Source organism: Eulemur rufifrons, chromosome 30 (assembly GCF_041146395.1).
Source record: "Eulemur rufifrons isolate Redbay chromosome 30, OSU_ERuf_1, whole genome shotgun sequence".
NCBI lineage: Eukaryota > Metazoa > Chordata > Mammalia > Primates > Lemuridae > Eulemur > Eulemur rufifrons.
The window spans coordinates 94,972,665-95,116,843 of record NC_091012.1 but is presented as its reverse complement, the minus strand read 5'-3'; the positions used below and the strand labels follow the sequence as shown (position 1 = coordinate 95,116,843).

The 144,179-nt window shown below is 39.3% G+C and overlaps 1 protein-coding gene across 7 annotated transcripts; it reads right to left on the bottom strand.

Annotated features, from left to right (window-relative positions):
* Window positions 1–29,548: 29,548 nt before the first annotated feature.
* Window positions 29,549–84,980, bottom strand: VSIG4 (V-set and immunoglobulin domain containing 4). Of its 7 annotated transcripts, none has more exons than XM_069462820.1 (8): window positions 84,731–84,980; window positions 78,530–78,886; window positions 77,495–77,776; window positions 67,706–67,768; window positions 67,083–67,160; window positions 64,491–64,595; window positions 61,905–61,926; window positions 60,807–61,570 (listed from the first exon to the last, which is right to left on the bottom strand). In XM_069462820.1, the coding sequence occupies exons 1-8, from the start codon at window positions 84,783–84,785 to the stop codon at window positions 61,333–61,335; spliced, it is 1,200 nt and encodes a 399-aa protein (XP_069318921.1). In that variant the 5' UTR covers window positions 84,786–84,980; the 3' UTR covers window positions 60,807–61,332. The 7 variants fall into 7 exon arrangements, with proteins under 7 accessions (XP_069318923.1, XP_069318925.1, XP_069318921.1 ...); XM_069462823.1 differs by having other exon boundaries at window positions 60,807–61,236; XM_069462822.1 differs by lacking the exons at window positions 60,807–61,570; window positions 61,905–61,926 and adding an exon at window positions 29,549–29,648.
* Window positions 84,981–144,179: the final 59,199 nt, after the last annotated feature.

Genomic DNA, 144,179 nt, shown 5'->3' with positions numbered 1-144,179 from the left:
TAGGTGGGTTTTAGGGATTCTTTTATTGGTATTTGGTTGAAAGAGTTAACCTTTGTCTAAAGACCTGGAGTCAGTAGAAAGGAATGCTTGAGTTAAGACAAGAAGGTCTTCTATCTGTTATGTGATGCTATACTGGAATCAGGTTGGAAAGTAAGCCACATTATATTGATTTAATAAAACCCATTTTAGTGAGATTTTATGGTTTGCAGGTGTGACTCACCATGCCTCTTAGAGAGGAATTTTGGCAAGAGAATAAAAAAGGTCAGAGTTCAGCACTCAACTTTTAACTTTTTGAGGGGTCATCATTCTGTTTTCCATAGTGGCTGTCCCATTCCCACCAACAGTATGTAAGGATTCCAATTTCTCCACATCCTCACCAACACTCGTAGTTTTTGTTTTTGCATGGAATGAAAGTTAATATTTATTCAGAATGTGGGAAAAAATTACGAAGTTTAAAATGCTGATAAATACTATAAGCCTTATAAAATCTAACAAATTAAAATAATACTTTTAATTTTTATTACTTTATTACCTGACCCATCAGAATAGTTTTTCCCCATACATTTTGGTGACATACTCTTTGATTGTCTCTTAAAATTATAAAAATTCTGTATTATAATTTTCTATAGAAAGAATAGAAAAACGATTCTCTTTCCTTTAGCATGACTTATCAAATTTAAAAAATTATTGATAGTTTAGAAAAACCTTTCAACATAAAATTGTATTATTGCTAATGTCTTATAAATTTTTAAATTGTTTTCAAATATGAAGATTCTTTAGCATATGAGCCATAATGTTCAGAAGAATATCCCACAGGGTAACATCTGGCTCTATACATTTTCAACCTTGTTTCTCCCCCACCATACACATACTTCCAGTCCTAGGTGCCCCAGGATATGGGCATATTGCATTACAACCTCTGGCCTTACACCTCCTTTTCAACATTGAGTGGGTTTGTATTATGGGAAGCAGGGATACAAAATTCCTACACTAGGATACTACAATAAACTAACTATAAATGGAAGAGGCTGTGAATCATATAAATAGGTCCTAGTAATCTTAGCCTAAATGCATCCCTAACTCAACTTCATTTAGCTCAGTTCCAGTAATAACCACAGCCATTTGAACACTACCCAACTTGATAGAGGGAAGGTAGGATGTAAAGAAGGCAGCAGTTGTAATCATTTGCAGTTAAAACATTTTTGCTTTTGCACATTTGTAAAAGCATGTGACTATGTGAACATGTGCTAGGGCCCTTCCCAAAACCTTGGAAGGAATCCATACAAGTAAGCGAATCTGAAACTTAAGCTTTTTAAGCTTTGCATTAAGTCCACTTCTGCCAGCACCTAACAATACCTGTATATATAAAGTAAATACTTAAAAATATTTGTTGAATGGAGGAATGAATAAAAAGTACGTACTTGTATTTCTTCCATAGCATTGCTGAATCAACGTGTCTTTGTTATTGGTGATGGTGATGCAATGTTTTTTTGAGATGAGAACACTTAAAAGAGTGAACTAAATTTGCTAAAAGAGTCTTAGCAAATTTCAAATATATAATGCATTATTATTAACCATGGTTACCATGCTGTATATTAGATCTCTAGAACTTATTCATCTTATAACTGAAAATTTGTACCATTTGATCAAAATCTCCCTATTCCCCCACTCCCCAGTTCCTGGCAATCACTATTTTATTCTCTAGTTCTCCAAGTTAGACATATTTTAGATTCCACATATAAGTGACTTTATGCAATATTTATCTTCCTGCATCTGTCTTACTTCGTTTAGCATAATGTCCTCTAAGACAATCCATGTTGTCACAAATGGCAGGATTTCCTTCTTTCTTATAGCTGAATAATATTCCATTGTGTGTGTGTGTGTGTATCTCATATTTTTTAATCCATTCATCCATTTATGGACACTTAGGTTGTTTCCATATCTTGGCTATTGTGAATAATACTGTAATGAACATAAGAGTGCAGATATCTCTTTGAGATACTGATTTCATTTCCTTCAGATGAAGGAATCACACTCAGAAGTGGGATCGCTAGATCATATGGTAGTTTTATTTTTAATATTTTGAGGAATTTCCATACTGTTTTCCATAACTTAAATTTCTCCCAACAATGTACAAGGGTTCCCTTTTCTTCACACCTTTACCAACACTTGTTATCTCTTGTCAGTTTGATAATAGCCATCCTAAAAGGCGTGAGAGGAAATCTTATTGTGATTTTGATTTGCATTTCCCTAGTGATTAATGATGTTGAGCACCTTATCATATACCTTTTGGCCATTTGTATGTCTTCTTCGGAGAAATGTTTATTCATTAGTCCATTTTTAAATCAGGTTATTAGTTTTTTTTTCCCTATTGAGTTGTAGGAGTTCCTTATGTATTTTGAAGATTAACTCCTCATCAGATATATGGTTTGCAACTACTTTTTCCCATTCTGTAAATTGCCTTTGCACTTTGTTGATTGTTTTCTTTCCTGTGCTGAAGCTTTTTAGTTTGTATAAAGACAGTTGTTTGTTTTTGTTTTTGTTGCCTGTGCTTTTAGTGTCATATTTATGAAATCATTGCCAATACCAGTACAATGAAGCTTTTCCCCTGTATTTTCTTCGAAGTGTTTTACAGTTTCAGATCTTATGTTTAAGTCTTTAAGCCATTTTGAGGTAATTTGTATATACGGTATAAGAAAAGGGTCCAATTTAAATTTTTTGCATGTAGATATCCAGTTTTTTCAGCACCATTTGTTGAAGAGACTATTCTTTCCCCATTGTGTATTCTTAGCACCCTTATGAAAGATCAGTTGATTGTGTATGTGTGGATTTATTTCTAGGCCCTCTATTCTGTTCCATTGGTGTATATATGTCTTTATACCAGTAACATACTGTTTTGATTACTGTAGATTTGTTTTATATATTTATGTATTTGTGTATGTATGTGTGTGTGTGTGTGTGTATACACAATATTAGAGACAAAGTCTTACTCTGTTGCCCAGGCTGAGTGCAGTGGCTCAATCATAACCCATTATAATCTTGTAATATATTTTAAAGTCAGGAAATGTGACACTTCCAGCTTTATTCTTCTTTCTCAAGATTGATTTAGTTATTCCTGGTCTTTTGTGGTTCCATATGAACTTTAGAATTGTTTTCTCTATTTCTGTAAAAAATGCCATTGGGATTATATGGAGATTGCATTGAATCTGTACAATATTTTGGTAGTATAGACATTTTAACAATATTAAGTGTTCCAATCCATAGACATAGTATATCTTTCTATTTTTGTCATTTAATTTCTTTCATTAATGTTTTGTAGTTTTCAGTATTTAAGCCTTCCTCCTCCTTAGTTATTTCTAGGTATTTTATTCTTTTTGGTACTGTTGTAAGTGCAATTGCTTTCCCTGTTTCCTTTTCAGATGGTTTGTTCTTAGTGTATAAAAATGCAATTGATTTTTGTTTGTTGATTTTGTATCCTGCAACTTTACTGAATTTATTTATTAGGTCTAATAGTTTTTTTTGGAGGCTTTAAGGTTTTCTAAATATAAGAAAATGTCATCTGCAAACAGGGAAATTTTTACTTCTTCCAAATTAGGACACCTTTTTATTCTGCTCTCTCTCTCTCTTTTTTTTTTTTTTTTTTTTTTTGCCTAATTGCTCTGGCTAGAACATCTAGTGCTATTTTGAATAGAAGTGGCAAAAGTGGATATCTTTGCCATGTTCCTGATTATAGAGGAAAAGTTTTCAATTTTCACCATTGAGTATGATGTTAGCTGTGGTCTTTTCATATATGGCCTCTATTATGTTGAGGTAATTTCTTTCTATTCCCTGTTTGTGGAGAATTTTTATCATGAAAATGTGTTGAATTTTGTCACATGATTTTTCTTATCTATTGAGACAATCATGTGATTCTTATCCTTTATTCTGTTAATGTGGTATATAACATTAATTGATTTTCATATGTTGAACTACCTATGCATCCCAGGGATAAATCCTACCTGGTCATGTTGTATGGTTTAATGTGCTGTTGAATTTGGTTTGCTAGTATTTTGTTGAGGATTTTTTCTTCTATATTCATCAGGGATATTGGCCTGTTGTTTCCTTTTCTTGTGATATCTTTGTCTGGCTTTGGCATCAGGGTAATGTTGGCCTCATAAAATGAGTTCGGAAGCATTCCCTCCTCTTCAATTATTTGGAAGTGTTTGAGAAGGATCGTCATTAATGCTTCTTTAAATGTTTGGTAGATTTCATCAGTGAAGTCATCTGGTCCAGGGCTTTTCTTTGTTGGGAGATTTTTGATTACTGATTCAGTCTTCTTACTAGTACAGGTCTGTATAGATTTTCTATTTCTTCATGATTTTGTCTTGGTAGGTTGTATGTTTCAAGGAATTTATCCATTTCTTTTAGATTATATAGTTTTATGGCATACAATTGTTCACAGTAACCTCTTATGATCTTTTATTCCCCTGTGGCATCAGTTGTAATGTCCCTTCTTTCATTTCTAATTTTATTTATTTGAGTATTCTCTTTTTTCCCTAGTCTAAGGATTTGTCACATTTTGCTTATCTTTTTAAAAAGTCAGCTCAGTTTAATTGATTTTTTGTATTGTTTCTTATTTTTTATTTTATTTCTTCTCTAGTCTTTGTTGTTTCCTTCCTTCTGTCAACTTTGGGCTTAGTTTGTTTGTTTGTTTGTTTGTTTTTGCTAGTATTTGAAGTATAAATATAGGTTGCTTATTTGAGATCTTTCTTCTTTTTTAATGTATTGCTATAAACTTCCTTCCCTCTTAGTGCTGCTTTTTCTGTAACCCATAAGTTTTGGTATGCTGTGTTTTTGTTTTCATTTGTTTCAAAATATTTTATAATTTTCCTTTTGATTTACTCTTTGATCCAGTGGGTGTTAAAGAGTGTATTATTTAATTTCTACAAATTTATGAATTTTTCAATTTTCCATCTGCTATTAATTTATAGTTATATATTGTGGTCAGAAAAGATACTTAATATGACTTCATTCTTCTTTAATCTTTTAAGATTTGTTTTATGGCATGGCATGTGGTCTATCTTGGAGAAAGATTCATGTACACTCGGGAAAAATGTGTATTCTGCTGCTGTTGGGTGGAATGTTCTGGATATGTCTCTTAAGTACACTTGATCTATAGTGTTATTCCAGTTCCCTGTCTTTTATTGATCTTCTTTCTGGATGTTCTGACCATTATAGAAAGTGATATATTGAAGTATCCTACTATTATTGCGTTGTTTATTTCTCCCTTCTGTCCTGCAATGTTTGCCTTATATATTTAGGTTCTCTGATATTGGATGTATATATGTTTAAAATTGTTATATCTTCCTGGTAGATTGCTATTTTGTCTTAAAATGCCCTTCTTTGTCTCTTATGACAGTTTTTGACTTAAAATCTACTTTGTCTGATATAAGCATAGCCACCCCTGCTGTATTTTGGTTATTGTTTGCATGGAATATATTTTTGATCAATTTCACAGACTGTGTCCTTAAATCTCAAGTGAGTTTTTGTGAACAGCGTATAGTTGGCTCTTGTTTTTTTTTTTTAAATCCATTCAACCACTTTATTTATTTATTTGAGACAGAATCCTGAACTCAGGTGATTTGCTTTAGATCACATTAGTAGATTATTTAGTAAAGATGACATATTAATATACCATGATTGGAGGTGACTTTGAAGATTTGTTGGTTCAATCTCCAACATCACACCCATCTAATCTTTGAATTGCTTCAAATGAAACTCTTACAAATAATTTTTCAGTTCTTGTTACATACATCCAGTGACAAGAATCTTGCTCCTTCCCATGACAGACCATCTTCTCTGAACAGTTCTACTATTAGACATCTACTTACTTTTTAAATGTATCTCTTTGTGGCTTCTACCTACAGGCCCTATCTTTATCACCTAGGGTCACTCAGAGCCCATCTGTTCCCTCCATCCATGAAATTCCTTTAAAGATCAAAAGGCAGAGATCATGTCTCCCTAAATTTGTTCCTCAGACAAAACAGCTTCAGTTACTTCAAAAGTTCCTCATGGTCCTTATTAATTCCTCATAGTCCTTCACCAGAGTGTTCACTTCCTTTTGGAAAGACTCCAGTTTGTCCATGTCAGTATGGAATCTCTTCACACTGAATCCCCTCACACTGAATACCTGTGGCTACAAAGATTTAGTTTTATGGGAAGAGCCCTCATAGGCTCTAGATCTTAGCACTAGCTCTGTCACTGCTTAACTGGATGATTTTAGATGGAATCGTTCTCCTCTCTATGCCTCAGTTTCTCCAGTTATACAAAGAAGGATACACTCTATGACTTGTAATACTCTCCATGTTAGAAAATTCCATGGCTCTGTCTATGATAAAAGAGTAGACTCAGATGGAGAATGAAAGCATGGCTTTGTGGGAGGAGTGCCTCTTGTGCTCTAGAAAAGCCCCTTGGCTCCTGGTTGTCCACATCTGCAAAATACTGTCCTGTAATTATTTCCCATACTTTGCTTCAGAGTTCTGGAATCCCAGCCTGGTAGCATAAAGGCCAGGTGATAGCTGAAAAGCTAGAGCCTAAACTCCCAGATTGAAAGGCAGGCAAACCTGGGGCAGTCAGATTAAGGACCTGTTTTGCTCCTTCCAAAGGAGGAAAGGTTCATAGGCATGGATGGGGACTCAAACTGAAGGGTCCTGTAACCCAAAGATCTTTTGGATGGGGATTCACACCCAACCACAGAGCCTCACCAACTTGTCCATTACACATTAAAATGTTTAGAAATCTAGTCTGCAGACCTTATATTTTAGAGGATAATTTATACACCCACCTCCTTCTATCTCAACCCCTGCTGTGGTCAGAATGGCTGGGTTGGGATGGAGCCCTGGGAAGTCCCACATGGGAGCATGCCTTTATCTGACATGGTATAAAAACACCCTCTTCCAACTTCTGGTCCAGACAAGATTGCACAGATTAGACAAGATGACATTCTCCATGCTGTTCACTGCTAATCCTGGAAATAATGCCAAGAGGAGAACTCTGAAATCAAAGGAGAATTGTGAAAGATGGTAAAAGGAAGGCTAAGTGATTTGAATCCCTGCGACTGAAGGAACAGCACAGCAACAGGGTGTCTTACACTCACAAATTTGACAACTTAGTAGAAATGGATCAATTCTTTGAAAGCCACAAACCACTGAAAATCAATAAAGATGAGATAGACATCTAAATAGTTGTACAATCATTAAAGAAACGGATTTCATGATTTAAAATCTCCTGAAAAATAAATCACCAGGCCCATATTGTTTCCCTTAATATTCTACTAAACTCTTAAAGCATTAATACCAATTCCACAAATCTCTCCCAGAAAATATAAGAAGAGGGACTACTTTTCACCTCATTTTATGCGGTCAGTGTTGAGCCTAAAAATACTGAGTTATAGAAATGCTCCCTGTATTTCTGGAGACAAGATTTGATTTCAGAAGTCAAATAAGGCTTTGCCTTAAAGAAAAAATAGATGTGTTAGTTCAAAAGCTGCCTCTCTCAGGAGGGCATCTCCTTGGTCAGTAATAGCTGCACTTCAAAGAGACAGCTGTAAACTGGGTCTCTGGTTCTCACCTGTTTTGAAAGACAAGGCAGGCCTCCCTTAGAACCAAAGGTTGCCGGAGCTGACAGGCATAGACCCCCTGAGATGAGAGCTAATCAGATAGATATGCTAATGCCCAAGCCGGGCCCAAACATAACCATGCAGTTAAAGTAATTAACAAAAAGCACAGCCCATGTTGACTTCTGGGATGATCTCTGTCTCCAAGAACACAATCACCGGAGCTAAGATGTCTCTGTTTTTTGCTAAAGTAATAGCCTTATCATAAAACTTAGAAGTTTGCCCCAAGAAGATTTTATGACTCATTGTTCCCCTAGTTAGAGTTAGTTAAAGGATCTGTAGTAGCCTTCTAGGAGACTTTGACCCTGAAGCAAACTGTCTGTTAATATGTAAATGGCAACAAGAGCCTGTATCTACCCTATAAAATACCTGTGTGGAGTTTCAGTCGGGGATATATTTTATGCGGGTAGAAATATATCTATCCGGATACCCTCCTTACATCTATTTTCATAAACTTTTACTTTATAAACTATATCTCTGGCTCTGTGTATTATTGTTGCCATTATTTTATTTTTTATTTCTGTTTCCTACTATTTTTCATCATTTGCAATGACCCCTGCCTGACAGACCTGATCTGAAGAAAAAACCTTTTTGCAGGGAGCGTAGCTAACTCCCCGCAGGTCAGTATTACCTTGATACCAAAACCAAAGACTATATCTAAAAAAGAGAAAACAGTAGACAAAAATGTCTCATGAACTTAGACACAAAAATTGTCAACACAATATTAGCAAAGAGAATACTTCAAAATATAAAAATTATACAACATAGCCAAGTTAGATCTATTTTGGGTATGCAAGACTCGTTCTGTATTTGAAAATCAATCAATGTAATCCATCATGTTAATAGGCTAAATAAGAAAATATATAATAATAAATTTGATGCAGAAAAATAATTTGACAAAATCCAACACCCATTCATGATAAAAATTCCTAGTAAATTAGGAATACAAGGGAACTTCTTCAACTTGATAAAGAACATCTGTAAAAACCCTACACCTGACATCATATAAATGGTGAAAGACAGAACACTTTTCCCCTGTCTTAGACAGAATAACGACCACCCCAAATATGTCAATGTTCTAATCCTCAGACCCTGTAAATATGTTACGTTATGCTAAGTTACATGGAAATGGAATAATTAAGATTGCAGATGAAAATTAAATGGCTAATCAGCTTACTTAGAGATGGTAATAATATCCTGGATTATTTGGATGGGCATAATGTAATTATGAGGGTCATTATAAGTGGACGAGAGAGGCAGAAGTGTGTTAGACCATTTTGTGTTGCTATAACAGAATACCTGAAATTGGGTAATTTGCAAAGAGAAAATATTTATTTATCTTATGTTTCTGCAGGCTGGGAACTTCAAGAAGCATGCTGCTGACATCTGCCTAGCTTTTGGTGAGGACTTTCATGCTGCATCAAAACATAGCACATAGTCAAAAGAGAAGTAGACACATGCGAACAGAAAAACCATGAAGGGCATCCTGGCTTTAAAACAACCCACTCTTGTGGGAACTCATTCATTCCCACAAGAGCTAATTCAGTCTTGCCAGAGCAAGAACTCATTCACTACTAGGAGACCAGCACCAATCCATTCATGATGGATCACCCTCATGACCCAAACACTTTCCACTAGTCCTCACTTTCCAATACCACCACTTTGGGGATCAAATTTCACCATGAGTTTTGGTGGGGACAACCAAACCATATCCAAACCATAGCAGGAAGCATAAGAAGAACTAGGCCCAATGTTGCTGGCTTTGAAGATGGAGCAAGAAGCCCATGAGCCAGCAAATATGGACAGCTTCTAGAAGCTGTAGAGGTCAAGAAAATGAATTCCTCACCAGAGCATCCAGAAAGGAACACAGCTCTACTGACACATTGGTTTTAGCCCACTGAGACCTATTTTGGACTTCTCAACTATAGAATGGTAAGATAATAAATTTATGTTTTAAGCCACCAAATTTTGATAATTTGTTACAGAAGCAACAGAATATAATATATCCCCTATGATTGAGAGCAAGGCAAGGATGTCACCTTTTACCACTCATACTCAATGGAGTAGTGAAATTTCCAACCATTGCAATAAGGCAATGAAAAGAAATAAGATAGACAGGAAGGGAAGAAATAAAGCTTTCTCTATTTTCATATGACACAATTGTGTACATAGAAAATCCACAAAATAGTAAAACTAATAAGTGAGTTCAGCAAAGTCACAGGATATAAGATCATATAAAAATAAATTGTATTTCTATATGCTAACAATGAATATGAATAAGCCAACATTTAAAATGCAGTAAACTTTAAAATTGCTACAAATAAAATGAATATGTATAAAATGAAAGTGTATACATTATATGTATGCTGAAAATTACAAAATGGTAATTAAAGAAGACCCAAATAAATGGATAGATATACTGTGTTCTGAGATTGGAAGACTCAACATAGTAAAAATGTCAATTTTCCTCAAATTGTCCTATAGGTTTAAAGCAATTCTTATCAAAATCCCAGCAAGTTTTTGTAGACATATAGACAAGCTTATTCAAAAATTTAAGGAAGAGCACAGACCTAGAATAACTAACATAATCATGGTAAAGCTGTGGTATATGTATACCATGGAATACTACTCAGCTATAAGAAATAATGAAGATACGACATCTCTATGGTTCTCCTGGAGAGAGTTGGAACCCATTATATTAAGTGAAGTATCCCAACAATGGAAAAACAAGCATCACATGTACTCACCAGAAAATTGGTTTCCCTGATCATCACCTAAATACACATCTGGGAACGACACCAATCGGATATCAGACTGAGGTGGGGGGTGGGGGAGGGGATGGGTGTATGCCTACACAATGAGTGCATTGCGCACCGTCTGGGGAATGGTAACGCTTGAAGGTGCTGACTCGGGAAGGGGGGGGGTGGGGAAGGGAGGGATATATACCTACATGATGGGTGCAACGCGTACTATCTGGGGAACAGACACGCCTGGAGCTCTGACTTGGGGGGAAAGGCGGTACATGGGCAACGTATGTAACCTGAAATTCTGTATCCCCCATAACAATAAGATGAAATAAAAAAAAAGTTACATTACCCAATGTTGAAGTTTATTATACACCAGTGTGTCTGTTTCCCTCACTAGACTGAGAACTTTTTTGAGGAAAAGTACTATACTTTAAGTCATCTCTGTATCTCCAGGGTATAGCACAGTTTCTGGCAAAAAGTAGCTATTCAATAAATATTTATTCAAACTGTACTAAAACGATGTGGAAATGAAAAGTCTTTGCAATTCTCAGATGGCTGGTTGCTAAATCTCTAGCCTATAGAGTGTGCCTGGGACCCAAATCTGGCACTTCCAGGTAGCAGGCAGAATATGACTTCAACTTATAGAAGAGGAGGAATGGGAGCCAAATTCCTGGGACCTGTTGAGAGCAAAAAGCAGGAGCCATGTATTGTCAGTTTAGGTTCCTTCCCAGCAGGAGATTTCCTGGGTTGCCCAAGCATATGATTGTAGTCATGGTAGGGGTGCTCCAAGCAATGACTGGTAAAATTTAACAAGTAAAAACACTTCAGTTTATCCTAAAACCTCCTAACTTATCTCCCTCCCTTAAGTCCCTCTCCTATCTAATCCATCTATACTGCTACCATAATTGTCTTCCACAAACACCTCTTTTAACTTTCCCTCTCATCATAAACCTTCAGGTGCTCCCTATTATGTCATGTCCATCCATACTTCTTAGACTGATGCTATAGACTCTTATGTAATCTGACTCCAATCTCTTTATGAAAAGTAGCCAACCATTCTTATCTAGCATCCATAATACTAGGTGATTTTGAGGCAAGTGTTCCAGAGATCATACCTCAAGAAAGACTTCCAAACATGGTCCATATTTATTCTTTCCCCAGCTTGGTGTGTTACACCTTCATGTAGCTACATTTCAGCTTGGCAAGCTCTGTCTGTCCAGATACTAGCTAGATGTTCCCATGGTCTTTCCTCGGCCTGATGGGGTCTGCTGCCATAGAAACTATTTTTATGGCTATTATTTCTGAGTCTATGGTCACTTGCCAGTCCATTTTCTGGGGTCTGCTGCTGAACTTTACCTGGGATTCAGCTCCCAAGATTTTTGGACTTGCTTTAACTTCTGATGTTCAGGGCTAATATTTAGGCAGTTTACACCTGTACAGCAATACCAACTCTTAAATACTCAAATACTTCCATACCAGTTGGTGAATAGTCATTGCCCTAAGTCCGCTGTGTGCTCCCCTACTGTCCCAGCCCCTCACCTGGGACTCCCAGACCTTCCTGGAACCCACCAACTAAAAGGGTAATGCCTCTAGAATTCTACTCCAGCATTACAGGCCTAAATTCATTCAGATAGATTGGGGCCAGTGTTACACGGGTAATTAAATATTTTGAATATTATTCCTATGTGTGCATAATCTTTTAGGTAATTTCTGACTACTCTGGATCTTGACCTGCTCCCAGCTGTCTTGGTTCCAGTGCTTGACCTTAACTCCTCCTGGTGGTTGCATTCAAAGACCAGCAGCATCCCAGCTATGGGGTTTAAGATTTTGTAGCCTGCATAAGGAATTCCAGGCATGTGGGAAGGTCTTCAGAATATGAGGATCCACTGCTGCCTATGAAATTATACCGTATCCATTAACTAAACTGTAAACCAAACTGAGATTTTAAGAAATCATAGGTTAGCTTTGCCATCAGATGGACTTGAGTTTGAGTGTATACTCTGTTATATACTAGTTGTGTGGCCTTGGGCAAGTCACCCAGTTCTCTGAGTCTCAGTTTTCTTGTCTGTAAAATTGAGATAATGCTACCATAACAAGGTTGTTACATGAAATAAATTCATTAGTCCAACAAATATTGAGGGCCTACTCTGTACCAGGCATCGTTCCAGGTCTTTGCTCTTCAAAATGTGGTCTGTGGACCAGTAGCATTGGCATCACCTGGGAATTTATTGGAAATGCAGAATTTACAGTCCCTATCACTAAGAATATGCATTTTAATAAGAACATCAATTAACATTAACATTTGAGAAGCACTTGTCTCGACAGGCCACATTCTTTGAATATGGACATGGCCATTCCTAGAGAAAAAACCTGCTTAAGACATGAACGTTTTGGGTTTTGTCTCCTGGAACTGTAGGGTAAGAATAAAAATGATGGTCAGAGAACCCTGAAGGGCAGGGGTCACCATTCAAATACCTGCCGTGGGGGTGGGAGTGTTAGGAAAGGGACACTAGGTGTAAATGTGGTAAAATGTAAAAGATCAAAACATGGTGGATAGAGGGATAGATACAAATGTAGTAAAATGTTAACCATCAGTTAGGTGGGGGAATTCAGGCGTACACTGTACAATTCTTCCAACCCTTCTGTACATTCTAAAAGTTCCATAACAAAAGAAGGTAAGCCACAGCACGTTCACACCTTTTATTGCTGAGTCATATTTCATGGTATGTATACACCACAGTTTGTCCATTATCCTCTTGAAAAACACCTCAGATGTTTCCAGTTATCTAGCTATTATGAATAAAGCTGATATGAATAAAAAAAGAGACATTAGGCAGGGGGTGTGCCTCTAAAAGGGAACAATTGTGAGAGATGAATGAGGCACAAACAATATATAAAAAAATAAAAGGAAGCAACTGTACACAGATCCAGATGATTGTTGCAGTATGAAAATGCCAGCCCAGGACTTCCAAACTTTTTGATTTTTCAAGAGAAGCTGGAAATACAGAAGGTCATGGGTAAGGGGATGAGGTTCACTCAGGTAGATTTCAAATTCTTTCATTCCTACCTAGAGATCTCTTCTGTCTTGTTAGTAATGTGTGGTCTGTGCTCCAGCAGCATCTGCATCATCTAGGAGCCTGTTTGAAGTATGAATCTCAGGCCCCATTACAGATCTTCTGAACTAGAATCTTTGTTTTTTTTTTTTTGAGACAGAGTCTCGCTCTGTTGCCTGGGCTAGAGTGCCATGGCATCAGCCTAGCTCACAGCAACCTCAAACTCCTGGGTTCAAGCAATCCTCCTGCCTCAGCCTCCCGAGTAGCTGGGACTACAGGTGTGTGCCACCATGCCTGGATAATTTTTTCTGTTTTTGGTAAAGACAGGGTCTCATTCTTGCTCAGGCTGGTCTCAAACTTCTGACCTCAAGTGATCCTCCCACCTCAGCCTCCCAGAGTGCTAGGATTACAGGCGTAAGCCACTGCACCTGGCCTAGAATCTTTATTTAAACAAGATCTCTGGATGCTTTGTATGCACAGTAAAGTCTCAGAAGTACTGTTTAGGTGCTGAGGATATAGTAGTGAACAAGACAGACAAGGCCCTTGGTTCTCACAGAACTTACATTTTAGTGGGAAGAGACAATACAACATACCTGTGATCTAATGAATAAACAAGACAATTTTGGATGGTGATAAGTATCGTGAAGACAATAAAAAGTCCAGGATGGCTTCTTCACTCACATGGATGGTGCTTAATCTGGGGTCACAGATAAACTAGGAGAACCCAAACTGGGATGACTAGACCCACTGGGGACTAGCTGGGCATCTCTCTCTTCATGTGACCTCTCTACATGGCTAGCATGAGCTTCTTCACAGCATGATGATCTTAGGGTAGTCAGACTTACATGGTGGCTGGCTTCCCCCAAAACAAATATTTCAAGAGACTAATGAGGAAACTCATTAGTCCAACAGATAATTAACACCTACTCTGTGCCAGGCACTGTTCCAGTTTCTTGCTACAAGTGTTCTTCTGAGCTAGCCTCTGAAGTAATGCAGTATTAATTCTGCTACATTCTATTGGTTACAAGACAGTTACAGGTACAGCCCAGATACAAGGAGATGGACAACATAGGATGTGAATAACGGTGGTGTGATTCCTTGAGGAGTCATCTTTGGAGACTAGCTACCATAGTAGGTAATGTTTCAGCTGAGACCTGAATGGTACAAAGGAGCCAACCATGTAAAGTTCTTGGAAAAAAGAACTATAGGCAAAAGGAACAGTCTGCTAAGGCCCTGAGGCAGGAGCAAGCTTGAAATATTCAAGAGATATAAGAAGGACAATGTTGTTAGAGCACAGTGCATAAAGGGAAGAGTAATAGAAGATGAAACTGGGCAGGTAAGCAGAGGCCACATTATAGGTGAGGAGTTTGGATTTTACTCTAATCATAAAGGGGTGGAATTGGAGAGTTTAAGACAGGGGAACGATGTGGCCTATTTTCTACTTTGAAAAAGACCTACAACAGTCTATAAGTCAATTGTCCTGGACTCTTCAAAAATGCCTATTTCTTGAAAGACAAAACAGTGGGAAGAGGAATTAAAGAAGACTGAAGGGACATGACAAACATAGTTTGTGAACCTTAATGGGTTTCCAGATGGAAAATAAAGATGGAAATCTAAAAGGCACATTTTTTAACAACTAGGAAAATTAGAATGTAGAATGCATATTAGTTAACATTGAATCAACATTTACTTTCTTAAGTGTGATAATACTACTGTGGTCATATAGGAGACTATGTTTTGGAGATACAGACATCATAAAATTTCATGATGTCTGCAATTAACTCTTCAAATGGTTTGGCAAAATGTGTGTGTGTGTGTGTGTGTGTACGTGCCCACACACACGTGAAAATAGATGGAATACAGGTATTAATTGTATTATTTATTCAACTTTGAATTTTTCCAGAATTAATTTGAAATTTTCCAGAATTAAAATTTTTTTGGGAAAAGAGACCTGTAAGTTGCCCTCTACAGTGCTTATCATATGATAGATTATCAATAAATATTCCCGAGGAGGTCTGCAAGGCTGGTCTGACTGTGGATGACATTGAAGTGCAGAAGAGTTAATCTGGCGCTACTTTAACCTCCATCTTTCCTTCAGGGTGGTTGAGAGGCTGAGTTTGAAAAGTATTAAGTCCTTTCTAATCACGAAAGGGGGACTAGCTGGGTACCCCCAGCTGGGGACTGAGTCCCACATGCTGAGCTCCCACATGCTGAGCTCACGGATACTACCATCTATTTAATGAGTGCAACTGTATGCCTGTGCACCAAAGAGGGGCAGCTCTGTCTCCTGGATGAACAGGAGAAACAAAATGCCAGGGACCCAAAATTCTGGTGGTTAAGGAAGGCAGAAGAGCTGGTGCTAAAACAGCAGAGACACCAATTAACTTCTTCCTTCAACTGGAAAAGATGTAACAGCCCGAGTCTCCTTGGATGGATGGATGGTAGGACCACCATTAAGGCTGGGCTCCAAGGACAACGCAGTTCAATTATTTTGGAATCCACACAAATTAATCACTCTGCTTGTACTTGAACACCACCAGGATTGGAAAACTCACTTTCTCTCAAGGAAGCCTGTTAGTTCCCCCTTCAGGGGACTCTGATTTTAGGAAGTTCTACCTTATACTGAACTGGAATCTGTTTTCTGGTCTACTCCCTCTGATCCAAGAGAGCTCCTCGTAAGTCTGAAGACAGAAACTCATTCTCCTGTGGCTTCTCTGCTTCAGGATAAACAGCCTCTACTCCTCAGACCCTTTCTCTTTGAGACCTGGATTCCTACCTTTCCCCAGCCTGTTTACTCTCTTACACTTACTGTCCACTCCTAGTTTGTCTATAGTGCGTTAAACTGTAGGGCACCCAGAACTGAACCCCAATCTGCTGGCAAGCTTCATCACCTCCCTCCAGTTTAGATTCTGGATATTTCTAAAAATTCAAATGCACTGGACCAAGCCCATCCTCGGATGCTTCCAATAGCCATGGCTGAAGAAGCAATACATGAACTGGCTTTCTCATGCGTGAATCCCAAGACCTAATTGGGTGAGAAGAAAGGACTGAAACCAGAGGGCGCTCACAATAAGCACGAACGCTTCACATGCCCTCCTGTTTCCCACAAAGGAGGGTCTAGGAAAACAGGAAGTAGTGGCAGCATCGCGCATGCGTCTGTCGCATAGCTCTAGCGCGCCGCGGCCCCACCCACTGACCAGCAGCACTTCCTTGATAGATCTGACGGGTCTAGAGGCTTCCTGACTCACAGGGCTGCAATCTTCTTCCTGTATGCGGAGTGTAGGCCAGGGGTTGGACCTTTGTGCCAGCCGCCGGCAGTTAATTGCCTTGCGGGCGGGGCAGGCTCACCCGTAGTGTGTGAATTCCCGCTTCTTCCTCCGCACTGAGTCCTGTTTGCTTAGCGCCTCTCTTTCTTGATTGTCATGGCTGTTGTAGCGCTGTTCATGCTAAAAAGAGAGGGGGGAGAGATGCAGAAGCAACTCTAGTTTCCCACTCGGACCCAGAATCCTCTGGTTAAGAAGGGAATACTGTGCAGGAAGCGACTCCAGTTAGAAAGGAACAATTTATACCTTGGCGTCTGTACTTTATTTGCTTGAGTTTTCACACCAGTCAGTCACAAACACTTATGGAGCACATAAAAGAAGAGAGAAATAAGGAAGACTTGTTTTCTTCTTTCAAACAGTTAACAGCTAAGGATAGAGGGACTGAGTCGATTATTACACAGTATAATCAATGTTCTTAAAGACGGATTAACTAAATTTAGGAGGAGGTGAGAGGACAGTGGGTCTTGTGAGTGAAATAAATCAGCTCTCTGCTATCTCTCTGCTCTCTCCCTCCCTCTCTACCTAGCTAACAGGTGCCCTGCTGAGCTCTGTTTCCACAACATCTCAAAGGAACCTAGCCAACAAAAGGAAATGTAAATTTTTTACAGTTGCTAGACCCATTGATTAAAACTACCTTTTAGCATCTGTTTCTATAGCCTGGAATAGTTCCTGAGAAGCTCCTGGGTGACTACATTGCTGACAATCTCCAGACATCAAACCCAGCCCAAAATCATAACTTCAGGGCAAGGTCACTTTATCTCTAAATCAAAGGGAACTGATGCAGTAGTTTCACACAGCAGATTCTGTTATCTGCTTGCAGTTAAGAAGAAGGCCCCAATATGGCAATTCACAACAATTAACTATTTTTCTCTTTGTCCCCCCAAAAGCAACAAGCCACTTGGCCTAGCTGCTGGCATCTCCCTTCTCTTTCTTTGGGATGCCATGCCCTCTCTCTGCTCTCTTCCACCCTTTCTCCCTCTCTCTCTCTCTCTCTCATTCTCTCTGTACTTCTAAAAGATAAAATAAACTTTTTAAATTTTATATCTTAATCTCTGTGTGAGAAATCTTTCTCTACCTGTGCCATGAGCACTTACTAAGCTTTCCACCCTAACAGGAAGTAGCTTATTTACCCTGAGAAATTTGGGGAAGATTTCACATTTAGGATGATACTTGCAGTGGGTTTTGAAACTGAGCTTGCCAGGCATAGAAGCGGATAGAGAATGCTGGTATACTGAGGGAACGTCATGTGCAAAGGGAAGAGATGAATGAAAGGACATAGAAAATGGTTGATAATTTGTAATTGTCATGGATTAGGAAATATGTCAATGCGAGGAGGGAAGAGGATAAATGGGGTGAGGATAGATAGGAAGTTTGGGATATAATTTTGATGTTATACTTAGAAGTTGGCCTTATCCTGTTGATGATTCAGAATCATTAGATAAATTCTTATCAGAAAAGTGGCCAGGCACGGTGGCTCATGCCTGTAATCCTAGCACTCTGGGAGGCCAAGGCAGGAGGATCACTCAAGGTCAGGAGTTTGAGACCAGCCTGAGCAAGAGTGAGACCCCGTCTCTACTAAAAATAGAAAGAAATTAGCTGGACAACTAAAAATATATAGAAAAAATTAGCCAGGCATGGTGGCACATGCCTGTAGTCCCAGCTACTGGAGAGGCGGAGGCAGGAGGATTGCTTCAGCCCAGGAGTTTGAGGTTGCTGTAAGCTAGGCTGATGCCATGGCACTCTAGCCCAGGCAACAGAGCAAGACTCTGTCTCAAAAAAAAAAAAAAAAGAAAAAGAAAAGTGACACTAACCAAAGTGTAGAGGATGAACAGGAAGTTGAAACTGAACTTGTGAAAGGGAATTTTGTTAAATAAAAAATTAAATAAAGGAAACAAGAAAGGAAATATATATATTATAAATACATGAAAACAGAATAGTAGAGAATGTATGTCTAAAGAACTAAACTTTAGTCACAGGTTGCCTTGGCTGACCTAACTGCTGACTGTGTAGACCCTGAGCAGATGGTGGAAGTGGCTCTGATAGATTTTTTTTTTTTTTTTGAGACAGGGTCTCACTCTGTTGCCTGGGGCTAGAGTGCAGTGGCATCATCATAGCTATAGCTCACTGCAACCTCAAACTCCTGGGTTCAAGCAATCCTCCTGCCTCAGCCTCACTAGTAGCTGAGACTATAGGTGTGCATTACCATGCCTGGATAATTTTTTCTATGTTTTGTAGAGACAGAGTCTCACTCTTGCTCAGACTGGTCTTGAACTCATGGCCTCAAGCAATCTTCCCACCTCAGCCTCCCAAAGTGCTAGGATTACAGACTTGAGCCACAGCACCTGGCTGGCTCTGACATATTTTGATTCAGACAACAAATGCATATTGAGAAATTATTATATGTCTGGGGACATGCTATGCAATTTTACATAATTAGATGATTTCCATTTGGTATTTGGATATCAAATTTGATTGTTCCCCTATACCAGGTTAACACTCAGCCTCCATCTGCACTTCCTGCCCCAATCTGGATGTAGGAGCAAACATACTAGGCCAAGAATCAGAAGCCCCTGATCTAGTTCCAGTTATCACTCTGATCTGCTGTGTGACCTTGGGCAATTCCTTTCCCCTCTTTGGGCCCTACTTTCCTCATTTGTACAAGGAAGGGTTTGGATTATCTCTAAGGAAACTTCCCATTCTGTCATACAATTGTCCAAATAAGTAATACAGATGTAGTGAGTGCTACATAGATTCTGAGCAGAGAGAGAATCCTATGGACTGAGATGATCAAGGAGGGCTTCTTGGAGGAAGTGAAACATGAGCATGATCTGGTAGAAAGCCAGGTATGTCTTTCATAGATTTTTTCCCTTTTCCTACAGCACTAAAGAGCTGAAAGGCAGGAACACTTGTACTTAAAAGTATACTATAGTGAAAAAATCATAGGTTTTGGAGTTGGCTGAGCCTGGAGAGGAATCCTGGCTCTGTCACTATTATGTGACTTTTCAGATTCTTTTTTTTGTAAAAGCAGGATAATAATAATATCTCCTTGAGAGGGTTTCTGGAAGGTGAATTTATAATTGGTAGTGCTTAGCATACTGCCTAGAGTAGATGTCCCATATGTGGCTTTTCTCTTCATTGCCCCTTTCCTGTGCCTCGCTGCTGTATGGTTTAGGCTGACCCAGGGCTGGGCACCCAGCAGGCTCTCCATCGACACCAGCTTGTTCATATAATTCAATTTGAAGGCTGAGGCTGTAGTCAGGCCTATGGAGGTACCTAAACTGTTTTTGAACTGATAAGTGGGTGTGTGTGGTTCGGAGGGTAGATATTCTCCCAGTACCAAAACATTAATTCATCAAATGAATCAAGTCATCATGTAAACAAGGTCCCTGCTTTTGCTCATGGCTTAGCAGGGACTGGGAGTTCTTGCTAGCAGAGGGAGGAAGATTATCATAACAAGAACTAACTGAAAATCATAGAATCTGGAACTGAAAAATATAACCTTTTTTGATATTTTCTAAATAATAGTAACAATTTCACATAATCAACACCACATAGAGAAGGAGGGCTTACCCTGAGGCCATGTTTTGCTCCCTGAGCTGCTGAAGGAGGTTGTGCTGAGAAAAACAAACAAACAAACAAACAACAATAACAGCAACAAAACAGGCAGGAGTTCTACTCTTTGAATATAAGTAACTGGAAGGCTGAAATCATGTGGTAGGCTGGGGGATGGGAGGTATGGAGGGTGCAGTGGGACAGAGTGGGAGGGTGGGAGGGAGTCTCATGTAACAGAAATGTCCATACTCACCCACATATGTGCATAACCCTCCTCTCTAACCCAGCAGAGTAACATGTGTCTATGTAAATATGTACTGCTCCATTCCAAAGGAGCAGATGTGCACACAGATGTGGATGACTGTGGATGACAGAAAGCAGGGGCTTTGCCACTGCATGAGAGAGGGAAGCTGATTGCCTGAAACATCCCCAACCTGACACCAATGTGCAACTGCTATCTGATTCTGCTCATTGCTGTCTCTGACCCAGAACAGAAGGTAAACTTGGAAGAGTCCATAAATGGTTCACTTCAAGTCTCTCATTGAATATATGTGGCAACTGGAGTCCAGAGAGGGAAAGGGACTTGCCCAAGGACACACAGAGAATTGGTGACAGGGCCCAGACAAGAAAAATCCAATTTCCAGCTACAATATGTAGCCCAATAGTGTTTCCCAAATTGTTGTACTAGCACCACTGGTCTATAGTATGCAAGACATTTTTAGATGGTATATAGATGACTTTTTAATTTTAATAGTTATGTATATCTATATATACTGTTTTAGGAAAAAAATCACTAGCAGATCAGAGCAATGATTTTATACATAGTATTGCTTAAGATATGGCAGAAATTGTGAAGGTAGTATTCCAAGGGCTGTGGTTTGTGAAACACTGTTGTGGTATGAAAGGTCTTGAAGCCAGCCAGGCTTGGTTTGAATCCTAACTCAGGTACATCCTACCATCATGCGTCCTTGGTCATATTACCTTCATTCTCTGAGCTTCCAATTTCTCATCTATAAAATAGGGATAGTGAGAGCTACCTTCAAGGTAACTGTGGGGATTGAAAATAAGCCTGTATAAATATTTACTAAAGCTGAAAATATATGTGCTCCGTGACTCAGAGATTCTACCCCTGGGGATACAGTCAATTGAAGTGGGTGCTTTTAGCTTCATTGATCATTTATTTCCACCAGCCATCAAGAAACTGAGGCCTTCAGTCCAGCAATCTGCAAGTAACTGAATGGTGCCATTAACTACATAAATTTGGAAGTGGACATTTTTCCAGTGAAGGTCCAGGAAGTGAACCGCAGCCCTGGTCAATATCTTGATTTTGGCTTTATGAGACCCTGAAGCAGAGGACCCAGCCATGCCATGCATGGACTCCTGACCTACAGAAGCTATGCAATAGTAAATGTGTGTTATTTTAATCTGCTAAATTTATGGTAATATTATTACACAGGAATAGATGACTACTGCAATGGAACAACATGAATGGATTTCAAAAACATACTTAGTGAAAGAGGCCAGACAAAAAAGTGTACATATTGTATGATTACATTTACATGAAGTTCAGGCATTATATATTCATATGTTATATGAACAGCAGGTAAAACTAATCTATGGTGATAGAACTAAGAATAAGGTTTACCTCTAGGAAGTTATTGAATGGATGGATTAGGCACCAAGGCTGCATCTGGGGCTGATAGAAATGTTCTATGTATATCTTGTTCTGAGTGTTGACTACCTGGGTGTATATTTTTATCAAAACTCACCAAATGTACAGTTGAAATTAGTGTACTTTACTACATAGGTATTTTACTTAAGTACAAAATAAAGTAAAATAAACACAGGAGGCTGAGGCAGGAGGATTGCTTGAGCCCAGGAGGTTGCAGTGAACTATTATGGCACTACTACACTCTAGCCCAGGTGACAGAGTGAGACCTGTTCAAAAAAAAAAAAGCCCAGGAAAAAATAGTAAAATAAAATGCCCTCTTGAGGAGTTAAAATTCAATAAAGCTGCAAGCATGCACTTAAAGTGGTTAGCAAAATATGGGCTTTTGATATATGCCCTGGTCCCAGGGCTCATTCCATCACTTCACGTTGTTTTCCACCTCTTCCTCAAATGCCTAAGGGGTAATGGAGTGGATGGGGTAACCTGTGGAGCAGTAAGCTGGAGAGACCCTACTATTTTCAGCTGGAGTTCCAGCCCACTCAGAGGTATTCCAGCCATCCTACCCTTTTCTTTCCAGCTCTGAGGATCATTGGCATTCTCATTATGAATAATGAGTGGCTGACGGATGTGCTGAACCTGGCAAGATGGAAGATCGGAAGTTCAAAACGTCAGGCCACTGGAGCCAAATACATCAACCTTACCAAACCATCCACCTCAGCTGGCCTCACACTCAGCCACATACGGTAGCAGAAGCCTGACACACTAAACATACACACACACACATACACACACACACACACATGCATGCACACATACACATATATACACACAGTTATCCAGCCAAATTCATTTGGATTTTGGTACAAATCACCCAAATAAATCTTTACTTTGGGGTTTACTTAATGATCAACTTTATGTAAGGATCAATGGGGGACTTCAAGCCTCACTGTCATCATACTGACCTTTAAGCACGATCAGGAAGATCTAGTGAGATAATAGGGGAGAAAACACCTGGAAAACTGGGATACAAGATAAAAAGAAGCATTGGCAGCAACTCCTTGTACATACTAAGTGCTTGAGTAAGGTTTTTTTCAAACCAAAATGAACTGAGAACTGATGTCCCTGGCCACCTTGGGGTGTGTGTGTGTGTGTGTGTGTGTGTGTGTGAAGCATACCTGTTATTGATGCCTTGTTTCTACCCTGCCACCACTATTCTGTGTATAGTTCCAGCTGAGGTTCCAGCCAACATTTGAGTTGAAGATGCCTCCACAATGATGATCTCTAGCTGTTGAATAACGTCCAGCCTTAGGGTCCTTCCAATTCTCAAGACATTGCGAAACAGAAACAAGCAATCTCTACTTTGCTCTATCTCAATTCTTTCCCCACAGAGACTGTGAGCATGATAAAATGGTAGTATCACATCTCTCAGTTTTGAGGTGGTTTGTTAAGCAGCAATAGATAACTAGAATATCTACCTTCCTCACTAAGCTGAGGGCTCCTTGTATTGAGTGACTGTTATATTTGTAACTTTAGTGCCTAACACAGGGCCTGGCATGCATTCATAGTCAGTAAATGTTTGATGTACTGATTTGGGTTGAAATTGTTGTTTGAAGGATAAGTGAGTGGATAACAGAATGGATGAAGAAAGCCAGGCCAAGGTACAGGTGAGCAGCAGAGCATAAATAAAGCTGGAGATAGGGAGAGGAAGAAGGAATGAGATGTACTTGGAAGCACCCAGTCTCCTAGGGAGAGACAGGCCTGAAAAATAGAGAAAGGATCATATGGACACAATCATTAAGGAGAGCTGGGTTATGATGGGTTAGAGTAACAGAGTTGCACTGAGTATCCTTCTAGAACCCTGCAAACTTCAGACCAAAGAATTGTGAAAGGGCTGAGATGTGTCTGTGTGGTATTGGGGCAGAAAGCTGGTCCTCTTTTACTGAGACCTATACTGACACTCAGATGGAAGCTCATCTGAGTACCAGATAGGGCTCAAGGAACAAGGAAAATCCAGAGAGAGGCTTATATCCTCTCAATGAGATGCTGATAGGAATTGCATTCTGCCTCCCACATAATTCTGCTATTCTTCCTATACAAAGATGGTATATGATTCTACCTCTGTGTCTTTCATAATCATCCCCCTAATCCATTCCCACTGCCACTCAGTTACATAGCTCAACTTATTTTCTCTCACCAGGCCTATTGTTATGGGAACCACAATTTCCTAAATGAAAATCCACATAGCCATAGAATCTGATATGGGGACTAATACTTCAACTAAAAAAGAGACATAATATATTAAACCAGGATTGTTCTGGAAAATCTGAATGAAATGAGGACCTTCACTGTTTAAATAAATCCTTAGCCAGCACAGTATCCACTTTTCCTTTGTGGATAAAATGGCATGATTATTCATTTACTCATCCATTCAACAAGCATTTCCCCCCCCCAACAAGCATTTATTGAACATCTGTTAACTATCATGAACTGTGGTGGGCACTGAGTGGAGAAAGAATAAAAAAGTATGAATGAAAAAAGTTATAGGATCTAAGGAACTGATAATATTTCAGTGAAGATAGACATTTAAACAAATGGTCTTGGTTGAGTTTGCAGTCTTAGTGAATTATCTGAGTGAAGATAACCAGTAGGTATTTGGAAATAGAGGAAAGACTTTGAAGTGATGTAGAGGGCTAGAGAAAGAGACATGGAACTCCTTTGAAAAGAAGTGAAAATTCATACTGGCGGGGAAATGAGAGGGCCAGGAAGAGAGTTTAGAGAAAAGGTAGAGTCTGAGGAGAGAACTTTGAGGTGTGCCTACATTTTCCAAAAGGAAATTAACCAGTGAAAGATAAAAGGTGCAGTCAGGAAAATTGGTGAATAAGGAGAGGGTTATGAACATTTATTGAGAATGTGTTATGTGCTTGAGATTTTGCCCTTTGTTTCTCCTAATAATCCCATGAGGTAGGGCTTTATTCGCTACATTTTAGACATGAGGAAACTGAAGTTCAGAGAGCCTAAGTGATTTGCCTGGCGTCACAGAGTAAATAGTAGGGATTCAATACTCTATGTCTATTTTCAGAACTTACCCATCTAATGACCTGAACTTTTGGCCTGCCATTATTAGAAAGAAGCTGACCTGTCTGGCTCCAAGAGCTTGGTAAGATACTCCAAAACTTCATTAACTTGCTATCATACTCAGTTCATTCCTTCTGGCATCCTTGGCCCAAAACACTAAAAGGCCTATGACTCCAGCACCCTTATCTATGCTGCTAGGGAAATATAGATTTAGGACTTAAATCTTACTTGGGACATTGGATCTGATTTTTGTCTTTGAAAATAACCCTAAAAACCACACAGATCACCACACATAGAATTGTGTGTGTGCATGTGTGTGTGTGTGTGTGTGTGTACACATATGCATGATGGGTGAAGTCAAAAAGTCACCAAGAGGGTCATTTGCACCAGAAAAACATGGAAATCTAGAAGAGGAGGGAGAGAAACAGGAAATATGTGCTAGAGTTAAGGTATCTCTAGACCTACAAGTCTCTCCCTACCCAGAGGGCTTAGGGCAAAAACAAGAACAGTAAACAGCATTTGGTGTTATGGAAGGGGCATTCAACTTGAAATCAGATCTCAATGTTCAGTATCTTCTCTGTAACACACAAGTGAGAACTGGGATACATCTTGTCACCACTCTGTCCCTCAGTTTCCAGTTGTTCTGAGACAGAACAACTGATGTCCAACATCACTACAGGAAGACTCTGTTTGCAAAATTTGTATGGAAATCCAAGTTCAGGGACCATAGAGAATTTTCATCATCTTGTCTGGAATAACTCAGCCTCTGGCACTCTTGTCAAACTGTGATGAGAATTTGGTTTAGAGTTGCTTAAAAAACAAGAACATATTTGTCAGTTCCCAGCCCTTGTATAGCACCTGGTGGCCACAATTCTCTCTACCCCTGCTCTTCCAAACAGTTCCATTTCTACTAGAACCCAATGTCTGAACATCCATGCCTGGTAGGTTCTAGTGCCCAGCTGCTTTCCCTCTGTTCAGCTCAGCATCAATGCTCTCATATCCCAGAGCTTGTGAAAGATGGCCTTTCAACTTCCACAAAGAAAACCACTGTCTGGAAATTATTATATATGTTTTCTTTCCTTTTCTTCTTTCTTCTCCTCTTTGCCAGTAGTACGGAATCAGAAGAAGAGCCAAGCAGAGGTGGCAAGGAAAATTTTCTCTGTGTAGTTACAAATTGCTTAGGGGTCTCAGAACAGCTTATTTGTCATTATGCTTGTTGCTAAGGTAAATGTTCCAGGCTATGAGAAGACTTATGCAAAAGTATACATGTTTGAGATTAAAACTAAATGATGAATGATGTCAACTGGGGGCCTGTTTATTCTCTAAAGTAAAGGGTAATCACTTGTTAGCTAATGTGAGACATGATGCCTTAATTACAGGGAGTGTATTCTATTCTACTCAACAAATACCTTATGAGTTCAGGCCCAGATCTGACTCCAGATCTGTGATCATGAGCCAATCACTTCTTCTCTTTGGGTCTCAGTCTCCCCATGTATACAATAAGATCTGGATCTTCCTTAGGGTTCCTTCTGAAACCAACATATCAGAGACATATGTTAGATCTTTATTGCTGGGGGTCTTAGCCACAATGAGGACCGTTGAAAATTTTGAGATATGAGATGTAGAAAAGTTAAAAGAACACTAAACTCTGAGTCGCCATTCTTAGTTCTTACACTAACACACTGGGTGACTGAGGAAACTACTTTATTTCTCAGTTTCCTTTTCCTCATTTGTAGAACAAGGACTAGATGATTTCTAAAGTTCCTTCGAACTTGGGAACTCTATAAATGCATAAACTTTCTATAATAAAGGCCCTGTTCCAGGTACAATGGGGGCATAATTGGATAACACATAATTCTTGCTGCCAAACAACTTTACATGTAGGAGGGGAAATTGATGCATGTTGTAATTGCCCCTCTTCCTCTGGAATCCTTGGCCCAATTCACAAATACTTGGCCCACTCTCCAGTTCAAAAATCCCTTCGGATGCCCCATTTTCTAAGAGATTGTGTAATTCACCAAATACATATTGACATGCTAAGCATTTAAAGAGCAGTTATCTAAAGACACACTCTCTATCTTCATATTTTAACTCCCTTGTCTGGAATTTCAGTCTGGCTCCAATCTAGCTTCCTCAATCCTTTAATGTACCCTTGTTCTCACATAACATGTACACAACTATTATGGTGCAATATATCTGTTATTCTCCAGGTGATCACTCAGCTCCTGGAGGGCCAGGACTAAGTTTTAGTCATTTCTAAGCCCTTCACATGGGACCTGATACATAATATATGATGCATGTATGGTAAGCAAAAGAATAAATCAGCAAATGAATGAAACACATGTAATATAAGGTAGACAATGATCAATGCCATAAGTGAGAGGCATAGATAAAGCATAGAGGAGTCTCAAGCATCTTGTAACTTGTGGCTAGTGGAATTAGGGAAGGTTCTATGGAGAAAAATGTTATGTGACAGTGTCATTAAAGATAATTAGAGTTTCATCTAGTGAAAGATTCCAATGGAGTGAGCCAAGTCAAGACAATAGAACTATGCAGAGGGGTATGTTCAGAGACTGAGGAACAGTCCAGCTTCGCTGTCCCGTGGAGGTTGATGAAAGAGCAAGGAGGGAGATTGGAAAGTTTGTTGGGGCAAGATTATAGTAAAGTTTGAGAACCGGGCTGAGGGTTTTGAACTTTCATCTGTAGGCAATGAAGAGCACCTGGTGGCTTCTGAGCAGGCAAACACTAATTCAAGGTGCACTTAATGAAAAGGACTGTAGAAGTGGTGCACACAACGGATTGAGGGTTTGTGCAGTGACATGAGATAGTGTCAGAGGCAAGGAAACAAACTCTAGACCCTGCTGCGAGATGGAAGAAGTGTGGCATTCTAGCATGCTTGTGAGAACTCAAACACATCATAATTTAGTCATTAGACACCAACAATCTCATGAAGGGTGGCCTTATTTCTAACAAATAAATAATGAATCATTCTTTCCAGCTGCGAACACCTCATATATGCAGTGTCAATCACCTGGGGCGTAACATACCAAACCTAACAGGGGACTCAAGTTCTGACTGAGTTTCCATCAGGACTGGCTCATGTGTGACTTGGCCCATCCAGCTGTGGGCTCTTCCCTTTGCTATTGGGGAAAATTTCCCTGCCATAATATTGCCCTCTAGTGGTCGTTGTTCTTCCTACAACCTGATGTACACTTAATCCAACCTAAACTGTTCCCTTCCTCAGGAATCTCACAGTTTTCGGTCTTTCTCTCTTTTCTCTTTCATCCCTACACCCTCATCTCTCTCCCTCCCTTATTCCATGGTGGAGTGGAATGAGTGAAGCAGACAGGACTAGAGAACATTAGCCCCATGTTACAGACAAAAAAACTGAGGCTTAGGAAGGAGAAGTTAATTTGCTGTACACATTCAGCTACAAAGTGGCTGCATTAGAATTCAAAGGGTATCTCTTCACTTTGAATTCTCGGTTCTTTGCAGTCTACTTTCCTCCCTCCTTACTTCCTCTCTTCCTCCCCTTTTCTTCCCTTTCCACAAATGCCAAGTGACTTTTCTGTGTCAGGGACAGTATTAGGGCCTAGAAATAAATAGATCTTATCTTAGAGGGAGTTCACAGTCTATCAGGACAGATAGACATATAAAAATTATAACCCAATGTAATTAGAGCATTGATAGAGTCATGTTAATGTGTTGGGTCACCAAAGATATAGGGTAACTTACCTGTCAGAGAAGAGGGAGAAGGGAAGATGATTTCTGGCTAAGGGACCAGGCAGCACTTAAGGCACAGGTTTGGGGAAAGGATATGGCATTTGCAGAGAAAGGGTAAAAGGGTGAAGGTAGGTACTGAGGCCTGGAGCCAGATTGTGACAGCCTTTGTGTGCCAGTCAGAGTACTTTGGACTTCAGCCTCTCTCTCTCTTTACATAATTCCTGAAGCTTACAAGCAAATACATTTTCTAGGCTATTTCCAGCCCCTCCCCCCCAACACACTAAGCTGTTTAGTTTACTTGTCAAACAGGCCAAAAAATAACAAAACAAATTATTTTTAAGCTTGTCCAGAGGTACAATGTGAAGCCAGGACTAAATGGTATCAAAACCCTGGTCTCCTGCCTTCTGGGTCTCCTGATGTTGATGAAAATGGGGAGGGGAGCAAATGTGAACAAAGTAACTTAGAAATAATGAGACAGATTCCAGACATCTGGACAAGCCTCAGGTGAATCAATATGCAGACTATGTCCTGTTTGCTCTGGATTTTACTTTACCTACAGGTCTAGAGGTTGGGTGGGAAGCAAATGTTTGTTCACCAAAGTATATTTATCCACTGACCTCCAGAATATTTTCAGGGATGGTTGCAGTTCCACTGGAAACATGCAGGCCACAACACATTAGCCTCAAACCACACAAAAATTATCATATTTCTTCCAAATAGTACTCCTTCTTTTCCCATATTTTATTTGGGTGCATGTATTAATAATTATCAGCCTTTCAACTCTCCTTCCTCACATGTATGAGGCTTCCCATGGGCAAAGCCCTCTCACAACCATTGGGTTATTCAACAATCCTGAAAAGTAAGTAAAGAGTAAATTCAGCTCCTTGTTTTGCAGAAGAAACAAAGGTTCAGAGATGAACTTACCCCCAACTAAGGGAAGGAGGCAGAGCAAGACTCCAACCAAATTCAGTGCTGTTGCTACCCCTTCAGTTCCTGCCAAGAAATGTAATTAAATGAGTACTAAACCACATGCTTTGTGAAGACTCATTAACAACACTTTAATTAACATGCCTCATAGTTAATTTCCATTTCCTGCATATTCTCTCCATTCTCAGGGTCCTGAGACCCAGAGGAATCACACTGAGCCATTTCTCTGGCCATTGTGATATGTTTTCGCTTTGAGCCAAAATCTCAATAAAAGTCCTTCTTACCCTGCAAAGCAGGGCTCTTCAAGGAAGAGAGAGAACCCTTGGAAGTGCATGGTGAGTTGAATAGCATTTATGCCTATGGATCCAGGAGCTGGAAATATAGTATGTAATTAACTTATTTTTTTCTCACCAGATAAAACAGCCCTTGTAGCTTTGCTGCTTCTCTTTGATAAATGACTTTCTCTTTGTTTGCCTGATCTAAGGGCATGAGCCTCAGGGCTCTGTTCTTCTCTAAATGCTCTTTCTCTATGTGTCTTATATCTCTGTCACTCTTTGTGTGTATTTCTGTCTTTAAGAGATCTAATCTCCTTTGTGCTGAGACTCCTACATGTCCCATATGGTTCCAAGCCACGTACATATAACATGTCCTTTTGAATACTCACAAAACACTATAAGGTAGGTGTGTAGTATTAGTATGCTTTTTAACAGATGATGAAACTAAGGACCAGTGACATTAAGTTACTTTCCTGAATCCAAGCAGTCTGATTCTAGAGCCAGTCTACTAAAGCATCATCCATTTTGTCTTGCTTTTAATTTCAACATTCATGGCCTTTCACTCCTTGCACCCTGTCCCAATCAGTTATCCTAGTAAGCTAGGTTTGTTCCATCCCTTATATCTTTGCTTAAGCTGCCCCCACCAACCATTCCCTTTCCATTTCTCTGTACCCATACAGATATTTACATGCTTAATTCAAAGTTCTCCACAAAGTCTTCCATCAAATCTCCAGAACACCTGACAATTTCACTGTGGTTAGCATGGAATGTTAGAATGTCTTTTCATTGATCTCTTAGTATTCAGGCATAGATATCTTTTCAATTCTATTTTCATTTTTTCACTAGCAGAGACACCTCTTTGGTGACACTCACATAGCTTAAGCACAGTACCTAGGCACATATTTCTAGTAAACCCATTTTCCAAATCTAAATAAATACTGGTTTGACCATAGGCCAAATTACTTGAATATGGATTAAATGGTTTCAGTCCACATGATAGACTCTGGCTTGTGCAATAAATACTGGTTCAATTAAATAATCAATTGCCTTATCAGTTAATCACTTAAAGCTTATCAGAATGTTATCAGCAGATTAAGCTATAGTATTTAGTGCCTACTAAATGCCAAGCACTGCACTGGGCAATATCACAGACCCTTTTCATATGACCCTTGCAGTATCCTGAGAATGGCCTCCCACTTACAGAATTAGATAATTCTTATGACTTGTATGCGAAAACATTGTTACATGTCAGGACACTTCCCATGGGGGAGGGTCTCACTAAAGTCAATATGTAGTGAGAGCTGTCCAAAGCAGGGCAGAGTTGAATTCTCTCAGTGTGGAAGTATAAGAGTTCTATTCCCATCCTCTTCTAAAGGGTTGCAGGATAAGGTTGGACAAGGGCCCTTAGGAGAATCATGAAACCAGAAAAAAGACTTGTTTTTTAAAAAGTGCTTTACATAGATAGATAGAAGGAGATGTGTATCTATATGGGTGTGTGTGTGTGTGTGTGTGTGTGCAATTTAACTTATTTAAAGGGTCTTTATAAAAGAACTTATTTAAGATAGAGAGATATTTTAATAGAGAGATATTTTAATGGACCACATTAAATGTTCTGGGGAGTGGCCAGATAAATGTGGTATAACTATAAGAGATATTATCCAGCCATCAACAACCAGGATTTCAAAGAATATTTAGCAACAAGGGGAATGCCAATTTTATGATGTTAAATGAATAAAGGAGGACACAAAATAGTATAAAAATATGATCTCAATTAAGAAAAAACAGAATGCACATACACACACACATACACACTCAGAAAAGGGACTAGAAGGATATGCACCAGAAATGTTAACTCTGTTTGCCTCTGGGTTCTAGGATTATGGATTGTTTTCCTTTGCATATATTTTGTTCTCTATCCTTTCAAAGTTTTCTGTTCTGAGCATGTTTTACCTCTGTAGTAGCAAGGAAAAGGAAAAGTATTTTCCAAGGAAAGAAAGTTTGATCACCTGTCACAGTCCTGGTCCCTTCCCCCATTCTTCAGAAATAACCACTATTATCATCTGTTTCATATTCTTATAGGTGGACCTCTAAAGATTTTTATACAACGTATATATTCATAGGATATATATGACATTATTTTGAGTGGTAGGTATGGTGCTTATTTTCTATACAAATAGTATACTGTACATTAGATATCTAGACATAGTCCATTCTATTCAATTCTATTAATTTAGTACATGATATTGTGTAGTATAGATGTATCAACGTTTATTCAACCATGTCACTATTGATGCAGATTTAAGTCATTTCCAATTTTTCACTATTACAAATAGCATGGAATATTCTTGTCATGCCTCTTTGTGCATATTTGTGGGAATATTTCTTTAGGGTAGAGACTAAGGAGAGAAATTAGTAGGTTATTGGATCCATATTTTATTATTTTAGCTTTTATTATGAAAAATTTCAAATATATGTAAAAAAGTACAAAATTTCATAGCAAACCCCCATGTGTACCAAACTCAGTTTCAATAATTATCAACACATAGCCAGTCTTTTCATTTATACTCCGTTCACTCTCCCCCCAATACACATTCCATTATTTTTAAGAAAATCATATCATTTGGATGCATATTTTAAAATTTAGTGTATACTAAAAAATTGCCTCCAAAATGGCTGTACCAATTTTAACTTTCATCAGCAGTGTTCCATACTTTTGCCAATCAAAATTATAAAACTTTAAAATTTCTACTAAAAGGAGTATTTCATTGTTTTAATTTACAATTCTCTGACTATTAGTGAAACTGAGCATCTTTTCATATCTTTACCAACCATTTGTCTTTCCCCTTCTATGAACTGTATGTTTTTCCATTTTGGTTGACTTTTTTTCCCCAGTTTCCTATTTTGTTGGTGTTTTTTAATCACATTAGATGTTTATAAATGAAATACCACTAAATTAATATGTATTAGCATTTTGAATGTTACTGGGCAAGTGGACTTTTCTAGCATCCATTTTATTCATCTATTTGTTGAACACCTGCTATCTGCCAGACTCTCAAGGATACAATGTTGAGCAAAAGAGAGATAGTTTCTGTCACATTGAAACTTATAATCAGACTAGTGGGGACAACAGACATTAATTAAACAATCACATATATAAATATATAATTATAAATATTTAGAAGTATTGTAAAAATAAAGTAAATTGACCAAAATGCTTGAGGGGGACCATGGGGTAGACTGGAATAGAGAAATGCTGGGTAGCAGATGCTCCCATTTAAAAAAAGGACCATAGCCAATAGGAAAGGGTCTCATCTCCTAAAAGCACTCCTTCCCTAGGGCTGTCTCTCGTTAGCCTTAAGGTCACCATCTGCTTGAAAGATAACGTTTTATGAAACAAAGTTAGCTATAAAAGTACTGGCCAAAATGGGTGATTTAGCATTTTAATGTTAACCTCTGGCCAAAAATGAAGTAGAGACTATCCTCTATATTCCCACTATCAAGCCCACTGCCAGAATTCCTCTAGGAAAGCTGAAGAAACATGTGATGGATAGACCATGTGTCTTCTGAAGACACTTCTTTCATTTCAGTTGTGACTTGGGGAAATCCAGTAGGACTGTGCCCTCTATCCACTAGAGCACTATCAACACCAGCAAGAGCGTGAGCAAGATCAACAATGTAAGCAACACCAAGGTCAATAGGAACAAGAGCAGCAACATCAAAAAGAGCAAGAACAATATCAACCACAGCAATAAGCAGTATCAAGAGAGAAAATGGTACAGACACCCCAGACTCTTTTGTACCTACTCTTTCAAGAAGTCAGTAACACCATGCTCAAGGATGCTTGCCACCTCTTTGCTTCTCTATAGTGAGAAACAACCTTCAGCCTCAAGATACATGTAATGAAGATTAAAGTGTGGCCTCCGAACGTGATCCATCAAACTCCAGTTGTTTCACTGGAAAGACACTATCCACCATGAGGAAAACCACAATATAACTCCAAATAGTTATATAAGGACAAGTCCACAGAATTGGGGAAGTGGTTCATTTCATCTGTTTTGTACCTCTACATTTCCACCCTTTTTCCATGTTGACTATGAGAGCCCCACTTAGGCTTGGAACCTAGGAAAGCTTTCTAAGGCAGAAAGTGGTTTGAGCTGTGGTGGGTGTCAGTGGCCTCATGGTTGCTGCTTATAATGCCTTATAGCAAAAAAAGAATGATCTTTACTTGACTTGACTAATGACTTTTAAGACCCCAAAGCTTACAAGAGAGAAGAATATGAAACCCCAAATTCTCTAGGCCTCATGGCTCTCTGTCTAATGAGAGTTTCCTGATATGGCTCAAGACTGGACTGCAAACAGGTCTGGGCTGTGATGAGCTTGAAAGCTAGGGCTTCTCCAGGGGAAGGTTTGAACCCACAGTCATCTCTAGGGAAATGTGGGGGGCAGGGGCTGTCCCACTTTGTCAATGTTACCCTCAGAGTGTGATGCACAAAAGGGAAAACATTCTGTCTATGGTCTGACCAATGCTAAGTAGAGAAGTAGATCAAGACTGTCACCTCCCTGGTTCTGGACATTGCATTTTTGTGAATGCAGCTAAAGATGGCATTAGCTTTTGGCCACTACATATCGCCACTGACACATACAGAGCTCACTGTTCTTCAAAATCCCTAAGCTGTATTACACTTGCTATTTCTAAGCCACATCTCCTTCATCCTGGATGTGTGTGTGTGTGTCTGTGTGTGTGTATGTGTGTCTTTGTGTGTATGTGTGACAAGTTTAGGGAGTAAAGAAGGAGAGATCTACACAGAATTCATAACTGAGTAAAAACTGATCCAAGGGCATCCCAATCAATTGTTCAAGTGTTTCTACCAAGAGATGACTTTGGGCAGAGAGTGGGCATCAGAGGGATGTCACCATGGGTTCAAGGTCTGAATTCAACTTGGTAAGATTAGAAACTCAGTTATTACCTCATAGAGTTGGTCAGGAACAGGGGCACTATCTCCCATTCTCCAGAAACAAAGTTGAATTACCCACACCTGCTATTCATCCAATCTGGTCTGTCCTAGGGTGATGTTGCTGAGAGAGCAGACTTGAATGCAAAGGGGTGTTTGAAGAACAGAAGATTAAGGCAAAATGCCTTGGACACCATTCTGGGACATTTTCCTGAAGCTGAGATAGCAGGATGAATTTGTCTCTCCACCTTTTGGGAGGTTTCTGTCTCCATGGAGCAGATTGAGCCATATACTCAATGGCCCCTCTCTTTGCATAGTGTCAGAGCCACACTGGCACATTCTTTTGTTTTTATCTCCTCTTTCTCTAACTTCCATGGAGACACCCCTACCCACTGCCTGGCCAGCCACCCCTCAGTTATGACAACATAATAGTAACCTCAGCCAAGTTACAAGATAATTGAGTAGGTTACTGTTTTCTGTATACCAAATTCCATTCCTGCTATGTCTTACTAAGGTTTGGACTTGGGACATGACCTGGTCCCTCGATGGAGACTTGAGGATGGAGACTTGAGACACATCCGATTCCCATCACATCAGTAATATGCATTCAAATACTTTCTCTGGCTCAACTCTTTCTGCAAAGGTCTGAGCTCATAGGTTCCTTGTTGATTTTGTTTGGGTCAGTTTTCAAGAGCAGTTTTGTCTATTTGGTCTCTCCATGAGCAAACAGAGGAGCTGGGGTTAGATGGAGGGTGTTCCCCTTTTGGGATCTGGTACATCTTCACAATAACTATCCAAAGCTCAGATCCCCCAGAACTGATAATAATCAGCTCTTACATATTGTTTCATTTAGTCACAATAAGATACCAGTCAGATATACATTATCACCCTGTTCATTGATGAGAAAACCAATATTTAGAGAGACTGAGGACCTTATTTAAGAGTAACACATCTAATTATGAGCAGAGCTGAATCCAGAAGGTTTCTTGATTAAAAATACAGGGCTTTTCTGCCTTTTCATTTGTTTTTACCTAAAAGTTGCTAGGAACTCCCAACCCATGCTACTTCTTCTAGGGCTGTCCTGTCTCTGACCCCTTCTGGGGACCTCACAGAAGGGAAAAAAAAAAAACCCATGCCATTGTCAAAATTACTTGGCACTGTATCCATACATAAAGTAGAAGACATAGGAAGCTGGCTTTATAGTACAGGCTCTGCTGCCCATAAAGAGACCGGGTCATGGTGGTTAAAGAGGAGGAGAGAGACTCTAGTAGAAGAAGTAGTCCCTTCCTTTGCCAGGGACTCATGATGATCTGAGAGGGGCATTAGTGGACAGTAGACTAAAGAAATGATTTCTGCTTATATTAATTTGCTAGGGCTGCCATAACAAAATAGCACACACTAGATGGCTTAAACAAGAGAAATTTATTTTCTCACAGTTCTGGAAGCTAGAAGTCCAAAATCAAGGTGTCAGCAAGTTTGGTTTCTCCTGAAACCTCTCTCCTTGGCTTGTAGATGGATGCCTACTTGCTGTGTCCTCATATAGTCGTTCCTCTGTGTGTGTGCATCCCTGGTGTCTTTTTTTGTGTGTGTCCAAATCTCCCCTTGTTATAAGGACACTGGTAGGATTGGATTAGGGCCCACCCTAACAGCCTCATTTTAACTTAATAACCTATTTAAAGTCCCTGTCTCCAAATACAGTTATATTCTGAGGTACTGGGGGTTAGGGCTTCAACATATGAATTTTCTTGGGGGGGGTCACGATTCTGTTCATAACACTGCCCTTTGTTCCCTAGAGACTGGGCTAAAACTAGTCCACCTTTTAGGTTTAAATAGAGAGCAGCTGAATAAATAAGAGACACATAAATAAGATAGTTTTGAGCTGAAGAATATGGGGTAAGAATATCCACTGTTATCTAGTACTTGCACCTCTTCCCCCCAGGTTCCAGTTCCTTTACTCCAGGTGAGTCTAGAGTTTCAGGGTTTCTCAGTAACCATCCATTGTCTGCTTGCTAGTAGTATCTTGGGTTTTCTGCTAAACTGTCACTTTTCTTCTTTTGGCCAAAATCTAATCCCTTGAGAAAAGTTTGGGCTCTTGATTTTCTAGAGATGAATATGTAAAATGGGAATTATATCTATATGTACAGATCTTTGATCCAGAAATGGACAATTTTGACTTTATGCAGTGACAGTCACAAACATGATGCACATAGATTTCAGACTTCCCAGCGTAGTCCAGGTCCAAATATTTGGTCCTGTTGCTCTTGTAACTACATGCACATTCATCAGACTGGTTGTTCTAATGTGGGTTCAGAACATATACTTTGGGGATGTGCTAAACGGATTTTAGTATTCCCTTTAATAACTTTCCATTGTTTGGGGGACAAATTCAAACTCACCGTAGCATTCAAAGCCCTCAGTAATGCAGACCTGCCCATCTATCTAGATTCATCTAGATTCATCTCTTGCTATTCCTCAACATAAATCTAGCACTCAAACCGTACAGAATTTTAGTCACTCAAACTTGTCTGTCTGTTCTACATATTCACATTTTTGCACATGCTGCCTTAGGACACTCTTCTAGAATGCCTATGATGCTCTTCTTCTCCCCTTACCTGTAACCTGCCTGCAATTCTCTCATTTATCCTTCAAGTTATAGTTTAAATCTTTTCTGTGAAACTGTTCCTGTCCTCCCTAGAAAGTCAACCACTCCTTCTGTTTTGCCACTGTAGCTTATACATACTATATTATATATTGTACTTGAACATATTATGGTGATGAGCACGTTGGGATGACTGGAACACTCTATTTAGTTGGCTATATTCCCCACTAGACAAGAACCTGTCTCAGAGTAAGTACTCATGTGTTTGCTAAATGAATGAATTAAAGAATGGGAAAAGGGCATTGCCAAGGATGAGTGCCTGCCCCTTCATATCTTCCAACATGATCAACACAATTTCTGTGATTAAAATGATGAAATGGGAGTGAGGTAGGGCCAATATATGTGGTTAATACAACTCAGCCTAGGCTTCTAGCTAGTTTAACAGTTATGGGACCTAATCTGATCAAAACCAAATTTCCAGTGCTGGGCCCCAAGAAGATCAGTCCCAGTTTTCAGATTAACCTAAACCTCCAAAGGTATAAGTAGTTGAGGGAAGGGAAGGAGGCTTGACAGACATGTTCCTGGACAGACCAGATATCATGTTGAGGGGCCCAGAGAACCTGGTTCCTCCCACTCTCATCACCATCCCAGGATCCCTGATGCGACCCTGGGAGACCAGAACATTGCCACATTGATGGGGAAATGCCAGCCTGGAAATTGCCACACACAGACCTTGGGGAGGCAGTATGGGGGTGCGGTGGGGGATGGCAGGATGGTACAGAGAGACTGATGCAAAACCAACTGTCATTCTTGAGCAACTGAGGAGGTATGGGCTAGAAGTCCAGACTGTTGCTGCTGGGACTTCCCTTCCACAATGACTCTGCAGTCCAGAGGCTGGGGAGGCGGTTATAGAGGCCACCTCAGGCCATGCCTGGGGTAGAGGTGGTGGCAGATAAGCCACCCACCCATGAGTTCTCTCATTCTATTCCCCTCCTTCACATCTATTCTTACATCAGATCTGACGATAGTCCTATAATATAGGCAGGGGAAAGATTATGACCTCTGTTTTACACTTGAGGATGTCAAGTCCCAGAGAAGTGGGACATGAAGCAGTCTCTTTCCATACTCAACTGTTCAACTGCCCTTACCTCATGGCCATTCCATGCCCAGAGTCTTTCTCTGACTTGAGTCTCATATACATCCAACTTAATAGCTCCTTAGCCTTTCCATGCCTTCAACTCAATTTCAATGCAATCATAACATGACCCCAGTGATGTCAAGTCAGGTGCACTATTCATTAACTCACTAAATATTAAATACCTCCTACTATGCACCAGGTACTATGCAAAGCACTAGTCAATACAGCAGTAAACAAAACACAGTCCCTGTTTTTCTTACAGAGCTCCCAATCACAAAAATGTAGTGTCTAGAACCAGGGAGGTGGCCAGCAATAAACATGTAAATTGACCAAAAGTATATTATTCCAAACAGTAGGGAGTGCTATGAGGGAAATGAGTAGGGTTCCAAGTCTGTGCGGGGAAAAGAGTAAGGAGAGCTATTTTAGCTTGTGTTCACAAGGAGGCCATTCCATGAAGAAGATATTTTAAGCTAAGACCTGAAGGGTGAGAAGGAGATAGCCATGGGAATTTCAAAGGCCCTGATACAGGAAAGAGCCAATGGTGTTATCTTGGGTCCCTTTGACAGTATGACTGTGCCTTTAAATGCCAGCAAAGCTTTTCTTAGCAGTAGATATTTCCAGGAAAAACAGAAACTGCAGCAGAGTGTTTTGAGTGGATAAGGCTTATCCTAGTGGGGACAGAGGCCCTGGAAGGGGGTTAGATATAAAGTCCCAAATCTATGTACTTTTCTGGGAGGGGGGATGGTATTTCAAATCCATTTTAATTTGCTTCCAATAGCCCTTTTTGCTGCTGCTGTTTGTTCTGCTCCTCCTCCTCTTCACCATTTTTTCTTCTGACTTCTGCAACTCAGAGTGCTCATGGTGGCTAGAACCTGTTGTAACCTGAGACCCGGCCTCAGGCTTATCCTCGCACTTGTCCTAATATCTATTCCAGACTGGTGGAGAATATAGGAGAAGGTGAAGAAGAGGAGGAGAGAAAAATAAAGAAGAAAGAAGGAAGAGAAGATGGGAAAGGGACAAGTAGAAGAGGAAAAGGAGAGGAAAGGAAAGCAGGGTAAAAGAGGAGAAGATAACCTCCTTTCTTTGACTAGTAGGCTTACCAATCTTGCTTCACCATGGAAGGAATTTCTCTAAGGCCCAAGGCTTTTCCCATGAAATAGTATTTGACCTTGATAAGAACACAGCACATTGGTTACAAAGCTCCTCAAATTGATTCCCTCAACAGAAATAACTGGACCTTAATCTTCCAGAGTCCCCCAAGCCCACTGCCGTTTCTACCAGGGAGAAAGCAGAGCTCTTTTTGCATAGGGGTAGGGGCAAAGTGAGATCCTCCTCCTCCTCTCTCCCCAATCAATATAAAATGTTTCCCCTGAGATTTCAACCAGTAAAATCACCATATAATAGATTAGCCATCTGGAGAAGTCATTAAGGGGATAGGAGCTAATCACTAATCAAAGTGAAAAAGAACAGGGCCTTTCAGAAATTGGAAATCTAATTAAGGCAGACTCTCAAAAGGTCTGATTCAATGTTAAAGAAGTTGTAGAAGCTTCATCAACAGGATTAACTCAGCTGGAGAAGGGTGAGTGGGGATTCTGCATGGAGACTGGAAAAAAAAAAAAAAAACAGTGCCAAGAGTTTAAAGTGGTCATTGTATTCATGATAGTGTCTAAGGGACAGAGAAAAGACAGAAGTGATCCTGACCCTTCCTTTCACCTCATTTTAGTTGAGGAGGATTGGAGAAGGGAAGAGTTCGTTAATCACATCTAACCCACTTTTTCCTGTCCATGTTCTCATCAAGCAACTTTCTGATTAATTTGGCTTTCAGAATAGATTTTTCCAAGCAAGAGAGAAATTGCTGTTCAGCCAACAAGAGCATTCCCAGCTGTTTTGGGGGTTATATTTGCTCTGGAATTAAAACAAAACAAAACAAAATGAACAGAACAAAGAACCTCTCTGTGTTACATCTGCTTCTTGTAAGTTTTACTTACATGAGTCAGTTCATGGAGTATGGTCAGGTCAACTCCAGGTGTTTTCTCAAAACTGAACTTTGGGGTTATGTAAAACTGAACCCTGTAGTCCATGGTGAGAGATCTCTGCTTGGGAAGTACACCCCATCCTTGGAGGGCATTCCTCTCTCTCTCTCTCTCTGCTATGTCAAGAAGCCAAATCCTTTATTTTACAGATAGGGCCACTGAATCCCAGATAGGGGAAGAAACTTGCCCAAGTTTTCACAGTGGGTCTGAGGCAAAGCCAGAATCTAGGCCTATGTCAAAGCCTTGTCCTACATAGCTTCTTGTCCTACAGCATTCTATGTTTACATTCTATAATCTCTTTATTGGTCTCTACTTCAGGATCAGGTTCTATGACCTCTCTGAAAAGCAGTCCTTAACTCAATTAAATTTAACTTTTTTAGTAATTCTACAAGGAACTGAGGTCTACTTACATCTTTTCCTTTTGGCATTATACAACATATTCTCTTCTTCCAGCCTACTCAGCTTTTACCCCTCTTTCTGGTTTCTATTTCCTCTCCTTCCTTACTTAAGGTTACAGGAATGTAACCCTGATTGAAACTGTGTTTGTCTCTTTTCAAATTTCGTCCCATTATGTCCATAGGAAGAAAGTAGAGGTTTAGAAGACATTGCTTCTAACCCAGTTGCTGTGTTGGCCTATCTTCACCTCCAGCCAGACACTGATTCCCAATCTTTTTTTTTTTTTTTTGAGACAGAGTCTCACTCTGTTGCCCAGGCTAGAGTGAGTGCCGTGGCGTTAGCCTAGCTCACAGCAACCTCAAACTCCTGAGCTCAAGCGATCCTCCTGTCTCAGCCTCCCGAGTAGCTGGGACTACAGGCATGCACCACCATGCCCGGCTAATTTTTTCTATATATATTTTTAGCTGTCCATATAATTTCTTTCTATTTTTTTTAGTAGAGGTGGGGTCTCGCTCTTGCTCAGGCTGGTCTCGAACTCCTGAGCTCAAACGATCCGCCCACCTCGGCCTCCCAGAGTGCTAGGATTACAGGCGTGAGCCACCGCGCCCGGCCTGATTCCCAATCTTTAAGTAAAAGTTACTGTGTTCTATATGGAGCCTAAAAAAAAATACCCCTGCCATCTGAAGACTAGGGTGGAATTGGAGTTGTGAACTAAACATGTATGGAAAGGATCCATGAGCCAAGATGGGGTCAAGCCATAGAACACAATTCTTTCTTTAAACAGGCATTTTTGATATATATATATATATATATAATATTGAGACAGGGTCTTGCTCTGTCACCCAAGCTGGAGTGCAGTGGCAGGTCATAGCGCACTGCACCCTCGAATTTTTGGGCTCAAGCAATCCTCCTGCCTTAGCATCACAGGTAGCTAGGACTATAGGCATGTGCTACAATGCCTGGCTAATTTTTTAACAATTATTTTGCTGAGATGGGGTCTCATTATGTTGCTCAGGCTGGTCTTGAGCTCCTGGCCTGAAGTGATTCTCCTGCCTTGGACTGCCAAACTGCTGGGATTACAGGCATGAGACACTGCATCCAGCCTATTTTAGTCAGATTTAACCAACTTTTACAGAAAGTCTTCTTCATGCTGGAACTTGCCCTAAGTTCTTGGAATCCAAACATGAGCAAGTTAAGGCCTGGTGGAGTGCACCTTCTAGCCATGTAAACAGATAACCTAAATGCAATGTGATCAAGCTGTAATTTAGGTACATGCAAAGTACAGAAGACTTTGTCTAGGGGAACCAGGAAAGATTTCCAGAGACAATAATTGAGCTGAGCCTGAATAACAAGTGAAGTGCAAGGTCTCCTGACAAGATAGATGTGAAGAAGCCAGGGAGTTTTTCAGGTCCACAGAGAGTCATATGTAAAGGCCAGAGGTGCTCTAGAGTATAAGGCATGTTGCACTTGGAATATACGATGGGTGGAGAAGGATCAATAAATAAATTGTGGACAGAATGTGAAAGGTCCTGATCACCTGGCTGACAAATCATGAACTTTAAGACTCAGGTAATAAAGAGCCACTGATCCTTCTTCAGTGGTGCAGTAACACCACCGAATCTGTGTTGATAAAAGATTATACTGGCAGTAGATACCAAACTTTAAGGAGAAAGATGTTACTGGCTGAAAATGAGCATCATGTTCATTTTTTTTTTTTTCATTTTCATCTTCATCATTAGGAACAACATTATCCTTTCCCTCAATACAGAAACTCTGGGAGCTGACCTTATCACCCTACTTTCATTCAGTTAACAATTTCTAAAAAGTTGCTTACTCTGTGCCAAACACTGGTGATACAGAAATTAATTTAAACAGAGATTCTTGTTCTTGAGGGAAGCTGCTGCTAATGAGGAAAAGGCAGAACATAAAATATCACACAACAAGGTAGTGTTATAATCAGAGTATTAGTAAAAATATGTAATGGTGGTAAAAGATGACTGATCTTTCTAGCTTGGATTCCCTCCGTGGAGATAAGGATCACAGGATAATGAGCAGGTTTGTTTGAGGTATATGGGCCAGAACATGAGGGCTTAGACATTCAGGGAGATATGTTCAATATTCAATTGGATCTACTGATCTGGGGGTAGGAGAGATAGAAATAGAGTAAGAAAGCACACAAAGACACAAGAAAAAAGATAAAAGTACAGAGCACTGGGAAACACTAGCACGTAATAAGGAGCAGGAAAAATGAGAGGAACCATTATGAGAACCAAGGAGAATGGTTAGGAAGAAAGATGAATCACATGACTGTAGGTAAACAAATTCAATAATTTTCACTGAGCACTATTTTGGATCAGGTGCTTCTCTAAGGATACAAATGAAGAAGACAATCCCTGCAATTAACTATGGTCCCCTGGCATGATGTTGATCCTTCCATCTCATCTGTACCATGCTTGTGTGGCTTCTGATGATGGAATTCAGTGTTAAGAGGGAGGATGTCCTCTAAACCAATTTTTTTTTTTTTTTTTTTTGAGACAGAGTCTCCCTCTGTTGCCCGGGCTAGAGTGCCATGGCGTCAGCCTAGCTCACAGCAACCTCAAACTCCTGGGCTCAAGCAATCCTTCTTCCTCAGCCTCCCAAGTAGCTGGGACTACAAGAGTGTGCCACTATGCCTGGCTAATTTTTTCTGTATATTTTTTTAGCTGTCCAGATCATTTCTTTCTATTTTTAGTAGAGACGGGGTCTCACTCTTGCTCAGGCTGGTCTCAAACTCCTGAGCTCAAACAATCCGCCTGCCTCGGCCTCGCAGAGTGCTAGGATTGCAGGCGTGAGCCACTGCGCCCGGCCTCTTTAAACCAGGTGATGACAGGTTCTAAGCAAGAAGGAATGGACAACAGAGTCATCTGCTGTAGTGACATTGAGGGGGACGAGGGTTAGCACAGAGGCTTTGGCTTTGTTGATTAGTAGAAGTTCATGGTAATTTAGTGACAGAAGATAACAGGGTCAGTGCAGAAATGAGGATAAATAACAAACAAAAAGCTAGGTTATGCTAGGTTAGGAGGTTAAATAGTGAAGCAATCTATGGAAACTACTTTTTTGAGAAGAGTGTATTAACTGATCTGAAGAATGATGTAGTGAGTTCTGAAAAGAGATTTTTTAAAAAAGTTGGTTCGCTTGGAGCTCTGACTCGGGGGGATAGGCGGTACATGGCCAACGTATGTAATTTGAACTTTTGTACCCCCATAATAAGCCGGAAAAAAAAAAGTTGGTTGTGACTTGGGTGTGTTGACAGACTTCGAGATCAACAGACGAGGGACCAAATAGGATGATGTCTGAGAAGGAGCCATTGGGTTGATGACTTTTGTGAGACTAGAGCCAGTAAGGTGGTGGAAGCAGGTGAAGCAGAAGTAGTAGATTCCAGTTCTAAAACCCCTTTTTTTGGCTTAAGGGTCAACGTGAGAAGTTCAATAAGAAGCACTAGAAGTTGGAGACTGCAGCTTGCAACTCAGGGAAGAATGCTTGGAGGAGAAGTGGGATAAAGGGAGAGGAAGTTGACTCAAACCACAACAGTCATGGTTCAGATGAGATGGGAGGATCAACTTCCTGTCAGAGGAGCACAGCTCATGGCAAGAGAAGTGAGAGAATCTTCTTATTTGTGATCCCTCAAAACTCAGAAATAATTTTTATTCCTGCTTTGGAATAAAAAATGGTATAGTCCAGCCTGGAGGCAGTGGAAGTGACTAAAATGGTCCTTCCAAGTGGCATGTGGTATGTAAGATGGTAGTAAAGTTGGTTTGAACTCCAGATCAGCTGATTGCTAAATGACTTGAAGTAAGTCATTTGACCACTCTGAAGTTCAGTTTTCTCATCTATGAATGGTGGGACAATAATTCTCACCTCGTAGAATGATTATGAAGATTACATAAAAGGATGTGGATAAAGCATCTAGCACAGTGCCAGGGACATAGTAGCCATTCTTCAACTGTTGTCTCCCTTCCCCCACTTCCTTTGGTTCCCTAATCCTGTCAACACAGTGTGCTGGAGTCTCCAGCCCCACCCCCTGCCCAAACCCCTGCCACCTGTCTTTCCCCTCTTTATTGTTAATAGTTAATGAGAAGATGGGAAGTGGATGCTGGGAATCCATACCACAGTGTCCAGGAGCTCACCATCTCCTGAGTAGAGTCAAACTGGACAGAGAGGCCTATAGAGACTCCACCTCTTCCCCCTCTGCCTCCATTGCCAAGCCTTATAGATGAGCCAGGCAGCTTTGAAGATATCTGATATCATCAGTGGCTTAGATAAGCAGGCCTAATATATGGCTAGAGGCACTCCCAGGTTCTGAAACACATCTTTCCTTGTCAGAGATAGATGGTATATATTTTATACTAATAAAAGAAAATCCCCCCACAAGTCCTATGGCAACTCAGGTTCAGGCTCAGGTTCAATCTCAAAGAAAGCTTCAGCAAGGGCCACCCATGGAGGCCCCAGACAGGTCCAGAGAAATCCCTGGCCACATGAGAAAAGTCATCCCTCACATTTGTATTATCATTTCATAGTTTAGAAAGCTTTTTTCATATATGTTAGGTTAGAATTTATATACATATACATGATATAAATATAATGTTTAAAATATAAATTATATGTAACAAATAATATTTATAATAATAAAATAAACCATAAATAATTAATAATATAAATAAATATAACATGATTAATATTAATATTTTATATGCACATACATATATAAGGCCCAGAGAACTTTACTTAGTCTAGATCATCCTTCAGGTCTCAATTTTAAACATTTTTTGAAGAAAGACTTCCCTAAACTCTCATACTAGATTAGATTAGGTTTACTATTATTAGGTCTCATAACACCCTATATTTATCCTATATGACACTTACATTTTTATTCTGGAATTCTTTAGTGAGTGACTGTCTCCCTTATTTGAATGTGAGTTCTAAGAAGGCAGGGCCCTGGTTGGTCTTGTTATTTTTGGTATTCCTGTTACCCAGATCATTCGACAAATCCATAAACAGGAGACAAGGGCTCTTAAAGACTATCAGTCTACCCCATTTATAAATGGGGTAGACTGATACCCAAATCATAGAAGGAAATATCCCAAGGTCATACTATAAGTCATGGCACAGCTGAGTCTGGAACTCAGGTCTCCTGACACTCTGTCTGGGGTTGTTCACAATGAACCTTCCATCCTGATTGCTTACATTTCCCAGGTCATCAGGAAGGGAATGTCAAGGTTTTCAGTATTTGGATGTCATCTCATTTTTTGGCCTGCACTGTGGGAAGAATTCTTTCTCATCAATAAATATTTATTGAGCATCTACTATAAACAAGGCAGTTCTAGGCACTAGGGATGTAGTTGTGAATAAGATAAAAATTTCTACTCTCATGGTACTTACATTCTAGTAGGGGACATAAACAATAAATAAAAATATAAAACACTAGAGGCAAAATCAAAAGGCAAATGACAAACTGGTGGCAATATTTGCAATTCTTATTACATACAAAGGGAAAATCTCTCTAATATATGAAGAACTTCCTAAATCAATTAAGAAACCTGCACCTGAATGTTTATAGCAGCACAATTGACAATCGCAAAGATGTGGAAACAACCCAAATGACCATCAATTCATGAATGGATTAGCAAAATGTGGTATATGTATACCATGGAATATTTCTCAGCTATTAGAAATAATGGCGATATGGCATCTCTTTGGTTCTCCTGGAGAGAGTTGGAACCCATTCTATTAAGTGAAGTATACCAAGAATGGAAAAATAAGCACCACATGTACTCACCAGTAAACTGGTTTCCCTGATCATCACCTAAGTGCACATTTGGGAATAACACCAATTGGGTATCGGACAGAGGTGGGGGCTGGGGGGAAGGGATGGGTGTATACCTACTTGATGAGTGCGATGCGCACTGCCTGGGGAATGGACACGCTTGAAGTTCTGACTGGGGGGGATGGGGGTGGGGGGAGGGGATGGGTGCATACCTACATGATGAGTGCGATGTGCACTGTCTAGGGAATGGGCGCACTTGAAGCTCAGACTTGGGGAGATGGGGAGACATGGGCAATATATATAACCTGAAATTTTGTACACCCATAATGAGCTGAAAAAAAAAATTAAAAAAAAAGAAATCAGCAGCTCAATTAAAAACTGGGATAACAGACACAGTTCCTGCCCTCCTGGAGCTTGCACTCTAGTGGAAGAATCCCTATTTCTTCAAGGCTGGAAGGAATAACTAGGCTACAGGGTTTGAGGGAGCCAAAGGACATGGTGAGTTCTTGGGTATCCCCTCTCATGCCATCTTAGAGACAGAGCTAATAGAATTCTAAATCCCAGCTCTACCACTTACTAAATTGGTAACTTTGAGAGAAGTTGCTTAATTTCTTTGAGCTTCAATGCTCTCATTTGTGAAATGGGAATAATTCTTATTTTACAAGATTTTTGAGAGGGGTAAGTGATATAATAAATATAAGAGTAGGTGGTACATAGTAAGTACTCAACAAAAGTGTTTTCCTTCCATTTCCCACTTTTATTCTGCCTAGAACTGAGAATAGAGGGCAGTGTTCCTTTTTGTGCCAATATGTAGCTTTTCTATTTCTTACCTTGCATTATCTGACTTTGACAGGAGTTCTCAGGTGTCCCACTTCTTTGAAATCCCATGAAGTACCAATTTATTAGGAACTGATTGCCTCCTACATCAGTGCCAAACCCAGTTCTAGCAAATGTTTAGCTGTGGTGTGAGTTCAAGAGTTGGGTCAAAATTTTCTTTTTGTTTTCCAAAAACCACCATCCTTGCCCTTCTTTTACTCAGAGGAAATATTAGGAAGATGAAAGTGGTTTGTGTGTGCCAAGTCAGTGATAACAGGGGTACTCAACCCAGTCTGAATTAGAAAAAAAAAATGTATATATATACATATATATATATATATCTGTATATAAATTTAATTTTTTATTGTAAAGGGTAAAAAGTGATGTTATGATTATGAATATAATGTGGAATAATTAAATCAAGCTAATTAACATAGCCATAACCTCAAATACATATCATTTTCCAAATAATTTGACATTTATTCTCTTGGCAATTTTGAAACATGAAATACACTATTGTTAACTATATTCACCCTGTTGTGCAGTAGATCTAAAAAATGAAAAATAAAAACACTTATTTCTCCTGAGACTTTGTACCCTTTTACTATCATCTCCCCATTTCTCCCCACCCTCAAGCCTCTGTAACTACCATTCTACTCTCTGCTTCTATGAATTTGGTTGTTTTAGATTCCACATATAAGTGAGGTCATGTGGTATTTGTCTTTCTGTGCCTAACATAACCTCTAATTCCATCTATGTTGTTGCAAATGACAGAATTTCCTCCCTACCTCCCTCCCTCCCTTCCTTCCTTCCTTCCTTCTTTCCTTCCTTTCAAGATGGGGTCTCACCATGTTGTCCAGGCTGCTGGAGTACAGTGCCTATTCACAGGTGTGAATATAGTACACTACAGCATCAAACTCCTGGGCTCAAGTGATCCTCCCACCTCAGCCTCCCCAGCAGCTAGGATTACAGGTACATGCTACCATATCTGGCTCCTTCTTTTTAAAGGCTGAATAGTGGGAATAAATATTTTAAAGAAATGAAATTTAGTTCCTTCCAAATACTGCATTTGCAATAGGCTATTGCAAGTCAGTTCCTCATTCCTTTCTTCCTTGTCCATTTAAAACTGTTGCTCTTACAAAAAAAAAAAAAAAAACTTAGATGGACCATTGTAGGAGTAAATAAGAATGGTTGCTTAGGGTCACTTCAGTTATTTCTGCCATAGATGGAAGCTTCTGAAGGACTGGGAGTAAGTTGTGGGGAGTGAGGTATAGAACCAGTTTGCTTTTCTGTCTTTAAGCAACTCTCTGGAAATCCCATCCTATTTACTTATTTTGTCTTTCTAAGAAGCTAAGCAAAGGTCAGCATCACCTCAGCCCCTGTCTAATGATTAAAAATTGGAAATTAATGATGTTTTCCTGGATAAAACTTCCCTTATAGACTGAGAAGATAACTGACTTGAATTTGACATTTCCTAGCCAGAGACATGTATATTTATTTATAGACCGATGTAAAATTTCTACCATTAATAAATTGTTGCATGATATTTAAATTCTGCCTCTGCAATTTCCTAGCTATTTAACTTTAGGCAAATGACACAACCTTCCTGAACCTCAGCTCCTCATCTGTCAAATGGGATAATTATAGTTTCTCTCTCATAAGATTGTTGTGAGGATTACATAAATATATATAAAGGGCTTGAAACGGTGCCTGGCACTTAGTAATCCTACAATACTTGTTCATTATTGTTATTACAGTACAAAATGGATTTCTTGGTAGGTCTAAGTTCTTTGCTTGGTTTCTTCCAGAACACATTTGTTGCACTGGATAAGCCTTTGGGTCGCTCTTATTCTTGTACATCTATGGATATTCAAAAATGCTCTTAGGCTTATATTTGCCCTATTGTATGGGTAACACAAGTTCATTCTTCTATTCACACAAGCTCACCATGTTCTTTCCTACCTCTGCACTTTTACTCATGTTCTTTATTCTGCCTGGAATGCCTTTCTCTGACTATCTATCCTGTTATCCTTCAGGCTCTTTTAAGAGGCTGCCTCTTCTGTGAAGTCACTAATCCAACCAGTTGGAATTAACTTCTTTCTTCTCTATCTCCATGGCCTAGATTCCAAAAGTCCTATGCTTGGATATAGAAGGGGACTGCATCACCTATACCCTTTCTGGCTTCTCATGTCTCATTGGATAAGTCCCAAATCTTCAGCATAGCATACGAGGCCATGCTTCCTCAGTTTAGCCCCCTTGCTTAACTCTCCTATGTTGCTTTGTGCTATTTTTTTCTTTGCTTACTCTATTCCAAGGCACATCAACCTCCTTATCTTCTTGGAATATGCCACATTATTTCCCATCTCAGAGCCTTTACACATGCTATTTCTTCTGTCTGAAACTGCTTTTCGCCCATTAATCACTTGGCTCAATTTTCAGTGTCACATCAAAAGTTACTTCCTTTGAGAAGTTTCCTTGACTTATCCAATGTGTTGAGTAATTGAATCTAGTCCACACTCATTGTAGAGATGGAAATATGCAACCCAGAGAGGGAGAGGGATTTGCTCAAGGTCACACAGAAAATTAGTGGCAGAGAAAATATTGTATATAGGTCTCCTGACTGCTGGTTCACTGCTCTTTTCCATACATGCACCTCCACTATTGTACCCATTCCTTGAACATGCTTATGTAGTAGTCTGGCTCCTGGACTAGGCTGTGAATTCCTGAGGGCAGAGACCATATGTTATACTTGTTCTGTTCAATATGGTAGCTACTAGTCACATGTGGCAATTGGACACTGGAAAAGTGGCTAGTCCAAATTGAGATGTACTATAAAATACATACTGCATATCAAAGAATGTAAAAATATCTTATTAATAAATGGTTACATTGTTTACAGATTAAGATAACATTTCAGATGCATTGGGCTAAATAAAGTTTATTACTAAAATCAGTTTTACCTATTTATTTAAAAATTGTTTAATGTGGCTATTAGAATACTTGTAGCTCATGTTACATTTCTATTAGATTATTGTATATTTCTGTTCTGTTGTATATTTTTCCTCTTGATGCCAAGCATAAAACTTTGTGGCCAGTAGGTGCTCAACATACCCTTGTTGAACAAAGCTGAGCTCTAGAGGGTGGGTTAATTGCTGCCATTGACCATGTCAATATCACTGGCTTTGTAGGAAGCCTCACAGTGAAACCTCTGTCCCCAGGCCAAGGTATATAAGAAGTTCTTCAGTCCTGGCCTGGAGCTGCCCTACATATTGCATCAGCCTCTGCGTTCCTTTCAAAGGAAGCCCCAGTGCAATCCTATGCACAGCAATCAGCAGGGTTGAGGTGGTGTGTGTGGACACCAACCTCTTGCACAGGAAGTGGCCTTAGCTTTGCAATTGTCCCTAGGGCCTCTTCTTGAAAGTTTTCTGAAAGGAGGTGGGGTTGAGTGAACAGGGAGATAAACTTGAAGTAAAGGGGAACCTTCTCATCTCCCTCATGGAGGTAAGGTAAACTAAGGAATGTGGGGACCTTGGGCCATGAGGTCTCCTTCCTTTGCTTATGCACCGGGCTCATTCACTTATTTAACTCACAGTTCTGGGGTAACTATTTTATTCCTGGCCCTAAGAAGACAGTAAAGATCAGGCACAGTCCCTACTTTGGGCAGTGCTTGATCTCAGTTTTTTGAGACTAGAGGAAGGCAAGGTAGGGAGCAACTAATTTTGCTGGTGGTGGTTAGAGAAAGCTTTCCAAAGACAGTGAACATCATTTTTTTTCTCTATCCTTTAAGATCTAGTTGAAATCCTACTCTTCTAGGAAGTTTTCTAATTACTACCACTTCCTCATTCCCTGCCCTGGAAGAAACACGTCTTTTTTTTTTTTTCCAATTTCTTGATGGCACTTCATACCTTTTTCAAATCTCTTGTCACTTTCTGTAGAATGACATAGTTCCTTGCGTGCGTGCCTGTCCCCTCCTCCCCTCTAGCCTGAGAATACCTCAGTGTGATGTTGTGACTGAGGCTCAGACAGGCTATGCATGATTGTTCAAGGTCATATAGTTATGGAGCTGGGGCTATAACCCAGGGGCTATAACCTGGGATCTAAGATGCTGGGATTCTGACTCAGGGTTCTTTCCACTTCAAGTGCTGAGTGAATAAATGAATGTGTCTACAGTGCAGGATCCCAGCACTGCCTGCTTGCTCTACTTAACTCTTCCTTTTTCTTGCATCTCCCACCACAAGCACAGTTATGGCAGAGAGCATTCAAAATGGGAGAGCTCTGTGTCTTTTTGTTGCTCTGAGAAGCATCTTGGACAACAGACTTAAAAGAAAAGACCTCTGTTATTGCAAACTTGGCCTTTCAGCATGGTTTGTGTTTGTGCGGTAAAGAACTCCAACGAGCCCAATGCCCAACTTGTAGATCCTTCTGGCTCCTAATGCTCTCTTTCATGGACCTGCTGTGGGGCTCAAAAGGGACCCCATTAATTAATACTTTAGGTGAAGATATTGTCTTCAGAAGACCCTTGTTACAAAGCCTGTAGAGTACCTTAACTGATAGGGAAGAAAAAAGGAGTAGGTAGCTGAACTTACTCAATCTCTATGGTGTGAATAGGGAGGAGGGAAGTCACTTCCTAGCAAAGTACCCACAGGACCACCCTGCTTTCGTTCTAGGTTTTAGTTAGAAACCAAAAAGAAACAGGAACTGAATCTTTCTAAAAGCCAGATCTGGGGAAACTGGTCTTGAGGCCTAAGCCAATAAATTATTCCGGTAGGAGGAAGTTTTCTACAGAGTAGTGCTAGTACAAACGACTGCCTATGCCAGGCCTCAGGCCTTGCAACCACAGGGAAGCCCACAGTCCATAAGGAAAGATAAGATGGAGGTAGTCATAAAGGAATCAGGGAATATTTGAATTGTAGAGGTCATCAAGACCACCTAGTCCAACCTCTGTTACTCAAATGGGGAACCAAGGATCAGGGAAGGAACAGAGCTGGGACTAGGGCCCAGGGCTCCTGGCTCCCAGGAGGTGATCTTTTCTCTTGAACCTGAATTTAAAAGACTATATGTAGCTTAGATAGATTATTCACCAGGGTTTGAGTCTGCCCAGGGCCCTCCTGCCAGTGTAGGCTGAGGACTGGGACTTGGCATTGTAATCATTGAAGGCTATCCCAAGTATACCCTGAAAGCATCACAAGAATTATCTCTTCCATCCTCCATTTCATCAGAATTCATGATCGAGGGCATTGCATGATGGGAATCTATCGTATTCCTGGCTGTGAATGGGGACTTCACAGGGATAAACATGAGGCACTAGAAAACCACTCACTTTCCTCTCCTACCTTTTATGTCTCTCATTCAACCTGAAGGCCACAGTTGAACTTAGAGGTCTGGCACTATCTTTTTTTTTTCTCATGGTCAAATACTTTCCCCTCCTTTCCTTGTAGCCAATGAGGGAAGTTAGAAAAAGCCTAACATTTGAAGTCAGACCTGAGTGAAAATTCTGCCTTCTCCATTATTTCCTAGTTTTTTTTTTTTCCTTAGGCAAGTCACTTTATTTCTATGTGCCTTCATTTCCTCACCTATACATAAGGATAATGATAATACTATACCAGAGGGTTGTTGAATAATGAGATAATACATGTAAAGCACATAATAAATACTCTAATAAGTGCTAGTTCCATTCTTTCTTTCCTTCTGAAGCCCCCTGGATGCCAGAATGTAACCTATGGTTATAGATGTACCCGAGGGCCAGCTTCATAGGCATGTGACCTGTGTAGTTTCACAGGGCCCCATGCTCAGAAGGATCCCACACTTGGTTTAATGTTCTGCTGTCACTACCTTGAAATTCTTAATTTTTTAATAAGGGACCCATCATTTTCATTTTGCAAATTATGTACCTGGTTCTGTATGCCAGAAGAGAAGTTGGAGGTAAAATGAGTATTCCAGGACCAGAAGGCATTCTGACAGAGTGAGAGAACACATGATCTGGAGTCCATAGAAATGAGTTCAAATTCCAGGTTTGCCACTAACTTGATTTGTGATATCAGGCATTTCCTTTTATCCCTCAGAGGCTCTGTTTCTCAATTTTGACAAACGATATTTTCTTTTTTTTTTTTTTTTTGAGACAGAGTCTCACTTTGTTGCCCAGGCTAGAGTGAGTGCCGTGGCGTCAGCCTAGCTCACAGCAACCTCAGACTCCTGGGCTCAAGCGATCCTCCTGCCTCAGCCTCCCGAGTAGCTGGGACTACAGGCATGCGCCACTATGCCCGGCTAATTTTTCTATATATATATTTTTAGTTGTCCATATAATTTCTTTCTATTTTTAGTAGAGACGGGGTCTCGCTCTTGGTCAGGCTGGTCTCGAACTCCTGACCTTGAGCGATCCTCCCGCCTCGGCCTCCCAGAGTGCTAGGATTACAGGCGTGAGCCACCGCGCCCGGCCGACAAACGATATTTTCATTAGATGATGCCTCAGCTCTGACATTCCAGTTTTCCCTCAGTTACTCTGGGGAAACCTCCCTGGCCCAGAGGTAGAGCCTAGGAAAGCCAAGGGCCTTTTTCTCCCACTCTCTGTAGTATGGGGAACCAGTGTCTGTTGGAGATCAGCTGGGAATGGGTGGGGGCATGGCAGTGGGGACTATTGCTGCAGTAGCAGACCCTTTCACAACAGCACTGTTTGTCATGTTGCACCCAGATTTCCGTTGGCTAACCTCAGCCTTATCTTCCTCATTTCTGTTTCCTCTTGAGGATAGCAAGAGCCCTTCAAAACACACGACCTTCTTGCTCACAGCATAAAGCTGAGTTCCCTCTGGCCTCTGCAGGTTGTCTCAGCACCAGGAACCTGTGTCTCTTCCGAGACCAAGGCATCACTCCAATGACAGGTATAGTATCCATTTGCCCTCTCTTCTTGGATTCCTAAGCTGTGGCAGTGTCCATGGCAGTTAAGGGTGGCTTGAATTGGCCCACCCCATTCTCCTCAAACCTTCCTCAGAGATCTGCATCAAGAGTGGGACAGAAGAAAGTTCCCACTGGCCTTCTATCTTGGAGCTTCTAGTGGTGGGGAGAAGGGGGAAGAATATTTCCTACCCAATCAGGATGTTTAGGAGACAGTCACAGGGAAGTGAAGTTTTTGGTGGACCTAGGAGTCGGGAAATCTGAGTAGCAGGGCTGATCTTGTCATTTACTCAATGTGTATCTTTGGGCAACTCCTTTCTCCAATCTAGAACTCATTTTTTTTTGGCCACTTTTCCAAAAAGAGGAAAAGAAGAATTAGACTGATGCTGTCCAGAGACTTAGTTTTTATGTCTCTTATCTTGATGGTTGTCAGCCTTCTGTTAAGAAAGGAGATGAGAGTGTTGCTTGCATATACATCTCTGGGTGGAGCTGAACATACCCAAGAGGAGAGCTGGTGGTGATCCATGTAGCACTCTGTGAGAGGTATGACTCAAAGATGAAAGTCTCTTTCTTCTCTAGTCTCATCTTTAACTCCTAGAATTTCATAATTGAAAGGACTCTTAGAGACCAGGTCCATATGAGAGAGACTGAGATCCAGAGAGAGGAATAAAGGTACTTGCCCAAGGTCACACAAAGAATCTGTGACAAAGCTGGGTCTGGATTCCTGAGCCAATCCTCTTTTGCTGTACCCTAGGAGGACTGAGACACTAAGCAGCAGGACATTCCCTGTTAACTGACCCAAGTGGGCCTCATACTGGGAGCAGTCTAGATTTTTTTAAGGCATGGTCCTGAGGACTTCTTCTTTTCCTCTATTTCTCTTTCAGATACTTGGTTCACTATGGGTGTTCAGAGATTCCCAGATACTTACTTATACCTCCTTCTCCAGGCTTATCCCCTCTAATTCTCTCCATCAAAACTGACCCATACTTTGCTTTAATAATAGTGGCTTTGTGGTGCTCTCCAATGGAGGATTTAGCATTTCAGATAGGTACAAATGATATTTCAGGTAGTATTACAAACAAAAGGAAGAGTTTTGAGAATCCCTTAATATTACCCCACATAAGTAGCCGTCTCTTCTATTAGTCTGGCCAACCTTTCTCAGCTGAACCTGATTTTCTTACATACATTCCATTGGAGAGAACAGCAAGAGTGTCAATGAAACGAGACTAGTTTCAGCTCCTCCCATCGATACTGGGGCAACATCATCAATAAGTATCCTCAACTTCCAGTGTACTAATAATCTTTATCCCCTTTCATACCTCTCTTCCAGACTTTCTGGGGTGGATGGAGTCAGAAAGGGCAACCAGGAGGCTATGAACACCTCCAGGATATCCAGGTGTTCTTACTGGAGTTGGTAGCCAATTGAAGTGACCATACAAGAAAGGCACCAGTCTATTTCTCTTTTCCTGCCACCCTCAACTCAATTTCTGTTAATCAGCTTACTTGGCTAGCCTCCACCCAGCTTCAGGGGCTGAGCCGAGGTCCACTCAGAGCTCCTATGTGGGAGGCTCTGGGAAGCTCACCAAATACTTTTCAGCAACCCTTCCAGGTAAGTTTTCTTGTCCCCATTTCTAGAGAGGATAACTGAAACCCAAAGAAAGACTTGCCCAAGCCATGATTGGCTAGTTGATGGCTACGACAGCATTAGAACCCAATTAGAACCCAAGTTTGCCTGATTCTTTCCACTATACCATATCTGGTGACCATGACTGCTGCTTTTGCTGCTGGGAGGCTTAGGCTGGATTGGGTAGGTAGAAAGGGAAGTGAGGGAGTGGAAGAGCCTTAGCTTTGTGGTTATTACCAGATCTCAAATTCGAGGGGCATGTCATCCCTTTACATTCAACTAAAAGAGTTGAGGGGAAAAAACGACTGTTTTCTTGCTGAAAAAGAAGGCTGAATCCATCTGCCTTGCCTTGGCTGGGACAGGGCTTTCTGGTCTCATGGGACAGTTTTTCATTCCTGGTAACTTTGGGATGTTTGCCACTTTTCGTGCCAGTATTTAATATAGACCAGCTACTTTCTCACAGATCAACTGCCACAGCTGGGATGGGCAAGAATTTGACACAAGCAACTAGCATTTTTAGCAATAGGATCTGAGTGTTGCCAAGGGAATTCTCCCAGAAGTTTCAAGGCTGACCCTGCTCTTGGCAACTTCCTTGTTGCCCTGGTGGCTGTGGGTTCAAGGATCTCAATGTCACACTGCAAAGTCCACTGCCTGATTTTTGCCCTCCTTCTTGACATGTCTCCCCTTTTCCAGCAGGATATACAGAGAAGGAAGGTAAAAAGACCAATGAGGAAAGCTGGAGGGCACAATGGGTAGTATAAGGCATATCTCTGAACTGTGAACAACTTATTGTATGACCTTTAGCAAGTCTCTTCCCCAGTATGAGCCTTTATTTTCTTATTTATAACCTAAGTGGGTAAGACTAGTTGATCTCTAAGGACACTTTTGTAGCTGCCATTCTTGAGTCCTTAGGGAACAAGAGGATCATGTTAGGTAAGGCTGGGACTACAAGACATCACTGTTGCACCTATTCTGATTCTGTTAAATCAGTTGCCAATAGCTCTTGCATTGCTTCTCATAGTATAGCCACCCTCTTTTTGAGTATTTGTTATGTATCAAATACTAAACTGAGGGCTTTACATGCAATATCTCATGTTATTATCACAGTAATCTTATGAGGTAGGTACCATACTTACACACATTTTGTGGATGTGGAAAACCTTGGAACTCAGAGAGATGAAATGATTCATTCAAGTTCATCAAGCTAGTTAATGGCAGAGCTAGGATTCAAGCCCATGTTTAACTTCATAGCCTATGTGCATAACCACAACACCGTGAGAACACAGCTTGGGAGAGTTGGGAAGAAGAGGCAGCAAGGACACTGACTCTGGGGTCTAGTCCTTTCCTCAAGTCAGGCAGGCAGGATGATGACAATTTGTCCCCTCTCTGCTGCATAGAGGAAACCACTGAAGCTTGGGATCCCTAGAAATGCCATAGCTACAGGGCCTAGGCCTGAGGAGCTTCCAGCTGAGCTCTAGGTCCTCACCTGAGTCTCAGCCAGGCCTTCCCTACTTACCTTTAGGATGCCTCTTCTGGTTAGGAAACATTTGCTTATTTTGCTCACTTCCCTATTCTGGTGCTTCGGTTGGTCCCTTCAGCCTCAGCAGGTTCCCTGGGGCTCAGGGTGTGATTTTATCACTCCTTTCTTTCTCTTTTCCTCCAGGGTCACATCTCCAGGAAGATATCATCTCTCCACAGAAGTCCCTGGCCCAACCTCCTGCAGTGCCACGCTCCGTGTATTTGACAAGCTGAGTTGGACACTCCGTGTGGTAGAGTGTCAGTTTGTCAAATACCCCAAGTGCGGCACATGCCTAGCAGCTCCAGGCCAGGGCAGATGGGATACAACAAATAGACTGCCGGCTGGATACAAGAATGCTTACCAAACACCAAGCTTTCACAAATTATCTTCCACAACTTTGAGGGAACTGAGGCATTAAATCCAAGGGTGCCAGGGCAAAAGTGAGAGCTACAGCCTTGGCTATGTCTACATACATTGTTTGAGTGCTGAGGGAGGCACAATAGTCTTGAAAAGGTGTAAGGTATAAGAGGCCCAGTGGTAGAAGTGCTCTTTGATTTATTATTCTTTTCTTCCTTCACATTCTCCTTCCAGAACCTCCCAGCTAGGACACCAGAATTCTCACACAAGCATTATAGCTGGCTTATGTGAGAAAGCAGGGCTTAGCAACCCACTTTCCTGTTACTTAGTCTCAGCTCCTAAACACAGCTTGGCCTTGCCTACTTCCATCGTTTTCCTCATGCCTTTTCTTCTTCTAGGAACACCTTCTCCATTTCTTTCTGCTTATCCAATTCTTCCCCACATTTCTTGGTGTAGCCAAAGTTCAGACTCTCCAGGAACTTTGAAAGTCAACCTATGCTTTTTCCTTCTCCATTCGCAAAGCACTGCTTGCCCAGGTCCTTTTATATTGTCCCTTTATATCTTACTGCCCCGTAGCACCTCTTGAATTGTTAACAAACTGTCGCAGGAGATATTCTTGAATTCCCCAGTAGATTGTGAGCTTCTAGAAGACAAAATTATGTTTGATCACTGTTTCCTCCAACCCCCCACAATCCAGTACTTTGGTAACAGAAAATACTCAATAAATGTTTACTGATTGATTGACTTTACACTAGTGCATTAACTTTGGGCCTTTGGGCCAAATGCCATGTCAGATTTTGTTTAAAAACTCAAACTGTGGATAGCACAATGCTATAGGGCATACAAGGTAGTAGCCAACATGGAAGGTGTTTTTCTTCCTGAGAAATAGGGCCAAAGGTTGGAGGAGGAGGGCAAAAAAGTACTCGGAGAGGGAAAATAAGTTTTGAAATTACTTGGTCACACAAAGTTATACAGGTGATTTATTGCAGAATTTTTCAGACCCTTTAATATTCTAGTGTTACATTGGGAACCCCAAAGAGAGACCCAAAGAGAGACCTTTGCCATACCTATCTGATCATGGATATTTTTTTTATGTGCTAGCTCCTAGGTCATTGTTTCATGGAACAAAATTTGGGAAAGTGCCCTAGGGAAACTTCACACCTTTCCTCTTTTCTGGAGATATTCCCTTCTTTTCACTCCTCTGCTTTTCCCTGAGCATCCACCTGCCTAAGACAGGTCTCCGGTTATCACCCCATTTTTGTTTAGCTTATCCAAAAGCTTTGGGCTACCTCTATTCCTAGGAATCCCTTACTGGCTTATATTGTATGGAAAAAATTATCGGTTTGGGGGCAAGGGTGACCTCCAGAAGTTTCCTGTTGTAATAAATATATGATTCTAGGCGTTCACGGACTTTTTGGTCTCTGTTCTACCACTGACTTTTTCATTGTCCCTCTCTGGGCTTCATTTTCTTATTTGTAATATGGGAGTGTTCGGACCAATAATCTCTAAGCTCTTTAAGATGAAAGACTCTGAGATATCCCTGGGGGTCCACAGCTCCTATGGAGTGAGGTCCCTGAACTTGTAGCTCCTTTTACCAGTGGAAATGCAGCTGTGATTTCCTCCCCAACCCCAGAAATTCGTTTTTGTAAGGGTAGTAGAAAAAGGTAATGGGTGTCTTCAAAGGCTGTGGGGTATGGACACAGAGCAGTTTCATGAAGGAAGCTGAGGTTTCCATTGAGTAGTGGCCCTGTTTCAAGGACTTGTAAGTGTGATGGGGAAGAAGTCACTCCTTTTACCATGGGAAGCTAGCATCTGGGGATGAGCAAAATGCTGAGGTTTTTACCATGGACTTGGCAGGTTGGGTGGTGGTGAAGCAGAGGACTCCTTGTTCACTTTTGTGTGCTATTTTGACTTCTGTAATCATTACAAAAGGGGAGCAGCTCCTGGTGAAACCTGAGCTGACCCTGGGCTGCGCTGGAACCAGAAGTGGCAACATGGCAGCTTCCATGAACAGTGTGGAAGTTGATTTGACATAAATTACATGGGAGAAAGGAAGTAGGGTAGACCTGACCCAGAACAGGTCCTTACAGGGGAACCTGCTTTAAAGGTTCATGAATGTGCAGACACACACACACACACACACACACACACACTCACACACATACTTCTAGGCCCATTCCTACTTGAGGAGAAAGACTTCCTTGCTCTTACTCCTACCCCACATTGTAAGAAGGGGAAAGAAACTAAAGATGACCTATGAAGAATGCAAATACTCCAAGATTTGAAGATTCAAAGAGGTGGAAATCCTTGGGGGTAGTGAATCTATAATTTGGAAAGAAGGAAGAAAAGCCCTTCATCTCTGCATCCATAGTCCCTTTAGACAGAAGAACTCCTTCTGTTTCTGGCTTCTCATTGACCTGGGAATAGTCATCCAGATGAAACTGACAGGATGATGGGGAGGGGAATGGAAACCAGGGTAGTTCTATTTAACCAAATATTCATTGTACTCCAGCTGGGCATACCTGTGGAGTGAAATTGGGGTGCCATGGGTGGGAAGGGGAAAAACCAAAAAAGCAAAGGTACCATCCATACTCCCAGGGGCCACAATCATCTCAACTACTCTCGCTTTAATTACTTTTGGTAGGTGCTACCATACCTTGAGAGAAGACCCACACGACTGAGATTGCTATCATGATTAATTATTTATTGAGCACCAAAAGAATACCAGAGCACTAGGCTTACAGTTCAAGAGCAAAACTGAGCCCTGTCCTGTGACATGACAATCTCAATTAAAAACTGTCTGTCCCTGGAGAAAGGGAAGTGATCCTTGATGCAGCTGGTCCCCTGAGCTGGCAGAGTTGAGCCTCCCTCTAGTCTTCTGATGGCAAGAAGCCAAAGTTGAGTGGTGCCTGGAGTCACGAAGATGAATTCTTAGTGCTATGGGCACTTCCCCTCTGGTGTTTGGAGAGGAGCAGCAGAAGCCCCACACAAGGATACTAGAAGAAATCAGGGCCAAATCCAGCAGCCGGCTTGCTTGTGATGCATATGGCAAATTCTTAGGCAAAGCCAGTCACTCTCAGGGGTCCCAATGTTGCCATGGTAGACACTTTGGGCTATCCAGGAAGAAAGATAGCAGGAAAGGAGGCCATGCAGAAGGCAGGGACTGAAAAGGCAATTATGTCAGCAGACCCTGGCCTGGCGGGGCGTTTTTAGCAGACACTCTTGCCCTCAGTGGCCAGAAGCTCATGATCCGGGGGAACTGTGTGCAGGAGGCAGGCGTAGTCACCGTTGATCTGGGCGATGATCTGGTACTCTTGGCCCAGGTAGGGCTCATCAGAGTAGTCGTTGTCTAAAGCCTGGGAAGCTGGCTCATCCCTGGAGCAGCCACTTGCGAAGATGACCACCCTCATGGTTTCTCCAGAGTCGCTGGCCTCCCTGCTATTCACCCTGTGGCCCAAGAGCCCACCACCCATGAGAAGGGGCTTGGGGCTAGGACCTTGATTTTCCACCCTTCTGCCTCAATTCTTGCCAACTGACCCTCAGGCTCCTGCTACCCAGAACAGAGGGCTGGTGGACCTAAATTATCTTGTGTGTTTGATGGGCCAGGACAAAACTTCTGAAGGTGCCCCAGAGAGAGAAGAAAACTGTTTCCTGATCCTGAAGGCCTCTGGCCTTAGGATTGGTTCTTGCCACACCCCCTTCCTCCATGTTTCCTGGCAGTAGCCAACAGAATTGAGGGTAGGAAAAGGGTCAGATGATGGAAGAGGAGAGGCTATCTTACCTGGCCACTTCATAGACATGCTCTAGAAAAGAAGGAGGAATCAGGTCAGAAGTTTCTATGGGGAGTGGACAAGGGCCAAGCACGGACCCTGGGTACCAGTCAAAAGATGAGGCAAGGGGAGAGTGAAAGGGATTTCAATGTATCTCAGCTTTTCAACATCTGGGAGGTACTGGGGAGAAAGTTGAAATACAGAGATGCAGATTTATCAGGAGAAGGAAAGGGAAGCACACTTGGTCACTGCCCTCTTTGGCATCTCTGACTCAAGATATTGAGCTGTAGCAGATGCTGGGCATGAATGGGGGGAAGACACTGAAACTGGACCTGCTCTCCACCCAGGAATCTCACCAAAGATTACCAGAGAGTCCTTGTGGGAAACCTGACTGCTAGGCCAGAGACCAGGAAGAAGAGGTTGGATTAGTCTGATGCCAGGAACCATGGCCCAAATCACTCCCTAAATGCAGTCACCCCCACCCTATACCCAGGAAAGTCCCTGGAATAGGCCACCATTGCCCCCTAGTGTCTGCGGAGGAGAAGTGTCCTATATTCCATACAGGCTCAAAGGCTTAGCTTGGTACAAAGGTGACTGTCTCTTGATACTGCCCTCTAAGTGCTTATACTCTTTCAGTGGTGCAATTGGAAATGCATGCATTAAACTACAACAAAGTAAACAGGGCAAGCCACAGACTTTCTGCCTTGTGGTAGAGCCCTGCATTTCCATGTCTTATCTTCACTATTGGCCTGGGAGTTCCTGTACTGCAGGGACTATGCCTTTTTCATCTTTATATGCCCAGTGCCTGGCACACAATAGGTGCTCAGTAATTATGTTAAATTGAATTGATAACCCTGATGCTGTCTTGCTTATAGAGAAATAGAACATAGGAATTCTGGGAAGGCAATCCAGGAAAGGAAAAAGCATGAAGGTGCAATGTGTAAGGCCTATTTGCTTGTTTGACTCCAGTGACTGAAAATGAGAATAGGTATAAGGGAGTTGTGGGAGTTGAAGGTAGGCTAACGCCACATCACAGAGGGTCTTAAATGGAATGCTACATTTTGACCTCTATCCCCTAGGCCATGAGGAGCCATGGCAAGTTACTGAGAGAGAAACAATTTAAGTTGGTTACAGTTTATGCCCAGCTTCATCAAGACTATATGATAAATGGTTTCCTTTTAGTGCTCCTGAGGTTTGTGGCCATTTCAAGTATCTCTGCTCCCAAGGTTAGCCTCATGGGTCATAGCCATGCTAACCGGCCAAGGCCAGAGCTTACACTTGAGACCCTGGAGAAAGAAATACCCAAGGCTCCCTTCTCATGGTGGAAACCAGGCTATTTGAAAGTAGGAGATACTACAGGGAATGAGACAAACTAAATGCTAGGCAAAATGACTAGTGCAGTGGGCACTAAAGAGTAGTTACGTTTTTCTTTTTCTTTCTTTTTCTTTTTAGAAATAGCATCCCAATTTTCTTTTTTCTCCTCTGTTGGCTCATAGTTGTCAGATGGTTCTGACAACTGTGCCTTCACCATGCTACTTCCCTGCTTAAAAAATTTTGGTGACTTTTAGTGCCCTTGTAAGGCCTAGTGAAGAAAGTCTAAATTCTTTAACCTGGCATTCAAGGCCTTCTAATATCAGGAATAAACTTTCCCTGTGTATTTCCCCATTGCTCATCTACATAAATTTTCTTTATTGATGACCCCATTCTCAGTTGTCTTTTAGGCCTTTTACATCTTTGCTCATGTAGTTTCCCCTTCCTGGAATACTGTTCCCTTACAAATTGTTTTCATCTTCCAAGGCCTGGTCTAAGCTTCACATCAAGGATGAGCACAGTGGCTGATGCCTACAATCCTAGCATTTTGGGAGGCTGAGACAAGAGGATCGCTTGAGGCCAGGAGTTTGAGACTGGCCTGGATAATATAGCAAGACCTCATCTCTACAAAAAATAATAATAAAAAAAATTAGCCAGGTGTGGTGGCCTGTGCCTATAATCCCAGCTACTTGGGAAGCTGAGGCAGGAAAATCACTTGAGCCCAGGAGTTGGATGCTGCAGTGAGCTATGACCGTGCCACTGGATTCCAGCCTGGGCAACAGAGTGACACCCTGTCTCAAAAAAAAAAAATAAAATATTTCACCTCCTTCTGAAAGCCATTGCTAATTACTTCAGCCCTAACTGACTCTCTTCTCCTCTGGATCCATTTAGCATTGATTGTCTTCTCCAGGTTTGGAGTCCACAGCCTTTATTGCTATGTATTGTTATTGATCAACTCCATGCTTCTACCTTGAATCTCCTAAATAAATTGTAAGCAACTTGAGGGCATGGATTGTGACTTCCTCTTCACTTGCATCCTTGTGAGGTAACTCATTACAAGGATGGCTGTACTTGGCTGGGTACCAAAAATTTGTGCATTTACTTTCACATGTCTTATGTCATTGTTTGCTTGAACATCTGTCTTCCTGCACCCCTACTCTCACTCCCAAACAAGGCTGGAAACTCCTTGGAGTGCCTAACACAGTCCCTGATATGGACAGTAGGATCAAATATACTTCCAGAAAAAATGAATGAGCAAAAGTCACCCAGCCATATTCATCACTCACCCTGTTGGGATGTCTTCCGGCAGAACATGATATAAGCCATGGTGAAAACCACCATGCAGCACAAAGAGATGATGAGGATGATAGCAAAGATAGGTAGGCCGTTTCCTGGAAGGCAAAACAAAAGTAAGTGGTATCTGATTGAAAATAAGGCCAGGAACAGAAACTCCAAGATCAGCCCAGACCAGCACAGGCTTCTTTCTTTTTCATTTTTCATTCTCTCCTAACCTTCTTAGCTAGCCAGAGAGACAAAAAAGAAGAAAAAAAACCCTCCAGGTCCAATGAGAAAGACTTGAGAAGGACTAAAGATGCCATGTGTAAACAGGTTCTTCCAGACTCATTGACTGATGGCTGATTGACCTGGGCATTTGAGCTAGTTCTCCATGCTTTCTTTGGGACCAAGACAGGAGGTTTTCAGCTTCCCTTAGAAAGAAGAAAGTAGTATTCTGACTTCCCAGATTCACAAAAATGCTATCTTCTTGAGATTCTGGTCAGTTACTTCTAGTCACAATGGTTCTTCCCCTCACATCCTCTGGCCAAGTCCTCAGCCTCCTCCTTTCTCAAAACATATTTCACTGAGCCACCTGGGGTACATATTCACATTATGCCTAAAAGCTGAAGGAATCCACTGGACTGGGCTTACAGTCCTTGATCTGTTATTTACTTTGTGTATGACTGTGGTAGGCAGAATAATAATCCTTCAAAGATGTTCACACCTAAATACCTGGAAACTGTGAATATGTCAGTTTACATAGTAAAAAGGAATTAAGGTTGCAGGTAGAATTAATAATTAGCTGGTGTTGAGATGGGAAAATTATCCTGAATTATCTGGGTGGGCTCAATATAATCATAAGGATCCTTTTAAAGTGGAAGGGAAAGACAGAAGTGGAGGTCAGAGTCAGAGGGAGATTTGAGAATGCTACATTGTTAGTTTTGAAAATGGAGGAAGAAAGCCACGTGAGTAGCTTCTATAAGCTGTAAAGGACAAGGAAATGGATTCTTCCCCAAAGCCTCCAGAAGGAATGCCACCCTGCTGACACCTTGATTTTGGCTCAGTGATAACTATGTCAGACTTCTTATCTCTACGATGTATAAGGGAATACATTTATGCTGTTTTAAGCTACTAGGTTTGGGTTATATTTTTACAGCAGCCATAGAAAAAATGAATACCATGACTTTCGTCAAATTTTTGACTGTCACTAGGCATTAGTTTACCTGTAAGCTCAATGAAAAAGTTTGATGATGTCTAATGTAGTTTTAGCTATAATATTCTGAATCTAGGGGACTAGGTCAGGCGATAAGGAGGGACAGGGAAAGAAATTTCAGTGCCTTTAGGATTTGCTGCTACAATTGGCTTTGTTTTTACTTGACTCCAAGATGTTCTTTCATGGGAATCTGGTATCTGTGGTTCTGAGAGCTTCTTGTTGGAACGGAGAGAACTCAAGCTATTAAATAAGCTGGTGCAGATCAAAGAAAGATTCCTCCTTAAAGGTGGTCAAATATTGGAAAACTGGATAGAGAAAATAGGGCATAAGCTCAATATCTGAGAACTTAGACTCTTTCCACGGTTATCTTCTCATCTTCCCAAACTAACTTTCCAAGAGTCATCTTCTAACTTCCCTTCTCCCAATGAATGTTGCTCTGGGGGAGGCACAGAACTATGGAAGCCTTCAAGCCAAAGGTGCAAATGCAAAGGTGGCACACAAAACATGTTTGAGCTATGTCCAGAGATAGCCAAGAAGCTCTGCAACCTGGAAGGGAGAGGTACAAAGGGCATTCACAAGTCTATCCTCAGTGATACACAGCCAGAGAATGAGACCAGGAGTGATAGTCATCAAACTATTTAAGACCAACCAATCACAACAAATGCCTGCTGTAAACCTGGAGTCTCAAAGGTCGCCTGACATACCAGGCATTAACACTTCTGTTGCAGGACCATAGAGTGATATGGAGAGTTCCGGGGATGGGCCATGGCAGCCCAGGTGATAATGGGGAGCTCAGGGATTAAGGGAAACAGCTAATTATCAACTGGTATGAAAGTATTTTATTATTTTAACAATCAATGCAGTCATGTCAGTGCATACTAGCTGATTATTAGCTCCAGGTTAAGCACAAAAGATTACTTTGGAGGTCAGATCTCTGAGAACCTGACTTGGGGATCTTTGAGACTTAAAAGGAATCAGAAATCAGCTGTAAGCTTCTTGGAGAGCCTTGGTGAAGAGCTCAGCCAATAACATAATTCTTACCTAGCCCAGTGCCCATCTCTCTAGGAGAGCTGTCTGAGGTCATGATGATCCTATCCTTGTTCTTGTTCAGAATGTTTTGGAAGTGTATTACTATGGCACAGAGAACAAGCCAAGAACACATTTAATACTCCCCTTAATCCTGCTCTGATTTTGCTCATCCCTGGATCTGTACCTCTGCTTCCCCATCCCACCTACCCCACCCATCTTCAGTGCCCTTGATCGTTGCCTGGCACATAGCAGGTAATGGTTTGCAGAGTTGAATGCCATAGAACAGTGTATATAGTGGGAAGCTTAGGTCATAAATCTTGGATCCAAGAAAGAAAGATAAAAGTCTTGACATTGTTCTTACCTGGCTCATTACTGGTCTCCCCAAGGTAGCCATCTATGTCAGTCGTCTGGTTCCAGGATGGGTTCACTGTAGATGTTGCTATAGCAACAGGGAATTAGGGTCAGAGGACTCTCTTCCAACCTGGGGCTATAAGGTAGGGGATGGCTGCAAAAGTTGGGACCCTTCTCTGGGCATCTGTGCTGAGCTTTCCAGAATGTCTGGCCATGTCACCACCACAAGTACTATGAGGTAAGGTATCTCAGTTTCTTACAGTTAGGGATGGGCAATGGGAAGAAGGCCCATAAAGGAAAGATAATATACCCCAAATCATATAGTAAGTCAGAGTAAGAGGAGAACAGAATTCAGTGCCCTCTTGTCTTGCTTTTCCAATGTGAGTATCCTAACTCTCTCTTTCCTTTTGCCTCAAAACTTGTCACAAATAAGAGTAGATGTTTATGATCCCACTTCTTTACTACCCTTAACTTCTTGCACCTTTCTTTTATTTCCATTCCTTTACTTCTATATTCTCTCTGAGGAACCCAGTGACTTCTCATTCCCCATGCAATGACATTGGTGCTCCTCCCTTGGTTTTCATGACACTATTTCAGATCTCTTCTACTTATTCAAATCCTATTAAAACTCACCTTCCAAGAGGGATTGCGTGGTTGTAAATGCCTCAGTCTTGGTCTTGATTGGCGTTGAGGAATCTGCAAGGAAAAGGGAGCCCAGTCAAGGGCTCTGGTACCCTTGGATGAATAATTGAATATCCTAGGAAAATTGAGAAGTAAGTATAGGCCAGTCAGGTCCACACATGGACTTGTCTCAACACTTCCCTCATGATGCTGGTGAGTCCTGTGTTGCTTGGTTATCCTTCACACATGAATCTAGGACAGGATTTTTAACCCGGGGTTCAAAGACCCCAAAGTAATCTGTAGCTAGAGTTCAGAGGGTCTGTCAACTGGGATGGGAAAATATATTTTATATTTGCTAATATTAACTGGAATTTAGTGATTCATTCCTTGAAAGGGACTTGGGAAATATCATAAAAAAGGTGGCAGTGGGTGACATCAGTGAAAATGGTAAAGTAATGACCTCTAAGAATTCTCCCTTTAATAAAATTGATGAAATAACTGGAAATATTTGACATAATCAACACATTTTCAGAAGTTTGTAAATTAGCCAAAGGTTTGCAGCAACTCAGGGAGGATTTATGGAAGAAAAATATCCCAATTTTGGTAAGAACAGCAAGCTTGGTATTGTTTTAAATTACCCTAGTCCCCTCATCCCTTCCCAGCTCAGAGGTAGTCATGAAAATAAAACCCCATTCCAAGTGCTAGAGTGAGAAGAATAGATTTAATTTCCAAACAATTGTTATTATTTGACCTGTCTGGTGGTTACCTGAAAGACCTGACTCAAAATATTTCTTTTATTGGTCTTCCAGTGCTAAAAGAAGCCTCTCCCCAGGGATGGGGAAGCATTTGTTACATAGCTGCCTGGGGCAATGGATAACAGTTGGGGAAAACAAGAGTCTAACCAGAATAACTTAAAAGGAAAAGCTGAAGAATGAGATGTCCATAGGGACTTTGAAAAGCTCTGACACATTTCTGGGAATCTAGAAGGCCACACACATCCATAGGTCTGTGTGCCTGCTGAGCAAAGACATGAGAAGGCCATAAGCTCCTCCCTCTGGATAGCCTTGAGTCTTTCAATAAGCAGGAAGTAAAGGCTATGGCACAGTTGTAAACTGCCTGGTCGAGTGTTGAAGACATGACTCAACTGGCAACATATCTCTTTGGTAAAGACTAGGAGATTTATTGGTTCTAGGCACTTAAGGAAATCTCTATCCAATCATTAGCTGACCATGACACTAACCAAGTAAAGACTTCAGTGGCCATCCATGACAAAGAATACAGAAGACTAAACAGAAATAGTTCAGAAAAGTCACTAAACAACAACAACAGCAACAACAAAACAACTATTACAACAAGCAGCCAACAATACGCTCTGAGGAGAAAGAGAATCAGAGTTTCCACACTATATTATTTTAAAAGTTCAGTTTTCAGCAACAAAAAAATAAGACATGCAAAGAAACTGAACACGTATCCCATAAACAGTTAAAAAAATTCAATCAGCAGAAGCTGTCCCTGAGGGAGCACAATATTGGATTTACTAGACAAGGCAATTTAAATATGTTTAAAAAACTAAATAAAATCATGTCTAAATAGCTAAAATAAAGAATGAGAATGACTCAAACCAAATAGAGAATATCAGTAAAGAGACTGGTATTATAAAAAGAAACAATACATAAATACTGAGGTTGAAATTTACAACAACTGAAAGGAAAATTTCATTCAACAAAGCAGAGAAAAATCCACTAGATACGATTTGAGCAGGCAGAATAAAGAATCAATAAACTTGAAGATATGACTGTTGAAATTATCCAGTTAGAGGAACAGAAATAAAAGCAAATGAATAAAAAAAATGAATAGCACCTCAGAAACCTGTGGGACACCATCAAGTGTACCAACATAAGCATAATGGGAGTCTTAGAAAAAGAGAAAGAAAGGGGCAGACAGAATATTTGAATATATAATATAAAAAAATCCCAATTTGATGAAAAACAATAATCTGCAAATCCAAAAAGGTCAACAAACTTCATGTAGGATAAGCTCAAAAATATCCACACCTAGACATATCATAATCAAAAGCCAAAGCCAAATATAAAGAAAATATTGAAAGCAGCAAGAGAGAAGCAACTCCTCAGGTACAGGGGATTCTCAGTAAGATTAATGGCTAGTTTCTCATCAGAAATAATGGAGGCCAGAAGACAGTGGGATGATATATTCAAAGTACTTAAACAAAAAACTTATCAATCAAAAATTTTATATTCAGCAAAACTACTCTTCAAAAATAAGGGAGGGGCCGGGCGTGGTGGCTCACGCCTGTAATCCTAGCACTCTGGGAGGCCGAGGTGGGTGGATCGTTTGAGCTCAGGAGTTCGAGACCAGCCTGAGCAAGAGCGAGACCCCATCTCTACTAAAAATAGAAAGAAATTATATGGAAAGCTAAAAATATATATAGAAAAAATTAGCCGGGCATGGTGGTGCATGCCTGTAGTCCCAGCTACTCGGGAGGCTGAGACAGGAGGATCACTTGAGCTCAGGAGTTTGAGGTTGCTGTGAGCTAGGCTGACGCCATGGCACTCACTCTAGCCTGGGCAACAGAGTGAGACTCTGTCTCAAAAAAAAAAAAAAAAGGGAGAAATTAAGACATTCCAAGATACAGAATAACTGAGAGAGATTACTGCTAGCATAGCTGACCTATAAGAAATATTAAAGGGCATTCTTCAGGCTGAAATAAAAGGACAGTGGATAGAAACAACATGAACAAGTAAAAAGCCACTAGGAAATGTAATTACATAAGTAAACATGGAGTGTAAAGGTATTTTTTGTTTGTCACTCCTTTCTTTCTTTTCTGATTTACAAGACACTGCATAAAGCAATAATTATAAGTTCATGTTGATATGATTACAAATATATAAAGATACAATTTGCTACAATAACAGCATTAAAGGAGGGGGAATGAAGCTACATAAAATCAATTTTTTTGAACCATTGAAATTAAGTTTCTATAAATCCAAATTAGATTGTAAATTAAGAATCAAAGATGGCTGGGCACAGTGGATTATACCTGTAATCCTAGCACTTTGGGAAGCCGAAGTGGGAGGATTGCTTGAGGTCCAGAGTTTGAGACCAGCCTGAGCAAAAGTGAGACCCATGTCTACTAAAAATAGAAAAATTTAGCCAGGTGTGGTGGCTCACACCTGTAGTCCCCACTACTTGGGAGGCTGAGGCAGGAAGATTCCTTGAGAAGGCATTTGAGGCTGCAGTGAGCTATGAGATGATACCACTGCACTCTAGCCAGGGCAACAAAGTGAGACTCTGTCTCAAAAACAACAAAACAAACAAATAAACAAACAAAGAATAAATGGTAAGCCCCAGGGCAACCATGAAAAAAGACAAAAAAAAACCTCAAAATATATAGTAAAAGAAATAACAAAGGAATTACATAGTACACTAGAGATTATCTATTTCATACCAAAGTCATAAGTAATGGAGGAAAAAAGAAATAAAAAAGACATAATATATAGAGAAAACAAATGGGATATGTCAGACATATATGCTATCTTCTCAGTAATTCCATTAAATGTAAATGGATTGAACTCTCAAAGTTAAAGGCAGAGATTGACAGAATGTATTAACAAAACAATCCAATTATATGCTAAGCAGACTTAGGGTTGAAAGACACAAATGGTTTGAAAGTAAAAGGATAGAAAACAATATACCATGCAAACAGTAACCAAAATGGAGCTGGAGTGTCTACAGTAATATCCAAGAAAACAGACTTCAAGACAAAAATTGTTATAAGAGACAAAGAAGGACATATTGTAATTATAAAAGTATTAGTCTATAAATAAGACACTTCAATTATGCTCCTAACAACAAAGCCCCAAAATACATGAAGCAAAAACTGATAGAATTAAAGGAAGAGATAGACAATTCAACAATAATAGTTTGAGTCTTCAATATCTCATTTTCAATTATGGATAGAACAATTAGAAGATCAGCAAGGAAGTTGAAGACTTGACCAACACTATTAACCAACTAGACCTAACAAACATATACAGAACACTCCACACAAAAATAGCAGACTACACGTTATTTTCAAGTGTACATGGAACATTATCCAGCATAGGCCATATGTTGGAGCATACAACATATCTCAGTAAATTTTAAAGAAGTAAAATAATATGAAGTATGTTCTCTAACCACAATTAAATGAAATTACAAATAAATAACAGAAACTAATTTTTGAAGAAGAAATAGAAAACCTGAAAAGACAGACCTTTAACAAGTGAAAATATTATATACTAATCAAACAACTATCCACAAAGAAAAGGTCATGCTCAGGTGGCTTCACTAGTGAATTCTACCAAATATTTAAAGAAAAATTAATGCTGAATCTTCATTAATTATTTAAAAAAATGGTGAGATAATACTTTCTAACTCAGTATGTAAGACCAGTATTATTCTGATATAAAAGCAGACAAGACATCAAAAGAAAAAAAAAACCTAAAAAACAACATCCTTATTAATATATATGCAAAAGTTCTTAAAAATACTAGAATAACAAATCCAGCAGTATATTGAAAGGATTATATACCATGACCAAGTGAGATTTTTCTGAAAATTGCAAAGTTGGTTAACATACAAAAATGAGTCCATGTAATATACTTTTATTAACAGAAAAAAGGAGGAAGAAGAGCACAATCATCTTAACAAAGAAAAAACATTTGACCCAATCCAATACCCTTATATAATAAAAACATTGAACAAACTAGGAATAGAGGGAACATTCTAAACCTAATAAGGGGCATCTACAAAAAAACCCATAGCTAACATCAAACTTAATGATGAAAGACTGAATGTTTTCTGTGTAAGATCAGGAACAAGACAAGGATGTCCATTCTTGCTATGTCTCTTCATCATTGTACAGCAGGTACTAGCCAGAGAAATTATTCAATGAAAAGAAATAAAAGTTATGCAGACTGGGAAGGAAGAAATAAAACTATATTTATTTTTATATGACATGATCATGTATAGAAAATCCTTTAAAATCCACAAAACAATGACTAGAGCTAATAAGTGAGTTTAGCAAGGTTGCAGGATAAAAGATCAGTATAAAAAATCAGTTGTATTTCTATAAATTAGCAACGAACAATTCAAAAATGATATTAAGAAAAAGTTCTATTACTCTAGCATCAAAAGTAATACAATTCTTAGAAACAAATTTAACCAATTGGGAATCCAGAAATAAACCTATGTATCATTCATCATTGATTTTCAACAAGCCTGCCAAGACCATTCAATGGGAAAGGATAGTCTCTTCAGCTAATTGCATTGGGACAAATGGATAACCACAAGGAAAATAATGAAATTCAGCCCCTACTTAACACCATACACCAAAATTAGCTCAAAATAAATCAAGCATAAACATAAAAGCTAAAACTGTGAAACTCTTAAAAGAAAACAAGGGTGACTCTTCATAAACTTGAATTTGGCAATAGATTCTTAAATATGACACCAAAACCACAACTATCAAAAGAAAAAATAGATAAGTTGGACTTCATCAAAATTAAAAGCTTTTGTGCCTCAAAGGACACTGTAACGAAACTCAAAAGACAAAATATAGAATGTGAGAAAGTACTTGCAAACAATATATCTGGTAAAGATCTAGTATTCTAAATATATAAAGAACTCTTATAACTCAACAAAAAAAGAGCAAACAACCCAATTTAAAAATGGCTATAGTATTTTAATAGGCAGTTCTCCAAAGAAGGCATACAAATGGCCAAGAAGCACATGAAAATATGATTAATATCATTAATTATTAGGGATGTGCAAATCACAACCACAATGAGATTCCTTTCCATATCCACTAGGATCTCTATTGTTTAAAAAATAAAACAGAAAATATCAAGTGTTGGAGAGGATGTAGAGAAATTGAAATCCTTGTATATTGCTGGTGGGAAGGTAAAATTGTGCAGTCACTTTAGGAAAGAGTTTGGCACTTCCTCAAAAAGGTAAACATAGAGATACTATATGATCTAGCCATTCTACTCTTAGTCATGTGCCTAAGGGAATTGAAAAAATGAAGTATTGATACATGCTACAGCATAAATTAATTTTGAAAACATTATACTATGTGAAAGAAAATAGGCACAAAAGGTCACATATTGTATGATTCAACTTATATTAAAATATAAAAAATAGGTAAATCCTTAGAGATGGAAACCAGATTACTGTTTTCTAGGGGTTAAGGAATGGAAAAATGGAAGTGATCACTTTCTGGGTATGGGGTTTCCTTTTGGGGTGATTGAAACGTTCTGGAATTAGATAATGGTATGGTTCCAAAATCATATAAACCACTGAATTACATACTTTAAAATGTTAAATTTTTCAGTATGTGAAGTATATCTCAATGCAAAAAGATGTCAGTGAAAGATCAATAGAATTTCTTTAGGCTGAGAAAGAGGAAGAACATTGTAGGCAGAGGGAATAGCATGCTATGTTTCAGATGTGAGGAGTTACTTTGGAAGATAAGGCTGGATAGGCAGGCTGGGGACAGACTAAAAGAGTTTGGGGTTTGTTCTTTGAGTTGAAGGAATTAAGGGTAGTAACAGAAGCTTTTGGAAAAAGGAAGTAAATATTGCTCAGTCTAAGCTTTAGGAAAGTAATTCTGACAACAGTGTGGTAGGATTTTTTAAGGTGAGGGAGTAGCATATTTTGTCCATTCATTTACAAATACATTATTTGATTAGTGTCTCCTATGCACCAAGTAGTTTGCTGGACTCTAGAGAACAGCCATGAAGTATACAGGCAGAATTCTGCTTCTTGGATTTTATAATATAGTGATATAAAATAGATACTCAATAAATGTTGAATAAGTTAATGGTTTGGTAACATGTATGGACATAGGAAAACCATTTACAAGACTACTGAAATTGTTCAGAAAGAAGATAATGAGACCATGAGGGTATGGGAAGAGAAAGGAGAAGCTTAATAAGATATCTCATTTAGTAGTTAAATTTATAACACTTGATAATCTTGATGATTATCTGACTGTGAGAAGTAAAGGAGAAGGAGGAGTCAAAGATACTGCGTTGTTTCCTAACAGGTTTGAGGAATAGGTTTGGTGAGTAAAAGGTAAGCATACTTTTGGACAAGGTGAGATTAAAATGAAGCTATCCAGAATGTAAGCAGAAAATGGGATCTAGCACTCAGGAGAGAAATTACAGACAAAATTATGGTTTGAGAGTCATCAGCCTAGAGGGGATATTTGAAGCCACAGAAGTAAATAAAATCTTCTGATGATATAGAGAAACATGAGGAAAGGAATATAAACTAAGTCCTTGAGAACATTTACAATTAAGGGGTGAATGAAAGAAGAGCCAGCACAAAAAGGTCTGAGAAAGATCAGTTAGAGGTCTTAGGAGAACCAAGAGAAAGTGGTGTCATTGATAGCAGTGGTTGAAAGAATTTTGAGGAGGATGAAATGGTCAACATGTAGCAGCATGTCAACTGCTACAGAAGATGTTCAGGAGAATGTGTGTGAATGATGAGGTCGTGGGCTTTGGTGATTTGGAGGTCAATGATGGCCCCAGTTTACAAAGTTATGTTGTGGAGAATTAGGAGGTACAGGTGATGGAAACTACCTCTTGAGAAGGTTAGTAGCAACCATAGGAGAGATGGGGTGGCAGATGAAGAGAAAGATTTTTTTTTAAATAACACACACATATATATAGCTTGCATACATACATATATACATATATATATATTATACATGCATATATATTGGGCTTAGGTAGAAAAGAAAGGGTGCGGCAGGGCATTGCAGTACCTGAGGTTAAGAGTTCAGGAGGAGGGGTTTGCTGTAGAGAGCACCAAAGTACACCTTACTCTGAGCCAAGAGGAAATGGGTAGGGAAATGTGAAGGCAGAGAGGAGGATAGTTGATAGAATTCACATCTGAAGAGAGTCTGGATCTTCTCAGAGAAAGAGGTGATTTCATCATCTAAGAGCACGGCTGGGAGCCTGAAATAAGGTGGAAATGTTCTGAACAGATGCTATAAGGAATAAGACAAAGATGAGCAATAGATTGACAAACAGCATGGGGGCAGGGAGTGGATGTTACATAGCATTAAACTAAAGTGGGGCCAATGCATACCTGTATTTTGTTTTGTTTTGTTTGTCAGCAGAGCTCAGCAGTTTAAGAGCAAAGCAAAGGCATGGCCCATAGAGCCATTCCAGAACTGAAGAACAGTACAGAAGGTGAGGTGCAAGGGTGAAGGGTTGAGAGCTTTGTAGGACAGGGATGAAACAAGGTTCCAGGCTCATGGGACCAAGTCAGGGTGTACAAAAAGAGTGTATCTTGGCTCAGAGAGCAGGGATGCATGGAAGGCTGAAACTTCTCTTAGCCTTAGTTTCCTTATCTGTCAATAGAGGGTAATGGCGAGCACTGCCTAATAGCATTGTGATAAACATTGACTGTGACAATAAATAGATGGGCTGGTTGGCTGTGATCAAGTTTCTGCCCAGATGATCTGGAAAGTAACTCATGGGAAGGGAAAAATGTTCTATTTATTTTTTTGCATAAAGTATACATTCTTGGGCTTTCTGGTCATGCCCTGCTCTCTCTGCTTGACCAGACTGTCAGCTCTCAGAGAAGTGGGACACTTCATATAACTCTCTTAGGGTGGACCACCTTTTTTCCCCCTGAAACTAGCAAACCAAGATCTACAGCACACACATCTTCACTACAACTCAACATTGAGAAACAAATCCCTACAGGGAAACACAGGAGTATCAAACCAACATCAGTCTCCTAACCCAAATGGTGATAGTCAGTTTGCTCACTTTCCTTATACAGAACTATCCTCAGAGGACAGTAATTTTCAGGTGGTTCTGTGGGTAATTTCCTAAAAGCAGTTAGTTCGCAACATGTTTGGCAATGGCAGCTTTGTTGGGGTCCGTATCTTCCTTTCCAAAGAGCTCTCTTGAAAAGCAAGAAGACTCATCTGGATGTATCGCTGCTGAGCTCTTCATTTAAACCCCAGCCTGCAGTTTTATATGCATAGTTTGTAGTGCTCCCAGGATAGTACCTTGATTAACCCCAGAGCCCATCTTGATGGAGACTCAACCAGACCTGGCACTTGGCTTTAGAATGGGCTGGGGCAGTTAAAAGAAAATATGTAGGGATATGGGCTTTATTTCGTAAAGCAAAAGCAACCATGATCAAACAGGCAAAAACAATTACTAAAACAAACAAAAAGCAGAAACAAAACAAACAAACAAACAAACAAAAAAAAAAACAGCTTCCAAAGGATTCCCAGGATCTGATATAGATTCAACCATGAGAAACAATCAGACATAGTGGAAAGAGCATGAAATTTGAGTGAAAATCCAGATTTGTATTTCCTTGCTGTGAGCCCTTGCATGGACAAGTAGATTCCCCTTTCTGACTCTCAGTTTCCTCTTCTGTAAAATAAGAGTAATGATAGCTATCTCATGGGACAGTTGTGGGGATTCAATGAGAAAAATGTGTGTCAGTTTCTTCTATTTGTATCTGGCAAATATGAGGTACCTAGTAAACGTCACTTTTCCTTTTACCATCTTTATTTACTTAACCTACAACATGACAGGCAATCTCTAGCCCTATTGTTTCCAGCCCCCAATTTTTTTCTTTGTGATTGTACAACCATTTACTACGTGGGGCCCTACTCCCCCGACCCTTCTCTGGCATAAGGGCATATTTTGAGGTATCTCTGGTTCAAGATGGTCTGTTAGATGTTCACCAGGAGAAAGGGCTGCTCACCTTTGACCACAAACTTCACAGTGTCGCTGCGCTGCTCAGAGCCAACCCGGCCCTTGGCAGTACAGAAATAGGAGCCCGAGTCGGCCACCACTGCAGGCTTGAAGAGTAAAGTACTTAAGGCTGCTACTTTGATGGGTTCCTGGTCATTAGTCTGTTCCTTGTACCAAACATAACTGATGGGAGGAGAACCTTGAGCCTGGCATTGAAGGCTAATCCTCATTCCCTGAGGCACCGTGAAGCCATAATTGCTGCCAGTTGTCACTGTGGGCTTGGAGACAGAAACTGCAAAGGAAAGACAAGAGAGGAGACTCTGGGAAGTCATAATAATATGGGGACACAAGGCCGAGTCATTCCTCCTGGGTGTAAGGGCATGCATATATCTGCAACTGGAACTATAGGGGGCTCCTGACTTGGGAAGAAAGAAGGCAAAAGGTCACTGCAAATAAAAATAGTTCCCTTTGGAGGATTAGGTACTTTTTGCATTATCTGGGGTTTTGGATTCTCCAGAGTTAAAAACCAACAGATTTTTAAAGAATAATATACTATATATTTTTTTCCAGGCTTAAGTAGAGTTTTTGGCTTATCTGCAGCTTTGCATTACCAGGACCAGACCTTTGTAAAATTGTCAAGCCAGTAAAGCTTATCCTGGCTAACCTCTGCCTCCTTTCCCCCAGAGATTCTCTGTCAGCATCTATCTACTGTCCAATATCCTGACCAGATATACTCATTTTTATGACTTTTAAGGTCCAGAGCCCAAGGAGGGCAACCAGGCAATGGATGCTGAAATTTCTGGGACACCTGAAAGGGTAGAGATTTGAAGGCCAAGGACCTTTCCCAACACTTCTTATATTATACCATGGGAGGGATGACCCTGAGAATCCTCTGCCTGTCCACTTCCTCTGATTAGCATGTATAGCTGAAGAGAGCCTATATATAGATAAACAAAAGTCTCTGGGTTTCTCAGGAGTTTCTAAACTTACACTCCTCTGTTGGGTCTTTGCCTATCAATGCTTTCCTACCCTCACAGTGACTCACGTTTTTGGACACGGAGCTCAATGATCTTATCTCTCACCACTCGGTTGCCATCAGGGGTCTGCCAGGTAACTTCACACGTGTAGTGGCTCTGGTCATCCATCTCCAGGGTACTCAGTTGGAGGGACACATCTCCTGGAACCTCGTGGCTCACATGCAGGCGGCCCCGGTACTTTGCCTGCTGAATATGGTCTCCAGAGGAGTCACGTAGAAAGATAGTGACTGGGTATAAGCCACGTTGTACCAGCCACTTCACCAAGACTTGGGTGTAGCCTTGCAAGGGACCATAGGTGCAGGGAATATACACATCCCCTTTCCAGGGCCCTGTCACGTTCTGTACTGCTTCCAGGATGGGATGACCTGAAGAAGGGGAACAGAGGAAAGAAACAAACATAGATGGCATACACACCTGGGAACTAGGGTGACAGTGGCAGACCCCAAAAGGTTTCTGAGAAACACCCCTCAACTTTCTTTCTATCACACTTCAATGTTCTCTGTGCCCTTTTGTTCTCTTCCAGCCCTCCTATCAATCAGAACCAGTACTCAGAAGGAAAGCCCTTAATATTGTCTAGCTCTTGTGAGTATTAAGTTCTTTTTACCTTTTCATGTTACTACCTTGCTGTGAAGTGATCCTTGGTAAGTCACCTCCCATTATGGAGGACCCATGTTTTTCACCTGTAATGTGGAGAGTTTAGGTGGAATAATCTCTAGGGATTTTGCCAACGCTAACATTCTGCAAGCACATGAAAAAATTTTCTTTCAGTATTTTCCAAGAGATGTAGGACCAAAAATGCTAAGAAGTGGGGTCTAGACTATTTCATTTGGTCTAAATACGCACCTTGGGAAATGTGAGGGCTTTAGGGTTCAGCAAGAAAGGGCCCTTTGCCCTCTTACCCGTCTTTCTACCTCAAAGGGCTCAGTGATTGGGGTCCTAACCCCAATGTATCTCTGGAAGAGACAGGTGAAGAGGGCAGGAAAAAGGCAATTCTGAGGGTGGAACCTGGTGTGAGGAAGAGGCCTGGGTGTGCCTTCCTCCTTAACAAAATCATCAGTTATTGTGAAGTTTGAAACCTTCACTTTGTAAGCCTGACTGCTTTTTCTGATTTCTCTTTTCTTTGTTTATTTCCCTTTTGGTTTCTCTTAGTTCTCAGCAATGATACATTGGAAAATTCCACCCTGAGGGGGAAAAGATTTTGTCCATGCTTGGTCTGAAGAGGAAAAGGGTCTAAATATAATCCTGGAGCTGGCTGTGGTGGAGATGGTGGTAGGAGCAAAGGGAGATTGCTCCTTGACCTGCTTGGGTGGGAAACTGAGGGGGTAAAGATTGGAAACATTGAAACAGCCATTGCCTCCCAGTAGAATTTTCCATCCATAAGCTCATATGTTGAGTATTTTGTGTTTTATTTAAGTGGGGCCAGGGGAGGGGGTATATTTAGGCAATGTCTTTATATCTCTCCTAGGAGAGGTGGTTTTAAAGGTGTGAGCTATTACTGAATAAAAACCTTTTAGTTAGCTCAGAATTCCCAAGCAGATGAAAGATGACACCTTTTGGATGGGGTAGGAGTATACTTTCTAGCTTCCAGAATGTATTATCAAGCATCAGGGCTTCTATCAGTGGGGATACTAAAGTTGGGCCTGTGCCCTACCAGGGACTCTTGAAACATCAACAGCATATTTTGGCCAAGATTAAGGCCTTGAGAAGAAAAGAATAAATAAACATAAGTCCATATTGCTAGATCCACCACATAATCCCTGGAGAGTTTTAGACTTGGCAGAGAGCAGAACTCAGACCCACAAATAGGAGTACAAGAGGGATAGATCTTGGTTTGCCCTGAAGATAAACTTTGTAATTAGTCAGAGCTGCCTATAGGTGGACTAAGCTGTCTGGGGAAGTTCTGAGCTTTATTTGGGTCTTGAACAGCATTACTCTTTAAGGTCCCTTCTAATTCTGGATAGTCCACTGCTAACAGACTATAATGGAAACAGAAGTTAAATAATTACATGTTCTAACTGGTGGTGAATTTTCATTGAGCATTGAGTTTCACTGTGCTGTTGATAGTTCATGTCTCCATGTGCATGCAGATACAGCTCATCATCATGATGGACATATGTGCCCATACATATTTTTTGCCACACACAAGCATAAGTATACCATCCTTAAGCCCCATGAAAACTATTTGAGCCTCTTGGTTTAATGGAATCTTTCCCATTAATCTCCCTCTGGCCTTCCTCAATCTCCCTCCTCTCCTCTGAAAAGCATTCTCACACTCCTCTCCTGGGTAACAAAGCAGGATTCTGCAGTGAGGACATCTGGAGCAGCTGAAAATGCCTTTGTCTATGCATGTGCATGTCTTCCCTCTGACCTTGAAGGAGCTGCAAGGCCTGGCTCGCATTTCCCTCTCTGGGAATTTGCTGGAGATTCTCATGTAGTCCAGTCTGGCCTGTCAAGAACATGGCCAGCTAGTCCTAATTTCCCAATTTTGAAAGTCACTTCTGTAAGTAGGTCAGGTTTGACTTCTCCATCCCAGAAAGGGGGTATGGGACACAGTTGGTAACTAGACTTCCCAGAATGGAGTGGTTTTTCCCCCTTTTACTTTTTTCTTCCCCTCTTCCTCCTTCCACTCATTTTCCCATTGTGCATCTGTTACTCCTTTTCTCCCTTATTCTTCTTGTTCTTCCTCCTCCTGCTTTATTTGTATCATAAAGAGAGAGTGGATGATATGCACAAGGTATCACAAGAAAGAGGACATTGTATTATTCCTCCTGTTCTCTGATCTCCAAAGTGAAGGCAACCACAATAGCATTGACTTATACTTTCCAACTATCTTTGTGGTGCCCAGGGAACCTAGAAAAACACCTAGGAGGAGCAATTTGTGAGATCAGGAGGGTAGTGAAGGAGTGCACGATGTAGTAAGAATAACACCAATTTAAGTCCAACGTTTGCCTTACCAAGATCTGTGTGATCTTGGGTAAATTACTAAACCTGTCTGAACTTCAGGTCATGATCAGTAAAATGAAAGTAATAATAAACATTCCATGGAGGGGAATTGTGAACATTAAATGAGTTCATAAGTGTGAAAGCACCTAGCATATGGCTGGCATTCAGTAGGTGCTTGATAAATGTCAGTCTTGTCCTATGCCCCAAGTGAAACTTCTCATATTTGTCTTAATTCTTTCTATCCTATAGGAGTCTTCAATATGTCTTCCCCTGAGTAAACAGATTCATTTGGTTGGATCACTGTCAGCCTTAGTATTGATATAAAGGAGAAGTTATCACATGAGATGGTAAGGAACCACCCTCCACAGCCTGATAAAATCTACTCAGTTATAGGCAGGTACTAAGCCACCTATGGGTTGTAGGGTAGACAGAGAGAATATAGCAGTCTGTGTCTTTGATAATGGGGCTGGCTTGGCAGCCAATGTGAAATGTTGGCCAAATTAAGCAATATTCCTGACTTTCCTGGAAGATTGGGTAGGAGAAATCCATTTCAGGAAAGCCCCACCTCTTGGGGTAATTGTCTGCCCATTATGGATACCTCAAAACCACCAAATGTTGAGCCACTTGGTATAACAGGGGTTGAAGTACCAGGGAGGGTGGAATTTGAAGACTGCTGGAATGGCACAGCTGGAAGGGCTTTTAGAAACAATTTAGGAGAATTCCCTCATGATACACATGGGTAAGCTGAGGCCCGGAGAGAGAAAGATGGTCACCCAAAGTCACACAGATAGCAAGGTCAGAGCTGGGTTTGGAGGCCTAGAATACAGACTTTCAGATGCTATACTGGTTACTTACTAAACCACTAGCCACAACTGAACCAGCAACCCATTACTTGGGCCTACCTGGTTTCAGGGTAGGTATTCCTAGGGTTAGTTATTACTCCCCTGACTGCCCGAAAAAGAATGCTCTCATCTGCCAGCTGCTTTCTGAAAAACCTTGCCCAGAATCTTAGAGCCTTGCTCTTATCCCTCAGGGAAATATTATGTTTCCTTCAAACACTGGCCTCCCTCAGGAGAAAGACCAGGGCTGGACATTGACCCAATGGGCTTTGTTGATGTAGGGTTTGCCTTGGGAAAGAAGGGATGATACTGGGCCTACTCTGGTCCTGGGACTTGGACTTAGAAAAGCAAAAGTCTGGGGCTTGTTTAATGGTCCTAAAGTAAAGAAAGGCCCAGTTTTCTAGGTGCAGGTCCTTTTATAGGACACATTCAGGGTCTCTTTCTGAATCATTCTCCTTCCATCATTATAGACAGGGTGAGATTTCTCATGTTCCCCTCCCTCCCACATGCCTGACCTCTGTCCCTATCCTGGGCTGCCCCCTAGATAGAGGATTAAATTAGATCATAGATGTTTATAAAATGCTTATGTTTTTATAAGATGTTTAAAAATGTTTGTAAAATATGAATGCTAGGACTTCTTTTATTATGATTATTTCAACATGTGCCTTAGTCCCACAGGAAGAGGCTAATAGCTAATTGTGGCCCCTAGGGGCTTCATAGAAGTTGAAGCCATAGTCCCACAGAGTTGTCCAGCTGAGAGGCCCCTTTAAGGCCAGCCAAGTCAATCTCCTGGCTGTACAGATGGGCGGGGGACACTGAGGTCTGGGGAGAGGGAAGGCACCATCAGCCATTCAGTATATCCCGAGCTGAGTCTGGAGGCCTAGAATATAGGCTCAGGTCTATCGTGTAAGCTCCTATGCACAAATGGAAGGCCAGTTTCCAGGGATGGACAACCTCACAGGCAGGGGAAGAAACAAAACACATGTGAGTGCTCACATGCACATGCATGTGCATGCACACACAAATACACACAGAGAGGATTTAAATTTAACATTCATAAAATGTTGCCTCAAGCCTCAGGCCTGCCTCTGTGAGTCTCAGCCCAAACCAACAGATTTAGAGAAGGTAGAGAGGTAAACTGTAAAACATATTAGAGAATGAAAATATTGTAGCTGTACAAAGAACACTATTTTTCAGGAGAATTAACTCTGATGCTAATGCTCTGTGGTCTGGGTCAAATTCTCTTCCTTCTTGGTTGATTTACTTCAGGATGTTTTCTAGCTCTTAAGTTCTAGAATTTGATGAGTCACAGAGCCCCACGATAGGGTAACCTAATCTGAGACAGCTATGGAAAGTTGGATTCTTTCTGACCCAAGTGACACCAAACTAACACCCTATAGTCTTTTACTCTAGGAAGATGAAAGAAGCAGAAGTGCAGCAAGAATTCTTATACCCTATCTTGGGTATCACTTAGCTTTTACCAGGCATAGTTTCCTGAAAAGTCATACCACTTCTCAGGGGTGTAAATGAGGGTAGAGGAATACCCAAGGAAATAATGCTACTATGGAATAGTCCAGCCTCCTTTGGGATATGTGTCCAGCCCACAGAACCCATATAAAACAAGTCATATCCACAGGGAAGTGAGTTAGCCCAGGAAGGGTAAGAAACAAAGTCCTATGAAGACCAGTTGAAGAAGGTGGGGCTGTTTAGCTTGGAGAAGAGAAGAGTCAAGTGGATATACTGTCTGTCCTCACACATTTGAAGGGCTGTCAGGGGGCAGAGGGAGCAGCTATGTCCTGTGTAGCTCCAAGAAGCAGAGCTGGGGCTTTCAGATGGAAGCCGCAGGGAGGTGGATTTAGTTCAACACACTAACAGTTGGAGCTGCTCCTGGATAGTCTAGATGGTCTTGGGGAAATAGTGAACTCCAAGTTCCTAATGTGTGTGAGCAGATATGGCTGAGCACTTGTTCATAACAATGAAGGGTGGTATTTACTTCTACGGTCCCATCCAACTCTTAGACAACACTTCTTTGGGAGCTGTATATCTTAACAGGGATCAAAGCCTGGGTGCAGAGAGGTTAAGGCTAATGGCAGAATTTCAGGTGAAAGACAGCATATGGAAGAGGGATTTGGGCAGTATTGGAAACCTTCTTGATGTCTCCAAGATACAACAAGCACTACAAAATCATGCATATGTTTTCCAAGAGGTAATACTTTTAAATGTCTACCCATACTTGTCTCCTGGCTTCTTCAGCAGCCATCAATGACCCCCTTCCCTGCTGCCCAAAGCTAATAGAGCCTGTAGAGTAGGCTGAGAACACTCACCTGCCCAGCAGGAATAGGCTTTCCTCAGTAGGCGTTCAACACCAACCCCCCAGTCTTTTGCCTGAGCCAGCAGTGGTAGCCAGGCCCACACTTGCTGCCTTACCATAGGTGACCACTGTTAGGTGGCCCAGGAGTATCAGGCCTAGTAAGATCCCCATCACAGCCAGAGCCACTTCTGTCCTTTCTTCTAGCCTCCTGATGCCGAAGAGGCTTGAACTCCTGGTGGCTGCCAGTGTCTGTGCCTGCTTACTTCCTTTCCTTCCCTATATCTCTCACTCAAACTCTTAGTCCCATCACACATTCCCCTTACTTCCCTATTTCAGCACAGGTCACGTGGGGCACCCCTTTCCCCCGCTGCCTGGGGTTGGAGGTTCCACAGTGAGTGAAGCAATTCCTCCCCCTGCTAGGGTATTGACTTGACTTTCCCTGGAGCCAATGGGGCTCTCTGGTCTTTGATCTCCCATGCCATGTTTATTTTGGGTCCCCTCCACAAGACTTGGAGGTTGGGGGGGGGTGACCTTTGGGATGAATCTGGTCACTCCAGTATCGAGGTGTTTTCTTTTCTGGTGGGCCCAGGGAGAAGAAATCAACTTTGCTAGCCTATGCAATTTTCATCAGTTGTACTGTTAACCCCTGCCTGCTCAGCCTATACAATGGACAGGGTGTCAGGGGTGGGGTGCCTATGGGTGCCTGTATAAGAGCTCAGTGTGTGAAAGGGCTTTCTACACATCAAAGCTTGAATAATTGGCAAGCCCATGGATAAGGCTGCTATAGGTGAATATAGGCCGTATCTCATGTTGGGAAAGCTCTTTGAATCTATCTCTCCAATAGCTCCACCTCTCTGGTGGTAAGGAAGAATCCATATCCATTAATGTTCCCCATGCTTTTTCATAGGAATCTATTATTTACTTTTTAAAAGAAGTTAAGCCTAACCTCCAGTGCACCAGCTCATTGGTCTGATAGTGGTATGCTCCATTAGGGTGATGTTTTCATTGGCTTCCAATTGACCCTTGACCTACAAGAGAATAACAGTAAACCTCCTAGCAAAGTTCAACTGCTCTGGAAATCATTCCTCTTCACAGGCTCCAGAGTGACCGTAATTTCATCAGCAGTCTAACTCTAAGTTTGGCACTGCCCACAGTCTACTAAGTTTTGAAAATATAAGTACTTCCAAAAGGACAAATACACATCCACAAATTCATACTGCACTGTCAGTAACATCTAAGCTTAGTTTTCTTTACAATTGGAGCAATATGAGAGACTTGGTTGGGGGAGGGGAGAGCTTGTGCAGAGAGGGGGAATGGGACTCTAAAGAGAGACATACTTGCCAAAGGGAGTCTACATATAGATGATTTGGGACTGTGCAAGGGCTAAGAGGAGATCCCAGAACTTCAGGCCCTATTATCACATGGAATTCTGTCAAGCCCCTCTGCTTCTTGGGTCTAATCCTCCTTGGTTGTCCCTTGTTTTTTGGCTACTACATTGAGTCCATCTCACTGGAACATTTTAGCCTTTCTTTTCCATTGGGTATTCACTCAGGGAACCCTGAACTTCAGAGAATTCTCCGTTTGTATTTTCCAACCAACACCTCACAACCACTATTACCATCCCCCCACACTCTCCCCTATACAGCTTTTCCTATTAAAGAGCTAGAAGCCCATGCACCACTGAACTGGTGTCTGTTTCTGCCTGGCCTTGTGACTATGCATCTTTTGAGCTGCCTCTTGCATCTTGTTAGGACCTCTGGGATCTGAAGCTAAAGAAATATCTTGGGGAGCCTGTACAGCATTTCTCTGGGGAAGACTTCCAGCCTTGCAGTAGTGGGCTCAGTAGCCCTGTCGATCAATAAAAACTGGATGGGGAAGTCAGGAAGCCTGAAGATAGGCCTGGCTCAGTGCCTACTTCATTCTGAAGCCTTGAACAAGTCATATCTCTCTGAACCTTGGCTTCCTCAATTGTAACATGAGCATGATTTGACTCAATGCTTGGATTTTCTCAGATTTTTAAAAACCAAACTACACTATACATACAATAACAGGTATAGCAATGATAGCTATATTTTTAAAACTTTTACTCTTCTAGTCACTGTACTAAGCACTTTGTATGGATTATTTCATTTGGTTATCACAATCCCTCAGGTGGGTGTTACTGTACTTACTCTTGTATCTTTCCCTGTCACTCTTTACTCCCTTATACTGGTTTTCTTTTTCTTTGTAGAACTTACTACTACTTGACATACTGCATATTTACTGGCTTACTTGTTTGTCATCTGTCTCCCACTCTGGAATGTAAGCCTTATGAAGGCAGGCAATTTTGTATATCATGTTCACTGCTGTTATCCCCTGTGTCTAAAACAATGCCTAGCATATAATAGACACTCAATAAATATTTGTTGAAGGAATGAATGAATTGAATAAAACTGCACTTTTACAAATGAGTCTAAGGCCCAGAATAGTGAAATCACTTAACTGTTTAGAAGATGAATAGAAAAGATTCAAGCTCCTATCTATATATCTCGAAAAACAATACTGTTAGGCACCACACTATTCTGCTTCTTTCATACCTTTAATAACCACTTATACAATAGCTCTAGAGCTTGCCTGGATGTGTTGAGGCAGAGAGAGAGAATAAATGTTAGACATGGTCTCTGGCTAAGTGAGATTTTAGCATAGATAAAGGCAAGACACACATGTTTGGACACATCAATGGGCACACACACGTGCACACTAGTATAAGGTGGATTATTAATTGAGATTTATTAATAAAACTTTAGACCGTCTTTAGTGAGTGCCATAATAATGTGGGAAGGCTTCACAGAGTAAGTGATACTAAAACTATTTATAAAACTCCTGCTTTGGGCTGGGCACATTACCCCTAGGCCTTATGTTGCAAGGAATACATTATGAATACCCTTTTCTGATTGAGAAAACTGAGGTCCAGAGGCACCACGGAACCTGTCCATGGTCACAAAACTGGTAAGTGGCAGAAATGAGATTTCTCATCCAAGTTGGTGTGTTTCCAAATATTTTTCTTTTTATCCTCCATGCCACAGGGCTATACTTGAGCTAAGCCAGAAAGGATGGGGTGGTTGAAGAGGAGAGGGAAGAGAGATGGATACTTTAATCCAGGGAATTCACCTTTTCTTTATCTTCAAATCCAATGCTGCCTGGGATGATGGTGTGCATGTGATAAGAGTTCATAGATTGTGGGTGAGGAGCAGAGAAAACAATGCATACTCTTTGAGGCCTAGTATCCAGAGGTCACCGTGGCTCCATGCCTACTTTCACCCCCATAGCCCACCTTCCTGGAAAAAGGTTGAAAGGGCAGGTTATGTGTGTAATTTATGTGTGTAAACATCAGTTGAGACCCTCCTATGTGCATGTGCACCTTGGGCTTAGGCTTGGCTTAGCTGGAGGGAAGTAGTGGTACAAAGTGGATGTCTAGACAGGTCCTGCTCAAGGACACACCAACACACACATACCCACAAATAGCACATATAACATAGATGTACAGACATACATGGCCATCATATGCATAGATATGCAAATATGTATACATATAAAATATGAGCACACTGACACACAAGACACAAAATATACAATAGAGGCACACAAGCACATAGGACACAGGCACATAAAACAGGCATGCAGACACACAAATACACAAAGTCATGCACACAGACACACAAAACAAGCATTGAAACACAGATCCATACACTCTAGCAGAACATAGGCAAATAACACACGCGTATAAGCATATGAACACTCATATAAAAACATAGATACAATGTATACATACACAGAAGCACACATATGAACATCAAACCAAATATGCATAAAAAGATATGCATGTGGGTTTAAAAGTAAACTAACAGTCAGAGGCCTTATGTACTAAGGGACAAGGGAGTGGCAGAAACTCATTTATGTGATAGGAATTCAGAGGCGTTAGTAAAACCCATGGACTTCAGTGCTGTAGGAAGTCTTTCTAGAGGAGCTGGAGTGTGGGCAGGGGTATGAAATTTGTTTAGCATTGGATAGGCAAAGAGAATGGGGAAAGAACTTCCAGCAAGTGGTAGAGGGAGAGCCAAAGCCCAGAGGCAGTCAAGGGCAAAAATGAGTCTGGTGAAGAAGAAGAAAGTGAGTTGGACTTCAGCTTGATGTACATGTAGAAAAGGAGGGGAAGAAAAAGCTTGGCCAAATTGTGGAGAGTCTTAAAAATCAGACTAAGATGTCTAGATTTTCCCTTTTAGGATTTTATGTGAGCTATAGAAGGTTCTAGAGTGGAACAAGGGCCTGCTACTTCTGAAATTAGTTTTTTAGGACCAAATCTGTTGGCTCTTATCACATGCACACCATCATCCCAGGAAGCATTGGATTTGAAGATAAAGAAAAGGTGAATTCCCTGGATTAAAGTGTCCATCTCTCTTCCCTCTCCTCTTCAGCTACTCCATCCTTTCTGCCTTAGCTCAAGTATAGCTCTGTGGCATGGAGGATAAAAAGCACAGTTTTTGGAAACAGACCAACTTAGATGAGAAATCTCATTTCTGCCACTTACCAATGGAATAGGGTGGGAAAATAGGAAGCAGGAAAATGGGAGACTAATTAGACTATTGGTAGCACAATAGAATGGAAAGAGCATTGGAATGGGTATCAGGAGGCCTGGGTTCATCACCATTTCTAGGCCTGTGTTCCGATCTATACCCTAAAGGTGCCATATTCACCCAAGGATTTTCAAATTATGTTCTGGGGATCCCTAGGGGTCCTATGGGAGGGAAGAGGGAGGGAATGGGGAGAGGGAGACTTAGGTGACTGGATTTCAACCAATGATGTGTTGGAGCCAACTTGAATTCTGAGAACTGATTGTATGAATTTCTTCTCAACTCTGTGATCAGTGATATAATGTTCTTAGCTTGAAATAAGCCATGATGGGAATATTTACACCATGAAAATTGCAAATGCCACAATCCAGGGCTTTTTTATTTTCATTGAGGGCTGATTCTTAAAATATTTACCAGCACACTATTGATTTCAACTCTCCAAACTGACTTTAGCCAGAACAAATCTTATTTGGTGTGCTAGAACTACTGGGATTCTAACATATCATTTGCCTAAAAGGTGTCTATGATTTGAATGGTTTAAAAATCAAACCTATATCATATCATCAGCAAAGAGTGAGAGTTTGATCTCTTCTGTCCCCATGTGGACACCCTTGATTCTGCTCTCTTGCCTAATTGCTCTTGCAAGGACTTCAGCACTATGTTGAATAGCAGTGGAGACAGTGGGCAACCTTGTCTGGTTCCAGTTCTAAGTGGGAATGCTTTCAATTTTTCCCCATTCAGTATGATGTTGGCTGTGGGTTTGTCATACATGGCTTTTATCATTTTTAGGTCGGCCCCGTCTATGCCTATTTTGTTAAGCATTCTTATCATAAAAGAGTGTTGAATTTTGTCAAATGCATGTCTATTGAGAGGATCATATGGCCTTTGTTTTTGCTTCTATTTATGTGGTGAATTACATTTATAGATTTGCATATGTTGAACCATTCCTGCATCTCTGGGACGAAGCCCACTTGGTCGTAATGGATTATTTTCTTGATAAGCACCTGGATTCGATTTGCTAGGATTTTAAAGAGACTCCTGGAATTGACAAATGAATTCAGTAAAGTCTCAGGATACAAAATCAATACACACAAATTAGAGGCATTCATATATTCCAATAACAGTCAAACTGAGAACCAAATCAAAGACTCAATTCCCTTCACAATAGCAACAAAGAAAATAAAGTACCTAGGAATATATTTAAGGAGGTAAAAGACCTCTACAGGAAGAATTATTAAACACTGAGGAAAGAGATAGCAGAGCAGGTAAACAGGTGGAAAACCATACCATGCTCGTGGATCAGAAAAATCAACATTGTTAAAATGTCTATGCTACCCAAAGTTATCTACAGACTCAATGCAATCCCTACTAAATTATCAATATCATTTTTCACAGATATAGAAAAAATAATTTTACTCTTTGTATGGAACCAGAGAAGATCCCATTTAGCAAAAGCAATTGTAGGCAATAAGAACAAAATGGGAGGTATTAATTTACCAGACTTCAAACTATATACAAAGGTGTGGTTATTAAATGAGCTGGGTACTGGCACAAGAACAAAGACACAGACCAGTGGAACAGAACTGAGAATCCAGATATAAAACCACCTCATATAGCCATCTAATCTTTGACAAAGCAGACAAAAACATATACTGGGGAAAAGAATCTTTATTCAATAAATGGTGCTGGGAAAACTGGATAGCCACATGTAGAAGACTGAAACAAGACCCAAACCTTCCACCTCTCACAAAAATCAACTCACAGTGGATAACACACTTAAACCTAAGGTGTGAAACTATTAGAATTCTAGAAGAAAATGTGGGAAAAACTCTTATAGACATTGGCCTAGGCAAAGAATTTATGAAGAAGACCCCAAAGACACTCACAGCAACAACAAAAATAAATAAATGGGACCTGATTAAATTAAAAAGCTTCTGCACAGCCAAAGAAACTGTCAGGAGAGCAAACAGACCACCTACAGAATGGGAAAAACTTTTCACATGCTACACATCCCATAAAGTGCTGATAACTAGAATCTATTTAGAACTCAGGCAAATCAGCAAGAAAAAAATCAAACAACCCTATCAAATAGTGGGTAAAGGACATGAACAGAAAATTTTCAAAAGAAGACAGAAGAATGGTCAACAAACATATGAAAAAATGCTCAACATCTCTAATCATCAGGGAAATGCAAATGAAAACCACAATGAGATATCACTTATCTCCAGTGAGAATGGCCTTTATTGAAAAGTCCCAAAACCATAAATGTTGGTGTGGATGCAGAGAGATAGGAACACTCATACACTACTGGTGGGACTGCAAACTAGTGCAACCTCTGTGGAAAGCACTATGGAGATACCTCAAACAGATACAAGTAGACCTACCATTTGATCCAGCAATCCCATTATTGGGCATCTACCCAAAAGAACAAAAGACATTCTATAAAAAAGACTCAAATGTTTATGGCAGCACAATTCACCATTGCAAAGATGTGGAAACAACCCAAGTGCCCATCAATCCATGAGTGGATCAATAAAATGTGGTATATGTATACCATGGAGTACTACTCAGCTATAAGAAACAACGGTGATATAGCACCTCTTGTATTTTCCTGGATAGAGCTGGAACCCATTCTACTAAGTGAAGTATTTCAAGAATGGAAAAATAAGCACCACATGTACTCACCATCAAATTGGTTTCACTGATCATCACCTAAGAGCACATTTAGGAATAACATTAATCTGGTGTCAGGCAGATGTGGGGTGAGGATGGGTGTATACATACATAATAAGTGTGATACACACTATCTAGGCGATGGACACCCTTGAAGCTCTGATTTGGGGGGTGGCAAGGGCAATATACGTAACCTAAACTTTTGTATGCCCATAATATACTGAAATAAAAAAAAATCAAAGCTAGCTCACCTTTTATGGAACCCACTATGTCTGGCTTCATGGGGGTTCTAGTACAAGAGCCCAGATATGAGACTAGACACATAATGGGTATTGAACAAATTTATATTATGTACCTCCAATGTCTCTGACACCATCCTAGGTAGTGAGGATACAGTAGTGAATGGAACAGACATGGCACTTACATTTTAGTTGAAAGATAGCTATTAAACAAACAACAAACAAATATGAAAAGGAAAAGCAACGATTATATAATTATATGTTATATGGCTTAACCATGAAGTACCAGTAACATAAACACTATATCTTGCTCTCACAACCAACATTATTTATGAATAATTTATTTATGAATAATAAATTGAAAGATTAGAATAAATTGCAAATGTTCATGTGTATATGTGCAGGACTGGGGTGAATAGAGGTGGGGGAGTAAATGAGAGATCCTCATCTTCTTTAGAAGAAATAGCAATAGAAGCATGTTATTTAGTGATACAGAGTCAACACCCCAAAAAAACCAGCTAAAGGAGTTGCAAATTATTGTATAGGGGAAAGGAAAATGTTTTAACAAGTTTCTTAGAATGATTTGATATTCTTGATTATATACATGTTTAACTAGCAAATATGTGTATCGTATATAATGTGTCAAGTGGTGATGAGTACTATGAAGTAAAAGCAGGGCTATGAGATAGAGAATGTGGAAGGCAGAATACTGGACCCTCAGAAATGTGCACGTGCTAATCTACAGAACCTGTGACTATGTTAGGTTACATGGCAAAGGGGAATTAAATTTGAAGATGGAATTAAGGTTGCTAATCAACCAACATTAACATAGGGAAATTCACTGACAAAAGAAATTGCAGAGGATGTAAACAGATGGAAAACCCTACCATGCTCATGGATCAGCAGAATCAATATTGTTATAATGTCTACACTACCTAAAGTGATTTACAGAATCAATGCAATCTGTATCAAAATTCCAACGTCATTTTTAAAAGATCTAGAAAAATAATTCTACACTTCATATGGAACAAAAGAAGACCCCATATTGCCAAAAAAATCTTAAGCAAAAACAACAAATTAGGAGGCATCAATTTACCAGACTTCAAGCTACACTACAAAGGCTATAGCAACCAAAACAGCATGGTACTGGCACAAGAACAGAGATATAGACCTTTGAAACAGGACTGAGAACCCAGATACAAAACCATTCTCATATTGTTATTTGATCTTTGACAAAGCAGACAAAAATATACACTAGGGAAAAGAATCCCTATTCAATAAATGGTGCTGGGAAAATTGGATAGCCACATGCAGAAGAATGAAACTGGAAGCACATCTCTCACTTCTCACAAAAAATCAACTCATGATGAATAACAGACTTAAACCTAAGACATGAAACCATAAGAATCCTAGAAGAAAATGTTGGGGAAACTCTTATAGATATCGGTCTAGGCAAATAATTTATGAAGAAAATCCCCAAAGTAATCACAGAAGCAACAAAAATATATAAATGGGACCTGGTCAGATTAAAAAGCTTCTGCACAGCCAAGGAAACTATCATTAGAGTGAATAGACAACCTACAGAATGGGAGAAAATATTCACATGCTACACATCTGATATAGGGCTGATAACTAGAATCTATAAAGAATTTAGGAAAATCAACAAGAAAAAAATCAAACAACCCCATTAAAAAGTGGGCGATGGACATGAACAGAAACTTTTCAAAAGAAGACAGATTAATGGCCAAAAAACATATAAAAAAGTGCTCAACATCTCTAATCATCAGGGAAATGCAAATCAAAACCACAATGCGATATCACCTAACTCCAGTGAAAATGGCTTTTATCAGAAAGTCCCAAAACAACAAATGTTGGTATGGATGTGGAGAGATACGAACACTCATACACTGCTGGTGGGACTGCAAATTAGTACAACCTCTGTGGAAAGTTATATGGCGATACCTCAAAGAGCTACAAGTAGAACTACCATTTGATCCAGAAATCCAACTACTGGGCATCTACCCAAAGGAAAAAATGTCACTCTATAATAAAGACATCTGCACTCAAATGTTTATAGCATCACAATTCACAATTGCAATGATGTGGAAACAACCCAAGTGCCCATCAATACGTGAAAGAATTAATAAAATGTGGTATATGGATACCATGGATACTACTCAAACCATAAAAAACAATGCTCAAGTAGCACCTCTTGTATTATCCTGGATGGAGGTAGAGCCCATTCTTTTAATTGAAGTATCACAAGAATGGACAAACAAGCACCACATGTACTCACCATCAAATTGGTTCTAACTGATCAACACTTATGTGCACACATGGAAGTAATATTTATCAGGTGCTGGGCAGGTGGGAGGAGGGCAGAGGGGATGGGTAAATTCACAACTAATGAGTACAGAGTGCACTTTCTGGGGGATGGGCATGCTTGTAGCTCTGGCTTGGGTGGTGCAAAGGCAATATATGTAAACAAAATATTTACACCCCCATAATATTCTCAAATTTAAAATAAAAAAAACATAGGGAAATGATCTTGGATTACCCAGGTGGGCCCAATGTATTCACAAGGGTCCTCAAAAGTGCAAGTGGGAGACAGAGGAGTCAAATGTGACTATGGAAGAAGGCACTGATAGGTACAACATTGCTAGCTTTGAGGATGGAAGAAGAAGAACATGCACCAAGGAATGGGGGTGCCCTCTAAAAGCTTGGAAGAGCAAGGAAACTGATTCTCTCCTAGAGCCTTCAGAAGGGAATGTAGCCTTGCTGACATCTTCATTTTGGCTCAGTAAGATCTGTGGCAGAATTCTGACTTACAGAAATGTAAGATGGTAAATTTGTGTTGTTTTAAGCCACTAAATTGGTGCTAATCTGTTACGACAGTGATATAACACTAATACAGGGAGTAATGAAGTGATATGAAGTGGTATTTGAACAGAGGCCTGAATGAAGTAAGGGAGCAGGCTTAGCATACATCTGGAGAAAGACAATTCCCAGCACAGAAAACTGCAAATGCAAAGACCCTGAGGTGGGAGCATGCCTGGCATGTTCAAGGAGGTGTGGTTGGAGCAGAGAGAGTAAAGGGGAAAACTGGTAGAAGATGATATGGGAAAGGCGATGGGTGAGGAAGAGAGTATATCATGTAGAGTTGTGTGAGCCATTTAAAGGAATTTAGCTTTTACTCTAAGGAATTGATTGGAGGGGTCTGAACAGGAGGATGTCATGATCTTATTTACATTTTAAAAGGATTGCCCTGGCTTCTCTATTGTAGACTGTAGAGGAGTAAGGCTGGAAGCAGGGAGATCAGTCCAGATGTTTTTGCAACAAATGAATAAATGTAGGGAAGTGGCAGTGAAATCAGAGTAGAAGGGGCAGATACGAGAGACTGGGGAAAGAAGAGTGGCTAGGACTTAGCTATATGTCAGAATGAGTCATGGCTAACTGGAAAGCACAGATACCATTCATGTTGTATATATGGTTGGCCTGGGTAAGAATAAGGCCATGAACAGAGCTCAGAAAATGCTGAAGGGGAGGGGCTATTTTCAGCAGAAAACAGTGTGAGACTAGCCATGTGGAAATAAAGGTGATGGGACAACAGCATTGAGATGTCCCCTTAGAGGAAGACGGTAAGACTGGAATTCAGAAGAGAGGTCATGCCTAGGGAAAGAACCCTGATAGTCATTCAGGGGGAGGTGGTGGTGAAGTCATGGAAGCTTGTCAAAATCTCTGAGATAGGAGAGTGCAGAAAGGAGCCAAGGATGAAGAATCCAGAGTTCCCATAGGGCACACAACCCTCTCCTTTGCCACCAATTCTAGACTCACATTTAGAATCACGGAAAGTGATTGGAAACTACAATGGGTCCTCCTTTGTCTCAACTGTACGGGAGGAAAAAAACTGAAGCCTGGAGAGGGAATGAAATTTGTTCAATGATACATAGTGAATGTCAGTGGCTGAGGCAGGACTAGAACCCAGACTAGTACCTTTAAATATTTCACACTGCCACTCATGCTGCTACATTTTCTAATTATGCAGGTTCTACTGAAACACACCCAGAAATGTATTTGGGAGAGGCCGCTTTTAGACTAGACAGAGTGAGGCTGCTCTGTCCTTACTGGGCCCTAGTTTCTCTCCCTGAAGTGTAAAGCTAATAGAATTAATTAATCAGTCTTTGGAAACAGCCAAGAATATGTTTGAAAATCAAGACTGGGTTGATTGGTTACATGCATGTGCTGCTGAATGAGGCTGCATCAGAACAAGGACAAGTGAAGTTTACTAATTTGCTGGCAAATGAGGATAATGGCAGACTCTCGTCTTAAAGCACCACTGTCCTATCTATAAGCAGAAATACAGAGCTTTTAAAGGGAGTTTTCATCTTAGAGATATTGCTGCTTAACTATAGTTGATGGTCCTGATCAACCACATCTCCAGTAAAGACAATCTTGTGACCTCTGCTGAGAGGTCAACAATTCCCGTTGAGCCATCTCCTATGGTACAAAAAGACAAAAAACACTCCCCTGCCCCTCTGATTACTGGCTTCAGGCAGGGATGCAAGTTCTGGTTCCAAAAAAGGGTGAGAGGGTTTAAAGAGATAGCTCGTAAAACATTTTACTCCTTTTCATGCTGTTACCCCTGTTACACGTGCACAGAGAATGGGGGAAAAAAGAAAAACAAAAGATGAAACAAGTATATGTCATCAGTCCTTCTTTTTGACCGAACAATAAGAACCAGTGTTTCTTGAGCTCTGGCTCATAAGGTGACAGAAATAAAGGAAGTGAGACAGTTGTGGTGACTGTGAGTGGGTGGATGTGATACTGCCCAAATTTCATCACTTTCCTATTTCTACCCACTGACTTGAAGAGTTGAACAAGGGACACTAATAATGCAAAGCCTAGCAAGATCCCTGGCAGACTAGGCCTGCCAGCCTTTGTCCTGGTCTCTTTTCAATGGACTTGCAATTTAATTCCAATTAATTGCGCCAAAGGGCTTGAGTACTTACTGTATATGCCAAGCTTGTGTTAGATTTGTCACAGAAATTGTCCCCTTAATTTCTTCATAACATCTTTGTGAAGAAGGTACTAATTTATTCACACTTTGCAGACAAAGAATGTAGGGCTCAAGGACTATAATCACTTTCTTGAAGCTACATAGCTAATTTGAAGCAGAAGTGGGAGTTGAATCTATACAGTCTGTAAATAGAGTCCATGTTCTGGCTACCACTATCCAATACTGACTCTTATACTATGAGTTTTATCTCTAATTTTGAGCCCAGCCAAGGGCCTGGTATGTGCTGGTTACTTAGTGTCTGTTAGGTTTTACCAAATTGATTGTAGAAGGTACTATACTAGGAATTTAAAGTACTATAAAACCATAGGGGAATGAAGAATTAAATCCCTCAGAGTCAGGAAAGGCTATGAGAAGGAGGTGGTGGCATTTGAAACACACCTTGAGGACTGAGAAGGTCTTTTATAGGAAGAGTTGGGGACAAATGAGGGGGTTATTCCACACTGAAGTTCAGGGTGAAGCAGGACTTTTGTGTGGATGAACGACTTCTCCTTTAGCACCTCTAACCTTGACTAATTTGCTAGAATGTAGACCCCACCCAGATGTGAGGAGCTGTTTTGCCTCAGGACAAGATTTGACCTATGCTGTTCCCAAATCCATGTAATTGAAAATTATGTAATAAAATTACTCCTGAATTAAGCATAAGTTTTTCATTTCCTGAACACATACCATCCAGAGGATTTCAAATGTCTGTGCCCATATTAGTAGGTAGAAACAAATAAGTTGGTATTAAAAGTTCTTTAAAAAATAGGCAAATTACTAAAGGGTTAGAAAATAGGTTAGTTGTTGCTTAGGGCTGGAATACAGGGAAAGCTTTATGGTCTGTAAATTATATATCAATAAAGCTGTTAAAATTTATTAATTACAGTTTTAGAATAATTTTAATGGTCTATGAAAACATTTACACTGTAATGTTAAGTAATAAAGCAGAATATGAAACTGTACATAAGCCATAATCCAAACTAGGTTAAAAATATTATGGACTTGCAGATAATGTTTAAGTTTTTCTCTTTTCTGTATTTTCCAATTTTTTCTGATGACTCCAGATTTGTGCTCTTTCATATTGCACAACACTGTCCAGATTAAGACAAGGGGAGAGTAAACTTTTTCTGGTGCATCCCCTTACGCTCTTGCACAGCCATGGCCTTTCACATACCCAGACTGTTTCTGTGCTTTAGGGACTGGAAAGTGGAAGTGGAACGCCCTATGTTCTGTTCTGGGACATTTCTGGGCTGAGCTAAGAGTAGCTGTGTGTCCTGCTAGGTCATGGGCTTTCACTAACCACAGAAGTTGAGAACCCTTGAGCAAACCAAATTCTTCTATCTCACTGGTTTTGGAGCAAAGCAGAAGTGGCAAAAGCTGACAAAGCCCAGCTGGAGCAGGAATGTTGAAATGGACACAGATAACATCCCCTTACGGACGTGACCAATATAAATGTTCACAACTTCTGCTCCTACACTTATACTTTCTGCTAACTTATACCTAATCTTGGAAGTACTGGATACTCTCTTTTCCCTTGTCCTCTCTTTCAGGTGCCTCATTGTGCTGCTCTTTTTTTCATCTCCTGTTGAGGTTCTGTGTAACTCACAGCTGGACTACTGCAAGCGTCTCCTCATGGGCCTAGATATCCCAAATTTATGTTTAAACTAATTGCAACTAATTATATTTTTATTATCCTTTCTTAGTCCTCAAAACACTTCATCAACTCCTCCTCAGCATCTGGCTTTATTATCCAAGGCCTTAAACCTGGATGTAAATAGGAGAGGGACAGGTAGGAGTGGAGAATACAAATATAATTTACTTCTAATTTTTATAGTCCGCTAGACTGTAAGCTCTGTGGGGCAAGGGTCTTGTATATTTTATTTACTTATATGTCACAAGTACTTATAACCATGCTTGGAACCTATTAGGTCCTATTCAGAGCTCAATAAATATTTATTGAATGAGTGAATGGATGAACATTCTAAGATCTTGTGGTTCATTTCCTTCCTTTGTAGTACTCAAATAGGAACCAAACTTTCTCTTTAAAGCTTAGAGGTCATATATTCCAAGGAATAAGACTACAATTTTTCTTGAAAACCTCTTCCAGCTTCTAAAACTGCTCACTGTTCAGGAGTATATTTTTTTGTTCATGTTCTCATTCATTCAGATGCTGAGTGTCTACTATGTGCCTGACCCTGAGGTGGCACCGGAAATACAAAAATGAGTACAAAACATTCCTGCCTTCAGGAAATCCAGAATTCAGAATGGGACATAAACACATAGCAACTAAGTAGACTTCTAGGCCACACATAATAAGTGCCATGTAATGTATACCAGATAGTCCAGGAGTAGAGAGAAGAGCGATCACCTTCAAATCCCAGTATAGAATATCAAGTGACAGCTTGCCTTAAGCCTATTAAAATCTTAGCAAGTGCTAAGTTAAATGCTGTTTGACATAGCTTCCAAGATTTATAGACAAAGATACTCCCTTCCCTTAATAGTCCCTCCTCCAGTTTTTTCTTCTCTATAATATATAATCCCAGTTCCACTAGTCTTGCTTTAAAAGCCATGGTATCATGGCCTTGAGCACTTTTTTGCGAGTATTTACTAGGTTTTCTTCCTAAGAACTAACTATTCTAGTATGCTGTTGTTACTGAAAGTTTGGCACTTGTCCCTGAGGCTGCATCAGAAGAATGAGGACAAGTGGTTTGAGGAGAAGGAAAGAGGAGCTTATTAATTTGCCAGCAAATGAGGACAATGGAGACTCCTGTCTAAAATGCCATTGTCCTACTAATAAGCAGAAATACAGAGCTTTTTAAAGGAGGCCATTCAGCTTCAGGCAATTGATGTTCAACTATAGTTGATGATTCTGATAGCTCCATTTCTCAGGACTAACTGACCCATGTTCAACTGCTGTTCACATGGAACCCTTCTCCACCCTTTAGAATGGTGCTTGCCTATCTCTGCCAAAGATAATCCCGTGACCTCTGCCCAAGACAGTTTTGCTGAGCCATCTCCTGTAGCACAAAGAACAAAGGACGTTCCTCTACCCCTCCTGACCAGTGGCTTGTGGCAGGGATGCAGGTTTTAGTTCTCCAAAAGGAGTGGGAGATGTTTTAAAGAGACAGAAAATATTTCTTGTCATTTTATCAGGCCATTCCTTCTGTTACACTGTGGTCACGACTGAGGAGTTTGGAAATTCAAGCACTCCCAGAGGGTGTACTGACTGAGATGGAGAAATGCCCTTATGAGCTAATAGTGAAATCACTCCTCCACTCCCATGGAGCATGGAGAAACTAGGGTGGTGTGGCAAAAGGGTGAAAATGGGGCCCAGAGAGGGCAGATGGAAAAAACAATGAAGATAGAATTAAAAGGAATCACCAAAATGCCCACAGTTGCAGAGGTCACCACCACTTGCACTTCCCTGATTGGCTTGGTCACTATCACCTAGATAAAATGGGATAGTAAATTCATTCCTGTGCAACTTTGTAAGGCTGTTCCTGGCTAGTACTAATGAGGATTAGACATGAACAGACAGATTTTAAGGCCCAGCTACCTGGGACAAAACTGGTTCAATGAAACTGTACTAATGCTGAGCCATGTGAGGAGATGCAAAGTGTCCAATGGTAGATGCTGCTTTTTCAATATAAATGGATCACATAACAAGTCAAATGCAGCTGCTGCCCATCTCCACTTTGGAAGCTGTTGCAAGGAAAAATCTTCTCAAAGCCTTACAGTTAATGATACTTCCATGTGGTGGTCTCCCTTTAATTGCTATAATCTCTCAAAGTGAGAGCTATACATGACTGAAATGTAAAAAATAAATAAATAAATGGCATTTTCAAGAGCACTTTGTTTTTTCAAAGGCTTGATAAACACTTTATGCCTTTCAGGTACTAGGAAGAAACATATACTTTTCATGCTATCTTGGGGCACAAATCTATGCTGTTGCTGCTTGAAGGAGCTTTAAGGTCTGGTTTTATTCTAACTACCTCAGGGTAGGTTCTCAACTTTATGGATCCAGTCACTATTATCAATTCTGATGAATGGTGTCAAGTTAGTCAATGATATAAAGCAGTGTCTCTCAGTCTTGGCTACACTTTAGAATCATCTGGAGAACTTCTAAAAGTCCCAACATCCAAATATTACCTCAGACAAACTAAATAGAAGTCTTTAGGAATAGGTCCCAGACATCAGTATTTTGTAGCGCTTCCCATCTCATTCCAATGTGTGGCCAAGGTTAAGAACCACTGCATTAGAGTAAACATTTTGTAAATCTTAATTTCATTTGAGTTACTGTGGTGAGAAACATAGCTAGCAAGATTTCCAGAGATTATCATTTCTCCTTCTTACCCCCTTTTTGGTATTGCCATACATAACAAATACTATCCCTGGAAATAAAAATAAGTTTCACTTTATAGTCAACTTTGTTGGAATGTATATATGTCATAAAACAAGCTTATCAGGCTAAGGTAAAAAAGCATTAGAATAGGAAACTTCTGGCAAATATCATATCGAGTTCTTACTTTTGCAGGTCAGCACAGCAGTATGGGACAAATATGAATAAATATTTAAGGAAATGAATGAGTACTGGAAGGCAGAATAAAAGAAAGAATATAAAGTGGTTAACAGCATTTCAATCATAAAAAAACAAAGGGAGACTGTTTTGTTCGGTCTGTGGATAGCTCCCAAAATAAAACGGGATAGGTTCAGGTTCTTCAAAAGACTTGAAATGGTCTTTTGCTCTATTTCAAGCACTTGCCTAAGGCATATTTCTTGGTTCTAAGTGGAATGATACAAACTGAGTAGCCACCTTAGAAATTTCATTGATGTGGAGGCAATTCTTTTTCCTAAGATCTTGTAGTTCTATCCAAGCACTATAAAATAACTACCTCTACTCAGCAGATAGCTTGACTGATAGTTTATCCATTTTGTCATTCAACAAACATTTATTGAGGGACTACTATGTTCTAGGCACTGATGATACAGGAGGAACAAGACAAAATTGCTGCTCTTAGAATTTACAGTCTTGTTAAGAGGAATGGACAATAAACAATTAAACAAATTTCCTTTTCTACTTTTCCTCTTTGCACTTAACACAATTACATATCTGTGTTGACTCCCCTAAGAGACTAAGATCCATTAGGTCTGGTGCCCTGTCTTGTTCACCACTATATCTCCAGTTCTTGGCACAGAGTAGGCCCTTAGTAAATATTTGTTAAATGAAAGGACTCAGGGCAGTAGAAAAGCAAATAGTGGTTTATCACCTTTTTAATTGATGAGTTTTAAATTTTTTTAAATTGTTCATTCTCTTCTGTCTTTGACAATAGCACAATGGTCAAGCAGTCAACAAAGACTTATCTTTGCCTAAACATCTTTGTGTGTTGAAAAGGCACTTATGGAAAAGGAACCAAGATTTTCCTCCATTGTTCTAAAATCACATCTACTAGTACTCATTTCTGAAGGACAATTCCCTGAGCACAAAGTAAAAAGGGCCAAGGCATTTCTTTGAAAGCTTTCCATTGCATTACATGAAGCCTTTCAAAATTTTATATCCTAGGGGCAGCTGTTAGTAGCTTCTAAGTCTTCATTAAGGAAGTTAGTTAATACCAAAATATATTTCATTATACATTTCAGAATGCACAAGTTATTTCTAATTTGGAGGAAGTTACAGCCCCCTATATAACTGAGTTTTTATCCAATGGAACATTTCATACTTTTACAGACATGTGCTCCCAGAGGAATGTCCATAAAAGCAATTAGGTACTTGCTTGGCTTAGAAGGGACCATGACTCTTTGGGGGAGAAGAGAAGCAAGGCCCATATTCTTGAAACTTAGTGATCTGGCACCAGGACAATTTACCCAGATTACTTTGTGATGGTCATACCACTCAACACAGTGATTCTTTTTCTTCTATAGGCTGTCAAAAGCAATGCAATTATAGGTTTAGGAAAAAAAACTTACCAAAACCAAACCAAACCAAACCCAGGCCCATTATTCATTTGGTAAACATTAAGGCCCTCAAGTCATTTGGTTTTTTGTTTGCGGCTAGCAAAAAAGTATGCTGACGAGTTCATTACCTACATAGGATGGGCTGTGAGCACTAGGGAAACAGAACACATTTGGTAGACTTGTAAATGTTTGATTCTTAAAGTTATCCAAACTATAGCCAGATTATTCTTATAGTATGCTAATTTTACCTCATTTACTCCTCAAATCTTCTTGGTTGCTTCCTATTGCTTATCAGATTAAAATATAAACTCCGGAACTATGGACTTGGAGATACTGCCTAACTGACTGATCTCTTTGCTCCTATTTGTAGTCCCTGTATGCCATCCTTACCTCCAGTTTTCCTCTATTATTTCTTTAAAACTCAATAGCCTTTAAGGACTAAGCTTGAAGTCTGTTTTTCTGGTTATCACAGAATCACCTATTAATCCAGCTCACTTTTGCTCATGCTTCTTTGTGATATATATGGCTGTGTGATGTTTTTACCTTGCATAGAACCATACAACCAGAGAGCACTTAGTCTAGATTTTTTTTGAAGTGCAAAAATTGGTTCAAACATAAGTTCATATATATGTGTGTTTTACATAGTCTCGTATCAGCATGAACATTTGATCTAGAAACTGTATTCCTTTTTGTAACAGGGCCCAGTCTACCCCAAAGAAGAGGACACCATGAAATGCACACTAAGTTCTTTATTAACTTTATGGAACATGTAGACCAACATTATAGTGACAACAGAAAATTTTTTCAATTTATGAAGTATGCTAGGTTCACTCCTACATATCAGCAGCTCAGTCCTGAGTAAAATGAAGCCTAGATTTCTTGAGAATTTTAAAGATTGTGTAAACCATTATATTTAAGTTAACATGCTCTTTTTAAGATATACTGGCTGAAAACAATGAGAAAATCTTTCCTGGCCGGGTGTGGTGGCTCACGCCTGTAATCCTAGCACTTGGGAGGCCAAGGCAGGTGGATTGTTTTGAGTTCAGGGGTTCGAGACCAGCCTGAGCAAGAGTGAGACTCCGTCTCTACTAAAAATAGAAATAAATTATCTGGACAACTAAAAATATATATAGAAAAAATTAGCCGGGCATGGTGGCGCATGCCTGTAGTCCCAGCTCGGGAGGCTGAGGCAGAAGGATTGCTTAAGCCCAGGAGTTTGAGGTTGCTGTGAGCTAGGCTGATGCCATGGCACTCTAGCAAGGGCAAAAGAGCGAGACTCTATCTCAAAAAAAAAAAAGAAAAAAAAAATCTTTCCTTTCCTTTTAAGTTAACTTCATTGAAGAGGCTATAGAGGCACATGTGGAACATTATGAAATAAAAGAAGCATAAAATAAGTAAATATATAGGGAGAGTTTAACATATAAGGGTAAAAAATAGGCAATTTATCTTTTAAAAAAATTTAAAGATTCTGTATTCATTTTAAAAACCTAAAATCATGCATATGTTTTAAAATGCTCCTTCTACTAAATAGATCATCTAGAGCCTAAGTGTTCCAGTGCCCACTGGTTGGGCAAATATGAATGCTGCTATAAGGAAAGTATATATAAAAACTGCTCCAGGCTGATGAAAAATACCACAGTATTTCTGAAGCATAACTAATTCTAAAAGAATTACATACACGTCAGAGTATACCTGAAGCAACTAGTGAGATGGATTGGAGATGGGATACGTATTTGAGAAATGATTGACTATGAATATGTCATCTCCATTTCTAATGAGTCACTTTTCTTGGGTTTCCTTATGTTTTGGGGAAGAATTTTGAGGAAGAACTTGGGTAGATTATGACTCTTGGAGTTCCTGCACAAGGTTTTAGGTGGCATTCATGGCATTAAGTAAAGAGACCCCTTTGACTGGAACAAAAGATGCCCACTGGTGTATAAAAATAACATTTTATGTTGAAAATTCAATTTCCCTTAGGAAATAAATTTTTTTTTTTTTGAGACAGAGTCTCACTCTGTTGCCCAGGCTAGAGTGAGTGCCGTGGCGTCAGCCTAGCTCACAGCAACCTCAAACTCCTGAGCTCAAGCGATCCTCCTGTCTCAGCCTCCCGAGTAGCTGGGACTACAGGCATGTGCCACCATGCCCGGCTAATTTTTTCTATATATATTTTAGCTGTTCATATAATTTCTTTCTATTTTTAGTAGAGATGGGGTCTCGCTCTTGCTCAGGCTGGTCTCGAACTCCTGAGCTCAAACGATCCACCCACCTCGGCCTCCCAGAGTGCTAGGATTACAGGCGTGAGCCACCGCGCCCGGTCAGGAAATAAAAATTTTATAAGTAACAAAACTAGACTCAATTAGAAAAACTGTAAAATAAATGTACCCCATAATAAGCTGAAATAAAATAAATAAATAAATAAATAAAAAGAATTATGTTACAAAAAACCTGTCTGAAGTAAGGAAATAAAACTTATCTTTTCATCAAAAAAAATATAGAAGAAACTTTAGTCCTATCTTTTAAGTACAGTTATACATGACAAAACAACTTTTCAGTCAGTGGTCCCATAAGATTATAATACTATATTTTTACTGTTCTCTTTCTATGTTTAGATATGTTCAGATACACAAATACTTAACATTGTGTTACAATTGCCTACAGTATTCAGTACAGTAACATGCTATACAGATTTATAGCCTAGGAGCAATAGGCTATACGATATAGACTAGGTGTACAGTAGGCTACAACACCTGGCTTTGTGTAAGTACACTCTATGATGTTTGAACAATGACAAAATCATGTATTTCTCAAAATGAATTCCTGTTAAGTGACACATGACTGTATTAACAGAAAACCTTGCTTTTCAAAACCAGATCTGTCCCAAAAAATTCTGGAATGATATAACTTATTTCCTATAAGCAAAATTGAGCAACATGGATTTGCTAATTGTTTAGAGAACTGACATACTTTATGGTATTTAACACAAATTTCTGTTGTAGACACAAACAAGGTATTAGAAGAAAGTTCATCTAAAACTTTTTAAAAAATCTTTTTAAATCCCCTCCAAATTTGAGGTATTCCTCATCTTTTTTTTTTTTTCAGGTTAAAGTTGGATTTTATTAGAAATTTCTTAAACATTTGTACCCCTGTAAGATGTTGAAATAAAAAAAATTAAATGCATATAACTTTTGATTTAGCGATGCCATTTTTAAGAACTTATTCCCCATATTTTTTTGTGTGGTTTCAATTTCATCCCAGCTGTGAAATCTTACTTGGGTACCAAGAGGTAACAATTTTAAATACATTTTTTTAAGATACAGAGGTTAGGAGATGGAGAGAAATATACTAGATAGCCAAAGGTAGTGGGGTATCTATTTTCCAGCAGGAAGCTGGATTGTTGGGGGGGGGCCTCAAAATAAATTCAAGAAGATGGCTCAATTTTAGTGCACTCTTCAATAAAATTGGCAACAGGATTGAGAAAGAACATAGGGAATAGCTTGTATTCCCCACTGGTTTCTGTAGATAACTGGGGCTCAAAAATTTCAATAGGATTTGCAGTACCTTCTAGTGGAGAAGAAACATTCAAGGCTATATAATCATGGTCACCTAAATCTGGCGAGACATTTGATGGATTCTTGAGATCATCCAAAAAGAAATCATTAGAATCTTGAAGTCTTTCTCCCAAGTCATTTATCGGCATCTCATCTAACAGGGAAAGCGGGGGATTTTTCATGTATCGTACCACCTGCTTGTCTGTGGAAAGAGAGTGCTTTGTTATACATGATGTGGGAGGAGAGAAGTAAGAAAAAGTATAGTTTGCAAGTTTTATGCTGCTAAATGCATTACAGCACAAGATAAGGGTTGCCCCCTCACTCTTCCAAGTTACACTCTCCAAACTGGTTATAGGAGAGGCATCTTACACTCACCTCTGGTCTTAGAAGCTAATATCAGCCTTCCATAATATACCCATTATTTCAATCTTTTTGATTCTTCTATAGAAAACTAAAGATCTGTGATATAATTATCAAAATCTGGTTTTGGATTTAGGAATAGCACTAACCACTAGAATATAGATCTTTGCAGGATATACTTCCCATAAAAATCTAAGAATGACTGTTGGGGGCGAGGCTTAGTAAAGAACAAAGGAGCTACTCTCTGAGAAACAACTTATTTGGATGTCATGTGAAAAGTCCAAACTCTACAGCACATTCCTTTAGTGATTTTCTTTTCATGACTTTTGTCTTAAAATCAGAGACATTATAATATATTCTCCTGTAAGTTTATATAGTAGTTCTCAGGGCTCTTTCATATATTATTTAACATTCACAAGAACCCACAAAGCAAGAAAAGCAGTTATTATTATCCTTAGTTTACATAAGATTACATTTGGGTTCAAAGAGATAAAACGACTTGTTCAGGGTCATCTGGATAGTAAGTTGTGGGGCTAGGAGTAGGACATAAGTCTTCTGATCCCTCTGTAAGTATGCTTTTATACCTTTTTTTCCATTGGCTTCAAGTGGAATTATCTTTCCTTCTTCATTTTTCATTAAACTTAGGCACTATATAGAAAGAGAAAACACTGGTATCTTTATCAGCCAACTATTCTTAGGGATGAATTTAAATAATTTAGGTAAAAAACCTATCTCTTGAGAGATTAACAAAACTGAGGGAAGAATGTTTCCATTTATTTTATTTTCTAAAGTTTGTAGTTTTCTTTACTAACTGCGCTTTAGACAAGAGGGAGAAAATCAATTGATTGTGCAGTGAGAGCAAACTGTACAATGCAGGTCCAGTTGTCATTTAGCTTGAACTAATATTGACCAATATTTATCTGCCAAGACAGAAGCAAATGTACTAAATATTAGATTTAAACCTGAGTGCTTGAACCTGAATGATGGGACTCATCAAGCATGCCTAGCCTGTCTGGCAGAAAGAAAAGGACACTTCTTTCAAGTCATCTTGGCTAAATAATATATCAAGAATCAGTGCCTATCAGGGTCTAGTCCCATTCATTACTTATTGGTCAATGACAAAAAAAAATGGTCCCATCTGGAGATCTTTCTCACCTGGAGAAAACAGTTATGGGAAAGTAGAAGGATTTTATTTTTTGTCTTAAAATGGCAATAGCAATAATAAGCTGTTATTCAGATTATGTTATTATTATTTCTAAGCTCAGAGAAAGAAACCTGTAAGAATAGTATGAAAGGCAATTATCTGCTAGAAATTAGATATCCTTGCTATTCACAGGAGGTTGAGGAAGAGCTTAAAAAAGACAATTCTAAAAAGCAGATGCTTTATTCTTTTTGGTCTTCTTACAATTTCCGTCATAATTATGGCCATTTACTACTTCAGTCCAGTCAAAATGCATGAGTTCTTTGTCTAGCTAAAATCTGGTTGCTAATCCAATATTTATACAGTAGTGCATTTAATATTTAGACACTTATCCATACCACAGTCTGAAATGTATAGATTCTCCCTTTAACAAATGTTCTCATTAAAATGTCACTTATAGCCACAAACTTATGGTAAAAAAAGATGGAGTGAAATACCCTAGGATTGTGGTTCCCAAACCCCAGGCCACGGACCAATACTGGTCCATGGTCTGTTAGGAACCAGGCTGCACAGCAGGAGGTGAGTGGCTGGTGAGCCAGTGAAGCTTCATCTGTATTTACAACTGCTCCCCATGGCTCACATCACTGCATAAGCTCCGCCTCTTGTCAGATCAGCAGTGGCATTTGATTCTCATAGGAACATGAACCCTACTGTAAACTGTGCATGCAAGGGATCTAGGTTGCATGCTCCTTATGAGAATCTAATGCCTATGATCTGAGGTGGAGCTTAGGCAGTGATGCTAATGCTGGGGAGTGGCTGAAAATACAGATTATCATTAGAAGAGAGGTTTGCACAATAAATGTAATGTGCTTGAATCATCCTGAAACCATCCCCCCACCCCATCCATGAAATGGGTCCCTGGTGCCAAAAGATTGGGGACCACTGCCCAAGGATATAAAGCAATGTTAAAGAAAACCAAGCACGTGGGTAATGTGGTAATGCTAGTTAATATACTCATATTTTTGGCTGATTGACAAGTTTTTTAAAATACTTCCTTAAATACTCTTCACAGTCCCCTTGGCTACAAGAGGCAAGTTCTCAAGAAAGTTCTGTTATTCAACATGGTAACTAAAGTAAAAGCCCACTGAATTGAACATATATTCCAGTTTGTTATCATCTAGACAGGGATAGAATGAGATTCCTCTTTCTATAATTTATAAAGAAAGCAATTGCCAATGAAAACAACAGTTTATTTAAGAAAAGAACTTGTCAACTATTTTATAAGAAGCCATTTGCAAATTTTTGAAGAAATAATTTTTACTCAACGTGTCTCCAATGTATCTTATAAGATACACCAGATTAGCTCCAGTGTATCTTATGTATACACCAAAATAATAAAATATTGAAAAAAACCTTACTAATTGAGATTGAACTTTTCTGTAATTAGTCAATATTAAGGCAGAGGAGAAAAATCATGAGTAAGGTAGTGGGAAGATATAGACGGTATACCTTAAGCAATCCTACTTCATTTACTTAACTGAAAAGTTTTTCTGCTAATAACCTGCTATCAAGGCAATCTTCATCAGTACAGGTATAATATATGGCCTTACGGCTAGGTGATATATAAAAAATAATAAAGAATAGAGAAATTGATCTTACATCTATTTCTGCTACAACATCCATATTGAGTAAAGTTTCGGTTTCCCTTGTCATCAAAGTTGCAAGTTCAGAATTGACTGGCTGAAAAAAAAAGGAAAGAATTATAAACAAGGTCCTCTAAATACAACAACTTAAATTCTAAACCTCTAGTTACCAAGGGAGGAAAGGCTTTTACACAACAGTGAAGGATAATGTGACAAGAACAGGAACTTTGGATACATGAAAAAGCATTATTATATTAAAGCATCACAATTCTGCACAATGGCTAATTTTATATTGACATTTTTTAAGTGATTAGAGCAAGGGAAAATACTGCATAATAAACAAATTGCAATATTTCAACAGGGAAGAGAGAGAACAACTTCTTCATTTTCAGTTCACAAAGCTGAGACAGAAAAGCCATATACAATAAATTGGTGGAAAAGCCAAGGTAAAATTCAAGTATTCTTGAATCCCAGGCCTAATATTATCCTCAGTGCCAGTTGTCATATATCATTCTTCTTTTGGAATAATCCACATAAATGCAGTAAAGTCTCAAAAATGAAATGATAGACTTACCTCACTGACATTATCAGAGTCATAATTCATTTTCTTCCTAGATAGCAATGACTTGAGCTCCACCAGATTAGCTTCAATACAGTGCATGTGCATCTTATCCCTTAAATGAAAAATGGAGGAGTGGGGAATCAACAAGCTCTGCTGCCAAACAGGGTGAACATGGATGGAAAAAAATGGTAATCTAGCTGCCAGGGGACAATCTTTGAGAAAATAACACAAACATAATACATTTCACAGATTATGGCAGATCCTTGACCAAGAAACAATAAACCATACAACATTTTCCAGTTACAGATATTTTACTTCCAGACTATAAAGCCTTCTGCTATTCAGAAGATATCAGTACATAATTCACTGGTTATAATTTAGCCAGAGTGGCCCGTATCCAAGTAACATGCCAGAGTTTTCACTCTGAAGAGGCCCAGAAAAGAAGGATGGAGGAAAAAACACATTAGCTTGTTTGCTAGGAATCCTGAATAGGAAGTACTCGTTGACTCAGGAAAGCTTTTAGCCCACAGGATGGCTTTTTACCCAGGTGATTCCAGGTAAAGATTATAAATCACTTTACTGTCCTCAATTGGAAAAGAGTGAGATACGAGGTACTACAAAATGTAACTAGCTAATCCAAATGATCTCTAGGGTTCTTCCATCTATGAGATTCTATATATTTGCAACCTAGGCTTTGAAACGACTGTATTCCTCCCAATGAACAACACTCAGTCTGAATCTTATCGATAGGTGAGAGCCACAGACTTAGGGGAGTGGGACATAGGTCAGTTGTCAGTGCACAAAAACTGGCATATTTTGACTTTATAATACAGCCCTTGACTGCATTTTATGGTGCCATTCATTAGGAAATTCAGGTTCTCTGAGGACCACTTGTGGTATTACTGTCAACTATTATTATTTAATCTGATTTCAAGAGCCCCAAATACCAGTAAATTGTTATAAGTCATTAACATAGGGAGACTTTGGTCTTCCCTGTAGGTGTTTTGTTTGTTTGTTTGTTTGTTTTTTGAGACAGAGTCTCACTCTGTTGCCCAGGCTAGAGTGCCATGGCGTCAGTCTAGCTCACAGCAAACTCAAACTCCTGGGATCAAGCAATTCTTCTGCCTCAGCCTGCTGAGTAGCTGGGACTACAGGCATGTGCCACCATGCACAGCTAATTTTTTTCTATGTATTTTTAGTTGTCCAGCTAATTTCTTTCTATTTTTAGTAGAGACGGGGTCTTGCTCTTGCTCAAGTTGGTCTCGAACTCTTGAGTTTAAACGATCCGCCCGCCTCGGCCTCCCAGAGTGCTAGGATTACAGGCGTGAACCATCACGCCCGGCCCATAGCTTTCTCAGTGTAGCAAAACTTGAACTCAGCTTTGGTGACCAACTCAGGCATTTAGTGTTAAAACTACCCAGAATAATCATCTCAGTTGACAGAGTTGTCATGATCAGATAAGGCTCTGAGATCCAGTGCCCTGAAGGATGATGATTATTTCATTGTCTGGAGTAGTTCTGAAGTTTGAGATCAGGCTGAACAAGCTCACAGGGCCCCTTTTTAGGTATATTTCTCAGAAAGCGTCTATGTGAAAAGGTCTATTAAGGCCCACACCTGACCTTTTTCTCCCTAGAATTGGACAATAAATGAGGGTCAGTAGTAGGGAATAATACAAATACAAAATGATAAAGCACGTAAACAGACAAATATAAGCCACTGCTGATGAAGGTGAAACTCAGACAGACACCCTTCCTCCACAACATGACACTCAGCATTTTCATGGGTAGAGATTTGCTGATGATAGTGCCTTTCTGGCTCCAATTTAGTAGTATTTCTGCTGAGGCACACACAACCTCCTAGTTTCAGGAAGTAAAGACATCTTTTTTTCCCCCTGTAGTTCTGTGCCAAGCAGGTGGTTTTTAACCTACTTATAGAGCTAATTTCAGATATAAGATGGAGGGGGGATTTACACTACCAATATTTGGCTTTCATTTTCAGAAGGCCACAAAGGGAGAAACACTAAATATATTACCAAAAAGTGCATTTGTGGTATATAAGTAACAACAATAATGTTTGGGAGGGGAGGTGCCAGGAAAATGTTTCCTTAAATCACGTCTTGTTCCCCTCACCATAATATTACACTTCGGATTAACAGGTGATTTTCTAACCTCAGAAGAATATGCCTGAAAATCAACATCCAGATTTTGTTAGAAACACAAGCCATACATCAGAGTTAAGTTCCCAGTATGAGGCGGTGATCATAATTTCATACTTCCCTCCAAAAATGTCTGATTGGTTAAGGTTTCAAAGTGAGTGTAGACTCAATATTCAACTGTACATCCATGAGTGTAGCAGAGAATTATGCTACCTACCAGCTAGATTTGAGGGTCACTAGCTGTATACTTGGATTTCAAAGTCCCTAGCACCATTCTAAATAATGTTTCTGGGCTTCTTAGAAAGGAAAGTGAAAGAGTGGGCAGAGGTAACCTTCGAAGTCTTCATAAACTCTTGTTAATATAACCCTGCCTTTACTCAGGGATATATCCAAAGTGATTCCCAGACTACGATAAAATTAAAAAAATAAACATTTTTTTCAAAAACATGTAAAGGACTCCCTAGGTTAGAGAAGGAAAAGATTGTATACCTGTTCAATATAGTATTACATTGAGTATCTGACTTGTCTTCAGTCAAGATTGGATCATTGACTTGAGAAGAAGACACTAACTCCAAAGAAATATTTGTAGTTTCCTGTCCAAATGATTCCATGGTCATTAGTCCTTTGAAATCTGGTATAACCAAATCCAAATCAATGTCCAGTGAATCTTCACTCATAGGTACAGCCTGAATTGACATTTCAGGTTCTTTTCTGAGAAATAATCAACACAGAAAAATATTAATCCAATATGTTGCAAGAGCTCAAATTATATGGGCTGTAGTATATCCATTAGTTACATAGTATCAGCAGATTTGCAATATTTAGGTCAAGTAAACAATAATGTGCCAACAAACTCTCATTTCATTTTATTTACATATTATATAATGCGGTGTCCAAACATTCTGACAGACCAACCATTCAATTACCTTAATTTAATAAAAAAATAAAGACTTATCATACCCAGAATGGGTCTTATAAAAAGGACGGACAATAACAAGTGTTGGTGAGGATGCAGAAAAATAGGAACCCCTACACATTGCTGGAGGAAATGAACGTGAAATGGGATATCCACTTTGGAAAAGAGTTTGGCAGTTTCTTAAAAAGTAAACATAATTTTCCATCCAATTCTATTCATTTCCAGAAATTACATTTTAGGTATCTACCCAAGAGAAGTGCAATGACATTTCCGCACGAAGATTTTCCTGTGAATGTTCATGGCAGCATAATTCATAATAGTAAAAAAATTTGGAAAACAACCAAAGTGTCCATTAACTGATGAACAAGTAAAATGTGGTATATATATACAATGGAATATTATTTGGCAATAAAAAGAATTGAAGTACAGATACATGCTATACCATAGATGAACTTGAAAACACTATGCTAAATGAAATAAGCCAGACACAAAGACAAAATGTATTATTCCATTTATATAAAATGTCTAGAATAGCCAAGTCTACAGAGACAGAGAGCAGATTAGTTAATGGGCCTTATTGGGGTGATGAAAATGTTCTAATATGGTATTATGGTTAAGGTTGAACAACTCAGTAAATCCACTACAAATCATTGAATTCTACACTTAAAATGAATGAATTTTATTATATATTAATTACATCCCCATAAAGTTTATATATACACATACAAATTTAAACTATATATACACATGTGTAAACATGTATCTATCATACACATATTATTTATCTATTTATTCATAGATATAGAGTTTAGTTTACTATATAGAGTTTATATATAGTTAAGTTTACTATGTAGCATGTATCAAATCACACAGCAATGCAATAGCACCACCAGATTCAGCACTCACAGCTCACAGCCCATGTTTCCATTCTGTGGTTTAGGCACTAAATTCTGCCATCTCAATTTTGACAGGGAAAGAAGTAGAATGGGACAATTATTTGCTTTTCATATAGAGGAGGAAGAAAAATGATTCCTGGATTGTTCCTTATATTTTTGACCACCTTATATAGGGCTCTGCAAAGAAGGATGAAAAAGCTAAACTACAGCTTAGAATTCCTACTGAACTAGCATACAGATATAGTAAAGGTTAATTCTCTCATAGGATTAAATGTTTGTTTTCAATAGGATAATTAAGTTAGATAAGTAACCATGTTTTTCCATATTCTTTTTTATTTGATATTTTAGAAAACTGTCAAATATCTGTGACTGTACAGCTTCCCTGAAAGTTGAATTGTTAATTTAGTTTCTAAGGTTCAATGTATGGATGTTCAAATATCATTTATTACTATAGTGTACAATAATCTACTGTGTATTTTGAAATATGTAGAAGAGAATAATTCAAATGTTTAAATATTTAACATGATGGATATCCCAATTACACAGATTTGGTCTTTACAAATTATATTAATATATTAAATTATCACATGTACTTTGAAAATATGTTCATTTATTATATATCAATAAAAATAAAATTAAAAAAATATTTATTATAACATTCTAGATGCCATAAAATCTGCAATCCAGTAACTTCTTTCTCTCTGGTCTCTAGGAAAGCTTTTCTGGTACAGTGTTTTTCAGATGTGTCTATCATTAGTATATTCTGTACCTCTGTTCACCTGGTGGATGTGACAAAAAGAATGTATACATGCCACTCTTCTGGGCCAACACCCAGATAGATGGTTTTCATGCTGTTGGCTTTAGCAGGAAATACCTGTGCAAAAATTTAATTCCAGAACTGATGTTCTATATTCATACCTCCTTCTTCAAAAACACAACCTTCCCATTGTCTTGTTCCTTAAACACTTTAGTTCCCAGACACAGTTGACTCAATGGCTTGCTTCTCTTTGTAATACCCAGGCTCTAGGATAGCCCTACTCATATCAGTAATGAACTTTCCCTCAAACACCTTATCTCTCCCAAAAGATTCTAGCCCCTCAGGCTTCCTTTGAATACTCTCAAAAGATATTTAATAATATTTTGCCACCTAAATAATCTTCCACTAGAAGGCGACTATTCCTGCAGTCTTCTTCCCAGATATCCTCTTCCAAAACTCTCATTCTCCCCCACCAGACTTAATGATTCTCCACTTGGCCTTTCCTTCTACCCAAAGAGGCATCACTGGGACCTAGATGTTTAAACAAATAACCCTCCTCAAAAGACATCTAGATATCTGCCATCTATAAAACACACTTAACATAATATTTATATTTATTTTCCTATTTTCTTTAGCATGTATAGAAAATCTCAAATTTGCAGATTTATTTTTCCCAGATAGGTACTCCATATTTTGTATTAAATTTATAATATTTGCTAATTAATTTTTTGGTTTTTGTGAATAGAATATCTGTTTTTCCACCAAAAGTTTTAACTGGCTATTGCTGACATATAGCAAAGGTCTTGATTTTAAACATATATTTTATATTAAGTAAGCTATATTTTAATATCTTATTTCAATAATCATACTACTGTATATATTATTTTATTTTTTATTGATACACAATAATTGTATATATTCATGGATTACATGTTACATCTTGAAACAAGCACACAATATACAATGATCAAATCAGGGTAACTGGGACAAGATTCACCTAAAACATTCATAATTGCTTTATGTTGGGAGCATTTGAAAACTTCTAGCTATTCTGAAATACAGTAAACTATCGTCAACTATAGTTGCCCCATTGTACCACTGAACATCAGAGCTTCTTCCATTAAACATAATTACTCCTTCACCAACATATCTTTATTACCCCTTCCCACCACCCTTACCAACCTCTAGTAGCCACCATTCTATTCAATACCTCCGTGAGATCAATTATTTTAGGTCCCATATTTGAGTGTGAAAATGAAATATTTGTCTTTCTGTTCCTGGTTTATTTCACTTAAAATAATGTCCTCCAGATCTATCCATGTTTCTGCAAATGACAAAATTTCCTTATTTTTCATGGCTAAATAATATTCCTTTGTGTATATATACCATATCATTTTTATCCATTCATCCCTTGATAAACCCTTAAGTTGATTCCATAATTTAGCCATTGTGAATAATGCTGCAATAAACACTGAAGTGCAAATATCTTCTGGTTACATTTTATGACTTTGCCTCATCCACGCGAGGTTTAGAGGCATACCCTTCCCCTCTACAATGCTCACCGTGTCTGTGACCCTTAGTTGTGAGTTTTTCCCCCCCAAACCTCCTAATCCCTGGAGAATATTACTACCATGTGAGCACCATAGTGTTGATGAGTTAGTACCAATTTGACGGCGAGTATATGTGTAGACTATTCCTCCGATCTTGTGATACCTCACTGCGGATAATGGGCTCAAGCTCAACCCAGGAAAATATAAGCAGTGCTAGATCACTGTCATTTCTTATAACTGAGTAATATTCCATTGTAAATATATACCAAATTTTAGTAATCCACTCATGAATTGATGGGCACTTTGGTTGTTTCCAGATCCTTGCAATAGTGAATTGTGCTGCCACAAACATTCAGGTGCAGATGTCTTTATTATAGAATGTCTTTTGATCTTTTGGGTAGATGCCCAACAGAGCTATTGCTGGATCGAACGGTATTTCCACTCCCAGCTCTTTGAGGTATCTCCAGATTCTTTTCCACAGAGGTTGCACCAATCTGCAGTCCCACCAGCAGTGTAGGAGTGTTCCTATCTCTCCACATCCTCTCCAGCATTTGTTGTTTTGGGATTTTTTGATAGAGGCCAATCTCACTGGTGTTAGGTGATATCTCATTGTGGTTTTGATTTGCATCTCTCTAATGATTAGAGATGTTGAGCATTTTTTATATGTTTGCTGGCCATTATTCTGTCTTGTTTTGAATAGTTTCTATTCATTTCCTTTGCCCATTTATTGATGGGGTTGTTTGATTTTTTTCTTGTTGATTTTTTTAAGTTCTAGATAGATTCTTGTTATCAGACCTTTATCTGATGTGTAGAGAGCAAATATTTTCTCCCATTCTGTAGGCTGTAAATTCACTCTAACGATAGTTTCCTTGGCTGTGCAAAAGCTTTTTAATTTGATCAGATCTCATTTATTTATTTTCACTACTGTATATATTTTTAATGTGCCAGCTGTCATTGCTTTGTTCTGCAGTTACAGGTCAAACTATTAATAGCTATTTTTCAAGTGTGTTTTGGTGGTCATAAGGGGACTAGGCAAGAATATAGATGGCAGTACTATTACCACCACTAACAAATACATGCATAATATATTGACAGGGTGTCAGTAGTGTTATTTTTGTAACTGAAGAAAAGCATTATTTGTTAACTTGAAAATAAGATATGCCCCATGTTTTAACTTAGCTGCAGTCCACATTGTATTTCATTACCAACACACTGCCAACAAGGTTGCTTACCTGTCATCTCCACTTGCTTGGTCAGATGAAACTAAGTTTTTGGATTCATCTTTCAAAGTAGATAAGACATGGTCAAGGAGAATTTTATTTTTGTCTTCAAGAAGTGTATAACCATTTTTTAGTATCTCCATCTAAATAGGAGGGTTAGAGGAAATGAGAGTTGATTATGTACCTCTTTATACATCTGGTCTTTCTCAGATCATATTTGATGTAATTTCCATTGAGAATATTTAAAAATGGTATGAGAAATAACAGCAACAAGCACTGGAAATTTTACTGATGGTAAATGTTCTTCCTTTACCCACCCACCACCATCTTATCTCAGAATCTTACAGCTTCTTTCCTCTTCTCCTCTGGAATATGGAAATACTGACGAGCACATTTGGAAGCTGAAGCCCCAGATGTGAATGGTAATGACCTGTAATGAGACCCAAATTTCATTCCTGTTAGCTACCTGAATGTTGCAATGGTCAGCCAACTCTGTTGTACGGAACTTAAATTTTAATCATCCTTTGTCAGAATGGTTTCCATTAGATGTAAATGTTTTAGGATCTCAAGCATCAAAGTGGGAAAAGGAAAAGATACAGAACATTTAAACGGGAGGTAGTTTACAAGAATTAGTGACAATTTGGAATTGTCCCTATATGTTAGCCTTCTTCTGAGTGTCTACATTAAGACATCCTAAAAGCTTGGATTTTTTTAATATACATTGGGTCAGATAAAACTAACGCAAAGACCAAAAAGGGAAATCAGGATCTTGGAAATAATGCCTGATTCCAGGGCTGGGGCAGGCAAAGTACAAATTGAGGCTGAGACATTCCTATTATGTCAAAAGTAAATGCTCAAAGGTAATGAGGATATATCTGTCAATGGATATATTCTAGTAATGGATTATAACCCTTTGAGTAAAGTAAGAATCCATGACTCCATAGCAATACAAATAATGAATAAATAAACAGGAAAGAAGGAAAAGCTCTTCCTTATAGTAGAATGCAAAATAAAAACTTAGAAGAATGATGTAACTAGAAAATCACTGTTGTATAACCATTATAGTAATATACGATTTGGTTAAGTCATCAACAGATGCTAAAACGGATAAAATTTTGAAGAACAGAACATTTATATAGACTCACAGTAGCTCCCCAGTATTTACTTATTAATTACAAAAAATAAGATAGTAGCTTAAGAGTGGAGAAACTTGGGGGACACAACCTTAAACCAGTGATAAAAGTTAACATCATCAATAATGAGACAAACTGACATCAAGTGCCTCTGATATGATGCACTAAGAAGAACACAACATCATTTCTTGGTATTACTCCCCAAAATATTAATACACAGTCTGATTCTACTCGTGACACCACACCAAATTCAAAGAGAGGGGCATTCTCCAAAAATTACTGGCCTGTACTCTTAAAAAATGTCGAGGTCAAGAATGACAAAGACAGGCTGAGGAACTGTTCCATATTAAAAGAGACTTAAGGGACATAAGAACTAAATGCAGTGTATGATCCTGGGTTGAATCTTAGATTGGGATCAAGAGAGAAGAATGTGGCTATAAAGAACATCAGTAACGCAACTGGTAAAACTTAAGTATGGACAAGAGATTCAAAAATAGTATTAAATCAATGCTAAGTTTCCTAATGTTGATATTGTACAGTAGTTATGCAAGAAAATGTCATTGTTCTTAGGAAATACATATTAAAGTATTTAGGGGTAAATGGGTACCATGTCTGCAACTTACTCTCAAAAGGTTCAGAAAAAAATGTGTGGGTGTGTGTGGATGTGTGTTTAGGAAGAGGGGTGAGAGGGGAAGAAAGGGAAAGGGAGAACACAAATAATAAATAAAACAAAATGTAAAGTTGGAGAATGTTGGGTAAAGGCTATATGGGAGTGCTTCATAGCATTCTCATAAATTTTATATTTTAATTATATCAAAATTTAAAATTACCAAGAAAACCAAAAGTGGGAAGATGGGCCCACTCAAATGGGAGGCCAAGCTCTACAGTCAATGAGTCCATGGCTTTGAATTTTGACTCTATCATGTATTAACTATCTGACTTTGTAAAAAGTAGTTAAACTCATGACTCAGTTTCCTCATCTGTGAAATGAGAATAATATTAGTGCCTATCTAACAGGATTTTTCTGAGAATTAAATGAGATAATTCATGCAAGGCACTTAGCATGGTATCCAGCACACTGTAATTACTCAATAAACAATAGCCATTAATTATAACCCATTCGTTCTAAACTGCTTAATCAAGTCAGATGAATCAAGCCAATAATTTAGGACTTTGTGCCTGAAGTACAACTAGATGGTATCCTGCAATAAAATACCTTATAATTATATACTCGGTATTCTAAGGACTTACACAAAATGCTACAAGCTTTGGTTGCAAAAGACCAGGTTAAGACAGAGCTGGGAACTCCTAGTCATATCAGGAATTGTAGGTGAAATGGTTTTGCTTACTCTGGCCAGGCTGATCCCTTGTGTGTAAAACCTGTAGGGAAGTTCCATGGCTCCTTAATACGGTGGAGTTGAGGAGTATCTTCCAATTGATTCTAGGAGAATCCCAGGGGAGGTGTAAGAAGGGATCCAGTTCTACTTGGCTCCTTAGAGATGACTAGAAGACTTAGAATAACTGGTACTTTATAGGCCTACATTAAGTCTCAGTAACATCCCCAGAACCACCTTAAGGATACAGACAGAAGCAATCTACAATCAAGAGCCAGCAACCAGGGTGCACCTATCATGATCATGCCAGGGCAAGTTAGTTTGCTATCATTTTAAAAGTATGAAACCAAAAAGAAAAATACTATATACCAAACTGATGATATGTTTGGCTTTCCTTGGTAGGTGTCTTTTTTATTCTGACACAAAATTTATACATGCTGACTAACTGTTCTGATGTAAAAGATAAGAATAAGCTTGGAAAGAGAAAAATTATGAGACATGGGAGTAAAGGGGCCTTCTGTAAGCAAGAAAGTACTTGGAGTCAATAAATTCACCTTTTTCTATTCATGTCTACTATGTAGTTTCCATTCATCAAACTCAAGATAAACTGGAGAATCTGAAAAATAGTAGAAAATATTTTAATTATTATATCACACTCAATATTTAGAAAAAACAATATTAAAGAGGAAGGTTTTTTTTAATTTGAATACTATTATTTATTTATTTTTTTATGTTCACAAGAGGTAATTTATTAATAAAAATCACACTTGCAAGGTCACTGGCCTCTAATGGTTTTGATCACACACCTCAATAAACACACACACATATATATATATATATATATATATATATATATATATTTTAATTTCAGCCTGGGTGTATACCTACATAATGAGTGCGATGTGCACTGTCTGGGGAATGGACACGCTTGAAGCTCTGACTCAGGGGGGTGGGGGGGCAAGGGCAATATACATAACCTAAACTTTTATACCCCCATAATATGCTGAAATTAAAGAGGAAGGTTTTAACATCCAAGTAGGCACAACTAAAAATTAATATATTTTCTTTTGGCCTTCACAGGACTTTATATTATAATTATTTTATATCTAAGCCAAGAATGTCATAGAATAGCTCTAATCAGTAACTTATAGAAAAAAGAAAGGATAAGAACCCTTCAAAAGACTAAACTGGTACCTGTGTTAACAGCTGCTGTTGCTCGCAGTATTTCTGTCTTATATTTGTCATTTCAATCCAAAGGGTGGAGTATTCCCTGAAATATTAACAGATTCCCCAAATGAAGCGGGACAGAAAGATTTCTATAGAATTTCAAAGATATAATATATAATAATATATTGAACTGCGTTAATAGCATTCACAATTTTCTTCATGAGCATTATCCCTTTGTTACCCTAAGAAATATTTCAAGCTTAAAATTTAACTACTTTCAATCTTCGTCAGTCAATAGTCTATACAGGTAACACATTAACATTTTTGAAAGCATAGACTACCTTAATACTCTTGAGAGTATTAAGACTTGAGAATATGAGAATCACTGCAAACCAAGATAATACTAACGCAGATTCTTTACTAACAATCACAGGGGTAGAAAAATACTTCAAAACAAGCTGGAACAACAACTAAATCTTGAGGCCAGTGAGTTTACACCAATATCTGTACTTCCACTGAATGATACGTTAAGAGACACCTTGTGTCAGATTAAGAGACCACAACTTTCTTATATAGAATTAGTTTTAAATGTGATCTAACATAATCCAAGTAAAATATTTGGCTAGAAGAAACCTCAAAAGGCCATCTAGTTCACTATTGACCAACAGTTTTTGGTCTGGTTTACCTGTAAAATCAGCTAGAACCTACTGAAGCATCATCAACCACATGATATATAATATATGTATGTTATGGTTAACATTGAACCACAGGCTGATATCCAAAATTAACATGAAGTGTTGGCTCATGGTCAATGTCAATGAAAACCTTGGCTTATATTCAATGTTGATGAAAAGGCAAGAAAAATACTTCCATTTCCCTCACTCCTTCTGTCTTTCCTCCCTTGCTGGATGTGAAAAGTTTAATTTACTAAGTCAATTGCAGAAGATAGAATCATGAAATTAAGAGTACATTTCCACTTCACTGAAAGATTGGCAGAGGAGTTCAAGTTTAATTTGAATATTGATGAACTTTTGCTGGAACACACACACATACACACACATATCTCCTCTAAGATAAATAATGGGTTAATAACCTTTTTTCACAGGTATTATTGTGCAACTGTTTAACCATTTAAATTTTGCCTGAATGACGACTTAGTATTAGAGGAATTATATGCTGTATTACTCACTCTGTGGTTCCTTAGAAAGCACTGAAAAACATCTGAAAGTATCCATTTTGTGGAGAAAGTTGAAAAAAAAAAAAGGCCAGAGAAAGAAGTCATAGATTATGCTTGGACTTACCAAGAACTAGCAAATAAGCCAGGAATATAGTTCAGAGTACTTAAATACAGAACCTACATATTTAACATCTTTTTCTGTTTTTCCAGTTTCAACCAGAAATTGCTATTTGACTACTCATACCTCCACGGCTGCCTTGGATGTTGGTAATTTTATTTCTGATTTACAGTGGTCTCTAGTCAACCAGGGTTATGATCTGAGCCACTGGAACATTAACAGCAGTCCAAACACTAAAGCATTTGATTCAGTGCTGTGGTTTTACTTAAAAGAAGTAAACCTCACTAAAGTGCCATGGAAAACAAGAGTTCAGTTTCTCAACTCAGAGGCAATCATCCTTAAAAACCTTAGGAACAGGCATTGGAAATCTTGATAGATACTCACTTCTTCAGTTCTGCAAATTGGGCATCCATATTGCTCTGCTTCTCTCTCATCTCTTGCACTTCAGCCATCATTCTCTGGAATTCATCAGGGTAGATTCTGACATCCTCAATTTTCATTGTTGGAACCTAAAATGAAAATAAAGTATAAATGGGTTGGTTAGAAATTTCACACACCATCTATTCTCCATTATGGTCACTAATGAAAGGGAAAAGAGGCATGACTAATTTAAAACAGTAGACTAAAATTAACAAATGTACCTCTATTATAGGACTAGGCAAAGTATGCCTCATATTACATTTATTTCATAATTCTCATCTCTCCCATTAATTTGAAAGCTTCTGGAATATTATAAATATAGTCTCCCCCACCCCTCTTCCCAATTCCCAAAACAATACCTTACACATAGTAAGTAGACTTACAATAAATGTTTACTAAATTCAGCATATATTTTTGAATAAATTTTACATGTTAAGTAATAACTGTAAGGGTACTGCAAGGATGAATAAGTCAGAGTTTCTATCCCTAAAGAATTGGAAATATCCGGCTGGGTGCGGTGGCTCATGCCTGTAATCCTAGCACTCTGGGAGGCCAAGGCGGGTGGATCGCTCAAGGTCAGGAGTTCAAGACCAGCCTGAGCAAGAGTGAGACCCTGTCTTTACTAAAAATAGAAAGAAATTATATGGACAACTAAAATATATATAGAAAAAATTAGCCGGGCATGGTGGCGCATGCCTGTAGTCCCAGCTACCCGGGAGGCTGAGGCAGAAGGATCGCTTAAGCCCAGGAGTTTGAGGTTGCTGTGAGCTAGGCTGACACCACGGCACTCACTCTAGCCCGGGCAACAAAGGGAGACTCTGCCTCAAAAAAAAAAAAAAAAAAAAAAAAAAAAAGAATTGGAAATATCTTACAGGAAGAATAAAATATGTATATAAAGAACTATAACTCAATACCGAAAATATGAAAAACATTTAGATGTGACTTTGACAGGTAGGGAAGTATATTAATTTAGAAACACAACCTCACACACGTCTCATTCTGTTTAGACTTGAGCTCTGACGCTCTTACCCAGCACTTTCATGTTGGAAGTGATTATGAGCAGTGTTGGGAAGGAGGCTTTATCTCATGGATAATCTATAATGTGGTTAATTTTCAGAAACAATCCAAAGTAGACTATATAGTTTTATTTTATAGGTCCACTGGAATAGAAGCATGCTGAACTAAGTGTTTTATAAAATGAAGCACCATGATAGAGTTCTATAGTTTAATGCAGAATAATGTCTATAACAATGATGTGGTTCCACAAGTGGTGACTCAACAGACTTTAATAATTTGGATCTGTACTGTTTGAGTTTGCCTATAAGATGCATTATCATTATATTTAATAGATCTTTTAAAGTCTTATTTATTGAGAATCTCATGGTATATGCACAATAAAAATTTTCATTCAAATAGTTAATATAGATAAGAGAAACAATAAAAATAAAACTTTAGCAGAATAAAGCAACATATCACATTATCAATTACTCTACATTGAAGCCTTATATTGTGATTACTGTGAATAGCCTGGGTCTAACAAGGAAAGAACTATAGACTCTAGGTATCTCAAGGTGAAACTTGGGAAATATGAATAGAGACTTCCAACTTGTTTTTACCTGTTGTAAAGGTGTCTGAGGAGTAAGCTGATCTGTCAAAGATCCGTCATGGAGTTAACAGATCAAAAGAGAAGGTTAGATATTTAGAAATAAAAAGATGACTATGAAAAGCAGTATACAATAAATGGCAAATGAGCAGCGCAGATAATAAATTGTATCAGCATTCAGAAGAGAAAGCAATCACATTTGGAATGAACCAGATGTCTGTTTTGATTCTGTGATAATAAAGAAATTGCCTGTCATCTATTTAGCCCAGAGCCTGGTCATCTCTTTTGTGGATGGCATGTACCATTTCCCAAATATTCACTAAACCAATGGATGTAAAAGCTGACAAGCCATACAATACTAGAAAAATTATTTGAAATTTTTATTTTCTTCTATAAGAAAATAGAAGAAAAATCTGGTATCTCTTTTAATATACCACAATTGTCATTTCACTAACTAATGGGATACGAGACCTATTCTTGCCTATGTAGAAGCTTTAAACTCAAATTAAATAGTGGCCAGTTCATATGTCTAAATATTAATCTCAAGGAGACCACAAAGATGAAGTGCTAAGTAGACTCAGACACGTCTGTATTTAGCTCCTTTCTAAATGGGATTGATACTGATTTGTCCCTAGTTTAGCTTTCTCCTTCATTCTTTTATTTCACATAATGGGGAGGATCATTCCAAGGTCACCACAAATAAAATAAAGACCATAATGCTATGGTATTATGAAAAAAGTACCATGTGAACCAAGTTTGATCTAGTCTAATGGTTCTTAATCATCAGTCTTAGGACCCCTTTACACTCTTAAAACTTTTTAGGAACCCAAAGAGCTTCTGTTTATATGAGTTATATCTACCAATATTTACCATATTAGAATTTAAAACTGATAAAATTTTAAATATCTATTAATTTATTTAAAATTACAATAATATGCATGTTGCATATTAACATTAGAATGATGACATCATTGTATATCATGTATCCTTAGGAAAATTCCACTGTAGTCACAAGAGAATGAAGAGTGAATAAAGCAAATAATGTCTTAGTATTACTATGAAAATAGTTTTGATCTCACAGGTTCCCTGAAAATGTCTCGAGACCCCAAGTAATGCTTTGAGGACCACTGGTCTAAGTGATATTCCAAATCTTTCTGTCTTGAGCTTCCAGTGTACAGACATCATCTGTACATAAGGTTCATGCAAAATATCAATACACGTAGGTATCTCAGAAGTGAGAAACTGAGTTAGTATTTTATATTCTGCCTTGACTTGTAAGAAGCTCTGGGTATAAGCAGGTAGGTTCAGCAGACATTTTTCTCAAAATAAAGTTATTACTTCATAACTTATCCTAATCTCACATGCCTACTTCCTAAAACGGGGATATACCCCATCTTCATAGTAAAAAGGTACAAAAATAATAAAACATGCCTTAGGAAGGGTGATCATAAGTCTTTAAATAAATTGATATCTAAAGGTCATCTTTCTAGAGAATTAGAAAATGTACCTAGCAAATGAGTTTTCAGTTGGCAAATTCCAAGTGCCAACAACTTGATCCTTAAGACTTAGAGAGATTGTAAAATGTTTAGATCAAGGAAAGACAGGCTATAGCTCAAAATGCTATGAAAAAAAATGTGTGGCAACAGTTCCCCTACCTTGCGCTTAATATTTTCCAGAAGGCCAGCTTCCCCCTTTTTGAAGAATGGATGTTGAAATTCCATAGCTACTTTCTTCTCCTGGCCAGTCATTCTGCTATCCAATGTAATCACCTTTCGGAAACCATCTAGCAAAAAATCAAAAACAAAACAACAATATAAAGAGAAAAGGTAATAAAATAGACTGACAGGAGAGCTCAAAATTATCAGAATAAAGAGATAATACTGCAAAATATTTGACTGCTACAAAGTACTGAATTGGTGCATAATAATAGCCTAATTTCAAGCTTGGAAACTGAGATATCAAGAACTCATTTTACTGTGTTTATACAACTTATAAATGATTCTAAGGTACTAATGGGAAAGCATGTACAGTTGAAATCTATATATAATCCTCAAGCCTTATTTTAACCAACAACTTCAAATGTCTGCAACACCCACCATATCTTGCCCAAGGATTATGGAGTGGGAGCAAAATTAACTGATATGAAACTCACCTCTTTTTAGTGCCTCTGCTCACCTTTTGGAAAAGGCTCAAAGGAAGGCAGTATGAGAAGGGAGAAGAAACAAAGAGACTTGGAGAGATGACAAATTAGATCATTTGCAGTTGAATAATCAAGAAGTGGAGGGATTGCATATGTGTGTGTATGTATTTTTGGTGTAAGAAAAAATGCCACAACCACGACTACATAACTAAACTAATCTAGAGGAGGCAAAGTAAGAACCAGTAAGATATACTTTTTAAGAAAAGCAGAACTGCCACTTTCCAGGTGCAATCTGGTGTACTGATTAATAGGGAGTTGGGAAAGGACAGCAATGGTAGCATAATGAGGTACTTTGAATTATCTGTTGAAACTAGATATGGCTTACCCATCCTGTTCCTTTAAGCTCAGGTAGGAATCTGGATTTATGAACACACACAGATTCATAGTTCAGAGAAACTAAGCAAGGAAAGAAGAAAAGTATACTAGCAATTGTTAGTTAGAGTGTGTGTGTGTGTGTGTGTATGTATACAAAAATACTGTTTCTGAAACATTATCATTTCCTCATGTGTTAAAAAGTCTAACTTTCCCTATGTGCTTCCCCTCAGGAAGGCAGTAGTTTCCGAAGATACCTAGAGAGATTCTGTCCTATTCCAGCTCAAGTAGTATTTTTTTTTGTTTTTGTAAATGCCCTGATGAAGATGTGAATCACATCCTTTATAGCACCATAGTCTAGCAACAATACTTGGCATAGAAGTCTCATTCTTAGGCTTGAAATACCACTCATAATTGCCTTGCTGGGTAGCAAAAGGGAACTTCTTATTTGATATTTGAAACATAAGTCTGAAGAATTACTAAAATTTATGCTTTTAAATTATTTGTCCTAGCTTTAAGAATTTTATAATTAAAAGATCAGCATAATTTAAGTGATAGAATAATAAACCCTTTCATAGTTTCCACTGTCTAGCATGATGAATTTCAATGTACCTTGCTAGGGATAAATCTACAGCTGAATTTAACCAAAGGCAGCCTCAACTTTATAATTATTTCCTTTGAAATATTAGACTCTGGGCATTCATATGTCAATTCATTTAAGTGGTGATTATTTTCTTTCTGGGGCCTAATCAGCCTCTATTTCCTTGTTAACTTGGGAAAAAAAATAAAATGTTCTTGCTATGGAAAAATCTGCAAATCAGACATTATTTCCATCTTCAAATCCCTCGACTAACTAAAGTGGATATGGGAGGAAAACAGAATTTTTTTCCTTAATCTTTTTTTAGGTGCTGTATCACTGTATCTTTTTCGCTAATTTTCTTTAGTAGTTTCTCCCTTCTTATCCTTAGCCATGATCCCCACTATCTTCTCTGCATTGATTTGAACTATTAATACATTGTATACAATATTTTAAACACCATCCCACTACCTAAAAGAGTGAGAAATCCACAAGTTCCAGGTTGGAAAATGGCAGACTAAAGGTGACCTCTTGGCTTCCTGCTCCCAGAGAAAGAAGTGTAGAACTCGGTCTGCTACTCACGAGTGGATCACTCCCCCACAAGAACAGTGTTGTGAAACAGCAGAGAAACAGCGTGGGACACACAACACAGGAAACAAAAAAGGTGACTGGGAGATAGGATCACGAAGTCTGGAGAGTGTGAGATAAACAATAGAGAATAGAGCCTAGGACGGCTGCGCCCACCTGGCCAGCGAGTGCAGTGGGACCTGACCCATAGGAGAACGTCTTGCTTCCCCACTGACCTCCACACCCACTCAGACAGGGACCTGCCTGAAGTCGGTGCAAAATCGCGGCAGGAGACGTTGGGCTCTGTTGAGAAGACAATAGCAGGAAGCATCTTGAACTTCCCAGAGCTCTGTGCTAGGACTGCACTGGGTGGGGGAGGGACTGGTCTGAGTTACCGCTCCAGGGAGTTAGGAGACAGGCACCTTGCCTCTGGCGGTCAGCAGGACCAGAACAACAGAGGTGAACACTAAAAAGGGGACTCTATCCTGGAAACCTCTGCAGGTGAATAGGCGGGCTCAGGGTGGGTCAGAAAGAGGAAGACCTCCTGCTGGACAGGCGTGAGATTGCGGGAGGGTGACACAAAAGAGACAACAGGCCATCCTGATGACACAGCTCCGCAATCCAGCATCTGCCAACTCCTGAACATTCCCCCCCAGTGCTAGCGCTCTGAGGGCAGGCGGCTGCCATTTTTGGGATCCACAGCCCAGACGCTGCGGTGCCCTATGGTGCCGGGCAGCTCCCTTCCCCCAGCCCAGGGATTCTCATGACAAGCTCCCCCCTTCCACAACCTATGGTCAACTAGCCAGGCCTGTTTTGATGGATGAATTTTGAATACTTCCCCAGTCACGGGAGATTAACACATGCGGGATTTACAGGCACTGGGCAGACTGGGGCACCACCCCTTCCCCTAGCCAGCAACTTTTGCGCCAAAAGTGGTAGGCTCCACCCCTGGAGGTAGGGTGAGACAAGAAAAGCCATTTTCCCTGTGCAACTGGCGTGAATCTGTGGGGCCTTGGCGCAGATCAATATTTGACAGCCCTTAGGTCATCCAGTGGGATCATAACTCTGGAGCAGGATTTCCACATCTGGTCGGCTGCCAACAGTGGGGTTCACGGTCAGGGAATGAAAATATTGGCAAGAGACAACATCAGGTGCACCAAGTAACCCCTCCCATCAGGAGCAGCCTCCCAACTGTGGTAGAAGAACCCTGAACAACGTATTAGTGGCTCCCCCTAGCGGCAGATCAAGCAACCATAGAAGCCCGCACATCCTTGCTCCTAAACAACACCTACTTGTCATTTTCCAAACGAAAACCAAAAGGTGGGAAGCAACAGCTGATCCAGATGGGAAGGAATCAGTGAAAGAACTCTGGAAGTATGAAGACTCAAATAGAAAGCACAGCCCCAAAGGGGAACACCAACTCTCTAGCAATGGACATTAACCAAATTCAAAACACTAAAATGACAGAAGAATTTCGAACATGGATTGTAAGAAAACTCAATGACATGCAAGACAAAATGGATAACCAACACAAAGAAACCACAAAACAAATCCAGGACTTGGAAGAAAAATTCACTAAAGAAATTGAAATATTAAAGAAAAATCAAACCAAACTCCTGGAAATGAAGAATTTATTCAAGGAACTACAAAACACAGTGGAAAGCCTCAAGAACAGTGTAGATCAATCAGAAGATAGAATCTCAGGGACTGAAGATAAAACCTTTCAATTTAATAAGTCAGTCACAGAGATAGAGCAGAGAAATAAGAAAAAAGAGCAAACCCTACAAGAAATGTGGGATTATGTGAAGAAGCCTAATGTGAGAGTTATAGGCATCCCTGAGGGTGCAGAAGAAAATACAAAAGGGTTGAATAAGCTATTTGAGGATATAATAGAGGAAAATTTCCCAGGCCTTGCTAAAAATCTAGATATCCAGGTAGAAGAAGTTCAAAGGACTCCTGGGAGATTCAATGCAAACAGGAAGACAACACAACACACAGTCATCAGACTGACCAAAATAACCACCAAAGAGGCCCTCCTAAGAGCTGTAAGGTGAAAGAGGCAGGTAACATACAAAGGAAAGCCATCTGAATAACGCCAGACTTGTCAACTGAAACCTTACAAGAAAGAAGAGACTGGGTCCCCATTCTCACTCTTCTCAAACAGAATAATGCCCAGCCTAGAATATTGTACCCTGCAAAACTAAGTTTTATATAAGAAGAGAAATAAAGACCTTCTCAGATAAGCAAAGACTGAGGGAATTCACCAAGACAAGACCAGCCCTCCAGGAAGTACTCAAAACAGTGTTACACACAGATCAGCACAATAAACACTCACAAATGTAAGAAAACTTAAAATCTAAAGGTCAAAGGCCAGATACCACAATGGCTCAAGAGAGAAAACAAAGCAACAAAGTTCAACCCAACAGGATGAGCAGAAATTTGCCCCACTTATCAATTCTCTCAATAAATGTGAATGGCTTGAACTGCCCGCTGAAGAGACATAGTCTGGTAGAATGGATAAATATACACAAGTCAAGTATCTGCTGTCTTCAGGAAACACATCTAACCTGCAAAGATGCATTTAGACTCAAGGTGAAGGGGTAGAAAACAATATTTCAAGCAAACAGAAGCCAAAAGAAGGCTGGCGTAGCAGTTTTGATTTCAGATAACTTAATCTTTAAATCAACAAAAGTAATGAAAGACAAAGAGGATCTATATATAATGGTGAAGGGTACAGTTCAAGAAGATATAACAATTCTAAATATGTATGCACCCAACTCAGGTGCACCCAGATTGATAAAGCAAATCCTACTTGATCTAAACCAAAGGATATACAGCAACACCATAATAGCCAGAGACTTCAACACCCCTCTGACAGCACAGGACAGATCCTCCAAACATAAAATAAACAAAGAAAAAATGGACTTAAACAGAACTCCAGAACAAATGGGGCTGACATTTACAGAACCTTCTACCCCCAAACCACTGAATATACATTTTTCTCATCAGGTCATGGCACATTCTCTAAGATTGACCATATCCTAGGCCACAAAGCATATCTCAAAAAATTTTAAAAGATAGAAATTATACCATGCATCTTCTCAGATGCAGTGCAAAAAAATTAGAAATCAACTTCAATGGAAACTCTAATCTCTACACAAAATCATGGAAATTAAATAACCTCCTGCTGAACGATTATTTCATTAATGAGGAAATCAAGATGGAAATTAAATGATTCTTTGAACTAATTGACAAAGGAAACACAAGTTGTCAAAATCTGTGGGACACAACTAAAGCAGTCCTGAGAGGAAAATTTATTTCCATAAATGCCTATATAAAAAACACAGAAAGATGACAAATAAACAATTTAATGAATCCTCTCAAATAACTGGAAAAGGAAGAGCAGACCAACCACAAACCCAGCAGAAGAAATTAAATAGCTAAGATCAGAGCAGAACTAAATGAAATTGATAATAAAAAAACTATACAGAAGATTAACAAAACAAAAAGTTGGTTCTTTGAAAAAATAAACAAAATTGACACACCTTTGGCCAGATTAATGAAAAGCAGAAAAGAAAGAACTCTAATGAGCTCCATCAGGAATGAAAAAGGAGAAATTACAGCTGATGCCATGGAGATAAAAAATATTATCTATGCATAATATAAAAACCTCCATGCACATAAACTGGAAAATGTGGAGACAATGGACAAATTCTTAGAAACACACAGCCTCACTAGGCTCAATCAGGAAGAAACAGAATTCCTAAACATACCAATGTCGAGTACTGAAAATTGAAACAGCAATCAAAAACCTTCCTAAAAAAAAAAGTCCCAGACCAGATGGTTTCACACCCAAATTTTACCAGGCCTACAAAGAATAACTGGTGCCTATCCTGCAGAAATTATTCCACAACTTTGAGATGGAAGGAATCCTCCCCAACACATTTTATGAAGCCAACATCACCCTGATACCAAAACCAAGAAAGTATGCAACAAGAAAACTACAGACGAATATCCCTTATGAATATAGAAGCCAAAATTCTCAACAAAATCATAGTAAACTGAATTCAGGTGCTTATCAAAAAAATAATCCATCAGGGCCAAGTGGGCTTCAGCCCAGAGATGCAGGGATGAGTTCAACATATGCGAATCTATAAATGTAATTCACCACTTAAATAGAAGCAAAAACAAAGACCATGATACTCTCAATAGATGCAGAAAGAGCACTTGACAAAATTCAACACCCTTTTATGATAAGAATGCTTAACAAAATAGGCATAGACGGGGCTTACCTAAAAATAATACAAGCCATATATGACAAACCCACAGCAAAAATCATGCTGAATGGGGAAAAACTGAAAGCATTCCCAGTTAGAACTTGAACCAGGCAAAGCTGCTCTCTATCACAGCTTCCATTCAACATAGTGCTGGAAGTCCTAGCCAGAGCAATCAGAAAAGAGAAGGAAATCTAGGACATGCTAATGGGGGAAAAAGAGGTCAAACTATTGCTCTTTGCTGACAATATGATCTTATATCTAGAAAACCTCAAAGATTCTGCCATTAGACAACTGGAATTGATAAATAAATTCAGCAAAGTCTCAGGGTACAATATCAATGTACAGAAATCAGTAGCATTCCTATACGCCAATAACAGTCAAACTGATAACCAAATCAAAGACTCAGTACCCTTCACAATATCAACAAAGAAAGTAAAATACCTAGGAATATATTTAACTAAGGAGGTAAAAGACCTCTACAGGGAGAACTATGAAACAGTGAGGAAGGAAATAGCAGAGGACATAAACAGGTGGAAAACCATACCATGCTCCTGGGTTGGCAGAATCAACATTGTTAAAATGTCTATACTACTCAAAGTGATCTACAGATTCAATGCAATCCCTATTAAATTACCAATATCATTTTTCGCAGATATAGAAAAAATAATTATACGCTTCATATGGAACCAGAGAAGACCCTGTATAGCAAAAGCAATTTTAAGCCAAAAGAACAAATTGGGAGGCATCAATTTACCAGACTTCAAACTATACTACAAGACTATAGTTACTAAAACTGGCATAAGAACAGGGACATAGACCAATGGAGGACTGAGAACCCAGATGAAACCATTGTCATATAGGTATGTAATCTTTGACAAAGCAGACAAAAACATACACTGGGGAAAAGAATCCTTATTTAATAAATTGTGCTGGGAAAACTGGATAGCCTACATGTGGAAGACTGAAACAGGATCCACACCTTTCACCTCTCACAAAAATCAACTCACGGTGGATAACAGACTTAAACCTAAGGTGTGAAACTATAAGAATTCTAGAAGAAAATGTTGGAAAAACTCTTATAGACATCGGCCTAGGCAAAGAATTTATGAAAAAGACCCCAAAGGCAATCACAGCAACAACAAAAATAAATAAACGGGACCTGATCCAATTAAAAAGCTTCTGCACAGCCAAAGAAACTATTACTAGAGCAAACAGACAACCTACACAATGGGAGAAAATATTCGCATGTTACACATCCGATAAAGGGCTGATAACTAGAATCTATATAGAACTCAGGAAAATCAGCAAGATAAAATTAAACAATCCTATCAAAAAGTGAGCAAAAGACATGAACAGAAACTTTTCAAATAAGACAGAATAATGGTCAACAAACATGAAAAAATGCTCAACATCTCTAATCGTTAGAGAAATGCAAATCAAAAACCACAATGAGATATCACTTATCTCCAGTGAGAGTGGCCTTTATCAAAAAGTCCCAAAACAATAAATGTTGGCATGGATGCAGAGAGATAGGAACACTCATACACTGCTGGTGGGACTGTAAACTAGTACAACCTCTGTGGAAAGTAATACGGAGATACCTCAAAGAGCTACAAGTAGAACTACCATTTGATCCAGGAATCCCATCACTGGCCATCTACGCAAAGGAAAATAAGACATTCCATAAAAAGACATCTGCACTCGAATGTTTATAGCAGCACAATTCACCATTGCAAAGATGCGGAAACAACCCAAGTGCTCATCAATGTATGAGTGGATTAATAAAATGTGGGAGATATATATATATATATATATATATATAATGGAGTTTCACTCAGCCACAAAAAACAATGGTGATCTAGCACCTCTTGTATTATCCTGGATAGAGCTGGAGCCCATTCTACTAAGTGAAGTATACCAAGAATGGAAAAATAGGCACCACATGTAGTCACCATCAAACTGGTTTTAACTGATCAACTCTTAAGTGTATACACAACAATAACATTCATCAGGAGTCATGCAGATGGGAGGGGGTAGGAGGGGATGGGTATATACATAACTAATGGGTGCAGTGTGCACTGTCTGGGGGATGGACACGCTTGAAACTCTGACTCGGGTAGGACAAGGGCAATATACATAACCTAAACATTTGTACCCCCATAATATGCTAAAATAAAAAAGGAAAAAAAAGTGAGAAATCCTCTCTGAATTCTTGAATCATTTCCAATTTATATTTTGCCACAGAGAAGGAGGAGATATTATGGTCCCCTCTCTTTTGCACCCTACCTTTCCAAAGGGTAGTTAGGACCCTCTTGAGTAAATCATAGACTTTTGCCCTTATGTTTATATGCATAGGCTATCTGAGTATATTTCCCTGACAAATACACCAAAGGGAATTTTCTAGATGATATTTGTCCTACATGACAGGGCATATTATGCATAGTTCAGAGACTCTGCTGGTATTCACTAAGACTAATCTAATAATAAATTTAACAGGAATTTTCTAGTATAAGAAATTCATCATTTGCTTCAAAATGAGAACTTCTCCTGAAGTTTTCTTGGCATATAAATTAAAGACAAAAAAGAAAATTTAGGTAAACAGAGCCTGACATCCCCACCCTTTGGGGGAAAGGAGCTAAACATGGGCTTCTGTAAGTCCATGCCTAATGGGGGAAGTTGCCAGAGTATATTTTAAAAGGGTACATATTTCTTTTGGGAATCACTTTCTGAAGCATTATTTCTCCCTCATATGATGAAAGGTTTAGTTTTCATTTCCAATTCCTGCATCCTCTATCAGAGAAGACAGCATAAAAGTGAATCACTTGGGGTTCTTACTTTTTCATTTTGAATACCCATATTTTTAATAGAAAGATATATTTCCTTTTGACTTAGAATACATTCACAAATAAACAAGGTAACATATGCCCCCATGGCCACTCTACTCCAAAACTTTGAATTTTCCTATCATTCATCCATTTAACAAACAGTTATTGAACACTTATTCCATCTCAGGTAGTTGGCTAGTCTCTGTGGAGGATACACAGGTTAGTAAGATGAAATTCCTGTCTGTAAGAAGCTAACAGTCTAGCAGGGAAGACAAACACATTCACAACTATTGTAACACAACATGGTTGGCCACTATAGTAATGGCATGGACAAGTGCTTGGGAGCATGTAGGAAGGAACAATAAATCATGCTTGGGATGGATTGAGATATTATCAGATATCTTCAGAATGAAGCCCACAAAATAGGAAAATCCAGACTTGTCTTTCTAGAAAATTTGTCACAGGAATAAAAATACTCTCATAGAATTTCATAGGAAGATAATCTGCACCAGAACATTTGATGAATCCAATGTCTGTTGCTTTAATTTAAACCCCCTGCTAACATGTGGAACACAGAAAATGAAAAACTTAAAGAAAGGGCTCAGTCATTTGAGAGTGGATGATCATTATCAGATGTAGTTTTCCTTCACATCTGTAAGTTCTCAAGGAACAAAACTGTGAGAAATAAATGCTGCTGTTGACCAAAGGCATTTCTAAAGCAGAGATTTCTGAAACTTATCTATAATGTCTGACAAATAATTTGTCTATAAAACAAATAATTCAATAATTAGGGAATGTGTGATAATAATTGTTATAAAAACACTGTATCCTATCTAGACTTCTTCATAGTTCTTACTTTAGAGATGAATAAGACACCCCCACCAATCTCTCTCCTGTAAGAATTTACAACCTTTTAAAGGAGACATACATATACAAATAACTACGATAAAAAGTCAGGCTATATGCGGTGGGGGGATGGGGAGTGACTGATATTCGGCACTGAGCTTCTTTTTGGGGTGATAGAAATATTCTAAAATTATACTGTAATTATGGTTGCACAACTCTGTGGATATACTAAAAATCATGGATTTGACCTCTTTAAATGGGTGAATTGTACAGAATGTGAACTATACCTCAGTAAAAACAATCAGCCTGTGATAAGCACTGTGTTTGTCTTATGAATGAAGTACTGTGGGCATATATGAAAAAAGATTAATTGTCACGGGGAGCATATGAGACTTCTTGAAGGAGGTAATATTTGAGCTGGAACTTGAAAGATGAAAAGAACTCTGTTAAGCAGATACTAGGAATGTAGTGGGAGATGAAGGGTATTTCACGCAAAGGAAATGACATGAAGAAAGGCAACGATACAAGAAAGTCCATGGTTGTGCAACAAAACAATGTGTGGTCTGTGGACAGGTGCTGGTCTGCAAACCATTCGTTATTGGTTGGTGATGATATAAGTATAAAAACTAAGAGTAGTCCTTTAGAAACTTTTATAGTAATTTGACATTGCTGTGACCGAACATGATCATTTTTTCAATAATCAATTTTTATTCTATTTTTACAGAGTACTGGTTTGTCATAGTGCAGTGATGTCATCATAGCTTATTGCAACCTCAAACTCCTGAACTCAAGCAATCCTCTCGCCTCAGCCTCTTGAGTAGCTGGGACTACAGGCACATGTCACCATGCTTGGCTGATTTTTCTATTTTCAGTAGAGACTGGGTCTCACTATGTTCCCTAGATTGGTCTCAAACTCCTGGACTCAAGCAATACTCCTGCCTCGGCCTCCTCAGGTGCTGGGATTACAGGTGGAAGGCACCATGCCCAGCCTTGGAAATTGTTTTAAAAATTGTCCTTCACTGTAGTTTGAGAAAAATTGATACAAGGTGTGTAAAAGAGAATAACTATCCTGTACTCTGTGTGGTGGAAAGATGTGTGTTTGTATGTCTGTGTGTGTATGCATGCACACACAGACACACACACACACACAAACATGAATGGGAGCAGAGGTAGGGCAAGAAGGAATAAAAAACAGAGGATAAGTCTGAACTGTAGAAGAATGTGAATGCCAGACTGAGGAGTTAGACTTTCTTTTGTGTACTATGGTGGGGACCAACTGAGACTTTTGAATGACACAATCCAATTTGTATTTTAAAAATAAAATAGACAGTAGTATGTATGACTTATTAGAACAAGCAATGTGTATAATTTATTAGAATGAGGTAAAGGCTGGAATATCAGTGAAGAATCTACTCTTGGACAGTGAGAGAGTGGAAAGGAGGGGCACTAAGAAAAATAGGAGTTTGCTAATCTTTCCTACGTAAGCAGTAAGAAAATTAGGGTATATGAAATATTGTCAGTAAGCAGTCGACTTTAGATTGTAAGACTAGGGGTGATTTCCTGCCCCTCCATTTGTGGTTTTATTGTTTAAATTTTCTCTAATGGACAATTATCAGGTTTACACAATATATGCAAATGTACACACATACACATTAACCTTAAAAGGGAGGATTATTAATTTTTTACTGCCTATCCTATTAGTCAAGCTACATTTTCTTACCATGAACTTAGACTAATTTATTGTAATTTCTCATTCTTGAAATAATAAGGAGTATTTTTTCTTATCTATAAGCCACAACAATAAATACTGAATTCAAAATTTTTATAAAGGGAATATACATTACTCTAAAGCAAATTAGTTTAGAAATATGAAATATCATGGAGGAGCAATAATTCAATGTACATTTCCTATTTGAAATTACTATTAATTGGGTATATAATAATCACATTGCAGAATATTTGATTAAATCTAGAAGTAAGGAAAGTGTTGAAGAAAACACTGGGATGGTATGAGTAAGTGCATAAATGGTTTTCTATTCTTCAAAGTAACTAGGAAAATGCATTATGTCTCTAGTTATGTTGAGACAGGTTCAATAGCAAAGGCATAAAGTTGGAAGATGAAAATAAGAATGGGGGGGTAACTATATTAACTCAGTAGTTCATGAAGAAATCCTTAAATTTAACTTGTAGCAATACGTATACCTTTGGTTGATATTCCTAAAATATTTAAAAAGAAAATATTGTGTGTTGTTAATATAGGTTCTGTGCTTCTAAACCTGTATGATTTAAAGCAGTGTATATATTATATACTCCCTCCTATCACCATTTTGAGGCCTTGAAAATAATATTTCAAAGCAATTTTATATAAATGTTTATTTTTTATTATAAAAATAATATATGCTCATTATAAATATTTGAGGAAAATACAGAAAAACTGAAGCATCTTTTCAAAAATATATAAAGATGAGAGCAGCCTTGATAATGATCTCATAGTAATACATGATAAAATATTATTTTAAATGTGGGAAAATATGACACAATGCTAGGATGAAAATATGCAAGACATAAAATTTACAAAGAGTGTCTTAAGGTGACACATATATACATATACTTGTATACATTTATGTATTTCTCAATTTTTCTATAATGGTAACCAAAAAGTTATGTAGAAAAAACGGGGTTCCTGGCAGCAGTAAAACTCACATCTGTGCAATTCCAAATATTAGAGAGAGAAAAAAAATCTACTTAAATCAAAGTAATGGAGTTCAAACATGACTTGGCTAGCTGTATGACCTGGAGTAAGTATATTTAATGTCTTTGGGCCCCATTCCTTAGCTGTAACATGATAGGATTGAACTAAATAAATGCTTGGGTACCATTCATCTCTAAGATTCTATAACTCAAAAGGATTAAAGCAGGTCTTGCCAAAAAGGAAATTTTTATGTTTGGAACCAAAATCAATAAACCAAGCTAAGTAGAGTTTTAATAATAAACTGTAGTAAGAGCCCTCACTCAACTCATAGTGATATTCATATCTTTAAAATAAAAGTGCTAATTTTTCTGTGATATTCCAATGAAATCTACTAATGCTTGCAGTAATAAAGCAATCATACTTACACATATTGAGCTGCCGTATGAAGCTAGAGATATTGCTATGTTTGAAGTATTTTGGAAGTAGATCTTTGGAAAAGATTTGTTCATTCACAATGCGAAAGGTCTGACCATTCTAGAAATAAAGGAAGACAAAAAATAGCCTTGAAATGTTGAAATGAAGTTTCAACAAAGCAACAATGCATCAGGAACAAAAAAACTGGAAAGATGTTTTTTTGTTCTACTTATGAAAATGTAAAGCCAAAAATATTCTCTTGTAGGGACACAATATACACAAAGAGAAACCACAAAGAAATATGCAATGGATTTGACCACAAACCATGAAAACATATGTACATAAATACCATACATTTAAAAATAGATAGGAACAAAATTAAATGGCAGATAGGGGATAAACCTGAAAGACACTACCTCAGCCAGGTGATCAAGGTTAACATCACTAGTGGTAAATCATGTTGATAGCATGTATTCCTGTATACGACATGATGAGGGCAACACTTCACCTCTGTGGTATTCTTCCCCCAAATCTATAACTCAATTTAATCATGAGATAAACATTTGGTAAATCCAATTAAAGAATATTGAGGAACATCTTCAAAACTGTCAGTGTCACAAAAAACAAGAAAAGACTGAGAAGTTGTCACAGATGTAAATTATGCCCACCATGGCCAATTTCACTCTGTGAACAAATCACTGAATGCAAAGTTAGGGGATGAACGAAATTGGTTTTCATGAGTTCTTCTGAGCACAATCAGCCCACTCCAGCTTACCGCTGCCTATGAAGCATGAGTGCTTCAACATGCACATTTACATGTCACATAGGGCAAAAATCACACAAAGCATAAGGAGCAACTTTTGTCTATCATGTGTAAATGTGTCATAAAATTTCAGTATATCTTGCTGTGAAAAGGCTCTAAAAGTTCACTGATTATAAGGAGGCTTACTTAAACTTCAATGTTTTAAATCAATAATATATTATTTTCCCCAACTTTTTACTATAAAATGTTTTAAGCATACAGAAAAGTTGAACATCTATATCTTTACCACATAGATTCTACAATTAACTTTTCACTCTATTAGCTTTATATCAAACCTCTCTATACATTAATCCATCTTATTTTTTGAATGTTTTCCAAAGATCCTGACATCAGCATACTTCGCATTTAAACACTTCGGCATGCATATCATTAACTCAGAGTTTGTTATTTGTTTTAAAGTTTTTTAGGAAAAAATTAGATAAAATTTACATTTAGCAAAATGAACAAGCCTTAAATATCCATTCAATGAGTTTTGGCAAATGCATATACCTGTAATCCAAACCTCATCAAGATGTGGACTATCAGCATTTCCTGAAAAAGTTTCCTCACTCACTTTTCTAGTCAAACCTGGCCCCTCAACAGAAGTATCTACTGTTTTGATTTTCTTTAACCATAGATTATCAACATGATATTTACAAAAAAATATGTTCCTAAGCTTTAAGAATTGGAATTCATTTTTAAAAAAGGCAATAGAAATGAAGAAATGGATCAGGAAAGAATGAAATTTAATGGAAAATAGTGCTGTGTTGTGTAAACACACATTTTTCAAAACCTATTAATGGCCGGGCGTGGTGGCTCACGCCTGTAATCCTAGCACTCTGGGAGGCCGAGGTGGGCGGATCGTTTGAGCTCAGGAGTTCGAGACCAGCCTGAGCAAGAGCGAGACCCCACCTCTACTAAAAATAGAAAGAAATTATATGGACAGCTAAAAATATATATAGAAAAAAATTAGCCGGGCATGGTGGCGCATGCCTGTAGTCCCAGCTACTCGGGAGGCTGAGACAGGAGGATCGCTTGAGCTCAGGAGTTTGAGGTTGCTGTGAGCTAGGCTGACGCCACGGCACTCACTCTAGCCTGGGCAACAGAGTGAGACTCTGTCTCAAAAAAAAAAAAAAAAAAAAAACCTATTAGTTAAGTCATGAAGTTTCAAAGGCTCATGTTTCTCTTCAATTATGCTAAAAACCTCTTGTGCAACTAAAACAAACTGTTTCTTGCTTTCATATTTTTCTCAGAGTAGTTTAATAAATATGAGCAACTATATATAAAGCTCTACACTTCACAATAAAGAATATCACATATCTATATAGAGTTTTATCATTTACAAAGCACTTTCATATACATTCCTTCACAAATGTTTAGGTTGAAGCCATCTGGGCAGATGCATAGTCATGAAAACCCCAGAGAAAGGCACTAAAGGACTCATTTTTTCCAAACTCTCTGAGCACACTTGTTTCTTTACATGTTAAATATTTTGCCTCAAGAGTTCTTACCTTTTATCTATGTGTATAAAATAATTATAAATTAAATGATATGACACCCAGGATTTGCTTCAAAATAATTATAGGGGGAGTAGGAAATAAGAAAGGTCATTAGTTGATCATTACTGAAGTTTCCTATGGATATTTGGCAGTTCATTGTACCACTCACTCTGTATTTGTGTATTTTTGATTTTTTTAATAATATAAGTTAAAGAAAAAGTTTTATCTCAATTTACATAGATACGTTGCAAAGGTGACTATCACCAGTTAGAGAATTGGCCACATCTCCCTTTAACAGAGCCTACTGGGTTCTGTGAGTCCCAGCGAGGGTGATCAGAGGATAGTACAAATCAGAATCCTAGCACACTGTCTGAGCAAGCATATGGTTGCCTGATTGGGTAATGTGCAAACTTCCGTAGTCCCAGCTCACTGGGCTGGAAGAAGCCGACAACGCCTGCCGAGACACGAGGTCCACCACAAGAAAGTTCTCTAAGAACCTGTGAGAAAAGCTAGCCTTGCTAAAAGCATACAAGACACTCAATTTAGGTAGGCTAGGCAGGAAAGCTCCCATTATTTAAACAAACAAACAAACAAAAACAGAAGTAACTTGTACTCTGGAGAAAGGCAGGGCGCGTTGCTCACTAGCGTGTATCCAGACATTTTCATTGTGAAGAGTTCCTATTCTGGGTGAGAGAGCTTTCACTCATATGCTCCGTGCTTAGAGATTCTGAGGAGAATATACGCAAAAAATGAGGCTAGCTTTTGTGGGGAACCTTAGGGAAAGCCATTAGGTGAGACTCTCATATTGAGAGGAAACTGAATTTGTGCGCCAAAGGAGTGTGGGATAGGGAAAAGTTCCTCTGCCTCCCTCACTGACTCTGCCCCAAATCTTCCCACATCTGTGGGATGATCTTTTCTGAGTCCCCATTCCTCTCCTCACATTCATTCCTCTCCCTACGCAGGCCTTTACCTCATTCCAGCCGATAACATCGTCCAAGACAGTGTCGTCCACTAATGCCCACAGCTTGGTGAGAAAGCCAGGAACAGCTACACTGCAGGCTGCTTCCATGGTTCTGAGTGCTACACCACGACGAAGGCAAAGGTAGTGGCAACTGCAATGGTATTGGCTACCACTTTACTAGTGAGAACACGATGGGTCAAGGCAGAGAAGCGTGACTAAAAACCAGTTAAGTCCTTCCCACTTGGGGGCGGTGCCTGATTGCCCAAAGGTTAAACCTCATTGGCTGATTAAGCTATGGTGATTTTTTTTGAAGCCCTCCTGCCTCGTGACTGTTAGGTAATTTTCGGTAGAGGGCAACTTTTAAAGGGGCAGGGAAAAATAGCCATGAGGAAACTTGTGTACTGGGCGTGAGTTTGGACACTGCTTTTCTGTTTGTTGCTTCTCTGGCTCTCACTATACAAGTAATGAGCAGGAACCACTTAAGCTTTTATGAACCCCGTCGTTCTCCTTACCAGTGGTTAGCAACTTATAGGTATGCCAATGCAAGGAACGGCATTACATGACATGGGTCATAACTTTACATTGCACAGGGCATCACATTGTATGGCGTGGGTCATGAGCTGGCACCCAAGGGGCATGGCACTTCACTAGCTTAGCATTGCATTAGCTTGATGTTGCATATATCTTGGTATTGAACTTAATGGCATTACGAGGTGTTCCATTGCAGAGCATGGTTTTCACCGTTTCTCAGAAGAGATGGTGAGCATTCATGACATACATTTTTGTCAGGAAGAAAGACTCCTGGAAGTGGGATATTAGGAGATAGGCCTTCCCCTCCTAGTGGTAAGATCGGGAAGAAGGAAATCGATGAGAAAGGAACTTGGGTAAGAAAGCCTAGTGTTTTCCATTTCTTACTTCCCTTTTCATTAGAAAATATTGGGTGGTTAGAATGCTATTTGTTCTATGAAGTCTTCTTGGATCCTCCTGAGTTCTGAAATTTGCCACTCCCTCCCTTATAGAGCTAACATTAATAATGATAGCAATAATAAAAAAAGTAGTAGGAGTTTTCTCACTTATAGATTGCTTGGATTTTAGTAACTTGTAGGCACGCATTCATAGAATGTTAGAAGTGGAAGGGAACTTAAGGCTCAGTTCTCTCAGTTTTAAGAGGAGATAATTGAGGCCCAGTGCCTATTTTTGTTGACTAAATAGTAAATTGATTAAGGGTAGGCAGTGTGCCTCACTTTAAAAAATAAATGGTCATTCTTTTTTTTTTCTTTTTTTAATTTCAGCTTATGGGGGTACAAAAGTTCAGGTTATATATATTGCCCATGGCCCTCCCATCCCCCCGAGTCTGAGCTTC

Coding starts and splice junctions, on each gene's coding strand:
- VSIG4 (XM_069462820.1), bottom strand. CDS start 84,785: ATGGGGATCTTACTAGGCCTGATACTCCTGGGCCACCTAACAGTGGTC. Junction 61,927..64,490: donor CCGGAAGACATCCCAACAGG/GTGAGTGATGAA, acceptor CTTCTTTTCTAG/AGCATGTCTATGAAGTGGCC. Junction 61,571..61,904: donor CATGTCTATGAAGTGGCCAG/GTAAGATAGCCT, acceptor CTTGGGCCACAG/GGTGAATAGCAGGGAGGCCA.